Here is a 144,179-nt window from a genome sequence, read left to right as displayed (position 1 = left end):
GGAGCTGGAAAGATGTTCTCTGACAGTCTGGCAAGGACAAAAAAGGGCTCAGCATTAAAGCCATGTATAGGGTTGCGAGTATAACATAATAGCAGATGATGAAAATAGAATCCATTCCTAGAATATGTCTATAAAAACTTACAGCTGGAGTCTGTAACAGGGCCTTGTTCTTGTTTGGCAGCAGTGCCTGTGAGGTATGAGCCAGGCAGACGGGGAGGTTGTATCTCAGGCACCTGCATGTCAGCTGCCATTTGATTTCTTTAAGCTGTTGCACCACAGACCTTCTCTTCCCCATTTAAGACCAGATCCTGACAAAAAACATTGGCATACCCTGACCCATGGAGGCTCCTGCTCATCCTTAAACTTTTCTTAGGCATGTAAGTCTTCCTTTGTACTTTCACAGCACTTAGGTTTTGTAGTGATGAGCTTCTGAAAAAGCACTAGGTTAAAGAAATTCTCACTGCATCACACACTACTTTGGGACAATTTTGCATCAATACTCAAACCTGATATTCCTGCTGAGTTTCTTATGCCAAATCATTTCCCATTTCTTGCACAGAATATATTAGGTTAAAAACTACAAAATTGCATGTCAAAGTTTCTTTGAAGAGTGGTTTCTTCTCCAGGGTTTGCCATATTTGATCTGACACTCTTCTGTTAAATATTCAGGTCTGTAAGAACACTATAGAAGACTAAAATAGCGTAAGGGATAGGATTATATCAATATATAACCCCAATTATGATGGGAAAGCCAGGTTTGCTGTACTACTTTCTGGTATCTAGTTGACCAATAGTACTCCTTCAGGCCTGAGAACATCTTTTAACATCTCTAACAAATGTAAACTGTCTTATGAAGAGTAAACCAAATTAAAATAGAAAAAAAAAAATCTAGAAATATTTTCAGTTGGAAGTAGTAGAAATATCTGTTTTACAAAGATGAAAGCAAGCTGGTCAAACCTACAAATTCCTCATTTTAATGTCTAATTACATTTTAAGATGCCCAAGTTTCTTTTTATGATTAAAATTCACTGACTAATAATACAGAGTATCTGGACTATTATGTTATTCTAGAGCTTCATTCTGCTATGCTAATTTGGTATATTTTAGTGTGTGGAATAACTGAGCTCCCTCTCTTTTGCTAATTTCTGGAAGACATATTGAAGGTGTGATCTGCTTTCAACTAAAAACAAATAAAAACTGTGGAAAAGACACTCAATTTGACCTGGCAAGTCTGTCCTATACTTATTTTAGGAAGCTCAGGCTTCGTTTGAGCATTTGATCCAAGCCCTAAGGCAGCAGGAGGATGGCTGTGAATTCAGAATGAGGTGACTCCTGTTAACATTCCACTATGCAGAGTAACTTCAGAAGCAGCGAACATTGCACTGGGTTTTAACAAAGCAGCAAGCAGGTACTCCAAGTTTTCCAAAACTGTCACTTAAAAGACCCTTTCAAAAACTGAGACATCAAACCCCACAATTTATTCTTCAAAATCTTGTCCACAGTTGGACTGAAAACTTGGGTGGAGTGATGTTCCTTTAGAGGTTGCCCTATTGATCTTTAACTGTTTTTATTAACTGTGTAGTTAATTATTTTTCTCTCTATTATTTTATAAGTGAAAAGAGCAATTCTGAATATAGACAGAATTTGGGACATTAGAGGAAACAATTTGGATTACACTTCTGTCTTCTACTATTTCTAAACTCTCATTAAAGAAATACAGAAAAAGGGAGTTACTCCTCTTGTAGCAGCTCTTCTTGTTTCAGAGGACATGTGCCCTTTGAAATACCTGTGGTAAACAACTGTGCACTTCTAAAAGAATGTGAATGTGCCTCAGGTTGCCCTGTCAGAGGGCACCTTATCTTCCGCAGCGGTGTTTGAGAGGAGGAAGGGCCTGGCGCAAGACCTTGCATCTCCACAAACTGAGAGAGGGCAGCGGTGGGAGAGCAGGCTCCATCAGACGTACTCATTTAAATGAACTCATTTAGCTATGGTCTGCCTGAAGTTGCATTTTCCTGAGCTTTGCCAGATCTGATCCAGAGGAAGTATAGTTTCAGCAAAAGACATTCCTGGAGGAAGAAAGGATTTTGCATTTGGAATACGGAAGCCAGTACATTGTCTGGGAAACAGGCCTCTGGGGTCTCAACCCATCATCACTGAAGTGTGAAGTTCTAATTGTATTGCTTTTCATAATGTATCTGCTACATAAATATTATTCAATACCTGCAAATTTGTACTAGTGGGAAATGGAGAGGTTATAATGCAGGGAAGATTTATGCCTGCTAGATGCTGGGCTGTCATGATTAAAAATTTTCCACCCATTATGTGAATCCTATTGATCATTGCAGGAAGCAGAAAATTGTGCTGTTCATTGATTTTGTGTGGCTACAGAATGCATTAGGCCTGATGCATTTGATGGGTAGGCAAGTTTTCAAAGGAAGCTCAGTTAAGCTAATCTTAGTTCAGAGGAATATGCACAACAGAATAAGAAACCTTGTAATTGCAAGAGCAAATAGAAGAGTCAGAGGACTATATTATGAGCCATATCAGCATAAGAATTAGACATGAGCCTTCCCAAGAGACAACAGTAAAACGCATCAAGGCTTTGATGCTGTTTTTCATGAACGTAGCAATTACTGGATAAATTGGGTTTTAGCTTCTCACCCATCAGCCAAGATAGTGAACAAAAAGCAATTAGTTCTTCTGCCTCCTTAGCAAAGGGGGGTTATCAGGTTTTCATCGACTCCATAAAATAACATAGTGAAGAAATGAGTTTGAATCCAAAAGTAAAACAGGGTTCAAGAGAGAAGGAAAAAACTTGCAGGCAGAGGGAATATTTTACCTTTGAAATTTTGTTTCTACTGATTTGGTCCTTATCTCTGTCTTTTATTAGCTTATGATAATGCTTAGTCATCTGTGTATCACATGCTGCATTTCCTATGAACAAAGGCTTTGAGCAAATTTAATCCCTAAAACAAATTCTGTCAGTATCTAATGCAGGGATTAATTCCAATCTTGGAAATAAGGGGAAGGAAAGATCAGTTTGCATCCCAGCTGGATGCTGTCTTACTGGCATGTTGCTACAATGTAGAGCTACCTCTGTGATAAAGGAAATATTAGAATGAATATCTTGTACTTTTTTTTTAGCCAATGAACTCTTATTAAAACTCTGTGGCATGTAGAGCCCTAAACATCTAAAGCATTTCTAAGAGTGGAGGCTAAACCATTCAGGTCATGCAACACCTCTGAAGGATACGTATATTTAGGAATCTGGACTAAGCATGTGTTTATTCTTATATTCTCATTTACTAACTCTGGTAATTTTGTCGAAAAAAAGCATTATTACTTGAAGAGAATTTGAGTGTATAAAAGTTTTCTTCATCTTAAAAATCTGCCAAAAACTACTGGCAGCAATATTAAATATTTTTAAATTGTAATGCAGAGTTTATTCAAATAATATGCTGGTTTAGGCGGTGAAAGTGAATGGGTGCTATGACATTCTTACTGCCCCTTTTATTTTCAAAATCTGATGTTTTAAAATGTCTGACAAATTCAAGGCATAACTCCTTTAAGTTTCAAGTATCATCACTATGTGAACAATAGTCATAGCTGGCCTCCATGTATAAAGAGTGACGAGTGAGGTTCAGAAGTTATATTTTCCTTCATTCGGTTGTGGTTCGTAACCTGGGGGGAGGAACGAGTATTTGGTTTTAATAGTGCAAAGATGCCATAATCATCAATGTAGACTCTTTAAAATGACACTGATCATACTTGTATGACCATCATTAACATTTTTTCAGCTTTGGGATATATCTTTTATACAAAGAATATATGATCAAGTCTACTTAAGTATTCCCAGTAGATACATGATGTCTTGTTCCTGCTGAGGTTGAACTAGCAGGACTTTTTTGTACATACAGCCTAAGTCCATGCACACAGTGTGGCAATGCCTGTAACAAACTTTGGAATCAAAAGGGATTGTTATGGAAGCTTTTCCCCTGTTTTTATCTCCATTCAATGTGCAGATCATCACAACTATTTCAATTTACCAGCAAATTAAAATTTCAGTTAAATTTTCTGTGACTAAATCCTGCAAATGCTTAAAGAAAAACTCCCAAGTCCTGTAAAGACTTATCCCATACATATGAATCTTTAGAGAACTAGAGTCCTAACCTGTAATGATGAAGCAAACACTTGTACAGTAGTTTAGTTATTCGTACTGCTTTTTTAAACCTAGCAGTGTCTAGGGGATTAAAGCAATAGTAACAAAAGCAATGTTGTAATATAAAATGTCAGGAATTGAAAGAATGGGAAATCACAGAAGGAACAACGATCATAGCTCTGCTCTGAGGTCTTTAGCCATACAGCCCAGAGGATAGATTTGCTCTTGTCTGGAAGCCAGCCCAGCTCAATTCAAAAGACCAGGTTCAGGAATTACTCAGACACTGTCTGGCTAGACTGTAGCAATTGAAATATTTGCCCACACAGTTGCTTACCAGACAATGTATTCATCTTTTGACAGACCTTTCATCAATATTATTTAACAGTTGTTTACTCCTAAAGCAACCAATTACCAATTAAATGCTATTAAAAGGCTTGCATCACTTTTCATTTAATTCCACTGTTTCCCCAGGAAGATGTCGCAGACCACATGCCTTAACTTTCCAGCAGGCAAATTTGAACTGTAATTCTGTACTGTTCATCAAGCTGAATATAAATAATGTGGGATGACAAACAACCCCAGGGTGGGGGAAAAAAAGCAGTTTGACAGAAAAACCACCTGCTGATTTGGGGTTCTCCACTGCAAACTTGAGGGTTCCTGCTGTTGTTCACACAATATTTCACTGTGGCAGCCTCTGAGATTTTAGGCCTGTGGCAGCTGCTCTCCTGCCTGTATTCCCCCGCCTTCGCAGTAGTTGTCAAAACTCATTGCAAGGCAATTATGGTGATAAGTACCAAGACAGACGAGAGAAAATTAGATAAAATGTAAATGAAGGGAGATGATGCCGAAGCTGTAGGGTATGATCTCAGTGACCTCCTGTGGGGCTCTTAAGAGGCACAGAAAAGAGCTGCACAGCCTTGCTGTTCCATAATTTGTCATAAACCTCATTTTGTGGTATCTTAAATCTTAATGCTTGGGAACAAGAAGTTCACAGGCCGCAAGTCTCCTACCTCAGAGCATGTAGGAAATTTGGGGGGGGGGGGGGCGGGACGGAGGGGAACACAAGCAACTCTTCCTATAAATGAGCATTTCTGTTCTATGAAGCCAAACACAGAATTCTTGCTCTTGTATTTCATCCTGTGATTGGGAGTTGGCAGGCATCATAGCCGAGCCTTTAATGGGCTAGACCAGCAGAAAAGTGAAAAATGAAAACTCTTCTTGTAAATCATCCTGCTGGAATGTATTATTGCTTATCTAAAGCTGAAGGCTTCTTTACACAATGACGTTCATCTGCAAAATGTGTTATGTATCCTGCAGGAAAATTAATAGCTCTTCCTCTAAGATGGGTTCATAAAGGAATGATGTTTTGGGTGAAAAGCCAAAAAAGGGTCAATATCTTCAGGAAGAGTAAAATACTAATGTTTTTACACAGAAAAATGATGAACAGGAAAGATCCAAAACTCTGTGGGTTCAAGGGGATGTTTCTCCCGATGTCAGTAGTTTTGGATCAGGCTTGAAACACCTGGAGTGAGTGGGTAGTACTGGCACCAAAACACAAATGGCTGTCCAGGACCATGACAAATCCACTTGAAAGAATAGAAATATTTTTAATAACCCACATAGAATCCATTTTAGGGGTCCAAGATTATTGTACTTGATTAAATACAAGATTATTACACTTGATAAAATTTATACAGGTGTATGGATATAGTTTAAGGAAGATCCTTTGCTTGTTAGAGAGCAGTCCGACTGCCTCACGGTCCAGCCCCCACTGAGGGGATGTCTCAGGTAAGTCCCAGCAAGAAGAGAGCCTCACCAGTTCATCTAGGACACACGAGAGCGTGCTTCTGCAGCCATATGTTCACTGCTGGGTGACAAACCTGACACTGAGTTATTGGCAACTGTTTTTCAGTACAGCTTCCCCTTTTCCTTTCTAAAACCTCTCAGTTAATGCTTACCCAGGACCACACCAAAAAGATGAGTTAGCTGTATCTAATACATCTATTCAGAGCATGCATCAAAATACAGCTGCCTGTACTCTTGCTGAGATGAAAGAATGAAAAGCTTTTTGGCGGAGTCCTGAAGCATAGGTAGAATGAATTGTCGAAAAGTCCCAGCTGACTGAAGCGTGACAACAGCTTGTGCCTGCTCCTATGGCTTTCCTGTCCTCTCACGTATATAATGTGTGCTACTTTCTTTCCTTCAGATTCACATCCTGGGTACATTCCGTAATGCCAGAAATGTGTCTTTGTTCACAAACACTCATATATGATTTAAGAACTTTTTGGTTGTTTTTTGTTGCATTTTTTCCTCACTTAATGATCCAGCACACAATATTTGAAACAAATTATTGCTTGTTTGTAGACAGCTCCATTCTGACAGGCACTGAAAAGAATTTTATCACGTTCCTCACAGCAGGCCATGCATGTTTTTATTTTTGATTTGTATGTCAAATATCTTGGGTTATTCCCCAAGCCACCCTATTAAATGTTTGCTATTTAATGACAATAAAAGGTGATTTTTAATGTCTCTGAAGCTTGTTTGCTTCCATTTCAATGGAAATTTAGCTTTTTTTCAATTTCCATTAGTTCCATGGTTTCTTTTATTTCACACTGCTAAATGCAGTGGAACAAAACTGATTTTGGAGAATTAAGTTCTATTTAGATTCATTTCAATTTTATTACCAAAATGCCCATAGGGTTTACCTTCTGTGTGTGTGTGTTTGGTAAGAGAACTATTTTTTTAAAACACAATATTATATAAAAGAAAAAAAAAAAACATGGTAGAAACCAGTAAAAGCTGCATAAATGGGGGAAGTGGGAAAGAAATATTTACATCTGTTGATGGAGGTGTAGGGTAGTTAGTTACTCAGTTAGGTAAGTTAGCAACTGATGATGGTTGAGTGTGACTTCCATGCCATATTGTCTATAACGTGTCCATCTGGCTTATTATAAATCTGCCTTGGTGAATGTGCCTCCAGTGCTCCAGGGAGCGTTGTGTGCTCCATGCTCTGCTTCTTCCCCATCTGAATGCCTGCTTCACTGAGCAGCCTACCTAAGCAAATGGGTTTGGGCTGTCCTGGCACACGCAGCCCCACCTGTACCTGCAGTGGCCTTGGCAGGAGCTGCCTCTAAAAGCTCTGGGCTACAGGTGTCTGCAGCGACCCTCAAAAGGAAATGTGGACATATCCACATACTTAATTGACTGACTTTGCATTTCCCATGGCTCTATACTGAAGATTTTAAGCACTGCATTTGACCTTAATTTCTTTAAAGCCAAGGTTTAATACCTGCTTTTGTCCTTTTCTGAACTGCATCCACAATGAATTGTTTAACTAAGTCATTAGGGCTGTAAGCCAGCAGGTATCTAAGCCAAGCATACCTTTAAGACCCATTGAAAGGACTGCGGCTATCCATGCCTAAAATCCTGTGTTCTTTGCTGTGCTTGAATACCTTAGACAACACAATTTAAATTTAGGGGTAAAGTTTAGGGTGCTAGAACAATTTGACAGGCTACTTTTCTTCATTTAAAAAATACACCTGATAAGTTTTCCATTTCTTTGCAAAAAGAATCATTGCTACAATTCCCCTTTGATTTTTATTAGAAATTATTTGGAGCCATCTAACTTAATCTTACCTAATTCACTTCAGGATTTTAGGTTGCTTCTGTTCACCCTGTTATCTGGATTCCTTCCATTTAGCCAAAAGTGATACTGAAGTCCCAAGCAAATGTCATGGAGCTCTGCTACTTTTGTCTTCTGCTGTCAAAGCTTTCTTTGGAGTATGAGTTTTTGCTGTTCTTTTGTCTTACTTTTTACCGCTTTACTTTTTTTTATTAGCGAGGGATAATTGATTTCAAGTGTGTCACTGACAACTGGAAGCATCATTCTCATAGTGGAAAGTTATTCTTTTAAATATGGTTTGTAAAATTTTCTATATAGTATATTAAGCAGAAGGTCAAGGTAGTAGACATGCTGTACAAAAGTACATAAATAATACATATAAGCCAAAATAACAAATGGACACTATAAAACAAAGCTCATTTTATCATGATGGGACAAAAATGAAGTAGGGGTAAATCTCACACTATGAGTATTCTCAGCAATCATTAACAGTTTTCTTAATTGCTTCTGTGCCTTATACAATGTGCTGATTTTGCCAGTTAATAACAAGTTAAATTCCAAATGCCATGGAATAAACCTGCCATTCCCTGCAAATAAACTCCTGTGGATTAGAAGAATGTGGGAGGAATAAAATGTTGGCTGGAGAACAAGGAGCCCGTTGTTTCCCATCATGGAAAGTGGGATACCATAACACTCCCTATTCCATCTTTATCTTGTAGGAGAAAAAAATCTGTTCTGGTTAACTATTAAGCATTCTCCCGTCTGGGCCCCATCAAAACCTATGAATAAAAAATACGTAATTTCTGTAACTTTTAAATGTAACATACCTTTTTTTCAAGATTTTCTTAGCATATAAACCAATATTTTCATGTGAAAAGGTATTGTTTTAGTCAACCAGCAGAAATGTCATCATTATAAAAAACTAACTTCTTCCAGCTCTCCTCCAGATTCTCCTCCAGAATCAAGTCTGGAGCTGTATATCAACCAGATCTATTCCTCTTGTGGAATTGAGGAAAAAAAAAAAAAAAAGCCTTGTCATTCTGTTACTCAGCACCTGTATTGGAGGATAAGTTGCAGACCTTTTTGGTGGGATAAGTAGGCAGAAAACCAGGGCCCAGTGGCATTCCCTTTCTCTCTTGGCAATACCCATGTCAAATGTGCTCACTCAGGCTTGAGGCAGGGACTAGCCTTCATAAAGGGAAGAAAGAATCTAGCTTTTCTTCATCAATATCTTCAAAAAAAGGTTTAAGAAGCAGTCTAGATAGCGGAGTAATTGTATGCTGTTAACCATTGTTCTTAAAGTGACAAAATAACTTTGCAAACACTTTTTGAAGAAGCATGTTGAGTATTTTGCAGCATTTTCATTGTCAGCAGTAAATTCTGGATTTATGGAAAACTTTCCTGTGTAATCTAGGTATATCAAAGATGTGATCTAATAGATGCAGACAAATCAATTGTGTTTTCTTAGGAATTCTACAGGTCACTTCTTTAACATCCTTGCAGTACGATCTAATTTCTAGAAAGTTTCACCAAATGCGGACAGTATAAGGGTATTGAATATTCCTCCTAACAACCATCAAGCTATATACTGCTGTTAAATCTGCATTATTTATATAATGCTTAACAAAACTTATGTAGATGGTGACTGCTCATTCTGTATTTCTATTTCTACTTCATATTTCTATTTCAGTATGTTTCACAAAAGTCTACTTCAGTGTTTCACAATGAAATTTCTTCATTATTTGTCCTCTACTTAAATCACTCCCCAAGACAAAATGCAGTGATATAAGCATAAATGATGGCTATCTGACAGCACATCTGAAGAATGTTCCCCTTTTTCTCAATTTCAAAACTATTTTCTCTGTATCAGTATATTTTTTGAAATATAAAGTTACTGGTGTTGATGACAGATACAACGGGAAGCTGGAAGGGAGACTGGATTTTAGCGCTGTAATAATTCTCCCTTTTTAAATAAGATAATTCCCTGCTGCTCCTGTATGTTTCTGCTTACTCCCTATATTCCAGGGACCAGGGTATAGGATATTCTGGATTTGTTGTGGTGATAGTTTGTAGTGAAGAATGAGATTTAAACTTCAGTCTTCCTATAAGAAGACAGAATTGCTCCTTTTGATGGTAAAGCCTTGGCACAGTACCTGCGTACCTGCATCTAGATAAATCAGCTAATTTTATAGACTGATGTAAAATTCCTGATTACACTTAAAACCATGTAACATTAGCTTCTTAATGAATATATTTTTTGTTTATATAGTCTTAAGCTTTTATACTTGTGAAATAGTTCAGATGCTTCAGAATGTAAGATAGCTGAAATAGTTCAGATTCGTTTTACTCTCTGTAATGAAGCTTTATGGGTAGCTGTAATTAACCTCTACTGATATAACTATGCACAAAGTAGGATCTGGGAACTGGTGACCATGCAACTCATTAAACAACTGAGGTGATATGGATTGCACAGTGCTTATATGCATCTTTCAGCCTCTTGCACAATATGAGGCCAAAGTCATGAGACTTACACTTGGGGAGAAAAAATACATTTTTTTTTTCATAGTAAAATCACTGAACCTTACTTATCTTGGAGCTAAAAAATGACTACAGTTTTCACTAAGATAGCTCTGTAAGGGTCCTACAAAAAAACCCACAACTTCATAAAAGGTCATCGAGCCTAGTTAAACTTGAATACATTTCTCAAAGCACTTCTTTTATGAAGGCCCAGTTCTACAAGGAGCCTACATGGAGTAGTAATGCAGCTTCCCATTATAAGGCACTCTTTACATCCAGGTAAAGCCAAAACCAGGAGCTGAGGAGACAGTTAGCCATTGTATGCTATGTACCACTTCTGCATTGACTTAACAGGTTGTGGTCATACCCCCATGAAATACAGATGGGTGAGGACACTTATTTTCTGTTTCACGATGTAAAGGTGTTACTATTTCAACAGGCAATGCTTAGTACCTTAATAGTAGTAGTAAAGCCTAATTTTTATGGGTCAGTTTTTAAGACTTGAGGAAAAATGCTCACCAGAGCATCTCTCCATCAGAGAATTAATTTCTTGTTTTATGAAGGGACCAAAATTATTTATCACTGCACAATTTTTCCAGGCTTCAAGGAATGTTAGAATTATAGACTTGCAAATAATTCTACAGACTAAAGCAGTTAAATTGAAATGAAACTGTTGGATTTGTGACAATGGTCTTTGTACTGAATAAACTCTTACGGCGCTCATGGACCATTTAGGAGATTTACAGAGTTCTCTTGTGCAATGAAACCTCTCCAGAATTAGTTCCTCTTATGTATACTTTCTTGCTATGGAAATACCTACTGAGAACTTCCTCAGCATAAGCTTTGAGTTCTTCTTTGCATACTGACTAAATTGCTTCAATAATGTTAGAGAAATACAATATCAATGCTTTAATAATATCACCTTTTCATATCACCATAATTTCTGCTATTTTCTTGAGTTGGAATTAAAAGGCCCCTTTGTCATACTGACATTTACCTAATATCATCACAAAATTTATTCATCTAAGTGTACCTTTAATATTTTCTGAAGTAACAAGCTGAAAATGCAGCTTTTGCCAGCAACATGTTCCTGTAGATGGAACTGGAAATCTGCACATCTTGAAGGTTGATGAAACTTCAAAAAGTTACTTTGATCTTTGCTAATCACTGTAATTACACTGTGTGAATATAATACTGATCCAAAGCAGTGTCTTTGTACATCTCCTAACAGGAAGCTTTGGCGTTGCAAAATCCTAAAATACCACACACTAAAGCTAATAAAAGTTTTTATTCTTTAAGTTCCCATCTATAAGCCTCATCAGCAAACACCAACTTTTCCCCTGGCTGTTTTCCACACAAATCTACAACTAAAATCTAGATCATTTTTTTCCCCACCTTAAAATCTTGTACTGTGCCTCAGATGTCTTCCTTTGGTTTAAGATTGCAACACACAATTGACAGACGGAGCTTTTAATCTTGATTCTCAAAACTCGTCTTACTATCTATTGTCCTAATTGCTGCAGAAAATATCACTATCATGATACTAGTCTCCTGCAAGTGATAACCTCAGTTCAGACCTTTTTGTGTTTCCAACATACTAATTTTGCAGATTTTTTCTGAATAACGTAACTAAAACATGCACTTTATATCAAAATATACAGCTGAAATTTTCATCTAGCCTTTTTTGTACTTACATCACTTAAAGAATTCTTTTGCCCAACCCTGAAAAATGTAATCTTTCCTAGTTCTCTGCCCTGCCCCTCCAAATCTCTCAGCAAAATATTTTGAAGATTTGTTTCTGGTACTACTTCATTTTTAAGTTCTCTGTAAGCATTTCTCTGTAGTTCTATTTCTGTTAATCTAATCAAATAGAGGCTGCTAGCCATCAATTTTGAAGCTGCTGAGTCCATTCCCATTTTCTTACGACTGCTCTATCATTTCTTAAGTAATCTCCTATTCATTACAGGGAAGCCAGTTGTCTGGCTCTCAACCAGTCCATGCCATCAACCTTTTTCTGTATTGCTGGATTCACATTAAAACAATCTTTCTGCCTTTTGTGATGCTTCTTGTACCTGCAGGGAGTTATCTTCAAATAAGTGCAAAGTTATCTCTCACCCTTCCTTTCCATGATTCCATTAAAAGCTTACAGAAACTTCATGAAAGTTTGAAATCCAAAATGCTGCCTATCTGCTCACCAGAGCTGTCTTACGCCTTTGGTATTTCTAGATCAGTCTGCCAATGGGCTGCCTCTTTTATACATTGAGTACGATTTCCAGGGGACAAAGGTAGTCCTTTTGTCTACGTAGACCAGATAGTATAGGCAACTCAGGACTAGACCTGATTAATCTGCAATTCCATTCAATTGTACTTAGCATATTACTTTTTTGTATAGTTTATGTACATGAAATGTACAGATTTTATGAATAAGAAACAGTATTCTCCAAGTGTTAAAGCAGATTGGGATTTCCCCAAAGCACTTGTTTGAGGTTTCTCAGCAGATTTTTAATTTACATTCTGTACCTTTGAGCTTGTTTTCAGATGTCATGCACTAAGTAATAGATTGCCTGGGGATGTTGTGAAGGCTCCCTCATCATGGGTTTTTAAGAAGGCTCTTGACAAACATCTGTCAGAGAAGACTTGGGAATAGATGATCTGACTTTGGGACAACGGGCTGATCTAGATACTGACTTCTTTCTATTTCTAGGTTTCTGTATCTCCTTTTCAATGACACTAAAAATTAGTCTCAGTCCCATCTGAAAAGTCCTGATGTAAGTACAGAAGTAGAGCTTTCTGCAGAAAACGTCTGTCACCATGTGAAGCAGGTGCTTGGGTGCCAAAGTTGTGTCCACCTGGGGTAAGGTACTCTACCCTTTTTGGATTAGGTAACTAGAATAGTTGCAGTACTGTATTAAGCTAGCTTGTTCACTTCCAAAACAACCTTAAGTGTCTCCATGCAGCAATGCTAAATGTAGCGTAACCTGGCTCTGGGCTTCCAACAGAGATTTCAACCTACAGGTAGGAATAGCTGCTACTGGGGAAAATTAATCTCTCTTTTTGAGCTGCTTAAGCTACATTTCATGCTTCCTTAGTCAGACTCCCTGGCTAAGGAAATTAATTTCAGTTTCCTCACATCATGTTGAAGAATGTAAACATTTCTTTATGCAGGGTTCTATCTGTGAAATATGTAATTAGATCACTGTCTGGTGCATTTAATTGTCTTTCCAGCAGAGCTTTAGAGAAGAGTCTTTGGAAGTGTGTCCATGTGCTCAAGTTGTATAAAACAAGTCAGAAGTCCTCCCTGGTCCTCACTGTGTTTTGTCACTGAACTCAGCGGCTGAGATTTCACCTTGGTCTCGTGTTGTTGTACTCAGTTCTTTTCTTTGATAACTGGTTTAACATTTCCCTTTCCTGTTGACTTTGAGTGTAGGCTTGAGTTTTGAGCTCCTGAAGCATTAAAACAAACAAACAAACAAACAAAAACCTGGTTTTAGTAGTCATGTAATATGACTATAAGCCAAATCCATACATGGCCAGGAACATTTATTTTGTCAAAAGAATTCTTAAGCCTTAAAACCAAAAGTTTTATATATGCAACAGCAATATGCATAACAGTGTTGAACAAGAAGTTTATTCCAGTCTACCATAATTTGAAATGAAAATTTGTAAATTGTTTTATAAGAGAATTGCAGAACAGTCTACATACAATTAAAGAAAATAGCTTGGGGGTGAGGAGGGCTGTAGAACATATGTTGGTGCTCAATTTTCAATAATTTTAAACATTAAAATGTACTTTCTGTTAATTTTTTTATATTCTTCCTGCTACATAGCTGGGTTAAAAAAAAAAAAAAAAAAGCTAATGATCATATTCATAACGCTGCAGCTTTTCTTCCGGGGCTGTTTCATCTGTCTTTCATGGACTAACTTAAGGAGAATCCAAACTTAAGCCCAGCTGTTTAGTAACATTTGATTTTCAATAAATTTACTAAAAAATTAAGGATCTACTTTTTATTAATTTCTTGTTTTAACCTACCATCTAATTTAAGAGAATTCAATTATTACAAGAAATGCTTTACCTTGTCTCACTTGAAAATTACCCAGGCAAATTTCTGCCTTTGTTCTTATATGCATATGTATACCCTGGCATAAACACCAGTACCCCTAGTTTCAATGCAGAAACGCACTATATGTTTATGAATATTCTATGTGAAGGAAATAAAAAATCAAATATTAGAGTAAGTTTTTGGCCTTTCCTAGAAAGAAATAAAAGCCAAGCTAAACTATATTTGAAGCCCACAATTTCACATTCAAACAATAAATGTTAAGCTGCACAATTTCTAAAACAAGCTGCTGAAAAATATCGTATGCATCTTTTAATATTTATAAGTGTTTTATGAAATGGTGATGTAAAATATAAATTTTGCAAAGCAACTAAGTCCACCTCACAACAGTTATCTTTCTTCCTCTATTTTATTGCTTTGGTACTGTAAAATCTGTAACTTTTTTCAAATTTAGTTCCATCACTTCATAATATTTTCTTATTATTTTTTTTCCAAAATCAGTGACGGATATTAATTTGTCAAAAGCCTATGCTTTAATTTTATCAGACAGAAATGTGAGTTAGTGTAGACTCCCAAAGTTTGAAGCAGCAAATATGTTTTAGTGATTAAAAAAAAGTAAGGGCAACGTTTAGTCTTCCAGTGTGGTGTTATACTGTCAGGGTACCCAGTCCAAATTGTCTTACGTATAGACTCTCAGTATGACATAGTTCACAGTACCTTTTCTCTCTTGTAGGAGTATTTTTGGCAGAGATCTTCATGTATATCTATAACCAAGTGTGCAGACCAAAAATAGGTCCTTACTACAAACCACTTCTACACTGATAGATTTAGTCCTAAACCAGTTTAGTATTAGGGGGACATTTGCAGTGATGACGTCTGCTGTCCCAGTAATTGTTAGTGTGCTGGGCCCTGCTTTGCTAGAAATGGTTGCACATCTGCCTGCTGATGGGAAGCAGTGAATGAATTGCATGCTGTGCTTTGCTTGTGAGCACAGCTTTTGCTTTACCCCTATCTCACTGCTGCCATCTCACCCTGTGAGTTTTCTCACTTTTAGCTTTCCAGTTCTCACCCCAACCCCACTGGGGGAGAGTGAGCGAGCAGCTGGGTGATGCTGAGCTGCCTGGTCAGGGTTAAACCACAATTCCTAACTTTCCTGGCGAGTGCATGCCTTTGAGTCCAGAAATAAGAACTCCTTACTGTGGTTTCATTTATTCCTTTGATAGCTGTTTTTTACATTTGCACCAACAGCTCTTGTGTTTCACTTCTGCCCTCCACACTTCCTAGGTTGGCATTCAGACCTTTCAGTTGTTGTCTTCTTGTCCTTGCTTCCTTCCTTCCTGGATACTGCTTTCTGGTGTGCTGCATTCAGGCATTTATGCAAGCAGCTACTTCCTCTCCTCTATCTGATTTTGTACTCCTATTCATCTTACTTTCCTTTTTCTGGGTATCAACGCCACGTAGGCAGGTGCTTAACACTTTTGAGCTTCATTTGCTAGGAACCAATACCATCTTGTGGCAATCCATAGAGGCTTTAAACAAGGAGGGCGTGCTCCCTACAACATTTTCCACTCATCATAGCTGGTCCATAGCAACTTGACTAGGTCAAGGGCTAGCCTAACCTAACTCTTTTGCAATTGCTGTCCTAGAAGGTAAAAGGGCTGTGGGGTATGCAAGTGTTATGAAAGCATTGCTTTATGATAGCTAGAGACTACAGCATTGTGACTGCATGTGGAAAATGTGTACATTTACATGCAAAATTGTGGAGCTGGGATTGCAAAAAAAAGAAAAGAATTGCACCAAATCTGTACTCTGTTTCCTCTGAATCATTTGTTTCTTTGAATATCTTCTAGGGAATTTTTTCTTGGGGAGAAATACATCTTTTGTATGTTTTCTCAGAAAATGAATGCCTAAATGTTATTTTTGTTATTGTCTATAAAGTGTTTACAACAGTAACAGTATTATTTTGTCTGATTGCTCTGTGGTTATTTAAATAACAGAAATAGAAATCCATTAAATGATATTTTATCTGGGAGGGAAAAAAAAGTTATGAGTACTTCTGTATGAATATGAAATGGCACAGTTTATGTTGAAATTGTTTTGCATTTTCTAACACCTCCATATTTTTGTCAAAAACCTTAAGAGATCAAAGTAATTTAATTTTTGATGTATACACTGCATCGATTGCAGGTATATTATTTCTGGTTTATTCATAGAACTGGAAGGAAAAAAAAAAAGACACTTAAATTAATTGACAGTAAATATGTTGATAAACAAGAAAAAGCAGAACCTGTTGGAAGTACAGCAGTACCACGAAACAAGTGTGTGGTCAGCTTCTTCGCTGCTAAAATTATCAGGGACTAAATAAACAGCTTTAGAGTATTTAAAACATACCCTGACTACTAAGGCTCAGCTGCCGAATTAAATCTATTGCTGAGACAGCCTTGTCCTGTATGTATATATACTATGCTAATTATAAAATAACAACCTGGATTTTCAATGTGACTCTCTGTGGTCACAGCTTTAAGTAGGTAAATATCATTGACATGAATAAAGTGGGTATCTACACTGCTAATTAGAGCCATTGCTGGCCAGCAGCAGGCACCAGGCTAGGAGTCAGGAGACCTGTGCTCCATTCATACCTTTTCTGCTGACCTGAAATCTGACCTTTGCTATTTCACCCCTGTGTTTCTACTACTTTTTTTTTTTTAAATACTGTTTTCTTCTGTGTTTTTTTCTTTTTTTGGATTGTTAGTTCTTGGAAGCCTATGCAGAGCTGAAGGTTGTTGATGGTAAGCTTGAATTTTGAGAAAGAGACACTGACTTTATTTTTTTAACCAACTTTTGCAGAAAACAATGTCTTGATAGAATGAATTATTAAAAAAAAAAAAGTTATAGTCAGAATAATTTCATTCAAAATGAGCCAAATGCAATGAAAATAAATAACCAGTCTGGTCAAATAATGACAAATAGAAATCCCCAGGGAACTGGAAGCTGTACTTCCCAAATCCACTTACTCCTGACAAGCCACCTCTGGATACAGGAACCCTTGGCTGAAAGATTCATAGATCCATTTATGCTTTGCACAAGCTGGGTCTACTTTAAAAATTAAGGACAAATTAATTTGAAGACAACTTAAGTACATCCAGCTGGCTAACTGGGGGGGCAGGTGGGGAGGTGGTGAATTAAGACATCTAAATCAACTCTCAATTTTTAAAAAAAAAAAAAAAAAAAAAAGAGCTTGTGTCACTCACTAGTCAGGCTTACCAGGTGTTGGTAGATACATGATAACAAAATAATGGCTATATAAAGAAGAGTGACCAAAACCTTGGCATGCTTCTGTCAATAGATCTATTCCAATTTATAGTTTCTGATGGTTGGGCTTGGCGTTTTAATCTAGCCATTGTCAATTCCAGTTCTGTTTTTATTAATCATACCGGTGATGTCTGAATAAGTAACTCCAGAGAAATTGGATTTAGGAGGTTGGGATTAAAGAATAAAGTGTACAAGTACAAACTGATGAACAGAAAGATATATATTGGTTCTTTTTAGGTAATATGTATTGCTGCATACGCCTTCAAGGTATCTGTTGAGCAATTTAGCTGTGTTTTCTGGCAGCTGTCACTAGTATCATCCATCAGAACGAGAGCCTTGGCCGACAACTCTTTGCTGAGATGCTAAAGGGATGTGGATTTTAATTCTGGGCGGTTTTATATGACAGACAGTGTGACAGATGAATGCCAGAAAGGCCTAGGACCATGCTAGAATTTGCACAGTTTCAAGTAAATAATTGGGCAATTTTTCAAGTAAAAGAAACAGCTGGACTGTTGCTGTAACTTCTGTGCACTGTTATTTCCAGGTTTAGGGTGGTTTTTACCACCTTTGTTCAAACAAGTTATGGGGGTTGGTATTGAGAATTCAGGGACTGCAAACCCCAGAAATCTGAGATTTGTAGGAGCATCTCTGCTTTCTCTTGGCCTCTTTTGTTCATTACATACACAGAAGTACCTAGATATAGGTGCAAGAAAAGTGTGGTGTGAGGATGAAAAGGAGGGGAGAATAATAAGTATTGCCTGCAAACACATACTTAACTTCTTGGAATGACAAGGTAGAAAGACATTGTGGGAGAGCTGATGGCATCCACCCCTGACACAGACATCTTCTGCCCGTGCCAAATGGAGAGGTTATCGTGTTTCATATTTCCTTAGCTGCCTGACATTTTTTCCCTATTCTATATATTAAACTTTCTGTCCTCTCACTGAGCTCTTTGGCTGCCAGGTTCAAAAGCAAACAGGTTTACCAAGGAATCTAATAGATAGGTCTTTGTTAACCCAATTTACTTTGACTTGATTACAATAAACTCCAAACTCTAAAGCAGATTAGGAAGCATCCACGTGAGCAACTTGGCAGGTAGGAGGAAGCAATGAGGGTAATGACATATAACTGCAAGGGCATTTTCATTTGCATCAGTATTTAAAAAAAAAAAAAAAAAGGCAAAAAAGCTGTGCTTCAACAACTTCACACAGGCTCTGTTTAAAATTATGGATTGCTGACTGCCCATTAGGATGGGGGATGTTTGCGTAGCCATGAAATGTTTTAGCCGAATGGGGCAGGCATAGATTGCACTTTCACACAGAACGAAGAGGTTTGAACACAACTGGAGATTCTCTGCAAGTGAATTTTACATCTCCAAAAAGAAATAATTGAAGCCATCACTGGTCTGGTATCAGCTGGAGTGCAGCACAGTTGGCCTCAGGCTGATTTCTCTACTTAAAATGTAAAACTAGGAAATTGCTGAGCTTCATCCTGTCCTAGCTCCTAGAAGTTTCTGTTGCTCCAGTGTGAGGCAATGTGGGGATTACTGGGGGCTTTTGCCAGCAAATGCAGCGGGGGGGACCCTCCTCTAACAACACAAGGAAATCCAGGGAGTTTACAGTGTTCTGGCATATGCTGATTTTATTTAAGTCTTTACTAGAGAAAGTAACGTTTCCCTGCTTAATATTTGCAAGAATGTTTTCCCCACCTCTTGTAAGTCTTTGATACGATACCAAGATAGGAATGTTACATCTATGGTACTATAGTAAACATGCAGCTTTTGTTCACTTCGATCTCTCCTAGAAGTGCTGGGTGTCTAAAGATGCCTTGAATAAAACTTTTATAACCTTAAAAATGAAAAAGCTAAAAAAAAAAAAAAAGAGGAAAAAGAAAAGGAGGACCAGAATGCCTAGTGTTTACAGGTGTCCAATTTAAGGACTAATTTTTGAAAATGTTGATTGCTCATAGTGAAAAATCAAGTAGCCAAACACAGCTAACACTTCTAAAAACCTTTAACCTAATGTATAAATTTATTTCATAAAGAGTATTAGATGCATTGTTTATAATAAGGTTTTTGTTTCTAAAATAACAAAAAAAAATCTATTTTGTTGAAAGCATTTCGCTTTGTATCTCTCTTGAATTGAATTTAAATTAGTGAAGCTCTTATAACAATAGCTGTAAGAGAAATTGATTGAACCAAACAGATATTTTTAAAATAGGATGCTTTGGTCTCTGAAATAATCTGTATTTTGATTTTAAAAGTATGTTTAAAATATTACAGCATATTTTCTGTATGCGATAAAGCAGCCATGTACTCTGAATTATAAATAGGCAAAACTGGAATTCCTATCAGGTTAAAAATTGCAATATTTTCTGATTTTCACCCTGAATTAAAATTGTAAAAATACCAGGAATGCAATTACTTCTGTAGAACAGAAAACTCCAATTCAGATATCTAACACCTATAGGTCTGCACAAAGGAAGCTGCCTTCCTTTAAAATGTAGCGATAAAAAGAGTGGTGTGTTGCTGTTGGTGTACAATGACTGCGTATGAGTGGTGGGGATAACTCCTGAGATGGGGCAACAGACAGCCTGGTGTATGCGTCCAGGACGGCTACTGTGGAGCGAAGGAATCAGCTTCTCTCTGGTGGAGGTGCCCAGCATGAGGAAGGTGGCAGAGGCTGTGACGGTGCCAGAGCCAGGGGAGGGAAGAGCAGGTCCAGAAGCAGGGCCACTGCTGTGGGCTCAAGGTGACAGGAGAGGGGAGACTTTGTGCGCCTCTGGTGCTGCTCAACCCAGGAAGCTGCCGAACTAGAAAATAATACTGGAGGGACAAACTCACCCATCAAGGACAGCACTGAGAGTGGAATGTTTTTCAACCGTTTTTAATATATCTTTCCACCATGTTTTCTATTTAAACTGACACCTTGTTCTAGTTTATTACTTTAGTGTTCTGATAAATGTGTTTTGATATCCTTTGGCACATTTTCTTACATAAATTAAAAAAAAAAAAAGAATAGGGGGGGAAATGTGTGAACAGTTGGTGGTTGAGCAGGTGGCCAGGGCTACTCCGCTGAGCTGCGTTTTCTGAGATGCACAGTCTTCCTCACCCCTCTGAGACACCATGACAAATCACACCAGCACCAAGTAATACTGAAGTGACCCAAGGTAAACTGTAATAATGGCAATCAAACTCTGAATTTGAACTTTGTGCTTCCCAAACTCGCTAAATGAAAGGATTTCTATGTGAAGCTGTTCAGTACACTCAATCTGTTTTCTTTCTCTTCCACACTTTTTCTTTCAGCCTTTCCTTCCTTTTTGTTTTTCTTTCTCAAACACTGCCTACACTGCATGTGGCGTGCCTGCAGAGTGAGCTGGTAAGGCTGCAGTGATGGTGCCTTGTAGGCAAACCCAGACCTCTCATGGGACAGAAGGAATCTATCACAAACAGCCCCATGAAACAAGAGCTCAGAGCCTCAGAAAGAAAGGTGGTGGTGTGCTCAGGAGGTCTTCTGACCTTTGAGAAAATCCCAGATGCATGATTGCTTCTTGGTAATGATGGTACCAATATTCTTTCCGTACCTTTGGAATTGGAGGAAGGAAGATTTGAAACTTTTTGAAAGAGAGGGCTCTCATGAGAAATGAGCAAAACTATTCAGTGAATCGGAGCCTAAAAAAGACAGTGTACAAAGCAAGAAACTCATGAACAAAAATCCTCTCAAGGTCTTGTATTTCTGGTTCACTGGTGTAGACGTATAAGCTTACAAGTGTGTATATGTGAGAGTTCTGTTCAGATAATTTAGCCTAGTGAAGAAAACCGCCTCCCTACACTATGCTTTAGTCTGTGTCTCAACATCTGTGATCTATCCTAGCTCTTTAATACTTTTCTAATATATGTTTCGGTTTGCTAAAATTTGGGACTTTGTAAGACTTAAATCTTGCAATGATCTTCTGGACCGTGTGGTGCCCTAGATAGGAGCTAGCATCTCCAGTGTGCACAGAGCTGTCAGAAGTTTACAAGGCGCCTTGGAATCTCTGCCAGGGAGATGACAGAAGTGGGAGGTTTCCATTTGTTAGAAGAGAGGTCAATGATGTGCTAGTTTACGTTGTTTATTTTTCCTTTTTTCTTTTTTTCCCCCAAGTTACTTAAAATCTCTTTACTGGGTGTTATTCATACTGAAAGTCATCAGCAATAGAGCATATACCAGAAGGTTTGAGATAACTGAGCAAATGGGCAAGCACCAAGGAGCTCATGCTCAAGAGCAGCCCACGGCCATCCCCTTCGGTGCCACCTCTGCTGGGTGCTGCTGAGCAGGGTCCGGCTCATGTCCCCCCACAGCTGTGAACGGCCTCGGGGAGGTCGGTCGCTGTGCCCAGACTGACAGCCTCAGCAGGAGAGGCAGCCACAAAGTCTGTGCATTCTAATAAAATATTTTTTTCATAAATTCATAAACTGAATTACAGCTCCTAGATACTTTTTTCTTTGGATTTTTTTTTTCAATGTTGTCACTCAGCTATAGGGACAGAACAAAATCAGTGTTTATTTGAGAAGTGTCATAAAGCATTAATCTTTGTTTAATATTGTTATGGCTGACTGGCTCTGAACACAAAGCGAGTAGCCTGTGAAGTTATGTTAAATCTGCTGTGCTCTTCTTCACATAGCTTTTGACACTGATGTACCTAGCAGGGCAGTTCTCCTGTTATCATCCATGGCTGTGTCAGATCACACGGTGTTTTACTTATCACCAGAACCAAAGCCAGATAAAACAGTCCCTGACAAAATTCAACTCACAATGATACGGCAATTAAAGTTAGCTAATGAACTGTAACATTAAACAAACACAATTCTTCTCTGGTCAGAAAAAGGCAAACAGAAATTGGTGCACAGGGGTGTTGGTGGGAAGCGCTTGGGCCCCTTGCCTTCGGGCAGGCGCCATCTTGTCGGCGTGTCCCGGCTGCTGCCGGCCTCAGAGGGGCAAGGGAAGGGGAGGAGGAGCAGGTCATCGGGTGTTTGTCCTGGGTTTTCGCTACTCTTGTTTTGAAAGAAGGCTGACGTTTCTTAGAGAAAGGGAAACAGCTTATCAGCTCATTTGTTAGCATAAAGTACCCTCGTTCTCTTCTTTTTGTTCTCAGATGTTGGCCATTTTCACCTCACTGCACGTAAGGACTGAGGTGATGGCCGCCATTTTGTTTTCAAGGCTGGAGGCAGAGGAAGAATCAGCCTCGGGGCAGGGCTGCCCTGGCACCCGGTGGCTCGGGGTCCTCTCAGCTTAGCATCCCTCTTTCCTTTACATGCCTTCCTAAGACAAGTTTAACGCCGATCTGCCTTTGTAATTAGATACCACAGGTGCTTTCAAGCAGGGCCATAAGTATATTTATGCGTGGCTGAGGTTGCTACAGGAGGAAGGTGGTTTCCAGTGGAAAACATCCTTCCTCAGATTTCCCTCAGGGCCAGGGAGAGAAAAGAAAACCTTGTATGTCCCACTGAGTGACTTTGGAAACCTTCTGCTCTTGCCTGTGCAGAACCTATGTCAGCACTTGATGTGTTACCTTTGTAGGACCCAGTAGACGGACAGACGCAGTTAAACTTGGAGATAACTTCTTGGTTAAGGTTAAAAAGATTGAACCAGGCTCACTGTTGTATCCAAGAGTCTGTTGCTTTTCCCACAGATCAGCTGCTATGAGAATATTTACCTAGGCTTTCTAGTGACTGACAGTATTTTTGATTTCAGGTTCCTTCATCTTCCCATTCTGTGCTCTTCACCAGCAGTATCTGAACTCCCTGATACGCAACATTTGCCTTGAAAGAGACCCATCGTTGCCCACTGGGATACTCTTATGACAGCCGTCCTAACCCCACCTGGTATTGTACAGATTGAATTCTGCTCATCAGCAAGGGCCCAGCCAGTCTAACCGCAGATTTAAATAGAAGGAGAAGTGTAATGAAACCCAAAGGCACCCTTACAGTTGTGGCAGGCAGTCCATTCCTTAAAGCGACAAGCTTTACCAAACCAATTTTTCAAAAGGGTGTGAGGGCAGGGCTTTTCACCTCTGATGTACAGACCCTGAAGGCTAAATTGACCATAAGATCGACTAAAGCTGACTGACAGTAGGTTTGCATTTACTGTATGTACCTCATGAAAATAATCAAGGACTCTCAAATAAAAATAAAAATTGAAAACCACTGGTGCAAGGTAATATTTTAGTGTTTGTCGCAGATCTGCTGATCTGACTGGAAACATGCTGCACCTGGAGCCTTTTGTATCACAAAGAAAGTGCAGAAATGTTCCCGTTTGCTCAATATTTCTATAGTGCTCCCTCTCTTTTTTTGAGTTTTCTGAGTCCACTTTCCTGTACCACTTCTCCAATATCTTCTTCCTAGGAGATTGCCTCCCATCATTCTGGACCTGTATAACAACCTGTTGAACTGTTACTGATGTTTTCTGATCAGTGTTTATTGGGGACATGAATCCAAAAGTGTGCAGCAGCTTCCCAGCCAGTTACCCAGGAATTTCCTGCTCTGGAATTGTCCGTGGATAGCAGATGGCTCATGAGGGAAGATCAGGCGTATGCCTTCAAGCCCAGGGAAGAGGTGGATGGGCACAGGGGATAAGGCAAAGCAGCAGTGCTCCGTCCAGCGAGGGGAGCCCTAAAGGAGCCCTCTGCTCCCATGGGGATCCAACAGGTCTGGGGAAGCCTTCACCTCACACACCTTGCTCCTTTGCTTGGGCAGCCTGGGACTAGAAAGGTAGCAAAATATAGCTACCAGCTTCCAGAAGAGAATTAGAAAATAAAAATCAATACTGTAGTTTTTGGTGAATAGTGTATCAGGTGTTCCGTTTTCAGCAGAGATGGCCACAGAACACTTATATTAGTAGCAAAGAAGACTCGTCTTTAATTTGCACCTCATTTGCTTTCCAGAAAACGAGTGGGATAGTCTGCATCTGAAACTTGAGCGTTGATTGTTATTACAGGTTGCTATACTTTCCTTCCTTTGGAAATTTTTCACAAATCAATGAATAAGCATCATGAGAGTGGGGGCCCCAGAGATCTGTAAGGATCACTTCATGATCTGTGTAGCTAGCCATGTCACAGCATCATTTCTGGGAATGACAACATTTTCATTTGAGCTGTGCAGAGAATTTGCTGTCTTTGCACTTGAGCACTGTTAATTGTTTGCACAGTTAATTAAACCATGGGTGAGGTATTCTGTTAAATATCCATGTGTAATGCACATATTGACTGTTTCAAGGTGAATACTTTTCTAAATCATGAGCTATTGAATGTTGACTCACTGTGATCCATTTTCTCTAATAGGCTTGAAGCTTCTCCCTATTGCTTGTTGTGATAGTATGCCCCCCCCCAAAAAAAACAAACAAAAAAACTCTCAAAATATGAACACCAATGGGTGTTTTGAGAATCACTGTGCAGAAAGAGATCCTTTTGTGTACACATGTAGGTCAGTATTTGGCTGTTGTTCACCTTCTCTGTGTTAAACAGCCCTTGGGTGTGTGCATGGGGGCCTGGTAGGCCCCACTGTGCCCACCAGTCATGCCGTACAAGTACAGCAGAGGACCAATGTCTCTCGTGGGGTCACAGCTTTGCTTTCTTCCAGCACTATGACTTTATATGAAAAGATTCGAGAAATGATTGTTTTCCATATGAAATGACCAAACTATAGTTTGGTAAATGTCTGCAAGCTCTGCAAGAATTCTTAGTGTATAACAGAAGCCATAAAGATAAGCAAGTTTTTCTGGCCTCATCTGATGTAAAAAAAACTCATCATTCCATGCAAAGCCTCCATTCAAAATATACTTTATATCATAGCATGCATTCAGAGGCAAACTGATGAGGAAAAGTAGCTCTCAGATGAAATTTCCTAACTCATTATACATTCAGAAAGAGTTACGTATTTGAAGAAATTAATTCAATTCTGTAGTTTAGTAGAATCTCTTGATAACCCAGGCTATGGTTTGAGCTACATACTTACAGTGAAGTCAGGAACATTTTTAATCCATATGTATTTGTGTGACTCTGTCCATTGGTCAACATCAGATGTAGGATCATATATGGGACATCCATTTTTAGCTGAAACAATTATAAAAAGAGACCTCTTCGGCTTTGAGGGATTTTACCTTGAATTGTAATAAAAGAAGTAGTGAGATTCAAACCCCGATAGCAATTTAAGAGAGATAATTCTATAAAAACTGATTTCACTTTATTTCAATGGCTTTTTTTCTCACCAGTATGAAAAAGTTTTCCTCTGTGAATTTAAGTGGCATTTAGAGCATTTAAACCTATCTATTGAATGATAATTGCTGCATTCAAAATTCATGCTCTCTTCATCACGCATAAGCAATAAGATGAGAAAGAAGAGTGTTTAGAGAAGAGCAGATACTGCTGGTTACCACTCAGCTGAGGCAGAAAGGATGGAAGAAACTTGCCAAGGCTTACAGCGCGGTGGAAAGTAAAACACTGTCCATGGTTTTCACAGGTCTGTTTCTAATAGGAAGCTGAACTGCCCTCAGGAAAGAGATGCTAGAGTTAAAGAGAGATGAAAGCAGCAGCCTTTGCCTCTGTCCTTCCTTATTTGACCTAGAAGTCAAATTACTGAAAAAGACTGTGTGGTGTAATCTCGTAGGTGTAAGTTGTGTGGTCAGAGCATCCTTGGAGCAGTTATCAAATTCTGAGTTGATTCTTACAGGCAGAATTGGTAGAATTGCACAGGCAAAAAAATCAGTCTGCAAAGAGCTCTGCTTGTTAGACAAAAAAATTAAATTCCCTCCAGGCCATGTGGGAGAAGAACTCTCTACGGAGAGTAAAAAGTGAATCCTCTTCCTTTGGCTGCTGCAGCAGGGGAAGGTCACACCTTCACGGGCCTCCTCACCTTTCTTGCTTCTACCAGAAAACTGCCGTTAATGATATGAGCTCCTGTTGTTTTGTAGCCACTTCTGGAAGTATGTTTGGACTTGATAATCAAGTAGGGAGGTGTGGAAATGGCTAAGCAGAAGTAACAGCTAATAAGCGAAGACACAGGTGAAAACAGAACCTGAAATGTACAGCAGTTTCTGACCACACTGATGAAAAGTTAGTTGTTTTTTTTTTTTGTAATCACAGTCTTTGCTTATTAGGTAGTATCTAGTCCTGCTCATTATTTTCCAGACTAAGTGTGAAGTTTTATTTTATCTGTCAATGAGCTAAACTTTTAATTAACTTTCATATTTGCCTTAAGTTAAGGCTAATGACTCTCAGAGGAATTGCTTACAAATCCTTAAAGTTTTGAACAAAGGGACCAGAGAAAAAGCACCAAGCTTCCTTTGAAAACCAACCTTTCTATTAGAGAACAAAATCAAAAATAAGCAACTTGAAACCAGGAAACACACAGGGTATTAATATTCATCATTAAAACAAACTGAAAGAGAATTTAAATCTGTGTTGACCCCAGAGGATTTTTGTTAGAGTTTCAGAAAGATTAGCAAATTATGTTAATGATTTCAGTACATGGTCTCTAAACTGGAGGGAAATTGTTGGTGTTTAAATCAAGAGTTTCTCTGAAATATTAAATACTTTGCTTAATGTTACATGTTTTGATATAGACATTTAGAAACAAATTATAGTTTGCAATAACTTTTACAGAACGTCATCCACTTGTACAGATTTCTTTTCTCTTCCTTCCTCCATATCTTCATATCTGCTTATATTGATGGGAGTCAGAGCTAGCAGTGTGCCCAAGAAGGCCAGCAGCCTTCTGGCTTGTATCCGGAATAATGTGGCCAGCAGGAGCAGGGTGGTGATCGTCCCCTTGTACTCAGCTCTGGTGAGGCCGCACCTCAAGTATTGTGTTCAGCTTTGGGCCTCTCACTACAAGAAGGACATCGAGGCCCTGGAGCGTGTCCAGAGAAGGGCTACGAAGCTGGTGAGGGGTCTGGAACACAAGTCCTGTGAGGAGCAGCTGAGGGAGCTGGGGTTGTTTAGTCCGGAGAAGAGGAGGCTCAAGGGAGACCTTGTTGCTCTATACAACTACAAATGAAGACAGGAATAAGGCAAGAGAAACACAAAATTTTACAAAGGTGTGTAACTCAGTTATAAATCCTACAAGTTTGGTGAGAGTTTGCCCCAGGGTGAAATTAGAAAATTAGCTGTGAAGGTTGAGCTACACTGTTCATGTTTCAGCTGCTGATAAGAGCCTGTTGCTTTAGTATGTATCCTTGAGATGGTGGTATGTTAAATGCCTGAGCATTAAAGAGATGATGCAGAAGAGAGAAAATAATGTGGCCTTGTACTGTATATTTGACAAAACTTGGCTGCGGCTCTTTTTTTTTTTTTTTTAAGTCAAGTAGTGGTGTTTTTTTTTTTTCCTTCTTTCTTTCTGGCTTCTCTGATAGCATGTGTGCTTTCCTGCTCTGTTATTGACTTTGTTGCAAGCAGTCCTCCAAGCAGAATTGATTTATGATACACTTTGCAGCCATCCAGACAGCTTCCAGTGAAGTGACAAAGAAGTTCTGCTTCTGCACCCACCTAATCAATGAAACACAGAGAAAGACCAGACAAAACAGAACCCCCACATGAAGTGATGGGATGCCAAATATCAAGTGCAGTTCACAAAATCCACGATGTAGCTCTTTTAGTTATCATATGAGCATAATATGCCTTTTTTCTATCTCCCCCCCCTCCCCCCCCCCCGCTAGGAATCTTTCTTTTAAGGAACAAAAAGAATAAAATAAAAGCATATATCTAGCCACAGATCAGTGTGTAGAAATGGACTCAAAGTTTGGCAACTGGAACATTAAAACCATCAGATCTTAATATACCAAAGTAAGCAACTGTTAGCTGTTTCCTCCATCTTTTACAACAAAGTATATTTTAAAGCTGAAAATTCCACAGATATTTGAATAATTAGCCAGTAATGGTTTGATCTTGCAAAGAACTGAGCCATGTGGTTCCGATCCAATGATTTTCTGAAGTGTGTATTTAATTGGAGTGTGAATCAACACTTCAATCCTTGGCACAAACCACATAATCAACATTAAACATCAGTAAATGTTTTGTTAAAGTGAGGCCAAATGTCCTCTTCTGGTCGAATCAAGCCAAGAGAAACTGGAAGGGCTTTGTCAGGTCCTTGTCACCCTCATACCTGTACGAGGATGATAGAAAGTTGTTGGTTTACATTAGAAGTTTCTTCGTTATTTAGTACAGAGATGCACATCAGGATCTAAAATGAAGGGCGGTGAAGGCACTTGCAATAATACAGTAGTCTGCAGTTCATGGATGAATTTTTGGAAAATGTTATGCCTCTTTGAAGTATCTGATTGCACAGTAGTGCCTATACCAGATAAAATGGTTTCATTATGCAGTGGAGTACACTTTTTCCTTAAAAGGAAGCCACAATAAAGTTTTGAAAATACCTTTTTCCTTTCTATCACATGGCTCAATTTCCACAGATTATATATAGCACTGATTATTTATGCAAACTGTATTGATAAAATAGTTATGTACCTGAATAACAACCTGATAACCTGTTGTTAGGGAGACTTATTTTCCAGAGCAGTAAATCATCATACAACTTCATTCGTTCACTCAGGAAAGCACGTCCTATTATATATGGTTTATATCTATGTAGAAATCTCCAGCTGGTATAATTTCAGCTTTCAGGGTGAAAAACTTCACTATTTATTGAATAAATGGTAGTTCTTTGAAATTATCAGCAGACATTCATACCCCTACTAACAATGTAAAAAAGTAGGTGAACCTCTGTAGTTATGGCTGTAAAGGGAAGATATATCTGGATTCACGTGATATTCATGAGCTCAAAATTTACTCATAGATCAAATCTTTGGAAATCCTATTAAGGGTAGCACCTTGAGATGTCATGATTAATCCATACTAGTCCTTCAGGAAATCTTTGTGTAGTCACTTTGAATGCCTCAGTAATTAATTCCTCAATGTCATTTGGTTTGACTCAGGAATATAATTTAGGCTGTGCTGGAAATAACTACAGTGAGAAGGACATATGACAATTATGGCTCATTTATGCTTTTTTATTTCTGGTGTAGTTCTATATTTTGATTTTTCTTAGAACTTTATTCAGGTTTTGACACTATCACTCAGTTATGTACATTAAATTGAAAATTTTTATTTTTTATTTTTTTATTTTTTTTACTGAAATAAATCCAATTGTGGGATAAAATGGAGAAAGTGACCATTAGAGATCTCTCAGGGTGGGACAATGGGCTAATTCATTTAGTCTGGAAGATAATGTACCTACAATCAGAAATATAGAATAACGAGAAATCTGGGAAGAGTTGTTCCTACTAGTTGATGTTCCCAATTTGTGATTCTTTAACAAAAAATATCCCAATTTCTAGAAAACAAGACATATAAGGAGCAGCTGAGGGAACTGGGGCTGTTTAGTCTGTAGAAGAGGAGACTGAGGGGGGAGGCCCTATCACTCTCTACAACTGTCTGAGAGGAGGTTGCAGCAAGGAGTGTGCTGGCCTCTTTTCTCAGGTGGCAAGTGACAGAATGCGAGGAAACGGCCTCAGGTTGCACCAAGGGAAGTTTAGATTTGATATAAGGAAGACTTTATTCACAGGAAGGGTGGTTAGGCATTGGAATGGGCTGTCCCGGACACGTCGGTGGAGTTGCCGTTCCTGGAGGTGGTTTCTATTTTTTCATCTGGGAATGTTTTTAGGCCCGTTCAGTTTTGCTGGAAACATGTTGGATTTTACAGACATTCTCCTAATCTCACCTGATTTGGGCCTTGTCCTGACTGTTTTGCCAACGAGCCCCACCTACAGCTACCAGATGAGACCTGCTACGTTCAGTGACTTTGGGCCTTCCTTCTCCAGGATCTTCCGAGAGCTGAGAGCCATGACCAGTGGTGGGGCGGCTTGGAGGAGGTGATCCTCGTGAGCCTGGGGAGCTGCTGCTGAGGCTATGGCTCTCTGGCAGCCCCCAGCCAGAGCCAAGCCACCAGCTCTGCCCCAAAACTTCCCCAAGGTTTATCTTACCTTCCCAGCCTGGGGTCAGGGACCTGAAAAACTGGGGTGGTGTCAGGCTCAGACCCCTGAAACTGGAAATTGCTATTTGATGGAAAATCGTAAAATGTAAAAGGAAAAAGGTAATGAAATAAAATCTGTATCTGAAGTAGACACCTGACTGCAAAAGGGGGAAAACATCAAATGCTATGTTAAAATCTCTAGGGTTTTGCCATTAATTTAATCTGGAACTTGAGATTTCATGCAAATATTTAGGGAGAAAGGACATCTTTGGGGGAAATTTTGCTAAGATTTCTTAGCTATTTACCACAAACCTGAAATACTTGTTTGCATATGCCTTGCATATAGTAAAAAATATATGTCTTGTTAAAGATGTAAATCTGAACATCTCAAAATCATCCACAAGCTTCACTTACCCATTTTTTCATTACATTTAAAAGGCAAGTTGGACATTCGAGTCTACTAGATTAGTGTTAAAACTTTTAATGTTGTGAATCTCTTAGATTCAAATCCCTTAGGAGGTGAACCATTTCATTTGTAACATTTGGTTAGACTTAAAATACTGCTTGGTAGGGCTTTAACCACTATCATACACATAACTAGAGAAAACTCCCCAAAAAACCAAGGGTATGGGATGTAAATAGGTAAAGAAACAACTGCTGTGCATAGGATTCTGGGTTTTAGATAGAAATATGGCTGAAATTCACATTGTGTATGTATGAGCGCACATTACACTATCTATGTATTAACAGAAATAGATATATGTAATGCTTATATATGCTTGCATGCAAATACATAAATGTGTATATTTGGTTTAAATATTTACACGTGCTTTGTCTATGTATATTATATGCATAGGTGTAAATATTCAAGCTAAACATACATTTATGTATTTGCACGTGAGTGTCTGTGTGTTTTTAAGGGGACAGAAAGAAGTCAGGGACTTCTAGCAGCACAGATTAGTACACTGTTTACTTCAGACAGGAACCAAGGAGAGCAAACACAGCACATGAGACTTGTTACTAGCTCAAACACAGATGCCAGTGCTGCAGCCTGGGGTGATCTGACCCTCCTGATACAAGAGCCATGAGGAGGAAAGTAAGCTTGTTTAGGACATCGCTAAGCAGAGTTTGAAGCTGCCGTATTGTTACTCTGCCCTAAAATGCTGCACACCCTGCTTTGAAAATGATGGCTTGGGGCTGCCGTGCTGTACTGCTTGGTGGCAGGGCTCAGGGTGTCCTTACGAAGGAACACATTCCTTCTCATTTCAGTATAAAGTTATTTTAAAATGATGGGTTATTAGTGAGCCTAAATTCATAAAAGAAATTATTTTCAAGTGAACAAAAAAGGGCAAAAACCCCCAGAAAACAGATTTATTACTCCTATTTTAGATATAGTGACAGGTTTTTTAGCACATTTCCTTTCTGAGGTGCAAACCCCAGCTTTATTACTCAAAAATTGACTGCTTTCAGATGTGTGTTAAGATGATTTTATGAGCAGATGGCTTTCCAAGAACTGTGATAGCCTGATCCATAAAACACTTCCATGCTTGATTTACTCTTGCTTCATTTATAAACTTAGAGAAAAGCAGACTCTTATGCTCATTGTCAGGTCGGAAAATGAAGAACCAAACTTCACGAGGCAGCAAACATCTCTGCTGGAAGATCTAGCGTATGACAATGATTTCAGTACCTGTCCCAATGCTGTTGCTGTCCTTTTTGTGAGATACTTGCACCTCTTGTAACTCAGGTTGCTGTGTCCTACAAGACGGAGGTATTGTCCTGCTTTATGGACTCTGAAGGAAGAATATCATACTCTTAATAGTGTGGAAGTATCCTCAATGTTAGAAAAAGAAAAAAAGAAAAAAAAAAAAAGAAGATGCTGTTGTTCCTTGACTGAAAGAATTCACTGCATGGGTAACCAGCCACTGGAAGCCACACACACATTCAGGGGTTTGACCTATATTTGTAGGAGAAAAACAAAAATAACTGTTTGAAATGTAAGGATGCTCTCCTCTGCAGTGACAAAGTACCTATCACTACTTTAATAGCAGCAGCAGAAAAAGGTGGGGAAGACAAATGCTGACACACTGCTGACTTCGCAGAAGCATGCCGTATCCATGTTTATTTGCTTTTCCTCCAGACTTTTATTATATTTTAGAATTTATCTATTCTGATTGATTTTCCATAGTAGCGAAGTCTGGATTAATTTTGTTGTGTGGGTCATTTGATGTATCAAGAGACAAATTTTGCCTGTTAGACATGGTTCAAAAGAGACAATGCAAGTCTAAATGTCTGAGGTTTGGCAGTTTACAAATCAATTATTTCAGTTAGGTAGCCAACTGCTGCACCAACTGGGAAACAGATTATATCAGATTACTGCACTTTTAATTAGCCGATCGTGACAAGCAAGGTTTGAAGAGGAAAAGAAATCAATCAGGAGCTGCCAAACTTGGTCAGCTGAGCACACAGCACCGTTATTGAATTTTAGATGTTGTTCTGAAGCTGAACTTGATCTCCTGGGCTCCAGCAAGGGGACCTGCCTCACACAAGTGAGCCATCTTAGAGCCAAAGGTTATTCTGGAGCAAATATTTCCAAACATTTGTTATAATTAGCTTCTGACAAGATCTGTTGCAAAGCAGAATCTCGTTAGTGGGAAGGAGGAACGGGGCACATTGCACAAGAGCTGTTCCCACAGTGATATGGTGGAACAACAAATGCCTCCGCATACAAGAAATGTGTGTGGTTGGGGGAAAATATTTGCTTTGTACGTGTGGAGGTCAGCTTTTGTGCATAGAGGAGGACATTTTGGCCAACAAATTTTAGAGACACTTTCCTCACCTGTTCAAGGGACTGAAGTACTTCAAAACTGAACCACTGTTTGCTTTTCTATCTCATTCGATTTATAACAAGGTAACTCTAGCGACCCAAATTACACAGTCCTATAAAACAAAACTTATGGCATGCTGTCTTAGAACCTAATTCTCTTATGCCTTCACCTCACCTAGTCGTTTGCTCTGTAAGCTACATATACAACAACCTTACATCAAGATGGTCCTGCATTGCGCAGGCAAAGGGGAGTCAAGATTCGCAGCTCAGCTGAATTACAGCTTAAAAAAAAAAAAAAGTAAAAAAATAATTAAACTGAGGACACATGGAAAGTTTCTGCGTCTTTGCAGGAGTACAGAGAGCAATGTGTCAATTGGAAGTTAAATTTTGGGAAGCCTTGTTGACCTAAGAAAGTCTTTCACTGATCAAAAAAACATTGCGATTGACTTGAAATCCATTAATAAAGCATAAAATTATGAAATAAAAAAAATCACAAATCTAGATGGTCATGTTTACATGAAGAAATAGAGAAAGAATACATCTGATTTTCTTTTCACTTTTTGCATTGCTTTCTAATGTAACTTTTTTCAAAAATTATTTTTACATCCTTTGATCATTTGCACATATATGCAGCCTGATTTGAACATGATTTATAGATTTAACCACAGTAATTGTATTTTTACTGAAGCAAAGGCCTCAGTCTTGCAAACACGTGATTTATTTTCCAAGCAAGTGAAATATGCATATCTTCATATATCAAAGCTTATCAAAATGAAGATTAATTTTACTTCAGTTGCAACATGGCTGGAGTTTTGGTTTTATTCCCAAGTTCTCATAACTTTGCAGCTGATAGTAAAGGGATGTGGCTGCTGCCGCTGTGTCCCAGTTCTCTGCTCCAAACTGCTGAAGTCCCACGTTACTTCAGATGTGTTTCAGTACCTAATGCCACACTAACCTTATCTGAATTTCTCATTCTTTGGTTTGGCAGCCAACCTGAGGCATAGTATCCATCAACTTTGGGCAGAATGAGTTTCCATTTTTAACTCTGCCCATTTTTAAGGCTCAGCTTTTTCCTTAAATGCAGGTACCAAAGTATTCTTAAAAGGCCTTTATGCACATTGCAACTAAGATTATCAGGATGTATGTCTGACCTACAAAGGAAGGTAAACATAAAATGCCTTTTGGTTTAAATATGAGATAGGACCTATGCATCTTTGTTAAAATGATCCTCAGATTAACAGTAAATCCTCAATTCTCAGATTAATTCAATTCTATCACCTTTTCTGACTGTGACCAGAACATTAAATTAAGAAGTGCCTATCACTGGTTTTACTGCCAGAGATGTGCACTGGGCACCAGAAAATGAAAAGAATTGCAAGGGTGAAGCCTTAGTTTTTGGAGGTTGGAATGAGCTTATTTTCCGTGGGGGATAACAGTCAGCGGTTTGGGAGGCACAATCGTTAAATCCGTCAGGCAGTCACTATAAATTAATAGAATTTCACCAAAGACCATACTTTGTAACATTTGAGGGCCGGGGCACAAATGTTTTAATTTGGATAAGATGAAATGGAGTTAAAATTTATGTACTGGTGGGGCCGGGGGGCAGCAGGACGGACACACAGACAGAAGGCCACTCGTGATGGAAAAGCATGGGGAGGGCCACGGGTGCAGGTGGACGTTCAGTACAGCCAGCTCCCTGCCCTGATCTGTAGCCTGCTGACAAACAACTGCCGCCAAATTACCAGGAAAAAAAAAAACACTCTCCCTTAGTTTGCCCTCATTAGTTTTTAATTACACAGTTCTGAAAAGGTGTTGAAGAGGTGCTAATTTGAGCAGTTCCTCTCTGTTGTGGACTCCTGCCACCCCAGGCACTGCAGAGAAGGAGAGCAGCAGCCGGTTATCCCTTTTCTTTCACTTCTTCATTATTAAGTACTCCAGCGGGGACTTGCATATTTACTGTTAACTGTTCTTAAACTTTTTGGTGCGTGATATTTTAAGGCGTTAATTCTACATCAGAAAATCCAGAGCCGTCCCCATAGCCTCGGGGTTCAGGCATTGTGTTGCTCCTGCCCAAAGCACCACGATCACATCGCGGTTATGGCTATGGAAGGGTTGAGGTCCAACATCTATGCGTTGAGAATAACCCTCACCTGACAAAGACCCGTTACCTGAGTGTGACTATGGCAGTGGACACATCTGTTGAGCTTTCCTTTGGGCAGCCCTGCAACAAACATCTGGAGCTTTCTCTCAGTCAAAGAAGCAGTTGCTGTAAGGAAGAATAATGCGTATGACCAGCTGTTCAAAATTTTGTGTTATATACTGACCACTTCAGCACACAGAGCACTAAAGCATACTATTCACTTTGTCCTCTATAGCTGGGAGAAGTTTAAAGCTGAAATTTCTGTGTGCACCCTCACTGCTGCTCAATAAGCCCAATTTCTGTAGCAGGATTAAAGTGTTTAAATGGTGCTTTAGCTCTAGCATGTGTTTGTAGGAAAACAGTGGCTTAATTCATATCTTTGTTTCTGGGCTGGATGGTCCCTGGAGAGGTTCTCTCCAAAACAGTTTATAGAGGGCTTTAATTTTCAGGAAGACTTCTCGATTCTGGGGAGTGATAGCACCTGTAACATTCAGCTTGTTTTCCATCTTCCAACACAGCAAAAGAGAAAGCAGCTTGCATGGTTTTAGAGCACAGTACAAGCAACACATGCCCTTAGACCAGGGATTTGTGAGGTCTCACCTATGCAGCATGTGTCGGGTAAAACCCTACACAAAGTATATTGGAGGTGATGTTTGTCTTGGAATAACGTGAGGATTTTCCCTTTGACATAGTACTAATTTCAGTTTATTCTGTGAGTCAGGATGACTTCACAGTGCCTAGCCTCATCCTTTGCTTTGGGAAAGCACTCCCAGAAAAGTGTTCCTATTAGACATCTCTGTTCCTTTTGTCAGATTCCCACCATGTGAATGTCTCGTTGGATGCTTGAAGGTGTCCACTTGGTGTTTTCAATAAAATCTGTATTAGTTATTCCTGGGCTCATGCTGAGATGTCACTTAGTTTCTCAAGATGCTACATTTTTTCACTTTAGAAAGCCTTAAATTGTTGTTCCAGTTTATTCAAAAAAGTTCTATTCAAACAGATTTTATTCTCTTAAGAGCATACCTGGAAAAATAAACTCTGTTTATTAGAACCTCTGCTAAAATAAAACTGTGTTAGCAAAGGAGAACCCTGACAGCTCTGGGAAAATGTAACCTTGCAGAGGTGGAGGGCAGAACAGGAGAGAAAGATCTGAAAAATTCATTTTTTTTTTAAATGCATTATGGTGATCCAAGGTCAAACCATTTTGATTTGGGTCATTTGTAATAGTAACATCAACAATAATGATACATTTCTTTCACTTTTTACGCTTTGAAATCTGTAGTACTGAAAGACATTCCTCTAAATAAATTTGATGATATTGGATGCCTGCTTCTTATCTAGCTGAAGCATTTCCTTTTCCTGGAACATGCGTTCTTAAATAGGAGAGCGGAATACCAACAAAATTAGGTCAGGTTAATATTTTCAGTAAAGGAATTTTGGTCCAAGAAGGCGGGTAGATTTAGAGAGCCTGTTAGCTGCCCTCTGATATGTCATGCTTGGTCTTAACACTTCAGGATTATGAAAATTGAACTGAATTTCACGTATGAAGACAAGTGTTTGGGGCTCATGGTTCTCAGCTTGGTGTGTGGAGGGGGGGAAATTCAGCCAAGAATAAGACCTTCTGCTCCAGAAGGAAAAACACATGCCATTATTATTAGTAATATAATAATTAGTAATAATTGGTATTTTCTAAAGCTATAGGCAATAGGCGATAATTCTGAACATGGTATGAATTATTGCCTATAACTAATGAGAAACATCCTACAATTTTAGCATTAGGGTTGTTTTATTTTTTATTTTTTATTTTTTTATTTTTTTTTTCCTTTAGTGATGGGATATGGGAAATGAAGTTTTGGAGGTTGTTTTGTATCTTGAATATTCCCCAGTACTTCACACCTACACTTTCATGTGTTTTTCTCTAATGCAGAGACAATTTTTCTATTCTTTATTTTCATTTATGTTTCTGAACTACAACTGTCTTGTGTATTCCTCTCTGTCTCCCAGAATCTGGGTCTAGCAGGCAGGGTGCACACCTTCACTCTAGTCCTCATTCGTAGTAAGTTGTGCATATCCTCAGTGAGAATCCTGAGCTTCTTGCCCAGTTTTATTCTGGTACCAAGATGCTGATCTGCTGCTGTGATGTTCTAAAATTGCTTTCTCTCAGCTTGTGCCGTATTCAGTTTTTCTTCACAATGGAACAGTTAGCAACATCAAATAATAGTTTCAGACATGCTTTTACACTAAGAAATCTAATATTCTGAACTACTAATTAGTAATTTTTATGTCCTACATTTGATTTTAACCATATAATATCCCATTTGTAATACTATGACGTGGTGTTTTATGTACTTACGCATTTTGTGAATATTTTAAGAATATAAAAAATATTTTTGAGTAGCTAATATTGAAATCAACTTTATTTACATTATTTGATTGCTTTGGGAGATTATATGAGGTGATAAAAACTTCCCAGAAATCTTATCCATGGGTCTAACAGCAAAACTAGTCTTATTCTCAGACTGCGAGAACTGTTCTATATTTAGGTTTCTAGTTAATACGTTAACATTTTTAACATGATTTATGCATGTTCAATTAAGATTAGAAGAAACGGGAAAATATATACTCCTAAGGAAACAACTTTATTACTTCAAAATTAAAACACTTGATTAAAAGGAGAAGATCTTGAAACCTGACTTCCACTCTTCAAGGCTGCTTCCTTTATCTTGTCTGACTTGTTTAATTTCACTGTGGTCATGATTAAGTGCTAAGCCCAAGTGGACTCAAATGTGGACGCAAATGCTAATTATTCACGTGTTACTGGAATGCTCTGAAGTGTTTCAGTATTACGTTATTGACTATATATGTTTTAGCAAGCTTGAGTCTCTTTAAAACAGCATTACTTGTTCTGATCCACATCATCTATAAATTATTCCCCTCTGGTTTCTTCTTACTACTTCAGTTAACCTTATTTTTTGGTTCTTTTAATCTATGATTTAAAGTTAATATTCATATGCTGTTACATAATTCTTAGCTGGGGGATTAATTTTGTTGATTTGTAGCTCAATTTCATCCCTTATTTAAGAACGTGGGGGTTGTTGTTAATTTAAAAAAAGAAAAAAAATAGTCTGCCGTTGTATCTTTTGCATGTTCTGTCTCTGCAATAGCTGCCTTCTATGTTGTTTGGCAATGTGATGGCTTAAAAGCAGTGAAACTTCTGGAGGAGCTCTCTTGGAACATGAGTCACTTGCTGCTCGATAGCAAGCGGCGGCAGCTGGGGTGCGGGATGCGTCCTGCTCCCACACACCCGGCAGTGGGGCGCTTGGGCAGCATGTGAGACCAGGCGGCTTTCCATGTCACCTCGCCTGGCTCTGAGCCGGCGGGTGCTGTGGAGAGCAAGAAGGGTTTGGGTGCACATGGGGGAGACCTGGCAAGGCGGGGAAGGCTCAAGGTTATCTGCAGGTGGTATTTTGCCTTGAATAAGGTTTGGCGTGACCTCTGGGCGTGACCTAATTTCACTGTTGATAGCGTTTCTTCTGGTTATTTAGAAGTGGATGAGAAAAGCAGTTATAATGCTGTGGACAGGAAGGGAAAAAATCACAGTCTCAATCAAAAGCCCATTTTGACAAAATGCTATGACTAAAGCAAACTTTGAGGATTAAATTTATGTAATTATGGGAATTAACAATGCAGAACATAGTCATTTCTTTCGCTGCTGACTTCATTGTCTGAGTCTTTGTCATATGGTTAAGTCCTTTTTTTTTTTTTTTTTTTTCCCTAGCAAAGAACTATTCATGGCAAACCAGAGAACAAATTGCTGCTTTCACAAGCTTGAAACTTTCCATCATTATGGGAAGGAAGTTCTTACTAGAAGAACACACAAAATCACTAAATGTACTTATGTGTGAGTGAGATACATAGTACTTTTCATTAGATAAATTAGGACTATATTAGAGGTTAATTTTGGCTGAACCTTTGATGTGTGATAATTTTCAAACTGTTGAAAGCAGCTCTTCAGTCCCAGAGTGCTTATTTCATAGTGTCATTATTTCAAACCTGAATGAATGTCTGTCATCATGATTTCCCAAATCACCACTGTTTTTTGAGCTGTTCACTCCCAGAGAACTAAGCACATTGGTCGTTGCCTAAATATAATAACCAACTATATCTTAAACATGTCATAGAAAAACTATGCTATATATAACTATACAAAACTTATATATACTATATAACTATATATGTAACTTATACTAAACTATACTATTAGGAGTTATATGAAAAACGTTTTTCATTACATTTTCTTCTGTTTTCTTTTGTTGGTGTAGAGGTAAAGTACAACTGGAAGGGCATAATATACTGCAAAGCTTTAATCTTTCTAAAGCTTTCCAAACATCCATGAACAGAACAATTCCAGAATAAATTTGGTAACTTCACAAGGAAACTAGTTGTTGTTCACGTTTGTCAGTTCAGAGCGGCTCCTAGTTCCTTAGCATGTGATTGTGCCATTCATCTTTATTAACAGTGGAGCTGGTACCAGAATCAACAGGAAATTTTTAAAACCAATGTTAGGTTTTGTTTTTTCCCAGTTGGTGTTCCTCAAGGTGCAAGCAAGCTTCTTTTGAACTGTAGGTGTTTGATCACAACGTATCTTAGTCTAAGAAAACTTTTATTAGATAAAAGTTCTCAAAACTTGTCTTTGTTCCAAGAAATTAAATAAACAAACAAAAAACACCTGTTGGTGACAGTTAGGGTTCTTCTCTGGTATTTCTGAGCCTGTATCATTTTTGTACTACAGGAATAGAAATTAAAAGCAACTTTTTTCTGAACAGTGGAAAAGTGAATGTGAGGCAGCTTCAGTAGCCAGCCTTATTTTGCACATTGTGTATTAATGGGAGAGGTGGCGTACTTTTGAGTACAAAAAGATTTTGTACAGTGATCAGCTGCATTTTATCTTGTTGGTCAAAAAGCAACTCAGTGACATGAGCACAGAATGCAAACTCCTAGTATGTGGCAAACAGACATTGTTTTAAAAAAATTACACTTTATCCCTCAAAACTGAAGCAAACAAACAGGCTCCAAAACATAGGAGGGACCAAATAGTAATGCAAAAAGATAGTGTATTGCTGACTACCTGCATTATTTTTGACTTGGGCGTGCTATAATATTCTTCCACACTGTTTTGCTTTTAAACTGTAGCAGAATAATTTTGGTAGTCATTGCCTGTGTCTCTGTTCTTGGCCTGTTCTCTTATTTTCTAGCCAAAGCTGTCATTTCACATAAAAGTCCAGTCATTTACCTTTTTGCATTTGTGAGTATTGTGAGTGAACTCCCTGTAAAATCTTTATCAACTACAAAGTGAGTTTTTTTTTTTTTTTTAAATAGCACACTTCAATCCAGGCTTTGAATTTAAGTTACTATGAAGTTGCCAATGACAACTTGAACTTGTAATTTTTCCTGAAAAGGTTGTTTTGTAGTAGAGGTGATACAGGACTAAAAGTACTCCTGGTCCCATTTATTACTATGTGCTGACTTTCCTGTCTTCTTTATGTAAGTCTGTTTATGCTACTAATTTATTAATTTTTACAGCTATCTCGAGAATCTGTGTAGCAACCTTGATGCTTAGATTTGACCTAGTCTGATGCGACCTTGTGCATTAGTCAGTTTTGCAATTGCTTTCTTTATGTTTGTTCATTCTTAGCTTGGGAAGTAGTGGGACCACTTAGATACCTTCAGACCTTTTCTTACCTCATTTACCTCATCATGGCTTCTACACGTCAGGCCTGAGTGGAGATTCCAGTCTGCTAATGGTTTCCGTGCCAGACTTCTTGTATGGAGACTGGCCTTCAGGAACCCTTCTTCCTTCTATGTCTTCCTTCTGAATTTCAAATTCCTCTGCTGCACTTTTCACCATATTAGTGACCTGGTAAATGGGAGGTAGCAGGGATTGCTCATTTTATTTTGTCACTTTGTTTTGAATGCTTTTTTGGTGGTAATGATAGAATCACAGAATCACCGAACGGTTCGGGTTAGAAAGGGCCTTAAAGACCACCTAGTTCCAGCCCCCCTGCCATGGGCAGGGACACCTCCCACCAGACCAGGTTGCTCAAAGTCCTATCCAGCCTGGCCTTGGGTACTACCAGGGATGGGACATCCATAAGTTCTCTGGGCAACCTGTGCCAGTGTCTCACCACCCTCAGAGTAAAGAATTTCCTCCTTATATCTAGTCTAAACCTACCCTTTTTTAGTTTATAGCCATTACTACTTGTGTAATCAAATAGTTCACAGCAAACTTACGTTGCTGTATGATCCCATTGTCTCAGTCCTTTAACAGTACTCTTGCGTAAGTGGTTTCAAGGCCCAATACGCACCTCAAGGGGAAAGGACATTGTCCTAATATGTTTATATAACATCTAAGACAGTGGAGCATGATACAGAGTGGAGTCTACCTTAAGCAATGGATAAAAGTAAAAGAAAACCATGCTTTTGTACCTGTGTCATTGAATTCATTTCTGATAGACATGTGGCGGTGAGGAATCAGGTGCCAGTCCCAGCACCGCCGGTTATGAGGAGCATGTGTGTGATGCGACCCTGTTACAAAGCAGGAATTCAGCTTCCCAAGCAAGAGCTGAAAGTCGTAAGCATGGTGGGTTTACCAAATTAAGAAAAGAGAGTAAGACATCAGCTCTATAATCCCATTCATAGCAACGGTATTACACGTTCATGAATTTAGGGTTTTTCCTCTTCAAAGGACCACTGAAATGTACTAGCACATTATATTCAAAGTTCAGCCTTGATTTTTGATCCTGATCAAAGGGATACACTTCAAGTATTTTGACATCTAATCCTTTTTCCTCACTTTGATCGTTTCAAACTGAGGTACAAGTAACCACTTCCACTGCCTGTGTTAGCCAAGACTGAAAAGCATCTTATCTGCAGATAATGGATGCTGCTGCTTGGAACTTCATCCCCTTGATATTTGAGTGTAAAAGATGTCTCTCTTCTTTTGCCTGGGGTTTTTAACACTGTTGCACAGTATCATGGGAAAAAGGGGAAAAATCCAATCTACAAAGTACTTTTTAAAAGAAAAATCTATTAAATAATAATTTGGGGCCATCAGATATGAAACCTTCATAGGGTATGTGTGAATTCTGTGCAATACAGTGTCAATGAGGCCTTAGAGGGTAATAAAAGATTAAAACAAACAGGCGCTTTATTGTTGTAATATAAAATTTCTCATGAGATGCAATCATTAGGCAGATCATTACAGACTTTTTTTTTTTTTCCTTCTTGTATCGTAAAACAGAGCTGGCATTTACTGGGGCTGATATCTTGCACAATAAACTCTCAGAAAGATTTATGGTGGCAGCAGAAGCCACATAAAAGTTCTGTGGTGTTGAGTGCTATGGGATGGGCTCCAGCAGCCAGCAGCCAGAGGACTCGCCAGAGTTCCCTCCAGTGCCAGTGATGGGGCAAGGGGGTCCTAACCAGTCTGCTGTAGTCATCTTCTGCTTTTGTCACCAGGTTGCTTTGAGAAGATAGTAAATTCTTGCAGCTGTGCCACTAGGTTGGCCTCGAAGCTGTAGCAGTACAACTGTGACCCAAAATACTTGTCTAATATATCACTTGGTAAATTTAAGAAGAATAAATGCTGGGGAAAGTCATTTCCTGGTTTTATGTTTCCTCTTTTTTAATGTGCTTTTAAAAATCAAAAGAGATCATTTGTATTCAGTTCTGTAAAGGAAGGATTGTGTGTAGGGTTAAGTAGCTGAAAATAGCACCATTTTGCATCCATAAAATATCACCAGTTTCTTAAGACTTTTTTTTTTTTTTTTTAATTTTAATGCTGTCTTGCTTTAGATGTCATTGCCTTCCTCAGACGATATTGTTAAGCACCTTTTAAGAGGGACCCATATCATTTTTTTTTCAAGAGTATGTAGGGAAATGCAGGGAAGATAATACCAAAAGTGAGGAATCCTGCTGTCCAGATCTTAACCACAGTGCTAAGCAACTGGATTCCATCTCCAGTGCAACTTTCCTTTTTCCACCACCTTTTTCCTACTCCTTGCCATTATTTTGTCCTGCTTTTCCCTGCTGAGGTCCTGTACTTCCTCCCAGGCTTCTTCTTTCTGGACTTTGACCCCATCTCTCCTAATGTGGTGGCTCCATGAGTGGTGAATAGGGCAACTGTTTGGGAGCAGGAGGGGAGTGTGGACAGGCCCCAGTTCCCATCTCCGGGCTCCACCAGATGTGACAGGGAGGAGAAGGATGTCCTCAGGCCTTGGAAGCACCAGGATGGGCCTCTGTTGGAGCAGAGGGAGAAGCTAAGGAGAACTCGCTGTTACTTGCTTACAGCCTTGCTAATGAGTGATGCTTCACCCGCTGTGAGTGACAACATGGGAGACGAACCACTCTCACGTCAGTTGAATGGCACTCGGCAGAGCTGGGATGGCTGCTCGGTGACTGGGGCCTTTTCACAGTTTACATCTCACGTTTGTTTCTGGTCTGGTCCACAGTGGGAGCTGAAAAATCTCGCAGCGGCTTCATGAAGCAAGTAAGTCCACGCCTAATGCACGTAAGGCCGTCAAGAACTTTGTGGGACTTGTGCTGCTTTGTGTGTTTTATGGACAGCAGGGCTGAAAAGGAAACAAGTGCCAGCAGGTAATTTTGTTTTCCAAATAGTCCAGGCATGAAGTGTGTGAGCTCCATTTATCATTCCAGCTGAATCTCTGTGGAGACTGACCTCCTGTTTGCCCATTTTTATCATTTTTTATTATTTTTTAGTTTTCCTTGACTAAGTGTAGCCTGCTGGAACAAACATTTTTGAATCTGAATTTCTAACCATGCACAAATGATAAATTGCTCTGTTTGTTCAAGAAACCTTTTTGGAGGAATGTTTTAATTGTAATTAATAAGAGGGGAAAAAAGGCTGATCATTGTTGCAGGCATTCTTTGTAAGCAAAAACTGTGTTGATAGCATCAGCAAAGACAATAGATGTGAAAAACAATTCTGTAAACTTGGAGGGCTACAATTACATGATTTATTTATTTTATGTACAGATATATTAGGAATTTATCCTTTGTTTCAGAAAATGTTAATTTTAGAAAAGTATTAAGCTATAAATACTGAGATGAATTTGCTACAGCTTTCCCCCATCATTTACCAGGTGTAGAAAAGACCAAGTTAAAATAGCAATGAATGTTTTACACAGGTTTTTCCAGTTTACCTGAGGTTCTTTATCATGGAGATGCTGTGACTAAGACAAAAAAGACAAAATATTGTTACTAACTCTTTTATTATTTATATCCTTGAAGAAAAACAAACAAAACCACAACCAGAACAGACCACCTTTCCTTCAAACCTGATTCTTCCACTGTTTGTTAGCAGCTTTCAGTGGCAACACAAAACTGAGTGATCCTGCCTTCAGGAAGATGGCTCTTTCTCTGGAGAAAGAGGAGGTACCAAGAATTTTTCCAGAAGCTCCGAAGAGATGACTGTAATTCTTTGTCTTTGATCAAAATGTAAGTGCTCTATTTCTCAGTTTAAACCTATGTGACCTTCTGCAAGAATACATAGGCTGAACAGTCAGGCAATTAATAGGAGAAACTGTAATCTTACACTACAATAGCATTTCATTATCCTTAAAATAGCCAAAGAAAAGAGATTCTCTGATTCCTTTGACCTGCAGCATCTGAGTGGTGTTTTCAGTTTTGCAGAAGCACTGGTCTGTTCCTTCATTGCTGTCTGCGGCAACTTGAGCCTGCAAGGGTGAAAAGGATAAGCTGTGATGAGTGCCATAAAACCGAAGGGAGCGGAGAGAGATGCCTGAACAATTCAAAGTGCTTTTATTAATCCCTCTTTCCATAACTTCTTAGAGGGAGGGGGAAAACATCTCTTTCAAGCTTGGCTAGACTTCGAATTAGCCGCTGTCTTCCTTTCATTGTCTCGGCACTTTTGTGGTACTGCTGCTGTCTTGTTAGCAGCTTCGGCTCATGAACAGCCAGTCTGTTCCTGCCTGCAGAGGGGCTGTAATTTCATCCCATCTTTACAGATATATTGCTTTGACTTTGTGGTGAGAGCTCTGAGGACACTCTCAATGCTAGCTTTAATTAGTTATTTTTGGTTGTTTTTCCCTAGTAAAATTTGTTTCCATTTAATGCAAACGGTAATTTGCTTTGAATACCTCTATGTCATTGCTTGGGTGATGAAAGCCCTTTCTTTATGAAAAGAGTCTCTTTGCAGCTCCTTCTCAAGGCATACAAGAGAGCCTTCTTAAAAGCTTTTGGAAGAGCTGGATTCTAGCTTTCTAAATGTAGCAAGGACATAATTTGGTAGGCTGAAGATTTTCCTAACTATTTTTATAAATCTTTCTTGGATAGTTTTACTTATGTAGTAAAACCAAAATACACTACTTTATTTTGGCATGTGAAGTGCTTTATGCCTTTACATACCATCAACAGTAGGGAAGAACTTGACAAGCATCTCTGAAGGAGGTGGGGTATATTCCAAAACATGCTGCAAATGCTCATTTGTAGCTTGTCAGGAGTGTGCTGTAGACAACATTTTCTGTGTCGTAGCTATCAGAGTCTTCAGGTGGTTTGTGGTGTGTCTCTTGTTTTGGTGTGTGTTTGTTTCGTTCTTTTTGATTCAATAACTTGAATATTGAACCTATTAAATAGCTATTCAGAAAAGAGGAAGGAAGTCCTATCTGGCCCACAAACTGTCATAACCTACAACTGTGTATGTCTTTTTACGTATCTTAAAAAGCTAAATCACTTTATAAAATGCAAATTTTCAGTGCCAGAGCTTTTCAGATATCAGCCCATTTAGGCTGTCTTGTATGCACGTTTTGCTTTGTTGTTGTCCCTGGGCACTGTGTGAAGGTTTCTTCTCACCAGAAGGCCCTGTAAGGACAGGCTCTTACGTGCTCACGCATCCTGAGCACATGAGCATCAGTATTTTGCTGCTGATAGCATAATACTGTGGATAACCCTGTGTTTGCTGGCTGAATTCAAAGGTATATCTGCTCATATGTAAATGTTATTAGTAACTCTTTCAAGAGAATTTTGGCATAACTTTCTTCATATGGGTTTCATGCTTAACATCTAGTGAAAGAGATGAGTTCTGTCTCTTAAGATCCCTTGGTTTGACTTTCCTTTTGAGCAAGGGATTTGCATTTATGGTCCATCGTTTGCTAAATGTTTGCAGCTTGCATACTTTACAGTGTAAAACAAATGAGTCAGTCAATGCTTTTCTGCATCTTTTGGAACAACATAGCATAACGACAGGTTGCATAGAGAAATGTCTGGCACTGAAAGCAGGCTAAGAGCAAATTGAAGGCATGCATTTCTTTGATGTGTAGCTTGTCCTGAACTGTAGGAAGTGGAAATCTTTGGGCGCTTATTTTATTAACCTGAATATTTCCATTAATAAAATAAGTATCTAAAACCATAAGCAGTATTATAGTCTAGAACCAGCCTGTGTGTGAAAGCACTCACAAGAGTCTCTTAAAACCCAGTAACATCATAGGTAAGTTCTCATTTATCTAACACAATGAACACAAGATGTAATTTCATTAACAACTATTCTGGCTATTAATACCCGGAGAGGATACTTGAACGTTACCCTACAGCAAAGAATAAAACACAATGATCTCTCTCTAAGAGTTAGTGTACACAATGTATGTAATATGCTGTAAAAGCTATTGGGGATGACAAAAGAAAAACTGGACCAAGTTAGAAAGATATTTTTTAAAGATAAACCTTTTTATATACAATGAAAGGGGATGAATCTGATTTCTTTCTCCCCACTTTATGAAAGTGCTGATTGCTGTGTGGGGAGGTAACGTTTATCAAGTTACAAAACCGAAGGTAGAAGTAGAAAAGAAGAAGAAGGTACAGAATAAAACCCCAACTTTGCTACAGTATTTCATGGCTTACACAGATCTGTACCAGGTAGCTTAGCCTTGTTAGTTATAGATGCTGTGACACACTACAGTTGTTGCAATCAGTTTTTGCATGTCTGCTTTGCATGGTTACAAAAAGCTTTTTTGCCCTTTTATTTAGAGCTGGTTACTGCTTTCAGATACAGAACATTTACCTACTTCAACAGGAGAATTGTTTTTCTTAATTTACCAGCTATTCTTCCTGTCACTGTGACAGATCTCAAGCTACCTCAGGCTCAATCCCAAAAGTAACTTCATGTTTGCTTTAAAGTCAAGAAGGATCTGAAAGAACAATGTTAGGTGTTAGTTTTGTATTGATTAAGGCCTTGATATTGATACCTTTTGCTTATTTTGAAATTTTTTAACGTCTTGTATTTTAATATTGGTACACTGTAGTTTGAGTACTTTAAAATGTCATAAATTCAAGCAAATTCTTAAATATATGTATATAGTTTTAAGTTTTAAGAAGAATGCTTGGTCACTTCTGAGACTTCATAAGGAGAGAAATTGGAAAAACTTTTCTGTGACTCAAGAAAGTAGAAAAATGATTCCAGTACATTCCAGTGGCTCTCCCTCCTATTTGAGGGAGATGCGGATGGATTCTTCATTTCTGAGCATGTTACTCTGTCCAGCTGCACGCAGTGTATGGTGTTAATTCTGCCTCTGGAATTTAGACAAATGCTAATTTGAACCAACGTTGAAATTTACTGAGAAGGGGCTATTTTGAAGAATAAATCACTTTGTTTGAACTGGATGTGATTTTTTTTCCACTTCAGTTAGTGACTGAAGTGATAATAACACAATGTGACACACATTCGTATTTCACACAGTATAGGAGGACCTGAGCTCCACACTCACTGAAAAAGTTGGCAAACAAACAATTCCTTCATCAGATAGGTGTATTGCAGAGAGGGAACTCAGAGAAGCTTCACTGGCACTAACAGAACCTAAAATTACGTCTACTTGGCAATGCCTGTGGAAAGATTAAGTGGAAAAAGAGAAGGAAATATCAGAAGCTGATAATGTTAGATGATGATATCCTCTTTGTGTTGGTGGAAATATACTTAGCAGAACAGTGATGTTTTCCAGTTATCTTGTATGTCTCTGACCTTTTCCACCAACGGGAGATGTGCTGATGGCTCCACAGAGCACAGACTTGCGCTTCCCCCTTCTCGGTTGTGCATCAGGGGACAAAGTCACCCTTGAGAAGAGGTGTGTTTACTTATTTCCAAAGGGCTGAGGTCCAGCATGTTGCTGCACTGAGGTTTCACATAATATGTAGCCTGCAGCCAAGGTGCCTCATCAGCACCACTGCAGTAGGAGTGAGGCTGGCCCGGTGCCACCTTGTCCAAGAGTAGTTGCTCTACAGCTGGGTGGGTGTTGTGGGCTCTTTTTCTTCAGGCTTGGCCAAATTGATACGGTTCACTTCTGGTTTGAATGCAAGAATTTGACTTTGCTTCGCAAAGCTGCCAATGCTTCTGCAGGCAGGAGGAGGCTACTTTCCTAAAAGGTATCAAGCGGAAGGGAGGCATTTTACTGGTTTGGTTCGATAACCTTCTCTATGTTCTTGGTGTAGAAAGGAAGGGCTGTGGAGGTCAGAGGAAAATGAATTAACAAAACCTGCTAAAACACAGACCAGGAACATGCTTTTGTTGGCATAGTGGCAGTCAATCCAGATTTTACAGGAAACACTATTAGAAATAAGCAAGCTTTTTTCTTTTAAAGAGATTTCCAGAAATATTAACTGAGATCTCAGAGTGCTGACTTAATTTTTTTCCCAACACCTGGAGACAGAGGTAATGCCCTGGCATATTCCAGTGCACAAACTCTTTTGCACAAACATAACAAGGCAAAATCCTCTGGTCAGGAGCAGCTTTGCAAAGCATTACGCTAAACACATATGTATTTGCCTGTTTTTGACTGGAGGATTAGTAATTTGTTTCTTTGTGAAACTCTACACTGAGCTCTTAATTAAGCTTACCAGGCACAAGTGCACTTCAGGTGATCTAGACGACCTTTAAAGGGCCTGCAGCAGATGGTGGGAAGTCTGTGTTCGCACAGTATTCTGCTGTTTTGTCTGTTAAATAAGTATCTAATTACTCCCAGTCTTATCTTATTTCAACACTGTGTCACTAAATTACTTACATGGCTGTAAGTAAGGTAATCCTTTGCCAATCCGATAAGCTTTCAGCTTGACTTTTTGGGAAGTAAACTTGCACCTGATGAGAATTTTCTTTCGTGCAGACACAAACGTCTTCCAGTACTTTTCCAGAGGCTCTTAACAAGATCATTTACCATCTTTCCCACATAGCTTTTCTTTCAGCTGTTTCAAATAAATTGCCTGTGACAAATTCTGATTTTTAAAGTTTGTTTCTTGAAGGCAAAATGGCTTTTGTGATGTTTTACACTGTGATGGGCAAGGGGAAGTAAGCACTTCTGAAGTAATAGCATCAAGTCTTTGTATTTGCAGATACAGAATCATTTCCCTGTTATTTTTTTGAACTGCTGCCCACGTCAGGCAGAATGGCTATTATGTAGAGCAGCACTTAGGCGGGTGGTTGAGTCATCCAGAGTTAATTTCTTCTTGAGTATTGTCTTGAAGAGACCTAAAGTGCGAGAATAGGCAGGTTGTTAGTGGAGTCAATATCTAGATATTTCCTCACTTATGGCTCTTTTTTTTCCCCAGCCTTACTAATTCTGTAGTGGCATGTGAAAAGCTTGGCAGCACTGAGGCTCTCCCTTCTTCTGTCTTCCACCTCCATGTTACCCCACCTGCAAGCCTGTTTGCCATAAAGAACGTGCATTGCGCGTGTGCACTTCTGTGCATTGCAAAGAGCGACATGCCACCACCACCTATTCATACCTTTAATAGGTATTTTATTTCTTACTATCCCACATGCCTGTAGAAATCAGTGAAGTTCTGCACATGTTCATGGCATTCACACAGAGTTCAGTATAGGGTGAGGCTCCATACGCATAAGATTGCCCTTAACTTTTTACCTCAGCTGCTATTCTGCAGTAACAATATTGAGAGGGGGGAACGTTTAGGAGAAGCATAAAAATGTCACTGCTCAATTTTTTTATAGTGCTCACATGCCTCAGCTTTGCCACATAGGAGCCCAGCTGGATGTTTGCCACAAGCTTGGAAGCAGGTCTTTAGGCCAGTAAATGCTGACTTATTTTTGGCACCACTGTTTTCCTCCCTTGTTTAATCAGAAACCACCATTCAACTAAAATGGTGAGGAAAAGGGGCTCGGTTCTGTCAGGACTCGAGATGACATGTTAGGATGGAAGTGGCTGCTGTCCGTTTTGGTCTTGCAGAGGAAGGAAGCAATGCTCATCTTGTTTTCCTCTGTGAATGTGTATGTCTTGGTACCCTGTGATGCTCTGTCTCGACTCCATGCCAGCAGCATTAAGGGAGGTGGCCTCCTTGCTGTCTCCCTGTGTCTGCGAGGGAAGCAGAGTGCTTCATCCTGCTGAGCTGAGGGCCGCTGCGCTACTGCATCTCCTGCTCTTTGCAGAAGTCCCCCTGCTTTTGCACAACAGTGCTTTGTCCTGCGACTTCCTCCTTGAACACCAGGAGGTGATCAGTTTTGTTCAGAAGCTTCAGGATTAGACCAGTATTCTTTTAGTTGCATTTAACAGGAGGTTAGATAAAATAATGCAATTTTCCCTCCTGTCGTGAAAGATCTGTGAGTCTCACCAGCATAGGGAAATGTCTTATTCCTGTAATTTCAGTCATTGTCCTTAATCAAATGCTCAGAACAAGATCCAGGAAAAGGCATGCTCACAAGCAGCCTAACAACCTCTTTGACTTTAGTTTCTGAGTTCCCATAAATGTTTTATAAAATAATTGTCCTTTTTAAGAGAGAGAGAGGAGAAAAAAAACACGTTACTAAGGGCAAGATGTTTAATATGTTTCTGGTAAATATGCAATTTAATCTAATAGCGCTGTTCTTAGCTGTTAATATCCATGAATGACCTATTTTGGCATGAGCATCTGAAAGCAGATCTGTCCTATTAACCTGCCAGGGTATCTGTTAGCCTCATTTTGAGAGTGATTTGGAAGAGCTTGATGAAGATTGTTGTAAACATCATAGCATGATGCCAGGGAAGTATTACCATGAGCACACTTGCAGCTTTTACTGCGTGATCAATTGCTAAAAAGGTCGCTTTGTTTATGCTTTTGCATTAGAAAGAATACCAAATTAAATAATATTTTGCTCCCTCTGTGACATGCTATTGGTAACTTTTGTTAAACTGGATAAAAACTCCAGCTGCAGAATTTGAGCCCTATCTCATTCTATGGGTTAGAAGCCATCCAAAGGATTTTTTTTTTTCCCCTAAAATAAAATCCTTTCTTGACTTGCAGTGGGGTCTCCTATCTTTAAAAGACCTTGGCAGCAGTGGTATAAATGCAACCCCTGCTGGCTGTGGTTGAGTGGAGATGAAGCCTGAAGTCCCTGCCGTTGCCCTACAAACATGAGTATAATTAAGGATGCAGTGGAATGAAAGCAGCCGCACCACCCGGGAGAGGTGAGTGACCTCTTCACAGCAAGTCTGGGGAGGGCTTTGGGACTGCCTGGCTTTGCTGTCTGCATTGCTCTGTGCTGTGCCATGTTTAATTGCTACTCTGTTTCTTTTGTCTCAAGTAGGAGAGAGCCATATATTCTTGCTGCTTTTATCTGTGTCAGTAGATGGGAATAATCACGCAGAATTAAACTTGTTGCCACCATTTTAAGTATTTGTCTCCAGAAGGGTGCTTCCAGCTCATACAAATTTTTGAGCAAGGCACAAGAAAGCATGCAGCAGGGGGAGGCCATCCTTCAGGCATGTAATCAGGCTCTCTGGGGTTGCCTACCCCATGCCCCGGGCTGCAGCTGGGGGCTGTGGAGGCTCAGGCCCCACGGGTGCAGTGGGGGGCCACTGTGCCCCCCAGCCCTGCAGCATAGCATTGCTCCTTCCCCTCGTCCCTGCTTGGAGAGCAAAGGAGGATGGAAACCTACAACCCGTTCCCCATGTTCTGCTCATTATTTTGTATGTTTTCAACACAGCTCTCTCAAATCTCCTTTCTGAAGCAATCAATCTCATCTCTGAAGTAATCAATCAGGAGCTGTTTGAGTCTTTTCACTGCAGTTCTCCATTTCCTTAATCACTCCTGTTGTTCATACAATTGCCCTTGGACAGTACTTTACCTATCAGGTTCAATAACTGCACAGTACATGACTTTTCTCCCTCCCTCTTTTGCCTTGCTCTAGTTGATCTGTTTTAATACCTGTGGAAAAAAATCATATCAATGTAAACTTATTTTTCAAAGAGATTTTATGTTCGTGCATATACAGATAGTTTTCATAGCTTGAACTAAGCAAATGCTGAATTTAATTTTCTGTTTAGAGTTGCCACTATGGGGTGTTAAATTGTTGCTGCTATAATGAAACTGCACCAAATGTAGTAATGAATTTAACAGCTGTATATGCACCACAGTAGAGCATAACAAGTCAATTTAGGGTTTGATCTGCGGAAATACTGAATTTTTTTTAAAGCATTCACAATTCACAGCTGCAAACTATCCTGTCTTCACATAAGACTCCAGGAATTAGCTAAATGTTTATGCATGAGTTTAAGGATTTATTATCAACTGCAAGAACTCTTATTTCTAAGCTAAAACTTCAAAGAAAGGTAGTATAATTTGAGTAAGCGGTTTTGTTCTGAAATATTTCCAACCTGTGCAAGCAGCGTGATTTAAAAATGTCATTTCCTTAGGTAATAATCTCAGGCAATGTATACTGGAATGCTCACATGGACCTTTCTTGTATTCCATTTTTAATTTTATTTAGTCCTCTCCAGGCTTTGGAGAAAAGTTAAAATACACAAATACTTGATTCAGTTGTCCATGACTTCTCTGAAAATGGCTGACTAAATACTAAAGTGAGAAGGGAAGTAAACACATGTTGAAATCATGAGAGCTTTTCTATGATGCTGAAGAGAAGTCCTTCAGAAGCTGAAAGCGGAGGGGAAGCCCTAGTTGTTCTCAGTGGAATCAGCTCTGTAGATTTCCAGATAATTTTTTTCAGGCGACATTATGTATTCGCAATTGCTGTATTAGCAAAGCTTGATTTTTGTGTATTTGAGCTGTTACTCAGTGATCATTTAACTACATATTTCATAAATGAACTGAAACGTACTCGTGGGCACGTAAAAACTACAGTCATAGCCAAATGTCGGTATCCATTTCCCAGGCCAGGAAATGAGATGGACATTAAATGGTTTATTTCCCGAATGATATAGGAAACTTGTAACAGGAATAAATACCAGAATTCATGTTTTCCAGTACAAAACAACCCTTTCCTCTTTAGCTATCTGATGCTCTCAACAAAAGGTAAGTATCTGATGTCAGAATTGTTAACACAGGAACCCCTGTGCTTCGAGGTACCAAAGATCCTCAGCACTGAGCTTTGTGCAGTGCACACACATACAGCTATGCTTCTTCCACTGTGCTTTACACCCCTGTTGTGAGAGGAGTAGCTGTAACATGCTCAAGAAAGAATTTCCAGGTGCAAATCCTATTTGTCTGTCACTCCTATTTCTGCCATTCACAACGATGACAGTTATTATGCTATCAATTATTTTGAGAGGAGAAGGTGTTATATATCTTTTTCCTGGTAATAATGATTTCATAACAAATACTAAAATCACATTCCAGAGAGTGAGGGAAGATAACAATAAAAAAAATACACATTATATAGCTTTCAAAAATTATACTGGTTTTGTAGGGACAGCCAGTGTCGAGTGATTCTTGCTGAAGACGACAGGCAGTTCTAGCCAACGATACGGAGACTTACCTGCATACAATCAAAGTCAACATTTTCATGTGGTAAACACCTGAGCCTGCAGGCGTTCATGCTTCTATGTTTTTCCGTCACAAGTGGTCACATTTCTGTCCTTATTTTATTGAAGAGGATGGTTAAGCATCCTCTGCTGGCTTGGGCAGCTCCTGGGGCTGCCTGTGCACTTTTGTAGTGCTGTCAGGAATGTCTGACAGCAAAACTCTGTCCTCGCCAGGTTTCCTCTTAATATGAGAATAGGAGGTGGATGGACCAGTGTTAGTGTGAGTGTGGGTTAACTTGGAAGGTGCACCTTCTCTGGTTTTATGCTTTGCATTCATTCTTTTAAATTGCTTTCCTTTCTTCTCTTTGCTCCAAGGGGAAAGCCATGTTCTTTAAAACTTTAAAAAGTTCCCCATCAAGGTTCTCCCCTAATGGGCTGCTCTTCAGAAAAGAGAAAGTAGTTCAGAGTCTGTGTCCATTACTCTTGAGTGCTTGAAAACAATATTGAGACAGTTTTCATGTTCAGTCATGACAGAAATATTTGCTCTCTGTTTCTTGGAAACTTGATGTAGGTTTCTTCCCCATTTGATCTTGAAGCATTAGTTTTCTATTAAAATTTAAAAAAAAAGTTAAATATTCACTGATAGCTGTACAGTAACACTGAGTTTGTTGTATGTAGTGGAGTAGCAATGTTTTTTATTTTGAGATTTAAGATCGGTTCTACATACTTCAAAATACATAGAAAGAGAAGCAAAAAGCAACTTCCCATGCATAAAAATCAAATTTCTGTGTATAAAATGTTTTCTTCACTTAGTTTAGGTATGGGCTTAATAAATTCTCCAATTTAGCCCAAAAAACTTTCAAAAATCATATATTTCTGGTTTGTTAGGTCTCCGGGATAGATTCCTGTAACATGACACTCATCAGGAGGAAGTGGGAATTGTCATTCCCTCTTTGTCATTGTCGTATGAAGGGAGAGAGATGAAACTCCTTCCAGAGGTAATAGATTATAACAAAAGATGTTACTGCTCAGGCATGGGGTGCATAGAAAAGAATATACTGGGGTCTCTTCCAGAGGTGTACTGGAGCTTATTGCAGGGGGAACAGGAAAGCACTGAAGATAGCTGCATTTTAATGGTATTAAAGTACTGCTGGAAAAACCATTCTAGCTATAAAATTATTTATGGAATTTGCAAGTGTCATATAAATGATGATCCTCACCCAAAGGTTACTGAAGAAATCCCAAGACCGCTCACCTCAGTATATGCCCACAAGCAAAGGTGTTCCCTCTTGTTGTGACTTCCTTTTTTTTTTTTTTTTTTACAAAACAATTGGACAAAATTTAATCATAAAGATGGTATTTTGTCGAGCAGCTGTAATTTGCTCACAGATAGCAGTCAAGTCCACTAATTTGCTATATATTTTTATAACAGTCATGAAATCAAACAGTTGAGATGATAAAGGTGCGGCTCAGCAACAGGTGAGGGAAGAAATACAATACACTTAAAAGCAGGCAGGACTGCACATCAGAAAATACTTTGTTCATATACTTTGGCAATTACTTTCCTTGAACTATATCTGATAATGGTTGATCATAAATGTTCAGTGTTTTTTGACTCCCTATTTAATAACCCCTAAAATATGAGATTTGGACAAACTTCTTCTACTCAATTGTACAGGATGCATAGGAAATAATATAGCATATTATGCCAGATTTTTTTTGATGTTCTTCTAAATACATATGCTAACGTATAACACATGCGCACTATTTTGAGGTTAAAATGTTCCCCTTTGCAAACAATATCTTTCTATTCATGTCAGATTTGAGCAGCGTGTGACAAGGAAGCTGTGACAATGATAACAGTTTTGGGAGGAATAAGTTGATAATCACTTTCAAAGAGCAGTGGGGATGCAGGCTTAAATAATGTCTGGAAAACTCCAGTATTCTCCCACGCACTTCAATACTGTGTGAAACAATTAACAAATTTAAGTATGTTTTTGCTTAATGTGCTACCCTAGGATCTGGAGGCCATATTTATTTCCAAATGAATTATAAGCCCTTCAGGGCATTTCTGTCGGACCCGCACATCATTTCTCTGAAATGCTGAAGGATTTTTTTTCTCTGAAAAAGCAACTCAGGTGGGGTGTTAGGAGAGGGAACTATCACATTCAGTTTAATTAAAATACCAAGGAAATTTCGAGGAGCCGCGGTCTCCATGATGCTCTGCAAATTATTGTTTTGCAGTCATTGAAATCCATCCAAATTGCTTAGGTTAGTAACTGTTTTTCCACCTCATTGGTCCTGGTGGCTCCTTGCATCCAAAGGCTCTCTTCTGCTGCAAGTGCTGCTGCCTCCTGCTATATACCCCAGTCTTTATTGCAAAGTTACTGATGTTATGATAGAGTGTACAGGGCGTTTCTTATCTCACGTTCTTGCCTGGATTCTTGTCATGCTTTTTTTTTTTTTTTTTTTTTTCTTTTCTGTGTGCTGGACACAATATTACAACTTGGGCAGCATCCACTGTAGACACAGGAGCTATTTTCTGCATCGCACCCTCTGAAAGGCTCCAGAACATGAAAAATGATGGCTTCAGAGGCAGACAACGGGGATACTGAATGCAAAAAAGGACTTTCTCGCTCCATCTCTCCAAAAGACCCATGCCTTGTGACAGTGGTATCAGGGCAGCAGATGGCAAAGTGCGAACAGCATGGGAAGTCATCAGGAGTCCCTGGAAAGTGTATTCCGGGAAGCTGTGTGGCAAATCAGGGAACATTACAGACAGTACTGAGAGCAAGGCAGTCGTCTGCATAGCCATAAAATAACCTTCACCTTTTCTGGCGGAGACTGACACTGCAGTAAACAAGCTCAAACTGGGGAAGGCACACGGTAAATGTTACAGATGAAGTCATAAAAGTCTGGCAGCCACACAGTTCATGTCCTTCATAAAATCTGTGAAGAAGCAAATGGGAAGCCAGGGACTGGCCAAAGTACCAGCACAAATCAATCTACCTTTCACCATCTAAGGGAAAGAAAAGCAGACCTGAAAAAGACCTGCTGAGCAGATCTCTTCCCAAACCCTGTTAATGCGCTGCCACATGTTACTGGAACTTGCAAAACAAGATGAGGTCCAAGAAGATTGAATGAGTTGGGACCGGTAGAGGGGCAGAAAAATCTTTTCTTTTTTTCTTTTAAAGTTGGGGTAGCCTGAGATAATTTGGTCATCTGCTCTCTGTGAGTCTGCAGTGGTCTGCAAGCCAGTTTGGGAAAGCTATACACATACCAAAACTACTTGCTGTGATTTGTATGGCTGCCTCGATCTGTTTAATTTTATTAAAACTTCCAGAGGAAACCATAGTAGATGTTTCACATGGAATAAGAGGAAATAATTCCTTGGCTTTGGAGCTTCTAAGGAAAACCCTTAAATGGAGATTTTATGTTTTATGAGCAACTTCACAATGACCATTTAGAAATATGCATCAGTTGGTTTTGGAGCCACATGCACGTGTATTTTGTGCTGGAGTTCAGACTCTTTCCATCTTTCTCCTGCTTCTAGCTCTGTATTCCTCCCTTCGCAGGACTGCCATAGTGTGGTGAATTGAAGTGAACCGACTTGTCTCTGTAGGCGCCGGGGTCAGTACAGCAAGGCACAGGACCTACAGAAAAGAAAGAAAAGAGGAGAGCACCCTTCTTTCAGTGGGAACAAGTTACCAAGTGAAACCATATCTTGATCAGCTGGGATTTTGGATTGGCTTTGATTTTTCTTTGAAACTCCAGGGGAAAAGTAGTTAAGCTTGCCACTGAACAGGGGAAAAAGATGGACTTTGCTGTTTTCTGTGACTACCTAGCCCTAATCTGTCCTGTAGGATTAGCAACTCACCACACGTCTTCTGAAAACCTGTAATCCCTGGGTTGTTGATGATACAAACCTTTAATGCTTCTCTTGGACAGGAATAGGGTAAATCTCATCTTCCAAAGGAGCAGCTCTTGCACAGGGAAATGAAATTTCATCTCTGCATGAACTGAGCCTGCTATTTAAGTGATCCTGGGGGGGAAGAGCTGCTGAGCAATTTGTTGGGAGGAAAAACAACACCTCATGATTAACTTTCAGAGAATCATACCTTTTGGCTCTTGGCCACAAACATTTAATAGTAGGTCAGGCTTGCTGGAGCTGCTTTCCTGCCCAGAGCTGAACTGGTAAGTCAAATCCACTACTCCTTGACAACTTAATTTTGACTTGGGGACGAATCAGAAAGGAACATGAATAATTATACAACAGCTGTCACTGCAGAAGAAAAAAAAAAAAAAACTAGCTTGTAAGTCATGGCATCCTACTTTAGGAAGCATAAAACTTGTGAATGTGGTGCTGGAGCAGAATCACTCATATGTCCAAATTTTCTTTCATAAAAGAAAATCGAACTAGTTGACGAACTAGACAATTATTCCACAGATGTTTGGTTGGCAGCAGTTATAACACAGTTCTGGGAGTAAAGGAACATGTCTCATGTGCTGTGTACACAATTCAAATGACATGTTTAACTTGTCAAGAAAAAGGATTTTGAGCATAAGGCAAAATCAGTAAAAACGGGTCTTTTGGGATGTTTCTGGCTACAAGGCAAAGTTTCCTCCCCCCCAAAAAAATGAAACTTTTTTTTTTTTTTTTTTGGTATTTCTGGATATGGAGATGGCAAAGATGAAACTGAGCTTGCTGAGTTACTTGTTCTAAGGCTGAAGTGTTTGGACATTATAGTGTTCTTAAAAAAAAAAAAAGGAAAAGCAGGGTTGTGCTGCTGGGGAGAGACATCAGCTGCTTCTGCAAATTAAAAGAGCATTTACTGCAGTAACTGACAGGGAACTCCAAAAAGAGAACAAGTATAAATTGAGCTAAAATAACATACATCAGATTTTGCCAAACATCTCAAACTCAGATTGTAAAGGGATAAGAAAAGAAAGATGCAACCCCTTCCTTCTTCTATTAATTTTTCATTTTGGGGGGACATCCAGGTCTTCATTCAGAACTTTCTGTTCTCCTGAATAACTATAAATTCAGGGTCAACTACTGTGCCTGGGAAGAGCTGCTCTTCTCATCCTCTGGATTTTGAATAAACTGGCACTTGGATTACCTGCAGTCCTCTCAGCCCTTGAGCATGGTACAGAAGACACCTCTCTACCCAGATTCTAGCAGACCAGCACCAGCTAAAACAATGAGAATTGGGGACTGTGAATGAATAATCGCCGTGATGCTGGAGGTTTTCAAGGTGCAGTTGGAAAGGGTGCGAGATAACCTCATCTAGACTCCCTTTGCTTTCATCAGGTTGGACCTGATAATCTGTAGAGGTCCCTTCTGAATGGGGCTGTGCAGTGATTCTAAGTTGTTTTCCTCTTATCTTTATGCAGGAAAATTCAGTTTTGCCCACATATAGCAGAGAAGCTTTGAAGCAGCTTTTCGTACGCTATATAAATATGTATGAAGAAAACTGTTTATGACAGGGTTAATTCCTTTGTGCATCTTAGGAGGCCTCAAAATGGATTTAAAATGCCGAAGTATTTATATCTCCACTTAAATTTTTCCTAACCTCTCCCTACCAAAGAGGGAGAGAAGATAATGTTTAGAACAAAATACCAGTTATGTTTGCACTGTCAAACATGAATCCTTTCTGACAAAGAGACAGCCTCTGCCTCTTACAGCAGTATGTATACTACAGGTTAGCAAAGTTCTCCATGCATTTCTAATTTCTTTCACTTCTCTGGTCTTTGCAGTAGGTAATACTGACCCAGATCTCTTATCCAATCAATCCTTTTTCCCAAATTAGGGCAACGTTATACCTCCTCTCCCTGGCTGCACTTACGTTCTTGTTCTCCAAGTTTGTTTGAACTAATTCCCAGAGAGCCTTAGAATGTGCTAAATGTATAGAATATATTATTTTGCCATCTGTTTTGGGAAATAAACTTTTTCCCATCACATTCCTATGCTGCAATTATTTAAACTTTACGGTGAACTCTCCAGACTGCTGGTATTTATAGCCCTGTAAACATAATTCCCTTTGTTTTAACAAGAATAAACAAGGAACAATCTTTTCTCGATCAACTTTTGAAAAGGCTTTTGTTAACACTCTGATGCAAATGTTGACACGATGGTTCAAGTTAAAATTAACCTTCATATGCAAATGTCACTACTGACATGAAATTTTGATTTGAGGTTCAGTCCTTGCATAAAAGTTGTGTTGGTGCAAGGCAACACATATCCATGAGCATTCCTATGATCTAAACGTGTGCTAGATCATCCAAGATTTTGTAAGAAAAACTTGTCCTCAGACAACTGAATGTTAATTGAAAACATTTTCATATCGCTCTGGGCAGTTTTACAAACTCTTGTTCACTGGTTCTCAGCAGCAAATTGATTCACTGTTAATGTGTCACCTATTGTTGTGGCTATTTCCAACAGTTATTTACAGCACACCAAAAAAAAAAATTGTCAATAAATAAATAAATACAAACACAGCCCACCTACTGAAATCAGTTCACCTTGTAAAGTCAGAGAATCAAAACACAGCCAAGGTTTGCCAGGCTGGAGATTTTTTTTCTCTTTCTTTTTGTTTGTTTGTCACTGAGAAGAGCAGGGGAAACTTAGTATTAGCATAACGTTCTATCTGCATATGTGTTGTTCATGAAGATCTGATACCTTCAAGCATGATATTTAGAACTTCTTATATATGCACAGCACTATATACTGTACTATTAATACATAGTAAATGCATGTTATTGCAATGCATACTAATATAAGTTGGGTTTACTTCTTAGGAATGCATGTCAGATAGTGATTTCTTCTGATTTGTTCACGGCTGGAATTAATGCAGTATAGATGTGCTCTGAATGTCTGTAATACTCCAGTTAAGTCGCAGATATCCTAAATGAATTGACTGTGATTGTTTTAGGCTAACTACTAAGTTCCTACCAATAGCACAGGTCTAGCAAACATAACAGAGCAATATTGATTTAGTGTCATAGCTGTGTTCCCTGACTGAGTTAAGATGCCTTGGTTTGGATCAAGAATGTGAATCTTGAATCTGATTCTTTGGGTTTCAGTGGAAAATCTGGGGTGTGGGGGGAATCCTCTTTGGCCTCTTTGCTGCCTTGATGTCACCTGAACACTTCTGTAGCACTGTGTCCACCTCTTGCACCCAACCACATTTAGTTAGCAATCACTTTCAGAAATCATGGTTCAATCAGTTTTGTTTTAGAGGAAGAATCTCATGTGCTCTTAGGAGAAGCCCACAAATTAGATTTCAAATGTTTTGTTTATATGAATGCACTTGCACAGCCATGAAACAATTGTCAGCATTAAGGCTTTCAAGTCCAATACCGAAAACACGCTTTTTATTTTTTGCATTGCTCACTGTGATGGTTTAGATCACTACAGGTCATGACTAATTTGCATTTAGCTGAATAAGGAGAAAGATATCAGTATGTACATGCAGCAATGCCATAGGACCTAAAAGTAAAGAAGCACAAGCTAAAATCTTTGAGCTTTCACTTCAGTAACAAGTTGGCTGCAGGAGTGAAATATTGTGAGTCTCCCCAGGTTAATCGTAGAGGCCCTGGAACAGCTGATGGCTGTCAGCGCTGTTAGGGTTACTCTAAGCAATAAACTCCTAACCTGTTTTGGTTAACTTTCTCTTGTTTTTGCTTGTTTTTGTTTTGTTAATAATTAAAAAAGCCTTCCTTCCTGCTCTGTATTTTACCCTTGAATTTATTTTTAACTTTCATTGATTGCTACAGAGCAAGAGAAAATGGCAGGCGGGCATCTTGAGAAAGTGACAAAAAGCTCTTAGCTTTTTTCTGGCTACTCTCAGCAAATTTATGTACAAGCAATTTCTCTCTGTCTCTCTCTTTTTTTTTTTTTTAAATCTGTTTTCTTGGAGAAAAAGGTTTGCAAGTGAATTTTAAGGTGTTTTTAAAAATAAATGCAGGAAAAAAAAGTTACTGGTAAGTGTTGATCTAAAGATAAAGACACCACGAGGAACCAGCAGTGTTGTGGAAGGAAAGCTAAAAGCCTGAGCGCTTACAGTCAGGTGAGGAAAGAAAGTGCTTTGGTGCAGTACCCTGTATTAATCTCTGCTGCCACCTGTGTCCTTCTGAACTGAATCAGAGTTCAGATTGTGCTATTACTTACCTCTAGCTACTTATTATGGTGCAGAAGCTTTTCAAGTGCACGGCCCCCCAGTCTAAAAATTCAGTGGACTTACTCAGATTTAAGCACGTACACAGTTCCTATCCAAGAATGACCAAACTTGTTTGCTATGCCACTGAAATACCATTGAAATCACATCCTGAGTGACTGCTGGCACTGTTACTTCCAGAAAATCATTATTTTCTGGACTGTCAAACCTGTTTTGCTGTAGTTTACATGGGTGATAGGGATTTGCGCTAAAGTAGAGAAGCAAGGCTGAAGATGTTTTCTCTTTGGTGTTGTTCTTGTCTTTCCTATAACAGTATTTATGTAGGGCCTTTGCTGGTTTTGGAGGGTATTAACATGAGCCATCGGTTTGACACGGAAAGTAATTAAAGTATAAAATACCTAAAATCTGACTCTAGATAGTAAGGCATGCCAGAATCAGATCAGCTCCTCTGGAAACTTCCAAACGTATAAACAATACTGCAAAAGTAACTTAAAATCCTTCACCACGGAACAATCAGAATAAGGTACAACAAACGGTTTGTTAATGACTTCAGTTTTTCATTTGCTTGTATTCCAAACTTCTCAACATTTTCAAGTGCTTCCCATGTAGCAATTTCAGTCTGCAATTAAACCGAAAATACAAAAATAAAAATAAAAAATACATCTTATTTTCCTAAAGGTAACTAATCAGGCATCAATTTTTAAGTATTTGTAATACAGTGACTAACTTTGAATGCATAGGATGATGCAAATCCACAAAACAGTTTTGGGCTGCTCCAGTAATTCCTGTTATTGTGAATCTCTCTGGCATGGAGTGAGAAGTTGGTACAAGGGGGCATCTGAGAGAAGATTTGTTTTCAGCAGTGTAGGAACCACAATATTTCCTGTGTTATGTATGATATTTATAGCGTATGTGCTGTCACAAAGCCAGTAATAGATTTACAGGCACAATCTAGCCTTGTTAATTTGAAGAAGTAGCAGTTAATAAACATAAAGTAATACAAGTAATTTGCCTAGCAAAATAATAGGAACACTTTAATCCATATATCCTAATGCTTAATTCAAGGTAGAAAGGGTGCTCTACAGTTTTGATGGGAGGTTTTAAAAAATAATATTCTTCTTAAAGGAGGTTGTTAGGTTTTTTTTGTTTGTTTTTACATTTAGATGGAAGTGAAGTGACTCTTGCACTTCCTCTGAAAACCCTGTCCTGTTTGGTCTGTTTTTTCCCCTTTCACTTGATGTAAAATATCTTCATTTGGGTTCAACATGGGTGCAAAATTATTCATTGTTTATGGACCAGAGGCGTTGAGACTGGAACACTGCAACTCTTGCAATGTACAACCACCAGGAAGCCGAGGTGGGTGAGGAGCCGCTGCTGTAGGCTGTCTAGTGCAGCCTGCTCTTAAAAACCTTAGCAGAGCTTGCTTGGGGCTAGAATCCTTCCAGCAAGGCAGATTTTACTTCTGTATGACCTGATCCCACAAGTTTTGGTGCTGCTAATCTAGATTCACCTCTCAGTTAACTGGTACTGAGAAGGCAGAAAATTATAAAATTAAAAGCTAAGCTCAAGGAAGATGTTAGGATTTTCCACCAAAACTGTTCATTTTTTATTTTCTCCAGAAGTGTTTTCAGGTATATTATTTACATTTACATCCACCTTTCACCTATCCTTGGCACCCTGCTGCCAGCGCTGCAGTGCACAGCCCATGCAGGGGCTGCGCCACGGCCAGCGGATGTCTCCTGCCATCACTGGAGTGGGAGTTGCATGGGGTTTTCTCCACTCCCTAGGTTGTGCAAAGAAATGATCTGATGTTGAATTTAGTGTCTTTGGGACAGGCTGGTACTGGAACACCATAGCTACACACAGGGCAGCTGTGCTGTGGGCAGCAGCAAGGGAAACATGTGGAGAAAAATTTGAGCAATCCAGAGGGAAGCAGGAAGCTTGTAAGAAGAAAAGTGATCAGCTTAGGTTTTCTCCAGTCAACTTTTATGATTATAAATAGATAAACTTACTACAGCAAACACAGTAACAGAATTACTCAACAGAAAATTATTGACGACCTTACACCTGCCGTGCGAAATGGGTGTTTTTTCTGTATTGACGGACTTGTTGTCTGCCTGATAACTATACAACTTTTAGATTACTTGGCAATTTCCTCTTTGATATAGGTAGTCAAAGAAAGAATCCCTTCCTCAGTTTCATGAAAGAGATGATCTTAAGGGTTTTCAAATTGAATTTGTTTTAAAGCATTAGGGCATTTTTTCCTCTAATTACAAATCAGATAAAATTTATGAGCATTTTTAGGATAAATTCATTTCTAAAAGTGGAACGTATCCTTTTAACAATGTTTTTGATGAGAAGTAACATCCACTATCACCCCAAAAATGTATGCCCCAGACTGGGAATATTAAAACCTTTGTGGTAGTGAGAAGGTTGACACGCATTTCTTTTAAAATTTTCACTCTAGCAAAGTGACCAGTTCTGCTTCACTGTTTAAATCCTCCCCAAATGACTGACGTGGCTGGAGAACCAACAGGCTAATAGTAATTTCTTTGTTGATCAATGCTTCAAGAGCAACTTCCAACATCTTTGTTGATCAACGCTTCCAGCAGTTTCACACACAAAACCTTAGCTGCTGAGCAGAGCTGAGCAGCCTTCCACTAGCAGACTTGATACCAAAAGATCCCCAAGTGAAAATTGTACAAAATCCCTGCAAGAAAGTATATGGCTTATAAAAGTGCTCCCATTTTTTTTTAACTTATATCATTTTATTATTTTATTTTTACAACTTGAAGGGAAACAAAGTGCTTTTATTGACAAGATATTTTCTTCTGCTGTTGGATCAGCTGAGATCACCAAAAAGACTCCTCTGCAGAATGCTGCCTGTTTCTAGGGGGGAGCATTCAACATGACATCTGGCTAATGCATTTCTCAGTTTGCCTGGCATTCACTGAGCAGGCAGGGTTATCAAGTACTCATTTTGTTTTCTTTTTCTCAGAGAGCCCCCTGGGCTTGTAAATGTAAATTTAATCTAGTGCTGACATGCCATTAAAAGTGAAAGGGAAGAAAATAAAGAATTTGTAAAATAAGGAACAGCAAAAGATCTTTGTAAAAGCCTATTGTTATTTACTTTTGATGAGTTAGGTGTAAAAGATGTGGTTTAGATAATTTTTCCCTCACTATTGGGTTCTTCATCCTATCAAAGAGGGTTTCACTGAGCTCATCCTGGCTGTACAGAAAAATATAATCCTATATGTGTATTTCCAGTTTATTGTTCAAGTAACTCAATCTGAAGATATTGGAGTCTGCTTTCTTCTTGAAAATATAGAAGACAATGGATGTATAAAGATAGTGTATAAACCTTATGAATAAGACTCATTTACTGTCTTTTGAATGCAAAAAATATTCTGAATTTGAATCACTGCGTCTTGCAGTGTGTATTACTAGGGCACCCCCTAGCTCCCATTATTTCCTGATCAGAAAGGAAACAAATTGGTTTCCATCAATTCCAGGCCAGAACAATGCTATTTTCTAAGTTGTAATAACGTAGTGTATGATTAGCAGTTGCCATTAAAAATAAAAATAGCTGGCAGAACTTTTATTGCACAATTTGTGTTTTAATAGGATTTTTAATATGAAAGGAAATTATCCAAACATTGTAGCAAATATAATAGAGTGGTGCTGATTTTTTTTCTTCTTTCTTTGATTCCCAAAGCTGGTTAAGGTAGAGCTGGATCGCTGCTGTGTATCTGGAGGCAGATTGGGGGAGGCAGACTGGGGAGGTGTCTGTAGCAGGAGGGTGCTTGTGCAATGAATTTTACAATCCCTCACAGGCAGCACAGTGCCCTAGGAGCACCCAAACTGGTTTAAACGAAAACAACAAAATTCTCTGTGTGGCACAAAGCTGGGAAGTGTGCTCTGGGAGCCCCCAGTGCCCTTCATCTGCCGTCGGGCATTCAGCTCAGCCCCTGGCACTAGGAGTCACCCAGTGTCATTCTTCCTTCCCTCCCACCTGCCCCAAAGCCCTCAGCAGTAACCATCTCACGGAGTAGTTATGTGCTGAGCACATCACCCTACCTGTGAACATAGAGGTACAGATGTGGGTTTAACATTTGGACCAGAGACAGGGGCAGCACAGGGCCTCAAACTGTCCCCCTTTTGCTTGGGACCTTATAAAGCAGCACTATCCCACCAGTCTTACTGGTTATTATGTTCCCCAAAGGCTGTAGAAATAAAAAAGTGCTGAACTCTTCCATGCAGGGGAAACGGTGGTTTCAAACAGGTTCTTTCAAAAGCTGCTTCCTCTATACTCACCCACATAATCAGACAGACTATACTAAACAGGCTGTTTCTTGGCATTATGTTTCCTTAATGCAGATTTTTATCCTCCCCGTTCTTAAGCTGCAGTTTGCATAACTCATTTTATAAGTAGTTTTGTATCAATTGCTTAAGTGCAAGCCCATGGCCTTGTTTGTAGGTTGTTTTCCTCTCGATACTTACAATTTAATCCATGCATCCCAATTAAGCATTCCCTAGAGTGACTATGTGGGGTTTTCCTTCATATTAATTCATTAGTTTTAAAGGCAGAATATCTAGGATCAGAAGAAGAGGTTTCCAGATTGAGCTGTAACATTCTGGAGGAAAATAATCTTCAGTGCTTCATAACTACGCTCACGTAGTTGCAGCAGGCTTAAAAATACCCATGAACCTGTCATATTATTTGCTAATTGTTTCTTTCATATATCACCTGGATTCATTTATATTAAAAATATCATTTTGAAGATCATTTGAGCAAGCTAAACAGCCCTGCAGGTACAGAATGTGAATTAATGAATCTCTTTCTATCAGCACATTACATTGCTGCGATTGTATTGCTAGCACCTTCAACACAAAATCAGTCATGGTACTGAAGTCTGCGCTGGACTTCCGAGACATCACTGCAAGGGACAGCCAGAAGGGACTTCAAAGGATCACCTAATCCATCTCTTGTCTCTGAGGGGGGTGTTAAATGTGCCCAGACGTTTCTGAGAGATGTAAAATGCTTTGAAGAAGTCTGATGAAGGGAATTCCACAAGTCCACAGGTAACTGCAGGGGTCTTTTAAGTCCTTCGCGTTTGGCACAGTTTCTGACAGTTTACATGATTTTTTTATTTTTTATTTTTGTCCAAATTGAGCTAATTGGTCCTTTCTTCCAGTGGAAAAGGAAAACAATTGCTGTCCTCAGCAATCAGCAGCCCTTGTTGTCTTGGAAAGCCATATAACATTCACCGTCTCCTCTTTGACAGAAAGCTGCTTTCCTTCAGCTCTTCTTCAAATTGTGTTTTCCAACTTTTCCTTTTCTTGATCCTCTGAACTCAATAAGAAATCTGCTTAGAAACTACTACCAAAAAAATGGGCATTGGCCATCTATGTGAATTTTGCCAGGCACTCTTTTTCAACCATTTGTCAATGAGTTTGTGATCAATGATAATTTTTAGTCCCTTTTGGTCAGTAATTTTATTTTCCATTTTGTATCTCTGTATAGGCCTTTTATTTTCTAAGTATTGTACTCTAAGTGTGTCTTCATTTAACTTTTCTTGCTTTGGTTTGGAATCTTTTTTTCCACTTTTTCAGGCCTGGCCTGTTCTCAAACCTGGCCGGCTCTTCATTGCCTTGCTACTTGCCAGGTGTTTGTAAATAGTTTAGCAAGTGACCCTTTTTCAGGGTTTCTGCATGTCTGTGGTGTCAATAACTATGGTTGCACTGAAGGGATGAACACCACGTCAACATGTTGGGTTGAGAGGCACTTGCAGAAGGGCTGATTTTTCATGGTTGACTTTAGTGCGTTGCTGGGAGGTGTGACTCTTGCTTTCCATGTATTTGAATCATAGACGTTGCTTTGTGCTTTTCTGTCTTGTTTCGCAAAGCAACATTATAATTTGTCATTTTTTAGTGAGTGCCCTTCTGTTAGGATTGCTCTTTCTTTTTCTTGTCTTTGATTCCACCACAATTTTACATTGTAGTCCAATTTTGAATTTCAGTCATGTACTTAAAAAAAACAACAACAAAACCACCTGTTTCTGCTTTGATGCTAACTGGAAGTTTTCTGGAATCCACATTTTTGTGGTTTTGTAGTATTGTCAATGTGGACTGTCTTTCTGGGTCTTCGATTTCTGAATGCCATGCTCCTTCTAGCAGGGAAATCTCTAATAGAAAATTTGTGTTACTCAGCTGGAGAATAAGATTTGGTTACTTCCTGAAGTAGGGAACTGACAACATCCTAAACCCTTCAAAAATAACTTTTGTAAGTAATTCAGAGATGAAAAAAAGTCCTAAAATGTTATTTCTCTACATGAAACAAGATCATCTCAGTCAGAGTATATTGAGTCGGAAACAATCAAACTTTCTTTTCTACTATGTCTAGAGTATATTGGAAATGTGAATTGGTGAAATGTGAATTGGATTTTGTGTAAGAAAGCTTTCCTGTTATGCAAAGGAAATTCCATGCTGGCGTTTAACCTACCTGTTATGTCCCAGCTGAACAGGAGATATTGTTTATGTTCGATTTCTCTTGTCAAGGATTTCTTTCTTTATTACTTGTATAAACACAAGATTCACTGGAGCTTGTATTAGTTGTTTTTTTTTCCTTCTGATCACATTCACACAATTGGAATTGAGCTTTTTTTCACATCTGAAGCTAGACGTGTGAGCCAAGTCATGAAGTTTACAAAAAATACTATAGACAATAGCTGAAAGTTTCTAGTTTCTTTGTAATTATCAATATATATATATATATATAAAGAAAATGGGAATGCATGAAAACAAAGTGGAAACCTTGTTATTGTATGAATAGACACATCTGTCTCCTTTTTCAATCGCTGCATGTCTTAGTAGACTAAAACAACCATAGACAACACGCACTATTTTTCATCCCAGTGTTGTCATCAGGCAGCATCCTGCCTGTGGCGGAATCCAAGTTTTAAGATTTCAGACTTTCTGTGCATGTGTATGTGTGTGTGTGTGTATATATATAGTGAAAGGTGATTAAGAAATTTGTGTAGTTCTTAGTACCCTTTGTCCATATGCCACTGCATGCAAATGATACTGTATTGCCATCATGAGAAGAGCAGATGGTCTGGTTCCCTCTGAACACCAGTAATTCACGTTTCTTTGCCTTTCCCCTATGATATTTGTATTAAAACTGTTGTCCTGGAGTAGTAAACTTGGAGCCAGATGGACCTATCATTTGAACTACACTTCTAAACTTGCTTCAAAAATGTTCTGGAAAATATTGCATGATTTTTTATTTATTTATTTTTTTAAAGTAACAAATGAGGAATTCAAAACTAGCCAAAATGATGGTATCAAACTATATTTCATGCTTATAGATTTATTGCAGCTTCCATTACAAATGTATTTTTAATGAGAATTTAGAAAAAAATCAATACAGTCTGCAGGAGAAAAAGATAGGATCTTTCTCGAAAAACTTGCTGCAATGACACTCACTGATAAACGTGGCGAGCAGGGGAAGGGAGGAGCAGAATCACTGCAGGCACTCAGTGTAACTTTACTTTTCTCTCCTTGGAAAGTGAGATGAAACCCATCTGAGGCAGGGCCAGACCCTGCCCAAAGGCAGGGAAGGGCACTGTGGGGCTGCTCCAGTGCTGGGGCTGCAGCACTGGAGGCACCTCCTTGTATGCTACCTTCTGCAGGCTTCAAAGAACTTCTCTCTCTCTGAACACTAGAGGAAAAAGTTATTTTGAGTTAGCCCATGGACTTCTACCCTCAGAGATGCTTCAGTGCTCTCTTGTGCTTAAGTGTGTGTATTTATTTGTATATACATAGCTGAACATCAGTTACATTTCTAGTGCTGTTATCTTGGGAACCTCCCGACAGATTTCTTGTGTTGGGAAATCGGTTATACAAAAAAAATTCTTGAGTATACAGACTAGGTTAAAAAAATATATATATATATCAATTTCTAGCCAAAATGTATATATGAAAAAGGGAGACGTTTTACATGGGTTAAAAACAGTAATCTGAAAGGCAGGAGAATCATGTTCAGGTCTCTGGGCTGATTTCACAGGGTCCTCCTGGTGGAGAGTCCTATAAGTACAATTGGGCTACTTAGAAATGTCTCTTCCTTTTTTTTTTCTTTTTTTTTTTCTTTTTTTTTTTTTCTTTTTCCATTTTGTCCTAAAAGAAAGAACATGATCTGGAGTACCTGCCTAATGTTCTGCTGAACACTTGTAGTTCATGGTTCTAGATAAAAGTTTTTGTCTCTAAAATTGTCTCTAAAACTGATCGAGCAGATTGTTTTTGCTAAGTTGTGGACAGAGAATGTTGGAAAACGTGCCCAGCTAGAAAAGCTGCAATCCATCAGCAGCACAGAAACTAGTTGTTCTGTTCTTTGATACAGCTTTGAATGAATGGATGCCTGTTCTAATATTTCTTTGTGAGTAGATGAATAGTTGGTTTATTCTGCAGAATGCTTTATCTTCATCAGAAATACTTGATATGATTTCCTTTGTAGCACTGACTTGAAAAACATCATCTTGGTGTGAAGCTTTATATTTCTCTTGTGAATGATTAACTTGATTAAATACATTTCATTTCACTTTATTTCCCATTTATCATGATTAAGCAGAATATATTTTTAATTAGAAAGAGGTATCCTTTCTTTCTTGGATTCAGAAAACCCTATGAAGTCTTCTATGGAGGTGGGAGCTCTGTTTTTCCTTCTGTTTGGATGCTGTTGCACTACGTTTCAAACACTTCTCCCCAGCTGGCAACTCCCTTTCACAGATAAGGTTGTAAATGTCTTGGTTCTGTGTGATTTCATAATGAAAAGCCACTGCGTGCTTAGCTCTTACAGGAATTTTTAACACGCTCATGTCAGACATCCAAAATGAAAGTTTGATTTTGGATTAAATAATTCTTGAAAGAAGTGGGACATTCATGGAATAAATCAATTGTGTTGAGCTCCAAATGAGTGTTCTCTTTTTGCTTTCAGAGCATTTTTGGCCACAATAATTTCTTTTGAGCAGATCCAAGAGCTCAGTGCTTTGCTAGGAATTGGTTTTATTTGAATGTCCATGAGCTATCTCATGTTTCCAACCAATAGACTTTTTTTCATGCAAACTAATTTGCCTATTGGTTGGCAATATCTTACCATTGCTTATCCTTATGAACTAAACAGCCTCGTGAGGGAGGAAATTTGTGTTAACCCCAAACAAGTCAGCTTAACTATGTATTTTGGCCTTCACCTATTGGAAAAAAAAATAAAATCTTCCCTACTGTCAGAAGACGCTCTTGATATTTAGGCTTCAGAGATGATAATTTTGAACTTCAGTGCCCTGCCTGCATTGCTTTCCTCTATGTACTCTTGCCCTTTGTTATGTGAAATTGCTCTTTGACCCTGCTTACATACAGATATACTAAGATCACTGAGAATTTTGTGACTACTCATGTACACTTCTGTGGTGAAGAGTGTAAGGTGAGTTGCATTGGTTTGGGATGTTGCACTGCAGCCCTTCTTGGCCTTCACTTTTCAACTAGAGGATTCCAGGTAAACACATGAGTTTCACTAGCAAGAGTACAAAGTCTAATTTGTGAAGAGGAGCATTTTGGCAGGCTGAGGGAATTCTTTTTTCCTTGAAATCAATGAAAATTTCAAAATAAAAGGTTCTGATGAGAACTGGCAAAAAGACCATGCAAGTCCTCTTCATTTCATGAAGAAATGCAAGAAGCAATAGACTCACAGTAGGCAATGTGGGAGAATATCATGCTAGAGGCAAAACAGCAAGGTTGACTTCAATCTGAACAGACGATTAAACAGCTTTCATTCTACTGAGACCACATACAAGAATCTGATATTGTAATTTAACCATATTAAAAATGCTTAGTAACTCTTTGAATGCATGAAATAACCACATGAGCTCTACACTCTGTTTACAATCTCTTGATTAACCCACCCAAAGGACCCTGTAGCGTACAAAGCCACAGCTTCTGAGCCCTTGTTAGCATAACGTGCCTTAATTTTTAAGGGGGGAAGAAGGGTAAGCAACCAGAAAGGCCCTGCAAAGTGTTTTTTGTTTTGGTTCCCCTCCCCCCCCCCGGTCTCTAAAAGGAGCTTGGCATATCAAGGACAAACACTGCAGTTCAGAAAGCTCTCCGAGTACTATATCCTACTTAACCAACAGAACCTGGTCTGTGCTCTGGTTATATTCAATCTCTAAAACCAGAAAACAAACACATGAATACAGTCAGAAGAGTACTCAAGTGCTTGTCCTGCAACCAGCAAACTTTCCTCCTCTTAAGTGGAAACAAAAACGTGTTCTCCAACAGAGATCCTGTTCCTGCTGACTGTTGTGTGGCTGTTGAAAGGATGAATAACTTGCAATAAACAAGTTAGCACAGAGAGGGGAAGCAATAGTCACGTTACGATGGCACTCTGCCCAGTCTAACATCTCCTTTCTCACCAGAGCTGAGAATTAGCATTTGTGGGATGCTAGATGAAAATAACTATATAGCACATCTCAAAACTCTAAGCTGAACCTTTGTAGCCCTCTGGCACACAGAGTTGTGATACTTCCTAGGTCTTGGTAGAGTTCAGCCATCTGCCATGGCCCTGCCTGGGGATTTAGGCCCTAGCTGTAAGGTTTCAGTCCCTAAATCAGTCAATATGGGAAAACGCAAGTAGGACCACAAAAAAAAAAAAAAAAAAAAAAAAGAACCTTTAAATCATTTTCAAATGTCTCATTATGAATAAAATGTCGGTAAGTTTAAAATAAGGAAAAAAATCCATTATTCTAGAATAACATTATAGTAGTATATACACACATGTTCCAGCTATGTTCTCAGCTGTCCTTGTTGAGCAGTCCAAATGCTTTATTACAAACATGTTATGTAATTAGGTGAATAATTACGTTAAGTGCCATCACGGTCTGAGGAATGAAACAAACAATGGCAAAATCACCTCTAATTATAATACTGGTGTGACTGAATGTAATGCATTCTCTAAATGTAAAGCACTAGCCTTTGCAAAATGGCCTAGTAATTACTTCAAAGCTGTCCATATTATCTCAAAGGACGTGTTTTGTACGTTCCTCTTCTGACAACTCTTTAACAGAAAGTTTAGGTGGTACATTAATTGGTTTTGCTTTAAAACTGTTCCAATTACAATTTTTAACTAACGGATATACAATAACTGAAATTCACCTTAACTGGTAGGGTAATTACTATATGCTTACTATGACATTAAAATACTGAGTATATGTCATAAATGAATAATTATGTTGCAATTTTTTCATACATTTCTGCTTAATGGTGGTGTGAGTACTGTAATTACCATTAGTTCTTCATTTCTTATTATTTCCTTGGGATTTTTTGGCATTTAGTAATGTTCTGTAATATAATGCAGTACTTGTTCAATTAATGTTTGACAATTTTACATTTCCCTTACTGAATGCTTATATACAGTGTTCTACCAATAGAAGCTTATGGTTAATCAAAAATGTAGTAAAATGTAGATGTTACTCTTGATGTAAGATTTTGGAATGGTGTTTTCTGAAACAAATACATGTTAATGTGAGATGAACTGCAAACAGTGCAAAGAAATGTGCTTAGTTTGAAGCTAAAGCACATCTCAAGTATGAATTTACCCTGGAGGGAGAGGCTGGTCATGACAGTTCCCTTTTTCAGTCACATTAGCATCACCCAGAAGGTGACGGGCCAGACAGTACTCCTTGCAGTTGTTGGACTGCGTTTTAGAAGATCATGCTGCAGTGCAGGTGGGCCAGGTGTTTTGATTACAAAAGCTTGGTTAGCTTCAAAGAATGTAACAGAGTCACCACAGAAGAATTGCAGGTTGTATAGTAGTGCTGCTGATATTAAATAATTAAAAATAGGATAGGGGCATTTATTTTGTACTTTCAGCAGAAGGAGGCAGTACTTGTTCATAGTGATTTCTCATGTTAGGAACTGGCAGTACACAGGTCCTGGGAGGACTTCTTTCGCCATGTTTCTGGAATGTCTGAAGATACAATGGTACAAAATTTTAATTATTTGGGACCTTTGCTTTTATAACTTTAAAAAGAAAAAGTATGTTAGCAGGGATAATGATAATTTTAAAGATTGAAGTAGTAACAGAAGCTCCAGAGGGCATACACATGTTTTATCATTGCTATCTCTAATTCCAAGTCTTTGTTAATATTTTCCTAGTTTCCATGCACAGGGAAAAATCCCTGTGTATTTCTTTAACTAAAATACCAACAAATATAGTACAGATACATGTGTTTATATTTGAACGGGATATATGTAGATTTCTGCACATCAGCACAACCTCCTCAAATTACATTTATTTTTATGTTGCCTTTTTGAATTACTCCTACAATATTGTCATGGAGGCTTGACAATAAATGTGGTTGCAGTGGAGGAGGATGTCAGATGTGAAGACATGCGCTTATAATTACTTGGTCTTTTTGTCAGAGTTAATGCAGGGAAAAGAGGAGTATCTTAATACTGAAGCACAGCTCATAAAGAGTAGGTGAAGAGAAACACCTCTCTAGGCCTTCTGGTCATCGTTTTCTGCTTTCTGGAATCTATACCCAGTCCTTTACATGGTCTAATCCCTAAGTGGTATGCCTTGCTAGCTAATACTTTTACTTTTGGATTGCTTAATTTGTATGTAAACTTGCTTAATTGTATGTAAACTAGTCTTCCAGTTGCTATAATACAGAGTGCTTGTGTTTTTCCTGTAGGAAGAGCACTGTGCAGAGCCCTCTATGTTCAGCCTCCTCTGGTTATTGCTTCAGGGCTCCAACTATGCCAAAAAGGTGGTGTTTTTCTCCTGCCCCTTATGATGGGAAGTCACTAAAGTCTTGGAGAGGGATGGTATTTCCAGCCTTCATGTTCCGGTTGTGTTTTTTACCTCCTGTCCACTCTGCTCTCATGCCGGGGGGAGGGAGACCACAGAGCTGAGAGCCTGCTCAGGGATTGCTTTGACAGTCAGGGCTTGAGGGGAGCCCCAGCTGTGGTGTGCAGCCGTCAGCAATGCCATTTCAGCACAGGTTGGTATTCAGCTCCTGCATCTTAACAGTCAAAATTACAGCCACAGACATACTCTGGAGAAATGCATGCCAGAGCAAAAAATGTCTGGGTAGGTAGCTGGGATAGCAATATGACTGTTACAGTCTAAATGATAACATCTCAGGCTGTTTAACAGCTAAGAACAAGTTTGTGTTTTAATTATGGAGACAGTAGTTTGATTAGCAAGCACTATGAAAATGTACTGAAAAATAAAAAGAAAACTTCTGAAACATTTGAAAAATAAATTACTATGGAAAATTTTCCTTCTAAAAGTGTCAAGTCTTCAAAAAGGGATGAAGAGGTGTGTTACAGAAGGGATGGCAGAACTGAAGTCTTCCCATCCCATGAAATCCCTCTGAGGTTCCTCAGAACCTGTAGTCAAAGAGGTAACTTATTGGACAATAAATTTAGAAAAGCTTCTGCATCCTGGACAGCCTTGTCAGAGCTGTCAGATGCAAGTTTGACATCATTCTTTCCAATGTCTTTTAGGTTGTGTTTGCTCAGAATGTGACTAGAGATAAAGCTTCATTTTTATCTGATTTTTCAGAGTTTTATTTATTTTTTTTTGGTCTGTTTTCTGTTTGAGCTGAATCCTGGTTTATTTATTTATTTATTTATATTTAGTATGTGATAATATCTTTGAAATGAAACACGTTTATCAGCCTCGCATAAATGAATGGGAAGCAGGAAAGAGGTAGGGCAGTAAAGCCGTACAGCTGTGTGAATGACTGATCTTTCAGGTTTGCTGGCAGCTTAAAAATAAACATAACATCATTCAGCATAAACATGACTCTGGGATTGAACAAAATATTTCTTTGTTATGTAAGGTGCAGGTATGAATACATATGAAATGCACAACCATATTTCAGATTTCACAATCCTGTGAAAGCAATGTGCAAACACCTGGGAAATAATTTCAGACCAATTTCAGAAAGTGAGTGTCAAAAACATAAAATCCAAGACTATTTGAAATCTGAAAAGATGAGACTTGGGGGTTATCCCTAAGGCTAGAGTGATAAGGCTCCCTTGTAAACTCCGTCAGAGAACAATGAGCCTCCCAGTTTTGAAATTTGTGAAATAGATGATTACTTTAAAGATAATGGTATCAGCATGTCTTCCTGACAGCAGCATATCCTTGCAACTATTGTGACCACAGTGCAGTCTTAGTCAAAATCTTATCCCCTTATTAAATCAAATTGTGAGGTAACTCTAATAGTGTTTCCCTTATTTATTTATAACACTTTAAAAGGTACATGTGGCAAGGTTGCAGTATCGGCCACATTTCTTTCTGTACAGCTATTTTAAAAATCAAAATCTCAAAACTGAATTTAAACAACATTTTTATTTTGTTTTAATCTCAATTATATATTAAAGATTGCTATTAGAAGGTATGTATTCATTTTTAGAAAATGGCAGAATAATTATTCCAACAGTCATATAGAACTTTAATATACGCACCAAATCTTACAGCTGCCCTTGGCTACACTAACATATGCAACCCTACAATATTTAATGAGTATGCCTACACTTTCCCCTCATTAGTAGGTTTGCTATTACAAAAGTTCTGATACATTATGTTGTTTTGGTTTCCTAACTTTTATGTCTGCCTGAAGTTTAAAAACAAACAAAAAAAAAGACAAGCAAAAACAAAGCTAAAATTGTTCCTTTATGTCGTTTTTGAGAGGTTGGATCCTCAGGGCTATGTAAAAGGAAGCCTGGCAGAATTCTATTATGGAGGATTTTTTGATACAAAACTGGTATTTCTGAATCTGTTTGGATGAAAGAATCATTATCATTTTGTCTCTGTGAGGACTCAGGAAAGCTTAAAACAAATCAAACCAAATTAGCATCCTGTGTAGGTTTCTCATCTAGAAATAAAGTGATCTTAGTTCACTGCAGCTTCTCTCTTCCTTTTTTTTTTCCTTTTTTTTTTTTTTTTTTCCCTGAACTTATTCTTACAGTGCTGCATTCCACATCTCTGAGAAAGACAGACCAGGATGAAGTTATTTATTTCTCATGACATTTTCTAGCACTTTAGATACTTAGCTAATGTACTATAATTTTAGCTTATGCTCTTTCAATTAGTAAGACAAATTTCTTGTATTGCTCATTTATGGGCTGTTTTCATGCTGCACTCTTTATCTGTCTTGTTCCACAGGAACAGACTTTTAAATTGGGAATGGGTCAAGATAGCACACTTGAAATGACTTCTGACAAGCAGCTGACATTTTTCTGCACCTAAGATGTTCTAATCTTCATGCTAATAAGGACATTTATTCTCATAGACTTGAATAATTGTTGATGGCTTTAGAAATAAAAAAAGTAGTACTTAAGTCATGCGCAGTGTATGCTCTTGCAGGATGTAAGCTTAGTGAAGTGGCACACAGCGCTTCTAAAATTGAAGACTATTCATGTCTTTAATGAAAAAGTTAATAAAATATGGGCAAAGCCTTACAATGTTTTTTTATAACTATCTTAGAATTATATTTTTATTCATTAATCAGGGAAGCATGTTTAACCATAAGAATAGTTATAAAGTGCACGTAACTCCTTTTGATTTTGGAAATCAAGATCAAGCATGTATTTTTCTCATTTTAAATCTTTATGTGTGAAATAGCAGTTTTTAGAAGTGGCATGAAAGGAACAATGCAAGCTGTAATAATATGAGATCACATCACAAATCTAAGCACTAGGTTGTTACATCTGCTTTTAAAGCTTGATTCAGTAACTGCAATGGATATTGGTGAGATGGTCAATAATGAGATGATTTAGTGAAACCTACATATATGTAAAGTTTGGGGCATTTCATTGTTTTTCTTTTTTTAAAGGTGAAGGATGAAAGGAAAATGAAGCATATTGTTTAGAATGCACTATCCAAAGAGACCTATTTGATAGATCATGAATGTGGAGAAAGAATGGGAGCAGAATACCTGTCTTTTTGTTTATTAAATTAATTTCATAGCTTAAGTATTTTAGAACTATTTTACATCTTGAAGTAATATGTATATATATATTTTTTTCACCTTCAAAACAAATTTGGGTAACCATCGTCTGGTATCTTTGTACCCATTTAGGCAATGGAAACCAGGTCACCAGACTCTTGCAAATAACTGGCATCTCTGAGAGATGTATTTGTTTTGTGGTGTCAGGTATTTGGTACTCATGTTGGCCATGTCATTTCTTTTTAGGTGTTCATCTGCAATACCTTCATTTGCAAGCGGTGGTTCATGTTCAATCATAGTTTCTGATTCCATTAGTTGACCACTGGGGCTTTTAAAGGTAATATAACTGATAGTGACCAGCGAAACTTCTGTTAATTATGGCTCAGTCCTTCAAAAGTAGGTGCCTAACTGTACAAAACAAACACCAAGGAAATGTGGGTTTCACTTTCCTCCCTTTGAAGTCAAGAGCTGGATAGGTTCCCTACAGAACTTGTGCATGGCATTTCTGTACAGAGGAAATCCAGCATTTGTTATGTAAAAGTTTGGGCCCGTGTTGAACCAGACAGCAGATCTCCGGGCAAAGGAGGGCAGGGAGACGATGGCAGGGTGGGATGGTGATAGATGTGTCACAACGGCACCAAGCTGCTGCTTTGCTGCCCTGCCTAGGTGGCTGTGCACAGTATGTCATTGTAGTCACACATTTCAGAGTCTGGGCACCTTCTCCTGCAGTGTGCAACCCACTGCATTTGGCTGCCCTGGGTAGCAGTCCAGTTCCTGTACCTGGCAATGCTTTTGTTCTTGAACGGTGCCTTCTGCCTTTCTCCTGGTGATGTACTGCTCCCAAAAACACCTTTGTACAGTGACAGTCAGTCAAATCCACAGTGCTTAAAGTAAATTAATGTTCTATTGCACTACATTTACATCTGAAACCACTGTATTTCCAAATAAATGCTTCACTGTTGGCTTGGACCAAAACACTTGTGCATGGGGGGGTGCGACTCTATAGATATATATTTATAATTTTCAGCAAAAAGAAAATATTATTGTCAATTACTGTGCAGTTATCCACCTATGACTTTTTGCATGAATGATTTATGTTCCATCTACACACAATTTAGATGTAATTTATATGGAGAAACCATGACGGATGCCCTCTGTGTATATTACACAAAATTGGTATCTATCAAGATTGAATGCTTGGCACACAACAGGGCAATTGCCTGCAATCTGGAAGTGAGAAAGCCATAAAGAGGAGCAAGAAAGCATAAAAAGCACTCTCATCTGCATAAGTATGCAAATACAGCTGATGGAGCAACTGAAAATCATAGCAATACCCTGGAAAACTCTTGAGCCTGTATATCAGCCCTGAGGAGATCAAAAGTATCAAAGCAGATAGGTGCAATAGAGAATTAGACATTAATATGAATGCCTGTGTAAAATTTGACCTGTATGCAGGCTGGTATATGTAGGAAAAGGCTTTTTTTTTTTTTTTTTTTGGGGGGGGGGGGTTGGGTCTCTGGAAAAGATGTCACTAGTGCATAATAATAGTAATAACAATAATGATAATAAATTAGCAAATAGCATAGCTATTGTATGTCTGGCTGAAGCCCTCCTTATCCTTCACATAAGTGTGTACCCGAGGCAGTATTAGCAAGCATTGCCCGTACTGAGCAGCTGTTCAACTGTTCAGTAGGTGCAAAGTTGCTAAAACGATGCAAAGCACTGAGAAACTTTTCCTGATATAGAGGAAATGCACATTTCCTTGAAAGGGAATAGGTGCTGTCATTGTTAGCAAACTTCATTTCATTTTGGGGCTTGCTTGCAAGGCATAAATCTGAGAGTAAAGGCCAATTTACTTCTCTGGCACTGTTTTCACCCCCTGCTCGGAGACAGGGAGTTCACTGGACTGTAGGGGAGGAAGAGGTTGTTCTCTTGGAGGGATGGGAAAGTTGTCGGCACACTGAGCACTTACATGGGAAGATGAATGGTCTTCATGTGTAGGCCTAAAAACTGCTGGAATGACCAGTGCTGTCCAGGTCTGTGTTGCTCTGTGAAACAAACTCATGTTACAGGCAGAGCTGATGGCCACAATATGTGTGGTATGCTGTTCTGCACTTGCTCTTTAGTTAACAAATTATATAGGAAAGAAAATAATCAAACGTTTGATCTAGAAGCTATTCAGACGCTTCAAACCCTGTTCCTCCATCCCTAGGAAATCAGGTGTGTTTGGGCCAGGTTCTCATGAGGCAGTGGAAGTCCACAGATGTTAAGAAAAAAATACTCCTGTTCCAATTAAATAAATAAATAAATTAATTAATAATAATAATAAACACTTTTATTGCAGTGCTTGGAAAAATCAGTATAACCCATCCGTAATACCAGTCAACTCTATGACTGCATACCAGTGATGAATTCTATGGTTTGCTGTGATTTCACCTAAATAAAAGTGTCTTGAGAAGACATCAGAGCTATGAAAACCAACTTTCAAAATTAGCTTTTATGTCATTTTAGCACCCTGCATTAGACTTGCACAGATTAGGCAGCCATATATTAGACTTGCATTTTAAAATGCTACATTGAAAAATAGATAAAAAGGAATTGGGAAAAAAAATAGTTCTGAAGGTCGCAATGGAAGAGAAGATTTAATAAAATGTTTTGCAACCTTTAAAAATATCCTAAAAGTTTATTAGAAAACTGCAAAATGTCCATGAGAAATTAGTGGTCATCTTGGTTATGCAGCTTACTTGCAAGATAAATAGCTGGCACAAATTATTCTCAGTCTTCTTGTTTACTAAAGGCTAGCATGCGGTTTGTGGAAAACTAGCTAGAGCCTGAACTGCACGAGATTTTAACATGCTTCTTGTTATCACCGTGTCTTTACAAGGGGCTGTGCCTGTACTGCAAGATACTTTGATGCACTGGGCATAGATGCCCAGATGGGCATACTTTAAAAAAAAAAAATCCAAAACATTAACGTGTGGGTTTTAGATGCAATTTTCCAATACATAAATTTCAGTAGTGAAAGTTGACACACAGACACAGTCTTTTGCCATTTTAACATCTTTGGTATTTTTACTACCTACTTGGTCTTTGGGCCGTCTGTTCCTCATTCCGGTTAGCCGTACGTTTGGAGGAATGGCATTAGATCGTGTGTCCTCAACGTGTGGCTTGATAGGCCTTTCTCATAGTTCTGTACGTAACACGTATATTTAGTGTTTGATATGGAGTACTTATGTTTAACAGCACTTCAGGGTTTGAGTGGGCATGATGGTGCCCTAGTGTCAGCCTCGTGCTCGTGAAGGCAGGCAAGAGCCTGGAATGCTGAGCTCTGGCTGAAGGCTGCGGGGAGGGAGAACAAAGCAGTTACCTTGCAGGAGTGAGGGGGAATTGGAGGAGGGAAAGCTGGTGAGTTTTTAACACTATTTAGAACTCCTTTCTCTTTTCTTTTACACCAGCGTAACTTGATTAAATGAAGTTATTCCTCATCTGCTCCCAAGTAAGGAGAAGGCCGGTTTCTAGAGCCAGCACAGAATTGTCAGAACAGGTTTTAATTTAGCAGCACCAATTCGCCAGAGGGTAGTGGTATTAATTTTAAACAATTCTGTGAACTATTGTGAAATGCAATTTTAAAACAATTAAGTGTTAAAATGTGCTAGTGCTATTAAAAAAAAAAATCTAAAGAGGATCTTGCTACTTTACTCAGTAGATAAGAGCTAAATGTTATACATTAATAGAAAATCTCAGACGCTTTCTCTAATAAAAATATTATGGCTATATTTTTCTATTAACTTCATAGTCTTAAGCACAGATGAATAAACCTCTCAAAGGTATATTTGCTTGTTCTGTTTAAACTGACAGCACAAGCATGCAAAGGATAGTTGCCAATGGACCATTTCTGCAGGCTGCAGCTGCAGCAAACCAAGCACATCGGAGAGTTTAACCGCATTAGTGTGGCCCTCACTAGGCACTGCTAGAGGACAGGACTTCTCCCTCAGCTCACCTGCCATCTGAGCAAATCCTTTCACTAAACCTTGCTTTTCTTTTGGTAATCCCACTCATGTTGGTTGTAAGAGTCCTGTTGCTATGAGAATTACAAAATGAATTATCTGCTTCTTCACAATTACTGTTTTTATCATGGAGGAGATGATGTACTTTAATTATTGCTTGCTGTGGTGCTGTGCCATCGCACTGTTGAGCTGTTTGTTAGGAAACAGCACTAGAGAATTTCAGGTTTATTTTCTGAAGAAGCCAAAGAGATACTAAAGCATTTATGACAACATCAATTTATGAAACATTATTTATGTGAGCATTAGATTAGTGATATTTTAATGTTATTCTTGAAGTCATTTTTCTTCAGTACTAAAAATGTTAGAGGGTAAACAAACAAACAAAAAGTAATAGTAATAACAATAATAAAAAAAAAGTAATAGTAATAATAAAAAAGCAACTTTCTTTCTAGGTCTTAAAAGCACTTCTTCTGTCATGTATGGAAACTGAAAAGTATATTAATTTACTGTGCAAAACAAATACCTGCATAGAGAAGGACTTTATGTAGACAACCTACACATATCCTTGATGGCAATGTAAGTTCTTAGTAGGTAACACAAAATACAGAACATCATAAAATATTTCTAGCTAAGAAAGGATCCAGTTTTGAGTGTTCTTTTCTATTTAAGCTCTTAAATGAAAGAAGTTTCATTTTCGCAAGTGCTAGTCAGGTACTCCCTTTGGTCTTTGCTTATCACTGAATAATTTAGCCACCTTTTAAACTTGAAATATGATCATCTTTGAAATATACTGCAAAAAGAGTGTTCATTCATGCACGCATTTAAAAAAAAAAAGCAAAAAAGCACTATAAAAAAAAGACAAATAGGCACATACATTCCCTACAGTTTTGCTTTCTCATGCCACAACTAGGGCATTGGAATTTTTTCTTTGTTTCAGTAATATGATGTCAGAGGACATTATTACTGGCAAAAGCAAAAGCAAGTAGGTGGTTTGGAGCTGAGAAGTCAGCTTGCAGTGATTCCCACTAGCATGAGAGGCACAGACCTTCCCAGAACTGCAAGTCAGGCTGGAATCATCCCCACTACGCTCTGCTGGTCTCCTTCTCCCTTCATGTTAATGTTCTTCCCCCAACTTCTTATACAGCTACTGCACACTGTCTTCTGGGGATATGAACTCAGTGCAGATTAGACACATGTATTGCTTCTTCTATACACTTCTGCTAGCAACTGTGAGCATCTGCATTGTCTAGCAAAATCTAAAATTTTGAATTAACAGAACCACTGAATCATTTCTAGGATGGTATGAAAGCTGATGAATACAAGGATCATAGATGAATTCTTTCCTTTTTTTTTTTTTTAACCCATAGTTTTCTACTTATTCAAGTAGTATCTGTAACAACAGAAAATAGAATGATATTTTTAAACAGAGGGTTTATGCTCTTTTATGCCTCAGAAGCAGCAGGAGACCCAATCTACTTCCTTGGCATTAGGGATGCAAACACACTTTTTTGTGAGAATGCGAATCACCCAATTTGCCTGTGTCTGAAGGATGTATCAGCCTTTAAACAAAGCAGCTTAGGGGGAAAAAAAGTAGTTAATTAGCAAATGCGTTTGAATGCACATTATTGTGGCTGATTTATATGGACAAAATTCTCATGCCATTTATATGGCTAATTTAGCATGGACAAAATTCTCATGCTAACTTTGGTCTTTTGGGGGCCTGTTAAAAACCTCTGCCTCTGCAGTGTTCTGTATAAGTTTGCAGAAAAATAGGCAAAGCTCTTCTAAACTTTCTAATTTCAAGAGCTGACATGGATCCTTTCTTAATTTTCTTTAAAAGCTCAAATTACTGCATGCCTTGGCACTGTATATTTGCATAACAATGTAGAAATTGTCTCAGATATAACAATATGTTACCAGATACCAGTTCAACATTCTGGTGGGAAGCTCTCAGGGGGATTTGGGCAGGGGTAGGATAGTGTCCTACCAGCTCAGCCAGCTATGCAGAGATCCTGACCCCGAGGTTCAGGGGAGAAGGAGTGATAGAAGGTGGTGGGAGCAGGACGGAGGTGTCTGTTCAGTGGGTTGCAGGACAATTATGCTGAGCCTTCTGCTGTGATGCGGAGCCCGTGCTGCAAGTAACCAGATGTTCAGAGTGAAAACTCCTTTCTGCAGAGTAAGTGCTGGGAGGTCCAGACTCCCTGCTGCTGCTCTGGTGTTTGAGAGCAGATTGGACTGGAACCAGTTTGTATTCTGTTTTGATCACAGAGGTTTTCCCATACGGATGTGGTTCTCTGCTGAAAACTGTTGTCTCTCATTTGGTAGGGAGGCAGGCTGGAAATTGAATATTTTACCATTGAATATTTTACCATAATTATTGTAAATAAAATTATTTATATATTATTGGAGGAGGAGGGAAGTCTTCCTTTCCAAAGAGGGAAAACTGTTTTCCATGTACCCTAAAATTTGGCCTAAAAGATATACCAAACAAGTCCCACCCAGCAAAATTCCTGGACTGAATAACACAGACTTAATAGCAAGCCAGGAAGGCAGCTGGGAAGGTGTGCTGTGTTGACGGACAGTGCATTTTTAGCAATGTAATTTACTGCTGTTCAGCTTTACTGACCTTTTGAAAGATTAAAAAAAATATATTATTCTCTGTGGTCTGAGTGATTTCAGCTGTTTCAGCTACTGTACTGAACCATATAAAGGCTTCATATCAAAGGAGCCCCAAGGGAATACAGGGTTGGAGAAATTTCTAATAGTCTCAGGTCTGATTGTTATAACCCCAGCTTGTAATGGTATGCGAGGGTGCAGGAGTGAGAGCAGTATTTGTTTTGTCCTAGCTCAAGTGGCATATTTTTATTGTGCTTTGTTTATACAATTGTTTTCAAAACCCCATCCTGGGAAACAACCTGGGGATCAAACCTGTGGAAGAGGAATGTTTTTACCGGAGATTTCAAGCTCTTTTCTGCGGGACCGGCTCAGTACATGTACAACTGGGAGTGAAATGTGTTTTCCCTGCCACGTAACCTGCCTGCAGCAAGGCGCACGTCTGCAGGGCTGCAGCCTGTGCGGCTCCTGCAGCCGCTGTTCCTTGGCTGGCACTTAGACACAAGGTGTTCAAAGGTAGCAGCTGCTGCCTTGTGTTTGCCTGTGCAAATAAATGCCCACTGAAGCCAACACTTTATTAAACAAGACCAAGACATGCAGGTGACATCTTACCTGATGTTCCGCCACCACAAAAACCTGCTACGGAAAAGTGCCATCCTCTCCTTCCCCAGCCCTAGAAGAGCAGAGCCACCCTCCTGTGACGTCCTCCCGCTGCCAGTGCATTCACAGGGCCCAGGTGAGCAACATCATCAGGATAAAAAATAATGCAACAATAAACTCAGTGCCCCAGTCCAATTTATCATGCTGCTGTACAAACACTTCTTGCCAGAAATGCTGGGCTATGAAGGATAAAATTTGAGTTCCCAGAAAACAGCACACAGACAAATTCAGAATCCACACAAGCCATTAATCATATGACAAATCAGAAAAGGGAGAGTATGCTAAACTGCCCTAGTATTTGTAATTCTTAGTATCTGATTTATTATTTTTAATGCATTTTTCTGTGAAACTCAAAGTTCATTAGTGTTCTACCCAGCAAAGTCGTGACATCCTTTGACTAGGAGTAACAGGAGCTTAGAGTTAGATTTAGCTGTTGCAAGTAAGATGTTTTTTGGGGATAAAAGCACAATAGTGATAGGGGTGAGGAGGATGAAATAAAGAAATTGCTCTACTAAAGCAGAACAGAAATCAATCTAATCTAATATCTTTCTCTGCCAGTGGCCAATACTGGGTACTTCATGAGAACATATGAGAAAAACTGGGATAATTGCTTTCACAGGAAATATTTCTTTCTGCTGCTTCTTACCCTTGTATTTCTGGCTACCATATCTTGAGATACAATGCATCAAATCCTTTCCAAAATTTTACTTTAAGACTCTTTTTATAGGACCTCTAGAAGTTCTTTTTATTGAAATAAACATCTGTTCCCTTTAAAAAAAAAAAAAAGTGTTGATTTTTGGTCTCAAGGATACTCATTCCATAAGATCTCATAGGATTATTATGCTTTGAGTGGAAAAAGTATTTACCTTCACGGATTTTTAAAATTACTGTCTTCCAGTTTCACAGAACAGATGACAAGAGAAGTAGGGAGAAGTTCCCATTATAACTTCTGCACTGTTTAATGTTCCATATAAATTATCATGTCATAGTTCTGTGGTGATGTACTTAAAAGGATTACATTTCTCTGAAGTTGAGATTTCTTCAAAAAATACATCAAAGAAATGGAAAACTTTGGAGAGGAAAAGGAAATCATTATTTCTTGTAAATGGGCATTAAAGCATTGCCATTTTAGTTGCCATGTCATGACTGGCTTTGCTTATTGCAGATTATTGCATATCCTTTTTTTTTTTTTTTGTCTCTAAAGTTTTTCCCGAATACAGATGTTGTCATCATCACCTCCGTCATGCTGACAGCTGTAGAAGGTCTTTTCCCCAGAATGCAGTTAACCGCTATAAGGAGACTGCACTGTCTTACTGATCAGCTGCTCTGGTGGTGTCTTCATTGCCAGCTGAGCTTCGGTGTGATTTTAGGAATGGTTTAGCTTGAGTGGATCAGTATCAAGTTTAAGATAAACTGAAAAATACTACTCTGTCTGAAAAATAAACATCCTCAGAAAGCTTTGTGTGAATTGAAAATGTGTCTTTTAAGAAAAATGACTTTCTAGCACAAACAGATTTTAGGTCCCTGTAATTTGGGATGTATTATAGATGGTTGTGCGTTGCAGTAGCTGGTGGACTGAGCTCTGACCAGACAACACAGGCATGCCTCAGCAACCTGGGCATTTTGCGATATCTGGTGAAAAACAGCCAGATGCCACGGTGTACGTAGTGCATTTTATGACCTGGAAAAGGAGGTTTCCTGCTCGGAAATATAGATGCAATTTGTAAGCACGTAGTTAATAAGTGTGGAAAATGTTATATGTATTTCTCTGTCCAACAAACTATATACAAGAGAATTATTTTCATATCCATGGTTGAGGAGGGAAAGACAAGGGGAAAATAATATCATGGGGTGTTGATTGGTTTTGATTATGCTTTCAGAAATGCATTTATTTCACTACCAGTGTTGCTATTGAGCATTGTTTGCTTGTCCCCTGCGAGCACACTGGTCGGAGAAGAAAGGGCAGACAAATGGCTGTAAGCAGGGCTGTGTGGGACCTTGTATGACTCCAGGGTGTTTAGGAGGAGCAATGATTATATTTCTTTCCTTTATCAAAACCAGTTCACCATCCTGCAATGCGTATGATCAGATGATTCAGGCCCCAAATATGCTGTTTTTTTAATTTCTATGTGGAGCCTAGAGGCACATCTCCAGCTGCTGTAAACTGGAGGAGCCTCTCTGGCAGCAGCAGCAGAGCTCTGTACCTGCTGTCAGCTGAGCATCCGCCTTCGTGCAGTGTTTCTGCGTTTTTGTTTGAACAGTGCAGGAGACTGAAAGGGGATACTGTGTGGGGAGAAGAAAATCCAGGTGGAGCAGTTGCTGTATACATTCACATGATTTGAACAGTAAGCCCACAAGCTGGCTGCTCTCTCCATGCCCCCAAAATACTGAGGTTTTTCAAGGTCTGCTCACCCTGAGTTAGTTGGATCTCCTGTCTGATGGAAAAGGTCACGTGCAACCACTTCTTCCTAGGCATTGCTGCCACGAGAAGAGTGCACTTTTAAAAACTTAGTGGATATTTCTTAATGATCCCTTCAGGTGTGGGCCAAAGCATAGCTGGAAATAAGCATGGGAGCTGTTATGTAGGTCTTACAAACCTGAACTCCGTGTAATTATTTTATTTCAATGGATATGCACCAGTTTACATCAGCTGAGAGTCTATTTTTTCTATATTCTTTTGTTGTAACTTTACAATAAAACAGTAAATGTAGGAAAACTGCAAAAGGTATTCATTTGTTCTTGTTTCAGAGGCAGTGATACTGACTGGGCACTTGATGTGCTCACTCACTGTTGCATTTTGCCTGAATACTTTAGCTGCCCTCTAACAAACAGTTTGTTTTCAAACTGAAACTCCAGATTTGTTCGCACAACCAGGACATGAAGACAAACTATCAAGTCACCCTGCTGTATATACTTGTGAAAGCATAAATTAACCCCAGGCACAGTTATTTGACTGCATTTCATGACCCTTTTTAAAAGCATTAATGAATGTTTAAAGTCTTTTCCCCATGTGGCTAACACTCTGTTAGTTCAGTGCTAGATAAGACTCCACAGTTTCGCTTTATCACTTCAAAAAACATTGAGACAAAAAACGAGCCTATTCTCAGGAGATGGCAGCCTTCTACATTTATGCCAAGAAGATTAAGACTAGCATGTTTGTGATGGCTAAATATAGATTTTGGACAGTCTTTTCCAAAGGAAAGGTACATGATGAAATACTTGCTCAAGAACACTATAAATGCACAAGCAATTGTATTTTTGAATAGGTGAAAAAATGATGATTTTTGAAGCTCAAGCGTATCGAGCAGTTGTTATAGTATGATTAAGCCACTTACAGGCTGCAGTTGCATGCATTTACCTGTCTAGTTTGAAGGCAAAAAGGTTTGACACTTTTTTTATTATGGTAGGAAAGAAATGAAAGTGCAGACAAGGAAGCCTTTGTATTTCTCCGTATATTTCATTCAAAATAATGTCTGTCATTCTTTGTAATTTAAATATTCCTTTGCAAACAGTGGGGGGAAGAATCACTTTTCTGTTTAACCTAGGGACACCAACATATTTCTTTGACAAACATTTAGAGCAGCAAGTAAAGAAAAGCATTAGAGAGTCAGCTAAGGGCAATTATTCCCACACAGCTATGACAAATATTTCTTCCTGTATATGTCAGAAAGTAGTCTGGAAGTCTGATTACCACTGCAATTTGCTTGCATGTTTTCCCATATTTACTGTATATGCGGTACCACGCTGCATCATGTATAGGAAAACTATTAAATAGTTTATAAATAATGGTAATAAAATCATGTGGGTTAAAGAAAAGTTCACGGGCAAACAGAAAGCATCTGAACCTATGGACCTGCCTTCTCTTGTGAGGAAGGAAGGATGAAGTCCAGCTGCATGTGAAATTGTTTGCCCTACCGATGCCGTTGTGCCCTGGGTCCTGGGATCAATGCTGTTTGGTGTTCAAGTTGTGCCAGTTCTGGCCACCCGGCAACACAGGTTAGCAGAAAAGGTCCAACAAATCAGTTTTATATCCTTGGATGGACTAACAGAGAGAAGAGGGTTTCGCAATACTAAAGTTTTCCATCTTTTTCTAAAAGTGCCATTTCCCCCAGGCTGTAAACAAACAACTTGCTGTGCTCTGCTCTGTTTTGTAGAACTTTCAAACCATGATACATATTTTTTCAGTATCATAAGATTGCATTGGGCTAACTTCTCTTTTGCTCTTTCTTTTCTAATTCTAAACCCTATTTTAAAGGCAATGCTTCATAATTCTGGTGCACAGGATCTTGACTGTTTGGACCCATGGATCCTTCAGACATATATTAAATGAATTTTCCTGTGCAGATTTCTCTAGGCTGTTGTACAAGCTGGTTAGATACAGATTCTGCAGGACCATTTAGGCAAATGTTAAGTGATGTGTGCCAAAAGGTTTGTTGTGCTGCTATGGAGAATAAAAGATTAGCGATTTATCACAGACTTCTTTCACAGATATTTCAATTCCTCTCTCACAGTGGAGCATCCGATTGTGTGGGACACCCAAGTAACAGCGCGTCTGCACCATGTGTGCCCCTCTAGAGCTCAGAGACCAGCGAGCCCCACATGTGGTGCACAGCATGAGACCTCTCTTCAGCAGGGCACAGGGAGAGGGTATTCTTTACACCAGTCTGTTTGAGAAAAGCCATGCTAAGGGAAAAGACATTTTAGCAGACAATGTTGGGCAGGTCAGTTCTGACAAGTCTGTGTGTCGTAGAGGTGTGCATGTGCTCTGGCTTCTTCCAGAGATATGTATGAAAATGGGGTCCAGATGTGCACAGTTCATTCTGTTAATATGATTACTTTTTGCTCTTCTGTGATAGAAACCCTGCAATACCCTATGAACATTACTGCAGAGCACGTTGGATTAATTGTAGACTTAGCTGAATCGTGCTCTCAAGACTGAGAGCAATGGAGGTAGCAAACAGGCTTTCTTATGATGTAAATTTGGGAGCAGGACTCCAAAGAGTTATTGCACCTTCCCTTTCATAAAAAAGTGTGTTCTCCAGGGATGCTGGATGCAAGATTAGCTTTATCCATATACTTTAAATGTGAATCCAGGTGGGAAATAAAAATTACAGAATAAGCTATCTGGAAACAGATTCTATTCTTGTTATCAAAGTGTTGCCTTTATGTTTTTCTTTTCTTATTTTGCTTTGTTCCTCCTTCTCTCTTTTATCCTCATCTTTGTCTACCTTTAAGCCCATCCTCATCTCTTCTCTTCAGCCTCTGTGGAGACCAGTGGGCTCATCACAGAGTTGGAAAAGCCCCAGCCAGAGGTGCTCTGCAGCCATAGGCAGTGCACGGGTGACACAGCAACTCTGTCTCTAGATTGTCATAGCTGGGCTGGCCTTTTGTTTGGCTTGTATATCTCCTTCGTATCTTCTGCGGCCACCCTCTACCAGCATCCTAATTATTCATTAGTTTGTCTATATTAATTTGTGTTATACCCATAAGACCACAGCACATGCTCTTTATGGTGTTGTATTAGAAGGCTCTTCTACAACTTCCTTGGGAGAGACAGTTGACTACATTATTTAGAGGAAACTTGGTTACTGGTTTTTATCACCATTAAAGGCTCTGTTACAGGTAGGTGAACAAACATTTCACTAACCTGGAGGAATTAACCACAGGATAAGAGTTAATCATCTTTGAACTTGTTGCCAGGCCCAAATAACAACACAAACCACATATGCCATGGATGTGGCAATAGGCAAAAAATCTCTGATTTATGATTTGGATATCAGACCTAAGTAATATGATATGACAGGACCTATGGTTTGTTGTTATAATTCATAGCTACTGTAGTAATGGGCACAAAACCTAAAGCACAGGGCTGTCAGCCAATTAATTGTGAATTAATAGAACTTTGCTGAAGTGTCACATGCAAAGACAAAAAGCTAAAACTTTTTATACATGAATATGATATATTTATACATACTTCCCATCATACAATCCACCCCATTGTAATGTGTATTATGGCCTCCACTTTCCGAACACTGAGTTAGCAGTGACATAACTTGATTTCTCCTTCCTATTTTCTGTTACCTGGTAGAGCTCATCAATCTCAAACCCTTGAACTGTGCCATATTACAGTCATTGCTTCTGGAGTTCTTACCGTCAATTAAATGATGAGAATCATGAATTTCCTGCCATGAAACGCAATATGTTAAATTCTAGAACAGACATTATAACACAGTGGGATTGCTCAGTTTCTTGTACCATTTCATTACTATGGTGTTGTGGTTTAACCCGGCTGGCAGCTAAACACCACACAGCCGTTCGCTCACCCTCCCCCCTCCCTCTCTGGGATGGGGGAGAGAAACGGGAAAGTGAAGCCGGTGAGTTGAGATAAAGACAGTTTATTAAGACAGGAATATAATAATAACAATAATAATAATAATAGTGATAATGATAATAGTATTAATAATAATAATGTGTAAGAAAACAAGTGATGCACAATGCAATTGCTCACCACCCGCTGACCGATGCCCAGCCTATCCCCGAGCAGCCGGCCCCCCCACCCCGGCCAGCCACCCCTATATATTGTTTAGCATGACGTCAGATGGTATGGAATACCCCTTTGGCCAGTTTGGGTCAGCTGTCCTGGGTCTGTCCCCTCCCAGCTCCTGCTGCACCCCCAGCCTGCTCGCTGGCAGGACAGAGCGAGAAGCCGAAAAGTCCTTGGCCTGGTGTAAGCACTGCTCTACAACAATTAAAACATCAGCATGTTATCAGCGCTCTTCTCATCCTAATCCAAAACATAGCACCCTACCAGCTACTATGAGGGAAAATTAACTCTGTCCTAACTGGAACCAGGACATATGGACAATGAATATTAACTTAAAATAAACAGGTAGGTTCTCAGGCACCTTTAGGTCTCAGTGAAGATGGCACACTTACCACACTTAATAGTGTTTAATGCCCTAGTATACATTCTTAAAGTGATGCTAGCTGTTGTATTTGACCCTAGGATTTCACAAGGTGACTAAAGTAATTAGCACCCAAATTCCTCTGGCTCAAAAAAGGAATCATAATTAAGACCTTTTTGACTATTTTATAGTTACAAAAATATATTATAAAATAGCTTTATAACTCATTAGTGTTAGCAAAAAGTTAGTGTTATATCATATTAAAACAGATAACAAAATGCAGGGAGCGCAGGAGCCATCTGCCTCACGAAAAGTCTGAACTCAACCTAACTCCCCAGTGTCCATGCTGATGTTTGGGCCTGCTGCTATCTGAAAGCATTCCCTCGTGAAATGGTGAAAGGATGAGGCAAATCTTCAACAACAGCAGGCATGGGGAAAAGAAATCCCCTCCCTAACCCCCAAGCACAGCTATGAGAATGCAGGGCTGACTGAAATTTCTGTTATCTATGTAACACTTGCTGGTGTTGTTAAACTCTGCTTTCATTTTGTTGCTAAAACTCCACGTTTTCTACATCTAGAGAGAAAAAAAAAAAAAAAAAACATCTTGTACCACTCTAAAATCTAATTTTTTGCAAATGTCATTAGCTGTAGATTTCCCCTGTTAATTCTTTCTACTGTAGCCAAGGGGAAGAAGACATCTTTTGCTCCTCTGGGTCTCTCACCAGGGATGTTCAGAAGAGAGTAGGATCTATTCTCTCACAAAAAATGTCATGGTCAGGAATTATGTTTGCATGCAACAGCCAATAAAGAAAACAAAAACAATGATAGATCATTACTATAGAACCTCTTTTTCTTTCTCAGCATGCTCCACAGGAAATGATGGAGATAATGAAACATGTTTAAAAATAATAATTCACCACGTTGACAAGAAAACCCTCAAGCTTCATTTAACATCTGACTTTATTGGCCCACTACCTTCACCATTTACTATACAGTGAAAATTTTGGAAGATAGCCCAAAAAGTCACTGTTTTATTCCTAAAATAACAGAAACACAAGCTGAGTGGTTTGATATTCCCCAGCCAGTGAAATGAAACTGAAGAAAATTGGTTATTAGAGGACCACTGCTGCTCTGCCTCAAAATCTCCCATGGAGGCTAATTGGAGATACCCAACTGGCTTTAGGAAAAATAGTAGCACTTACAAGAATGGCGTGCTTCAGGAGGAAACAGTAGTACGACCATATGATGTTATCTCTGGTTAATTCATTGCTACACTTGGGCTCTTTGCTGTGTTTTTATTCCCACCGTGCTTTGGCGGCTGGTGTACAAACCAGGCACCTGTGATCTGAAGCCAGCTCTTTCCCTTCTCCATGCTTCAGGGGAGCCTCATGCTGGGGGAATGGGATTGTTTGTGGGACACAGGGTTGGCCATGCTGGGGTGGGGGCAAGGACAACAGCCTTGTGGTCACCTTATGCCTTTTTGGGAAGCTAAACTGATGTGTGCAAAGGTACAGGTGCATGTTTTTCAGAGCAGATAAAGTATGCACAAGTCGATGAAACCTGTCAACTGCTGGCTACAATTAAGGAATAATACAGGTGATAGTTTAGTGCAAATTCACTTTCTACTGATTTGCAGAGGGGCTATTTTTATAGTGTTTTCCTTGGGGGGAAGATTACTTATTTTCAGAAACTGAAAACATCAAATGGCAACCCCTGATATTTCTATTGATGTTTTTCTCATCTGCCAGTGCTCTACACTGGATCTTGCAGGAAAAAATCCTACTACTTCTGTCTCAATAGCACCTTAGTGTTGTTGATAGTGAACTTTATTCACACTCATCTCCCTCATGCAGCTAGAGCAACTGCAGCCCCCTCTGAGTTTGTGCTATGCAGTGGTGTGTTTGAGTGTTGGGAGGAGGGAGGGGGGGGAGAAGGGGTCATCAGCCTGAGCAGTGCTGTCCTACAAGTGCTTTGATATGTTTCTTAGAGACAACTGGTGCATTGGCTGCATGGTATGTGACCCATGGACTGTCATCCCCCAAAAGCTGCTGTAAGTAGGAATTATGTGAGTGAATTATGCAGGATGTAAAACAGAATAGAACAAAGTAGTGATAGTCACTTTGGAAGGCTTCAATTACCTTTAGACAGCAAAAATAGTTATTGTTACAGTTTTTGGCTCAAGCTGAGCCAAATCCCTTTTGCACCATTTGGCCAAAGTGGTAGGAATAAGAAAATCAGAGCACAGAATAGCCTCTAAATGCATTTTCTTTGCATGTAATTGCCAGTGAACGTAAACCTGACTAACAATAAGACTATAGAAAATAAAACATTTTAATTCTTTTATCTAAAAATAAATTGAATATGTTCATGTGTTCATTCTAAGTCATATATTTAAACATTACTGCTTCATCATCAAAATCACATTCTCTGTACTCCATAGAAAGAAAAACATGCATGTATAGCTGAAAGTAAAAATCTACCACATCCAATTCGTCTGTAATGAGTGATACATATGTGTATCCACAAAGCGATAGATTAAGCTCTACTAAATGCTAGCATTTTCTTCCAATGAAGTTTAAACCAGTTCCAGAACTTATTAAACTCTTTCGTGTTATTCTCTAGGCCATAATTACTTCTTCACATGAAGACGTGACTACAAAATTCATGCAGACATTCTAACACTCCCAAGACAAATCCAACAACAGCAATGTCATAAAATATGTTCATTACTTATGTATGGTTTTGGTTATTGATAGGAAGTAGTAATCTAATGTTTACTAGCTTTGCTGCTGCTACAAATATAACCGTAGGTGAAGGTCTGTTTTTTTATTTTTCATTTTGAGTGATGGGAAAAAAAAGTACCAAGAAAATATTCCTCGACTTGCACGTGGGTAATATAAAGTTGCTCTATTGACCCAGTTGTATGAGTTGAAAATGATGATCATTTTGCAGTTAGATGCAGGGAAAATGTATTGTCTTAAACAATCAGACTTTCTGAGCTTAACTTCTTTGGTTGTGATTTTGGGGCTGTACCGTCTCAAAACAAACTTGGGGTGAAAATGATATAGCTCAGATGTCTTCAGTTCACAATGAAGCAGCGCTTTCTGGCTCTCTTCTTTAGCTTCTCATCTCAGTTTTTGTACTCTTTATATGTTGTCTTTGCTTAGAAAAGACAAAAGATAACTGACATGAAGTGAAACTTGGAATGAAGAAACCAAAATGCTTGTTTCTATATTAACATCAAACCTATAAAAAATTCTTATCTTTAATGAAAATATTTCAAAAACTGACAGTTTCTATTTTCATGAATCAATATATTTCACTAAGATTTTTTTCAAAATGTTTATCATTAAATCCTTGAGCTTACTTCTCAAGATAGCTTTGTTTTTCTCAAGACCTTTTATGAAAATATTCTGACTGATAGAATCTATTGAGTGCTTAGTTTTAAAATTGGGCCAGCAGCTTTCTGTAAATAGCTTAACACTAATTTCACACTGATGTGGGTTCTAAGTTCACAGAGAGGGCAAGGTATATGCAATCTTATACTGAGATTCTAAAATTCTCTATTTTTTTCTAAAAATCTCTAAATGTAAAAACAGGCAGTACTGTTGTGACTTCCTTATTCCCAGGTAGGTGGTATTTGAATCAGACCCCTTTTCTCATCCTAAAATAGGGTAAGGAGTAGGTACATACAGGCTGTTCGTATACAGAATCACAGAATCATTTAGGTTGGAAGAGACCTCCAAGATCACCTAGTGCAACCTCTGACCTAATGCTAACAAGCCCTCCAGTAAACCATATCACTAAGCTCTAAATCTAAAAGTCTTTTAAATATCTCCAGGGATGGTGACTCAACCACTTCCCTGGGCAGCCCATTCCAATGCCTAACAACCCTTTCAGTAAAGAAGTTTTTCCTAGTATCTTCTTTACTTTATATGTGAGAGCTGAAGTTGCATAGCTGAAGATCTGGGAGAAAAGCCTGTGAAAGATGTATATTTTGGCTCTGGCAACAGTCCTTGTAATCCTTTTCAAAATTCCTTGAAGTACTGCCTTCATCTTACTCTGCCTTGTTCTAGTGTCATTTAGCACTTCGCCTTTTTCACAGGCAATTGCTTCTCTAACCCACTGCTATATACATGAAACTATCAGATTTATGACATGAGTCCAGCAGCTTTTGTATTCAGAAACTGTGTTGTAATATAAATGTTTCTCCCTGAATACAGTGGCAAAGCAAGATGCTTGTTTGTTTCCATGGCTTGGAGTAAACTGAGAAACTAATACTGGCAAAAAGGGAGCTGTGTTAAGGGCTTATGTAGGAACAAAAACAAGGAAAGGGAAGATTTCAGCAGAACAGAAATGGCATCACTTACTGCTTAACACATATTGATCTGAAGGAAATAGCCCAATTTTTATCAGGTTGACCAATCTTGAAAACAATCCCCATTGTAGCATTAAGCCAAGACTCACAGATACTCTGTCCAAAGGAAAAATTCTGATCCGTACCGCTATGTCCAAGGGAGTGTCAGTTTGTAATTAACCGTGTGAAATCCTTTCCCCTCTCTTTGAGACTGCTGTCGTCTGAGAGTCCCACTGACTCGCTCCGGGAGCTGCTGACTCCCGGAGGTGGGCAAAGAGACCCCTGCATCCGGCCCGACACAGAAAATTGTCACCTTTGTGAACCCATACGCGGCTCCTTACTGCACAGAGTGCCTTCATTGAAAAGGGTTTGACTTTGCAAAAAGCAAGCTTGCTCCGTGCTCGCACCAAACTGAGTTGTTCTGGCCACTGCAGACATTCATTGGCATCAGCACCATCCACCAAGCCACTGTCCTGCCCTCATTGCTGGCAAGGATGCTTGCTCCTCAGTTCGATGGCCTCGCTGGTTTCAGAGTAAATGGAAGTCCAATACAGACATTTCCCTGATGACTTTCTACAGACACTTTGAATAAACTGAGGAGTAAATTTCCTTTCACCTGGCTTTTCACTTCTATTAAATACCTAGGAGTGCACTTATCTCACCGAACCTCTGATCCTTTAAAATTAAATTACCCTCCCCTGGTGAACCAGATCAAAAAAAAAGACCTTGTAAAGCAGAATAAGCTTAGCTTGCCCTGGTTTTCCTGATTAAGCACTATTAAGATGAATGCCCTCCCCCATGTGAATTATTTCCTTGAGGTCCTCCCTGTTCTGCTGCCCTTGAGTTATCTTTAAAAGCTGCAAAGTGATTTGTTAACATTTTTGTGTGTTTCAGAGCTTAGAAAGAATTGTTTCTTATATAAATAGAGCCCTGTGACTGAATTCCTCAAAATTTTTTCCCCATAAGCTTATCTAAAAATGGAAATGGGAGACTACCAGCCAGGAAGGAGAAAAAATAAATAAATTATAAAAGCAAGGAAAAAGGCTTTGTTTGGGGAAAAAAAAAAAAAAGATATTCCGTTTAGGAGTTTTCAGGAGCAGTCTGCTGTCTTTCCTGCAACTCTCTCTCTCTATATATATAAAGTTATAGTACAGGCATTTCATGCAATCTCAGTTAAGTACTTAGGGCATTTTCACCTTCAGGATGCTACAGTCAGTGATAGTTAATTGCTGTTAAAATTATGTTAAACCTACTGGGTAGTGAGGTCTGCCCTCACCTCCAGTTTTATCAGCGAGGACACTGAGTCAGCCTGAGATAAGAGGTAGCTAGTGTAGAGTAGCTCACAACTAGCCCCTAACCAGCACTGGAGTTGCACATGCCAGGATAAATTCAGGAGTCCCACTTACTGTCTAATCAAATGCTGTGGCTTAATCTCCCCCAAACAGCTGCCTAGCTGGGGATCTGAGCTGCACGCCAGCCTGCCTCTTCATAGAAACCTGAGACAGAAAGATCTCTCCTATATTTATATTGTTTATACTGAGCTGTCTATCTCACTATTAAGACCCACGTGGAGACTTAAGTATAAAGTGCTGTTCATGCTCCTGCCTTCATGAGTTCAAGCCCTTTCTACAAACAGCAGCGGCAGCAGTGACACCTCTGCTCAGGTTCTCAGAGCAGACTGCTGTGCTTAGCACAGCTTGGCTGTTTCATTCAAAGTTTCTAAAGATCCATCCTTCCCCTGAGTAAATTATTAAGAAGGGACTTGATCAGCTGAGACCCAGTGACCTATTTAGAGAACTCATCATCATCACCCTAAAGTAATGTCTCTGTGAATTGAAAAGAAAGTTCAGCAGTTGAGGACCTTAATAATTTTTTGCTTTGATGTAATCATTCAGACATGCATTAGTCTTATTTTTTTTAAAGCTGTTAATATAGGAACGAACTTTTGACTTGGGACAGCTCTGTGATAACCATAAATCTTTTCCATCATTAGGAAAAATCCAGACTTGAACAACTGCTTTTATTTTGCATTCAGCTACAGGGCAGCTAACCCGAAGAAGTACCATTTCAGGCATATTCTGTGTGTGAGATAATGCCCTTAATTCAAATCACAAAAAAATCCAGAAAATCTTAATGCTGTTTTTAATGGATAAGTTGTGGAAAGCCCTGTCACCTACATTCAGGAAGAAATAGAGGAGATGACTCAGATATTTTTATATAAACTTTTCCTAAAAGTTAGTAGTAACACAGGATGACATCCCACGAGTAGGAGGACTTGTGGATTTAGCTGTATGGTTTTACAAATACACTGTTACTAAATAAAAGAAGCGGTTTCTCACAGAAGAGTAGTTTGATAATTCTTACTGTAAGCAGAATGCATGGCATAAGTATTAGGTTTTTTATTATTATGGGCTTTAGAGCCATATTTGTTTAGATGAGGATACAAATAAAGCATGTTATTATCCAGTGATTACTCGAAGGCAAGCCTCTTGGTCTTTTTATACAGGATAATATAATGTATCAGGTTATGCTTTTAGTAATCAATTAAAGTACTAAATTTGTGAGAACCTATGGCATCTAGAATAGCACAAAATTGTTTTAACAAGTGTGAGATCTGTCTTTTGTTTGATTCTGCAAGTTTATCAAGAACCTGATGGATTCAATTTTCTTCCACTTAGTTTCGCCTGGTGTGGTACTTAGGGTATCTCTCCAATGCATCTCTGTGGTTTTAGCTACACAAAGGGTGAAAGAAGTTGAAGGCAAAAATCTGCAACTATTCCTCTTAAGCCTCCATTCTGTTTTAGTATGTACCACATTTTTCTTCATAAGACTATGAATAAAAGAAAATCTTAAATTGCTAATGTATATCAGATTTCAGAAGAGCAGATTTTTCAACACCAAGAGCAAGTCAAATATACGAAACTTTAATTACAACATCTATATATCAAGCTCCTTGATATCAAGATGATCCTCTGAGGTTAATTCAGTTGGAATGTTTTTAGTAAAGTTACAGGAAAAACAGAGCTACACTTACATGTTAAAATGCAAATAAAAATAGAAGTCTCACTTTCTAAAAGAAGATTAAAAAATAAAATCCTGAGTTGCACAGGTAGTTCAAGAATCACTGGTTCTAATCTTTTGACCTCTATACTTTAAACCACAGCATCATCCAGTGTTTTGCCTTCCTGTGTGTAAAGCATAAGACACAGAATGCTGCATAATATTTCTGAAATAATATGCTTGATAGTGGGGGTAAATAAAAAAGTAGATTGTTGTCTGATATAACTCAGAAAATTCTCTATGCTAAATAAAGGTTTATCTTGGCCTTTTTTCTGATTGGCAACTTTTTTTATAAGAACACTGTTAACAGATTGAGAGTACAAAATATGAAGCTCATCATCCCAGAGTTACTGCTGGTGGCAGCTAAACATTATTGCCAGTTCAACAGAAACATAAGATCTGCAAGTACATCAGGATAGTAGGGCATCCTTTTCATTGGTTACTTTATTTTCTTTCACACGTTTTAGTGAAGATGAATGAAGAGCAAAGTAAATCATAGCACTCATATATGCTAGTTTTCTATCTTGTGTTTATTAATGTGGTTACGTCTATAAAACCAGCATACAGTATCTGAATCTTCTTGATCTTAGATCTTTTGGGGATACATGCTATCAAGCAGATACACCCTGCAATGCAATTGGTATCGACAACTACAGCAGGTGGGATCTGTGACAGGATTTTACATATTGAACCTATGCACAAAGTTTGCACAGAAAAGCATAAAGGGGAAAAAAAAAAAAAAAAGTAGACACAGAGAAGAGTTTAAACAGCTCCAAGCCTAGCAGTTTACAAACTGATGTTAAGAAAACCTGGAGTTATAATGGTAAATATTAAAACACTAAAGAAGACTTCTGAAAGAAAATTAGATTTTCCTAGCTCTAGGGTCTGAGTTATAACTATTGGATGTTCTGAGAAAACAGCAGAGGAGAGTAATTTTTAGAAATGAGAAATTTCTTCCTTTTTGTCAGAAGCTGCTGGTAACCACTGAGCTGACTCAGGGAGGCCATCACTACATCTTCCAAACAGTGGGTTTTCTGTAGTGTCCAGTTCCAAACACAGCATATATTTTGGCTGGTAACATGCTGCTGAACAGGGAGAACAGCTAAAGGGCTTTCAAGGAATAAGTAATATCCCTCTTTATTCCCATCAGGCTGAGAACTTTTCTAAACAGAGGTGGCGTTTTGCAATATGTCCAAATAATGTCTAGCATACTCTGGGTATTAAGCTAGTAAATACATGTAATGTACATAGTCATGTGGCATTGTATGCATATTTAAGTTTTTTTTTTTTCCTATGCTGTTGTTTCAAAAAATCTCTAACCCAGTAACTTGTGACCTAAATCCAGATGTAATCATGTGGAAAAGATTTTTAAGGAATAGGTTTCCGAATGAACTGTGACTCTAGATCCAAGTCCCATTAAGGTGCATGGTTTTAATTCTGCAAGTTTTAATTACTTAAATGAACCTGAGCCTGTGCCTTTAAAAGAACTTGAGCACATCCCACTGAAGTAAATAACTGCTGAGATAAACCACATATGAAAGTTCAACCTTTTTGTGAAATTACAATGGCAGGGTAACATGCGGCTTCAGGGACAGGGTAAGTTCCTTGCTTACAGTGTACAGCCAAATGGGCTCCACACTCACATATGTATGTGACAATCTTATGCCAAAACTCCTGCTCTCTTACAAACACAGAAACACAATGACCCCCCAGTTTGTTTGTTTCCGCCCCCCACCTTTTTTTTTTTGTTTTAACATCCTGTGAAAGTAGAACTGCTATGCCATGCGTGTTACCTCTGCTCCATCCTGAACACCTCAACCTCACCCTGACTGCCAATGTCTTCAAGTATAATCAGAACTGGAAGTACAGTCTTTCAGAAGAAAGATTGTATAAAAAAAAAAAGTGGGTAAAAATTATTCTTACATGTAGTAGACACGTCTGTAGACATTCGACTCGGTCAAATGGTGTGGAAATCTCTGCCAGAAGCATCTCTGTCAGAGAAAAAAGCTGAATTAAAAAGATAGCAGCAGAGAAGGGAAGACTAGACTGGACTAAATGTAACACTGTGCACATGGCTTAGGAGTACTCATGCATGAATACCCTTCAGGAGAATAAAAATAATCTTGATAATTTTATTTAAATAACTGTATTCAAAGTAGGTCGATAGCTGCTGGTAGTTAGTACTGTGATTTCGTGAGTGCTTCAGTTAGCATTTGCAACACTTTTCACCATCTAATTGTTGAGACAAAGAGAAATCTGGAAGAGCAACCTCCTCCTTCCAGAATGGGATTTCTGTGTGGCGATGAGAAGCCCCCTGTCCCTGGAATTTGTCTTGCTCCATGTTCCAGTTTCTGTCTGTGCCTTCTGTCCAATTGCATGCACTGTGCAAAAAGCAGTAACCAGTGTTATCAGTGTTATCTCCAACACTTACGTCTATAAAATTGCATTCCTCTACTGGGTGTTTTTTCCCAGACTTTATCAGTTAGGTTGTTCTTTTAACTTGCCATTCCTCCCTCCCTTCTGTCCTCTCTAATTCCAGCTGGTCTTTTACAATGTCTTGGCTGATCATTTCCTAATAAAATACTTTGGTAAATTTTAAATGTATAGTTAGACAGTTAGTTGCAGACCTCACCCAGACTATCCCACCTTCTAGATAGTGTCTCTTGGGATTATGTGTATGCATTCAATTTGGAGTATTTGGTTGTATTCTTTTCAGTGCAGAAGTGATTGACCAGAAGGTCACATTTTTGCTTCTGTCCAGTTTTATCTTCCTCACATATCACCAAACATTTTACCGTGAATTTTAGCATGGAAAAAAATACTATTTTACTTATCTGAGGGCAAAAGCATCTCTTCTTTATTAGATGCAATGTCAATAAAATAAGAAAATTTCTGATTCTGAAACGCAATGATCTGCATGGTGATGGGAAAGATACTTCAGATATTTCTTTCCAAATAATTCAGTTTTGAAGAAATGAGAGGGAAATAGTCTCTATTTACATAGAGAAAAGATCCTGAAAAGATCTTAACTGCAAAATTGTCAGCTTAGAGTTATTGTAATTAATGCTTCCTGCACTGTATCCATACCATTCTGTTACGGCCAGTTGACAAATGCTGCTTATTTGGAAACCTGAATAAGCAATGTTGCCTTAGACTCATCCCCCATTTATTGGGAATCCATATATTATCTAAATATAATGTATATAAAACACACAAGGCCCGGTTTTTAACATCTCTAACATCACTTCCTCCAAGGAATTAAATACTTTATGGTGCAACAAGAACTCTTTGATCACTGAAAGGTCAGGGAGATCCAGAAACACCACTTAATGATTCATTAATGTTGAAAAAGTAGGCACAGTTGCAAATGATCATTCTTCTCTTAAGACTAAGTCAATGAATCTGCTATACACAAATAGGCTCCTGTTTGTTTGTTTCCACTAAGCAGTTTCCACTAAACAGTTAGACTGAAGCCAAATTAAACAGTTAGACTGAAGTCAAATGCAGTTTTCTACTTGCTTGCCCTTGCTCTCTCTCTGCATCTCCCTCCCCTGTGCAGCAGCAGCCTCAATGTGTCCTACACGTAATGTGAGTTGATACTGCCATGGTGAATCAGTGAGGGACCTTCACAAAGGAGCCCCAGACATTTAAAAAAATTACTGAGCTTCAGTTATGGGGACTGACAGAGAAATTTTCCATCTATTGCTATGTATATGTTCTTTTTTTGGTGTATGTTTTTGGAAATAAGGACAACAAATACATATTTTTATGAATGAAAACACCCCAAACTGTTCTGTCTCACTAAACAAAGACCCCAGAAGAGACAGCATGGTGAAATGAAAAAGGACCTAGATCTCTGCTGTGCATCTTCATATTTAATGTTTGTGTATGAGGAGTACAAAATTAGAAGTGTGGGAATATTTCACTTATGCTCATGTAAACATATTTAGGACACCTGAACCTATTTTTTTGCCTGTCAGAAAGACAGCTAGAGGCACAGGAGTGCAGTGTGTGGGAGCTGAATCTCTTGGGAGTGTTCTCGGGAGTGTCATGGTTTCTTCTCCCTGAATTGCCTTGAATTTGGAAGATCTATTTTATTATCTTCAGTTGCTGTTTTCTTTTTTCCTACAAAGAGCCTTACTCAAGCAAGCTATCCTTTTAGCTAATTCATGACCAATTAACAAGACGTCTTTTGAAGTTTGTTTCTGAGTGAACTCTTATGGACATTGACTGGCTAAATGAAAAATGAAAATGATTCCTTTGAAGGTGGTGTTAAATGTTGTTTATGAAACAACAGCATCTGTGATAAATTAATGGAAAGGAATCCCAAATATGAGCAAAGCAATTTTGATTATTTTGTTTAAGTGGCTATTAGTAAAAATTGATTTGAGATACTAACTCAGTTGTTATTATCCTGCCTGCTGTAAAGTATATTATTCTGGTCTTAATTGTCTCGCCATGTTTATTATTGACACCATCATGGCTAGACTTTGTCAATAATTACAGCTGATTATCATCACTAAAAATAATTCTACACTGCTGAATCCTCAAATATATAAATCAAGGCTTCTCACAAAGTCTTTTTAAAATATATTTGAGTACAAGGTGGATGTCAAATGAAGCTAGATTAAAGAAGCAAGGGTTCTATAATTGAACATAATAATTACGATGTTTTATCATGTAAAGGTGTTTTAAGGAAAGCAGTCAATGTTAGATTATTGGGCTTGCAATAATAATGTTGTTGCTATTTTAAATGTGATGCACAAGTAGATAAATATGTAAAATCACAGAGCACTTTCTTTTTTGCATTAGTGGAGAAACGTGCTTCATAAATTTCCTTTAAATGCTACCTGTAACAGAAGCTAGTGTCTTTTTCTTGGGCAAGAAATGTATTAGTATGAAGATAGTAACAACCTCAAAATTAGAAGTTTCATTAATTCGATTCATAAAAACATGTTTATAAAAGTGTGTTCATACCATTTATAAAACATGGTAATTTCTTTTCAATAAGGACCTATAAACATATAGACTCTCCGTAACAGTTTTAAAGTGAATGTTGGAGTTTTTTAGCAAGGCTGTAGGTGACTGACTGTCTTATTTCAGTCTCATTTGACTGTTGTCGTATATTCAGCTTGTCTAATTTTAGGTATTTGGAAGGTAAATGTATGCATCTGGGCAAGTCGCTTACACTGTGCTTACATGAATGTAGAGAAGTACACTTCCTGAATACTGCCCACTTTGACCTATTGCTGTCACCTAAAACAGGACATTGAGTCACATTATGCAAGACTATTTCTGGCTGCAAATGTGTGTTACAGACATTTACATTTTAATGTTACATCAGATTAACTCCACTTTCCATCTGTAGTGGTTCTACCCTGCTGGGTTGGGTTCTACCCAACTGCCCCCTTACTCCCCCTCCTCTAAAGAACAGGGTGAGAAGAGAGTATGATGGAAAGAAAAAAAAAAAAAAGCTCATGGGTTGAGGTAAGGATAATTTAATTAAAGGGAAAAGAAAGAGGAAAGAGAAAAACAAGCAAAGGGTGTGTGGAAGCAAAGAGGGAAGAAAAAAACAATCATTCTCTACTTCCCATCAATGAGCAATAACTGGCCACATCCCGGGAAGCAGGGCCTACGCACTATGATGCATAACCTCCAATGCTGTTTATCACATTATGCGGTCTGAGATAAAGATATTTATGCTTTTACATAGAGGCATTGAACCTTGAATTATGAGAATTTGAGGAGAAAGAAAATTTGCTCTGGTACTTTCATTTCCTATTTGGATTAAGTCTTCAAGAGTAGACTGTTCTTTATGATTTGAGCAGTGGGTTTGAGCTGAGTTTCCTGAAAGAATTGATAACTTACATGCTGGCTTCCCTCGTCTCTAGATTAATGTTTAATCATAGTAAGACTCATGTTCAGATAAGTCCATTTCTTCTCTGCTCAAAAGAGTCTAAATAGTTTTCCCAATTAGCAGAATAGTGCCACTGGTATGAGAATGATCTGAAAGAAATGACAATTTAAATGACAACATTTTCTTACTTTGCTCTCTACATCCATCCCTAGATATTCAAACTGCAGATCAGTGAACCCCTTAACTCACTGTACACTCAGCTCACTGCTGTGTGACATTTCTCTCATGGTTGTCTGGTTAACAGTGTTATTCTTCCTCTCATGCTATGTTGTTTGATTGTGGGGTTTTTTTGTTTATTTGTTTGTTAGTCTATTGTTGCTTTATATGACATTATTCATCACAATTGCAAAGGAAAAAAACATCAAGCTGAACTCACAAACCAAACTACTACCAAGGGTTGATTTTTACACTTGGAATGACAAGCTATCATTTTCAGGTTAACACAATACACGTATAATAGTGATTGCAACCTACACATGACACAGTTAGGTCTAGGAATACATTCTAACACTCCCCAGGTTATTTTCAGCATATTAGTAAATGGTATGATTTATCATGTTCAGGCACACTTTTTTTTTTTTTTTTTAATTCCAGCATTTCAGCAAACACTTAGGTCAGATTTCACTTTAAACTTGTTTGTATTAGGTAGGTACATTATTACGTTATTACTTCCCTTTCCTGAATATAATTATTTTCCATAAATGATTCTTGTCTTGAAAGTCAAAATGAATTGAGTAATATAGCTTGGGGAGAGAGCCTACTTAGGTTTTCCATGTGCCCATTACTAAAGATATGATATTCATTTAAAAAGAAAAAAAGAAAAAAAGAAAAAAAAAAACTTCATACCCTGAGGAAGCTCCAGAATCAGATTAAGAGATAATGGATCATTATCAGGAATATATAAACAGCATTTGTATTGATTAATCCATGTTACAACTCTTTAAAAGAGCTAATAATTTTAGTGCCAAATAAAGAAGAGATTGCAGTTTCCAGTGAGGAAATGGCCATAATTGCCATTTGGGTAGTGGATAAGAGATGATTATTAGACACTATCCATTATTATGATCCAACAGTGAAGCTGCTGACCACAGAGGCCATTATTCTGCAGATGAACACTGAACTGCAAAGCATGTGCTTGTCTCTGACACCCACTCCACGTGCTGAAATAACAATAAAAAGTAACATTACTGTTCAATGTGCATTTCAGGAACCTACGCATTTTTAAGCGTTCTCCTTGTCCCTAATCATGACACACCGAAACTACACAGGGATACTCCTTCAAAATATTCTGTTTATGATGTGTCCATATGTCCAATCACATAAAAAAATTGAAAGGTTGAATATTTAGTAATAATTTATTCCTACTTTCCAAAAGTTCATAGACACAAATGCTAAAAACCAGCATCTATTCTCACTAGCAGATCTGAATTCTAAAAACATTCATGGGGAGACGTTACACTTTGATCCTAAAAAGACTTTTTTTTATTATTTCTATAAGGGGAGGGTTACTTTTGTGTATTTATAACTTTGTGTTCTCATCAAGTACAAAATGTTATCAATCCCTCTTTTTGTGGAGAGAATAACTAGATTGGAGGTACTGTCCTCTGTGTTTGAGACATATGTAAGACCTTACACTACAACGAGGAGTCATTAACATATATTCTCCATTTATCTATAATTAAGGAAAAATAATCAGAATCTGGAAAAAGTTAATTTTAATCTAAGTTCCAAATGATAGCTCAAATTCTTCAACTTTCATCAATCTTAATTCATGACATTGTTTCTAGAATATAACCTAAGAGTGTATATCTGCCACAGCTGTTAAATTTTAGCTTACATTTTAATATTGTTATAAGTATTGTCCCATTCTTTCATTCTAACACAAATAGGTGAAGTTGAACAAAGTTTGAATGGTGCAGTGTGTTAGGCATTGAGTCAGCTATTTGTAACTGAATTCCTACCAGTAAATGGTGGTATTAGTGCAATTATTGGCAATTTACAGCTATCAAGCTAAAAGCATTCTTAAGTGGGCCTAGCCAGTTCAGAGGTGATCGCTTCTTAAGGTAGGAAAAAGATACTTGTTTAATCTTTATCCTTCCCTGTATTCTTGTTTACTAGAGAATACGTTAAGTGTCCTGTAACTTTGAATTCAGTTATTTTAAAATTATTTTTACATGTTTCCGTAAGGATTCCATTACAGTTTAGCATTAATGAGGACACATAATAAGCAGTTACCTGTAAAATACTTTAATCTGAGATGTAATTCTATATGGTACATCTTGGTGGTAAAATTTTTGCCTACAGTAGCTATCATGTCAGCCTACAGCATGCATTATGCTAATTGTATAAATGCAGAATTAGAATGCCTAAGATTTTAGGAGATTATTCTGTATTTCAGTGAGCTGATCTGGAAGCTAAAAGCAGTTATCTAGATGATGTTGATCTGAATGACTATAAATAAGATGTGCTTATACAATTGCTGATAAAATGGCAAACACTAGTGATTAAAATTTATATTTCACTAAAAGATACGGCAGATTGCTGTCTTTTTTACCAAAACATTTCTCACCATACTTTGCAGTTGAAGAACTAGATATATAGCCACCAAGCCTGTTGGAGTTTAAGAAGCGTTTGGACTGTGCTCTTAGTCACATGGTCTAAAATTTTGGGTAGACCTGTGTGGTGCCAGGAGTTGGACTCGATGATCCTTATGGGTCCCTTCCAACTCGGGATATTCTATGATTCTATGATTCTATATTTTAATAGGGTAAGAAAGACAGTCTGAAGTTTAAATTGGAAAATAAACCTTTTAAAAGATACACTGTATTTTTTAATAAAGGACTTTTTTATTGTGTCTAAGTTAGATTGCAAAATGCAAACATTTTTGTTTTTATTACTCCCAGAAGTACTCGAAAAAGATGTGTTTTCAAAAATGACACCACAACAGAAGGCATTATGATATACTACTCACTAATGGTATTAAAATAACAATGCTGCTAAATATTCAGCAGTGGAATTTAGATATGGATGTGATAGGTACCTTCACTTAAAGGGGAATTTTTCATTATAATTTATTTCACACCTACTCTGAAAAGCTTCATTTCTGTGGGGTTTCTTTCTCTCTCTCCTTTCTTCCCCTAGAAGAATATTGCACAGGAGAGATCATGCTCAGGTTTATTTTCATGGCATTCTCTCCAAATTTTTTGATCGATTTTCCCCATCACTACTAGCTTCAGCTGCTTTAAATACTTCATTTGACTTCCTTTATATTTTATGCTCTCCAGGGACTGCTTTTGAAAAGTTGCACTACAATCATAACCCCTAAATTATTGCTCAGTAAGAGCTCTACATGTTCACTAGTTCTTTTAATCTTTTAAGTAAATATGGTGATCAGGTTTGTTACTGTGCTCGGGACTCAATAATTTTATTTATTTATTTCTGTAATGTTAATCCCAGAACTGAGTAATTTGTAATGCACATTTCCACCAAACCTGGTTAAGATTACTAAACATTACTAAAACCATTTCAAATCACTTCGGTTGCTGAAGTATCGGCCTGAGCATTCTTAGCATTCACCAAGCCAAAGCAGAAATTCTTCCTGTCTTGATGTCATGGACTTATCAATGTCCACAATACAAAAGAGGGCTGAGGCACAATACAAAAGAGGGCTGAGGCACATAGAAGAAGACTATGTGAGTATTTATGATTTAACATGTATTTATGGTTTTCTAGCATTTAGGTGGTTTCAGATGTGTAGAATTCAAACTCACAATTAATGCAGAAACAGAAGGAAGGTTTTAAGGTGCAGACTTCTTGAGAGTAATGGTCTGTGTGTTATTTCTTCCAAATAAACTCTCATATTATAAATTGGTAGCACTCCTATTCCACCAGTAAACATTTTGGTTATCACAAAAGCAAGTTGGGTCTGACTTGATTGTTACTTAGACTTAAACATGACAAGCACTTTGTTTGAAAACTGACAGTCATGTATAGCATCTTCAAGCTGAAAATGGAAGGCAAGAAAAAAAGAAAGAAAGCCACTCCTTTTTGTTATGCTATTCCTTGCTAAAATAAAGTGGTGATGTTTGTACCTAGTCAAGCACAGCTCTCCTTTGATCTACATAATGACTCATTCACACATTCACAGTCAAGCTTGTACTTTCCCTGACATGTAGTTTTTAATCAACAGACTGACATCCTCTGTAGCAAATTGCCTATAATCAGTGCTGTCCTGAGATGGGGGAAGGTACCTCAGCATGCCATAGCTCCAGAAATTTGTAGGTTTGTAGGATACTGCTAGCAGTTCTGGTGAAGAGTAAACTATAAGCTTCCTTTCCCTAGTAGATCTCATGTTAGTGTCATCCACAGAAGTATCCTTCATCTTGCTGTATAGGCATCAGTGAGACTGAAAATTGATATCTCACTGTAGTCTACTGATACAGATATTTATAATTTGCCTAACTGGTCTTGCTAGTTTGCCACCAGTATGTGACCCATATTAATGGTACGCCCATGTTAATGTTGTTTTTGTTAACACAGAAATTCCCAGTGAGTTATGTTAATCCAAAGCCTGAACAGAATATCATTTTATAAAGATTTCTACAATAGAAAACTCAAAGCTCCAAGGAAATAAACCCTTAGATAAATAAGCATTTTGAACGTGCACCTTGTTTTACTTGCTAAATTTTCTGGCATGACAGGAGAGAAGGGTTTTCCTACAAGGTGACATTCATTGTTTCTGTCTTGCACTGCAGCAGCCCAAGGTTTCTGTTTTCACTAATATGACCCAGTGGGTTCCTACTTGCAAGCATCCTACTGTCCCCACTTGGAGTTGACCTCGATCTGACTTTGGCATTATTATTGCTAGAAGAGAGTCAGAGCTTGATATGGTGATTACTTAACTGTATACAGATTTTACTGTGTGTTGTTTAAACTAGCACATTGCACTGTTTACAGTGCTTCACTAATATATTTTAAAAAGTAATTGGATAGTTTTAACTATGTAAAATTGCTTATAAGAGTGTGACAATGCAGTACACTGCTGCTAAGCAGGTTTTAATCAATTCAACATTGGGTTCATTTGGTTACTAATCTCAGATGTCTATGCTTCATTTTTATATTATAGGAAGGAAGTTTCCATAAATATTCAAGACATACTAAGTAAAAGTAATTATTTAGGACTTAGCTGGGAGAGTAAGCAATGGAATGAAAAGCCATATGAGCTGAAATGGAGATTTTTTTTTAAAGTAATTCTTTGAGTGTAAGCTAGATTTACAAGAAAACTGTGGATCACCAACATTCATATGAAAGCAATATAGTAGACGTGTTTACTTGGAGTATATGTGTGCTCCAAGAGTCACCTTGTACAAAAAAGGATGAGCTTTAATTACAATAAAACATCTGTTCCTCTTATAAAATGGAAGTCAGCTTCTAACAAATTGTGCTTTTCTCTCACATTCTTTTGATATGCTTACAATTTTACTAAGAAACGTTTTCAGAAAAAAAAAATAGATAGAGTTTTTGGAAACTTTTCATTGCTGGTTCTCTTCTCCCCGTGCAGTTTAGCTGGGGGATAGGCTGGGGACAGGCCTTTGCTGTGGTGACACAGGAAGCCTCCCCTGCTGCTCCCTCCTGAGCGGGGGGGAATCTCTTCCATTGGCTTGGGTTGACCTGGCTATGATTCTTCCCCTCGGTTTTCTGAGAGACGTGCATCGTTTTCTTCCATTTCTGACATTTGCTGACACCCACAGTATTGGTACCTTGTAGCTTCAGAGGCTGCTGTTGCATTTGGATTTTGAATGCAAAGCCAAAAAATGTCCTCTGTTGTGAATGCATTTAGTGCCCATGGACTGCCAGCTTTCCCTGATGCGGGCATTCTTCATTTTTCACCGGTGATGGAAATAGTGTACGGCTTGCTTTTAAAACAGCCACCAGACGAGGAGCCACCTCCGCCCCAGTCTCACAGGCAGGTCTGCCGATGTGAGTGTTGGTTGTGATGCTGTTTTGACATGTTATTGACATATTTAGGTAAACATTTACATGTTTTGACATGTTTAGGTAAACATTTACATGTTTACCCTTTCTGTTTGGCATGTGTTGACACAGGTGACCTCCCTCCTGCCAACAGGCCTGATCCTGACCCCCCCCTGACGGGGACATCCCAGCCTGGCCTTGGCCCAACCCCATGGAGGTGTCTGGGGGTCAGGACTCTGGGCCACCATTTCCCATCGGCCTTGATCCCTCACTGAGGTTCTGTAGGAAAGTCCCTGTCAGCCATCTCGTGGCTCCCCTCCCTCAGGGTGCTGATGGCTCTGAGCCCTGACAGGAATTTTCTGCTCTCTCTTCCTATTTCTTCTTAAAATGCTACCTGAAGGTCTTTTCAAGGTTAAAAACTGCTAGAAAGGAACTGAGAAATGAAAAGGAGTTATTTTCTCCACTTTGTGTGAAGAAAGCTTGTACGTTGCTCTGCCTAGTAATAGCTAAGCCATTTAGAGTACCAGCTTGTTTTAACAGATGAACAGAGTCTAATATAGCCCTCATTATTATTTTGTTTGTTTGTTTATTGTTATTTATTCCTCTTTCCAGGTGTTTTCCTGCAACTAGTGGCATCGGGTTCCTGCCTGGAGCACCCCAAGATGGCAGCCGGTCTCTGGGTGAGTCATGGCTCCTGCAGCCTTTTGCAGGGTTTTGCAGCTGCTTTGACAGTTTTACTGTTTTTGCCTTTTTCCTCTGTTTTTTCCTGGAAGATTTTTCATCTGCTGTTGTGGTAATTAAAGGCAAGCAAGTCATGTCTTACCTTGGATGAGAGAAGATGAGAGCAGGGGAAAAAGAGGCTCAGGTTTAACTCTTTCCTTTGTTCTCATCTATCAAAGAAGAGATTGCCATATGTTTTCTCTGCTTTTGCTGCTCGTTATATTTGTAAATGTGACATATATTAATCACATGTTGCACTAAAAGAGTTTTGCTCTTTGAAAGCTATTCATGTTTTATCCTGTGCTTCATTTACACTGATACTTTTTGATTTTATATTTGCAGACTGGATATTTTAATGTTTTTACATGAAGTATGGGCTAGCTATTTCTGCCTGAATGGTATATAGGAGAATATTATGTATGACAAGTATATTAGCTATATTTGATTCCAGTAATGGAAGTTGAAGTTTCTTCATTAATGTTAATGACAACATAATGATTTATGCCAGCTGTGAATATCTGTTTGGTTGTATTTTTGCTTTAGGAAATCCATTTGTTTGGTAGAACGACAAGGTTCTTTTTTTTCTGAATAACTTGAAAATATTTATTAGACTGGTTATTAATTCTTAATACATAAACATTCATATTCAGAGGATTATTCATAGTGAAGCTGCTTTGTGACTACAGCAAAACTGTAGTTTCTACAGGGTTATGGTTTGCCTAGGTATTGACCTGGCATAGGTTTACAATTGCTGTGGTGTTTGTTCAGCTTATTGAGAGGTGATAGATGCTCTCAGGTTCAGGGCCAGTCACTTGCTGTGTACACAGGGGGTGATGGCAATGGACAGGACCTGCTAAATGCTGGGGTTGGTTTGGTCACTCTGAGAGCAGGGATCAGCAAACGTGAGCCCACTTTTCCATATGTCTCATTCCAGAACAGCTGCTCTTTGTTATTAATGGAGGTTTGACCTTTTTCTGGGAAATCTAAACTAGTGTTGGTATACATACCTGCAAATATTAACAAAACATCAACAAAGCAATCCTTTTCTGTTTTCAATATTGACACTTTTGCAATGAACTACTCCTCACAATTTAAAGTGATTCTTATAGAAGGCTTTCAGGCAAAAGTGTTTGCCTTCTTTATTACTTTGTATCTTCCATGGTTAAAGCTGCAACAGCTGAAATTTCACAAAATGGCACTTACGTGCAGGGATCTGCTCTATACAAAGAAACAGCACGTGTTTTGCTGTCCATGCTGTTTTAACACTTGATCTTTCATTTCTGCCTTTATAGTATGGTCTGACCTTTCTTCTGTACCATATTGTGTCTGTCCTTGTGGACTCCCTTCCTTTCACCCTGGTGATATTTCACTTTAATTTCTGAGTCCGTATGTACTCTACTGCCTATTTCCAGTGGAATTCAGGTTTCTTTTCTGCAGACCAAACTCTATTCAAACTATAAATTTCATCTCTCTCAGTATTTTTTGCTAAGGTACTGAATTTTGAAAATTTTTTTGCTCTGACTTCCCACAGTTTTAATTTTTAGCCTTATGAAGAAATGATCTCAATGTTCAGACAAGCAAATTGCTAAGCATTTTCAAGCTTCATTTGAATCTATTATAACTAAGTCTCTTTATTTGATAAAACTGAGCTAGACAAGTGGATTTCTGCAAGTGTGGAGGTTACAAAGTATATGCAACCCATTTTTGTTTATATATGGAAGAAAATTACTGACTGTTCATAAAAGCAAATCAGTTCAGAAATGATTCAGTAATTCTGTAATAGTGATGCTGCAAGTGCTTCCCATTTCTTCCCCCACAATTTTTTCTTCCTTTTCCTTTTCCTTTTTTTCCTTTTCCTTTTCCTTTTTTCTTTTGCATAAGTTTAGTTTAATGGTTAGAGATTTTTTTTTGTTTGTTGTTTTTGTGTGCGTGTGTGAAAGAATAGTATATTGGTTTCCTTAGGATTCTTTTGCTTAATTGGTTTTGTACATTAATATCAAAAAGCACAAATCAATTAATCTCATCACTTGATTTTAATTCAAAATTTAAGAAAGTGTGTGGAAAAGATGTACCTTCTGAATCTGACTCCTTTTAATACCTAATAAAATTACATTATAGGAATTATGAAATTATTCATTACTGGAGAAAAACTGACAAATAAGAGATCTAGAAAAACTTAAACTTTATGAACACAGAGCTACTAATAGAGGACTTGGGAGCAATGTGACTGTGCATTTTAAATATGTAGTCAGAGGTAGTCAGAAGGGATCATAGATATATGTGTACACAGGTATAGAGGTTCTTCTCCCAACACACTGAAGAGGTTCAAGGAAATATACGTCATTATCTCTTAAACAAGTGTTCTGTCAAATGCCTTTAAAAAGCAAACAGTTCACTGGAGTTTGAAATTAGAAAGTGATATGCAATTACAAGAAACACTCTTTAAAAATATATATATGTAGTTCTACATGCACACACATATACCTGCAAAGTTACTCTGTGTGGAAGTTGGAAGGGAAAATTTATTTTGGCAGTCAGTAAACACCATTTCACTAGTCTTTATTTTCAGTCAAGAAGGTCATGGATTTTGCAGGATGCATTTTTTGCATGGATTTTCAGGGTCAACCTACCCTGAACGTGTGCGGGATTTGCTGCTCCATCTGGATCCATACAAGTCCATGGGTCCAGATGGAATTCATCCCAGGGTGCTTAAAGAGCTGGCTGACGTCATCGCGGGACCTCTCTCAATTATTTTTCAATGATCTTGGGAATTTTGGAATCCAATCCCATTGGACTGGAAGCTGGCAAATGTTGTGCCAATTTTCAAGAAGGGTAAGAAAGAAGACCTTAGCAATTACAGGCCTGTCAGTCTCATGTCAGTGCCTGGTAAAAATATGGAGAGGATGATCCTTGAAGTTATTGAAGTGCACCTGGGGGACAATGCAGTCATTGGTCCCAGCCAATATGGGTTCATGAGGGGTAGGTCCTGCCTAACAAATTTGATTTCCTTTTATGATAAGATCACCCATCTAGTCGATCAAGGGAAATGATGTGATCTTTTTGGACTTCAGCAAAGCTTTTGACATGGTTTCCCATAGGATCCTACTGGACAAAATGTCCAGCATACAACTAAACAAAAACATCATGCAATGGGTGAGCAATTGGCTGATGGCCAGGGCTCAAAGGGTGTGGTAAATGGGGCCACATCTGGCTGGCGGATGGTCACTAGTGGGGTCCCTCAAGGCTCCATTTTAGGGCCAGTCCTCTTCAATGTTTTTATAAATGATCTGGATGTAGGACTAGAAGGTGTTTTGAGCAAATTCGACGATGACACCAAACTTGGAGGAGTTGTGGACTTGGATGAGGGTGGAAAGGCCTTGCAGAGAGATCTGGACAGATTGGAGAGTTGGGCGATCACCAACCACATGAAGTCTAACAAAAGCAAGTGCCGGGTCCTGCACCTGGGATGGGGCAACCCTGGCTATAGGTACAGACTGGGCGACGAGACGCTGGAGAGCAGCCCCACAGAGAGGGATCTGGGGGTTGTGGTTGACAGCAAGTTGAATATGAGCCAGCAGTGTGCCCTGGCAGCCAGGAGAGCCAACCGTATCCTGGGATGCATCGAGCACGGCATCGCTAGTCGGTACTTCCCTCAGGAAGTGATTGTCCCGCTCTACTCTGTGCTGGTGCGGCCTCACCTTGAGTACTGTGTGCAGTTCTGGGCACCACAGTACAAAGAGGACCTTAAACTGTTGGAGAGTGTCCAGAGGAGGGCGATGAAGATGGTGAAGGGCCTAGAGGCGAAGACATATGAGGAGCGGCTGTGGTCACTTGGCCTGTTCAGCCTGGAGAAGAGGAGGCTGAGGGAGGACCTCATCACAGTCTGCAACTTCCTCACGAGGGGGAGTGGAGAGGCAGGTGACCTTTTCTCCGTAATCACCAGTAATAGGACTCATGGGAACGCTGTTAAGCAGAGGCAGGGGAAGTTTAGGCTAGACATCAGGAAAAGGTTCTTCACCAAGAGGGTGGTCGCACACTGGAACAGGCTCCCCAGTGAAGTAGTCACTGCACTAAGCCTGTCTGAATTTAAGAAGAGATTGGACTGTGCACTTAGTCACATGGTCTAAACTTTTGGGCAGACTTGTGCGGTGCCAGGAGTTGGACTTGATGATCCTTATGGGTCCCTTCCAACTCGGGATATTCCATGATTTTATGATTCTATGATTTACATTTGGAGTGAAAAACTTATACTAGTATGAACACTTGTTTGTTCTTAATGGTTTGCATTTACCCTTCCCTAAAGCTTCTTCTGATGGACTAATATTCTACTTGACTGAATCAATTATCAGTGGTCTTTTCAGGTCCTTCTTTTGTCTGCAGAAGCAAGTCATCTGGTTACGGAACAAATGCATTGCTTTGGGTCCAACTGGATACTTTTATCATGGAAGTACAATCTAAAATCTCCTATACTCTATAGCACTTAGATATTTTTGAAGTTTATGATTCCTTAAATAAACAGGTATGATAAAGAATTTTCCCAGTGCTCTTGCATCAGTACTTTCTTGTCTAAAAAAATACACAGCCAGTGAAATGTACTAAATTTTGTGGTAATTTTTGTTTTATGTCTGTGAATTGTTAATTTCTACTTTTCATTTTGATGAAGAACCAAGGAGTGGAAAAGCTTTTTTGAAAAGAATTTCAGATCTCTAAATAATGGCTTATATTAAACTTCTTTATGACCAGGATGCCTCTTTGTATTGGTTGTTTTATCATCTGTTTATTGCATTATTTGCGTGCTCTTCAACCAGGGTATGGGATTAAAGCAGATAGAGTATCGCAGGATTCAAATAGTATGAATGCTAGATAGCATATGTTTTGATTTAACTAATATAGCAATAGCATAGATTATAAAGCCTTTGAAATGAAACACATTTCTCTTGTTTAAACATTTTACATTCAAATATTAGATTCTACTACTTCCAAATAATTATATTTCACCAGATTATACATGCAGATAGTGTATCTATGAGGGTGAGATCTTCTGGAATATATAAAATTTAAAAGAGAAAAGTCTCCTTTTTCCTCAGTAGACAGTGATTACGCACAGAGAAGTAATTAATAAATTAATCTTACTGCAGAAGCTTATCTAACGGCTTGATTTCACAAGATACTGAATATCTTGGTCCTCAACAAGGCCACAGTGCATGTTTAGATCTAAATTATCCCTAGCCTGAAAGGAACAAAAGGTTAAAATCTTCGACTTAAGTGAATGCTCATCAGTTTGCAGGATTTAGACCTGCTCAGAGCCCTCCTAAACCCTAAATTAATATTGTTTATTGATTCTCTGAATATGGGGGTGATCCTTGGATCCATCTGAAGCCCATGCATTTCAACACACAGGTTCCATGGGTCACCATCTGAGTCAGTTTTCAGGAAAGGGCTTAATTCTGTGACCTGCCTGATTTCAACCCCTTTTCCAAACAGAGGCTTAGGAAGACTTCGAGCTAATCACACAAATCAGTACAAACCAAAACTGTCACTCAGAGCTGATTTTTTCACTTGGTATTTATAACTTTGTATGCCTAAGAGTAAATCTGAGACCTAAAAAGGCATTTCCTTTCTTCTAGATATGTTTTAATGAAAATAACCCCCTACTTTTAAAGAAAGGAGTTATAAAATTAACACCTGCTTGAAGGACTGCTTAGATTTATTTCAGCTGGGTGTTCATACATAAAACATTATCTTTTTCCCACTAATGACTGAGACGTGCAGTAAGTTAAGTACAGTTCTTGGTTCACAGTGCTAGTTTATTCACTTTTCATTGCATTTGAGAGATACTGTAGGTGCAATCATTTTAAAAATGGATTTGCTCAGAACTGATTGCTGGTTCTACTGCTAATCATTATGCTATTCTTTACTTTTTATTCTTTTCAAAGTGTAAGTATAGCATTGTAAGGCAGCTTACTTCTAGAAGGAGCAATGTTGTGTAATGATGAGCTATTTAAAACTATACCAGAATCAACTGAATTAAGCATTGGGTAACTACATACATCTTTCTGGCAGAGGACACCGGTCTAGAGGCCAGTAGATTCAAGGAGCATCAAAACATGGATGCTGGAAAGCAGAGACGGTAAGACCGTTCAGCCATTTCATGTATTTACCATTATTAAACCTCAAGAGGACATTACTGTTACAGATGAATGAAGCTTTGGGATAAGGAATATGAAGGTATTTCCTTGGAGTCCTCGTGCCTGAAGTATCTTCTAGAGGCTAGGTTTGATTTCATCATCTTAAGGCCAAAAAGTGTTAATTGCAGTAATAAATAATAAATAACCAATATTATTCACAATCAAATATTAAATATGTATAGCCAGGCATTTACTAATTAGTTTCTAGATATCAGTTTAATCACAGTGCATATTCGTGCATATGCTCTTATTACACAGCAAACATGATATTAAATGTATTTACATAGGAGATTTAAATAAATCATTTTACCTCACATTTTATAACGCACAATGAATACATGGAAAGCTTGTTACTATGGCTCAGGTTGTTAAGCTGTGGTAAAATGACCATATGTCTAATCCTTAGAGTGTCAATATCAAGATTTAATGCTGTTTAATGAATGCACTTTAAATTGATACCTCTTGTTAATTTGGATTAACTTTCAAGGTGTCTCTATGACAAATGTGGAGAATATGATAGTATTTGCTTTACTGTCCTCTAAACTAGCAGGAACCATTATACTCCAACTTACTGATCCCTAAAAGTATCATTGGAAAGCATTATTTTCATGACTACGTAGTCTCTTAGGAATCATATAAAGCAGTGTTAATTGCTGTGTATTTTTTTTTTGGAAGATCAATGAGTACCATCTCTACAGAATGTCCATCTACTTTTTTTTTATACAGGCTTTATTTTCAGTTTGGCGCAGCTTTTTCAATAGGTTAGTAATAACTATATTTACAAAACTATTAATGTTTTATAAGAGATAAATGTGTAAGTCAAAAAGAGTGTCAATTTTACTTTTATATTCTGAATATTCTACCTTAAATTGTTTGTGAAGCAATATTTTGAAACTGCAGTAGCTGATAGTAGTGAGCGGAAAATATATTTTGTCCACTGTAATATGTTTAAACAGCTGACAAAAAATAGTCATTTGTAGCAAAAAAGAGTGCTGCAAACCCTATGTAATAACTAAATTAATCCAAAGCTCTCAGAGTAACTTTTTTTGGAGTAACATGCTTTTGTATGGTAGTCTTGCTAGAATCCCATTGTTCTTTCCTCATACAAGAAGTGACAGATACTGCAATCTGGTCTGGTTAAACTCACAGGTTTCTTAAGTTTACAGCTGGGACATTGTAGTATGCAAGCCTGCATTATTGAATGCAGTGTTATAACCTGTAAAAAGCTGTTACAAAGAGTCACTCTGAATGTGCATCAGTTTCATTTAAGAAGCTATAGAAATGCTCAGAGGTCTCATTTATTTACCAAATGCATGGAACCTAGTATAACTTTAATCATGTACTGGAGGCACAAGTCCTCATTAATATAGCTAGTTTCTCCTAAAGAAATAGATGTAAAACTATTTCTCAAAACTGTAGCAAAAATACTTCTAATTCTCCTAGTATTTGTGATTTTTCTATTGCCATTTATGTATTTTTTGCCTAGATCTGTCTCTGTGAAACTCCCCTTGAAAGGCAAATGCTTTGAACATTCTAGGTATTTTCGTGCTCTAAAGAAAATATTTACAATGGAGTGCAGACCTGTTTTTTTTCTTTTTTTCTTTTTTCTTTTTTTTTTCTTTTTTCTTTTTTCTTTTTCCTTTTTTCTTTTTTCTTTTTTCTTTTTTTTTCCTTTCAAAAGAACTATGCTATTACGAGGAAAGTTTATTGTTGGAGCTGATCAAAGGACAAGACTTTTCCAGCTCTTAAGCTGGCTGAAAATTGTCAGTGTTAAAAGACAGGGTATTTTTTGCAAGTCTTAATGAACTCACTGGGCTTATTCTGAAAAGCAAATAGGCACAGAAAATGCATGTTGAAGTCCCAACTTTTGGACTTGAGAATTATCTATAGTTAAACTTCTAAATTCTTCAGCTGGCAAGGAGCCAGTTCAGAGAACAAAGTCAGCTTACTCTGACTTAATGAGGAATGTGTTAAAGACAGGAATGGATTTACATTGACACCAGGCCAGAACAACAAAGCAACCAACCCTAACAAAAACAACAAAACACAAAAACCCCAAACAAACCATACTGAGTGGCAAATTTACACTTTACAGTTCTCCTTAAGGGATAAGATGAAAAACTCCTACTGAAAAAATAACAGACAAGCATCAATTGAGATCACGTAGACATTGAACACATGTTGTTAAAGCAAAGTCTCTAGATGGAAAGTCTGAATATCAGCTTTCAGGGTCCTCAGAAAAATGGTAAGAATGGTAAACTTTGAAAGTATGTTGTGCAAGAAGAATTTTTATCCATTGAAAGTCTATAACATATCTAAAGTCAAGAAAGATAACTAATCCTAATCTTTTAAACATCTCGAAAAGAATCAGTTGGATATCATGAAGAGTAGAGAATAGGAACATGAGAAATAGACAAATGTCTACAGTCAGCCATTTGCAATTTATAACCAGAAAATGTTAGCACTTAATTCTTTGACCATTTTAAAAAAGACAACACCACAGAAAATCAAGAAAACATGAAAGAAAGTATTCAGAAATTCCTTAGTCCTGTTCTGCTGAGCAAAAGGAAATGCTGGTCAGATTTAATTCATACTTGTAGAAAAAATATGAAGATGGAGATGTGAATTTTCTTCAGCTATCCTGGAAAAGAAAATAAATCATCAATAAAATATTTTCTTGTAGACATCTTTTCTATACAATTTCTGAAGTATTAGGTTTAAAATAGGTTTGTTCTACATTTTATATAATCACAATACTATTCCTCTTTGCAAAAAAGTCATCAATGCCACTGTTTTCAGATTTTTATTTATAGCTAGGACTTAAGATGTCATGAATTTATCAAAAGACTAAAAAGTACCTCTAAAATTACAGCAGCATTTTTATGCCACTGGGGATAAGATTGTGTCAGTATTTCTCTGATAAACTTATCTTTCAGGTCAATGATCCATGAACTAGGAAGGATTTACAGATATGCCAATGACGGCATCAGAGTAGCTTCTTATCTTTTGTGTCAACAAACAAACACATCTGAAATAATGTTGCATTAACCAAAAAAAAAAAAGTTTTTAATATGACGTCATATTGAGCTGAATGATTTCAGTGGCAAACCTGGAATTAATTTGGTCTTTTAAAAGGGTAGCTTAAGCAATATTTTACCATGTAGGCTGGCTGACCAACAACAGCTTGAACAAAAGTTGCAATGGAAAATCTGTATTAAAATGTGTAATGGCTGTCCAGTACATCAATGTGTTACAAAATACATCCTGTAGAATTATCAGCTTTGTGGGTTTCCTTTTAACCTCATGTCTGTAAGAAGACCAAGACTGTTTGTGTAATTGGAACCATTCTCATTTATGGGGTGACACCACAGCCTTATCTTGTATGCAAGTGACACCCTCGTGTAGGGTGCAAGGGTGGTGTATAGGCAAGAGGCAAGGCAGTGGACAATGTGATACTACTGAGAAACTTCCACTTTTCCACATATGCTAACAGTTCCAAAACTGTTGAAAGAAATGAACAAGACAAAGGTTCCAAGATGTTTTGGAAGAGATCCGCGTTTTGATGGATCCATTTGCAGTCCTTGCTTTTGACCAACCAAACTCAAATAAACAAACAAACAGAATGAAAGCTAAGGGCTAGCTATACTATCTTCTTCTCCAGTGTGGTTTTCATATCATCAGCAGCAGTCTGGGGAGCTGTAACCATGGAAATTAGAAATGACCTTCCAAACAGCAGTTTGGGAATCATTTATTGAAAAGGGTACACCCTCTGAGGAAAAGGTAGGGAGTAGGGAAAGAGAACAGGTTGTGTGAATCCAGATGAAAGACCAGAACTTGAAATACTGAAGGCCTGAACTGAGATCTGATGACAGAAAGTGGATGTACTTGGTATCAGTGTTAATGAACCAAAGAGGAAGAGAAATATATTAGGGTAAAAATAGTCTATTGCATAATAAAAAAAAAAAAAAAGAAAAAAGAAAAAAAACACTATTTTAAAAATCTTTTCTGCCTCCAGAATCCTTCCTATTCATAAAAGCACTTGATGGTTCTAATTGTTTGAAATCTCATCAAAGCATCCAATATCAATGGGAGTGTTCACTCTTCCTGGATATGATATAATAATTTAATCACTATGGTTTCTTACAGAGAACCCTGCTAATGGGGATCCTACATAGATTACTTAAATTGTATTCACTCAAGTACAGTAAATGGTGAAGCACTTAATTCTGTTATTTTTTTCCTCAATTTAATTGAAGCGGAACCATTTAAATAGAGCAATTAGAGGGTTCTCTGGCAACCCAAGAATAGTTAAGGTTATCTTTTTTATTGTGATTGCTTTCAGAGATGGTAATGTAGACAGCTAGTTTGGAGTTATTTCTTATGTTACACTGATTATTAATACCATGTACAATGCATGTATACAGGCATGAACTGCATTCCTGACAACTCCCATGCCCTCTCTTGTCAATAATGTTTTCCATGAACTCTTTCACTTGATGCAGGCTTTCTGTGTGTTTCTGTTGTTGGGGCTGCTTGGATAAAGCAGATTTCACCCTGCCACCTTTCTTGCCTTTCCTCCTGAAGCTGTTTATGATAATGCCAGATGAGTATTCAGAGCATGTGCATGCTATTGTTGCCTGTCACACAGGCTGTTTGGCATGAAGGCTTTCTCTGATCTACTTCTCCTCTTAATAGGCTCTTTAAGGTGCTGTGGAGTCACATTTGTTAAATCTTTTCAGGCTAAACTTACATGTAGAAAGCTTGCAGTATTTTCTAACAATTTACTCTAAAGAAAGCACACAAGGCAGTATGGCTCTGTTTGCACAGTCTGTTAATTTCAATCAAACTTGCTAGCAACCTAGCTAATACATAGAGTTTAAAAGTGCCTGTTTACAATCTATGGTTTATAACTGCAGAGGGTTTTCCTTAGTAACTTGCATGTTTAAGCATACACGATTGTAGTAATAGGTGCCTAGATACAGTTACATTATATTTCTTTGAGATTTCTGTCAGCCAGCTCCTCCTTTCTCTTTTGCACCTCCTCTATGGTTTTATCTAGATTCTAAGATTACGCATCCAGGATAGCTTGGCTGTAGAAGAAGCTAGGATTTGGACTGTATTCTGAAGTTCAGTAAGTTCAATCAGCTTCATTTTCAAAATAAATTATTTTTTTTATCAGATGCCTATTTCTTCAAGGTAACTTGATCCTAAGTTCTTGATCCTACCAATGGGACTGGCAGGAATTGGTGTGGCCAACAGAGATTATCTTCCAATTTCACTTCCGTTGACACTGAAAACTAATTTTTCAGATATGTCTCCCTTGTACATCTCTGCAAACAAGAGAAGAGATGGTGACAGCTTATTCTAGGGAAAAGATTTCAAATGGCTTAGCTACTTTCCTCTTTTTTTTCACTCACCCACAATACATGTACATTTGTTACAGCAAAATATATCTGAACATTCTAGTTTGAAATACCCTGACGTGTTCAGTCACAGTTGTATGCTGGCTGGGAAGACCTACGTATCCTGTGGTGTAAAGCTATTTATGACAAAGCATTAGATTGTGAGATTTCCATGACTCTATTCAGCTATCACATGCTTACATTTATTCGCTCAAAACCACTCACATCCCACTCTGCATTAGCAAATGTTTAGACTTCAATGAACACACCTCCATTAGTGTTTCAGTTTGGAGCAGGCAGGCAGTTCTCAAATTAAAGAGGCTTTTTAACCTCGCCAGCTGGGGCTTGTATGATACCTTATTCTGGTTTGTGGGAGCAGGGTCAACCAAGTTCCCTTCAGATGAGCTGGGAGTACTGCCACAACAAATGCACACAGTGGGCTCAGTCTGCTTGCTAGGATGGGATACAGGCCTGCTGGGACCACACTGGTATAGCAGGCTAAGGTGAATAATTTGGATACCTTGGGATAGGACAGCTTTAGATCATCACGCTGACTTTGGAATATTAGATAAGAATATGAAAGACTTCAGATATTCTGACTACAAAAGACCTTCCTTGCAGGAATCTTACAATATTCCTGCAGTTATAATTTTCTACATTCTTTATGCTTTTTGAACAGGTAATAATAGTTTTGCAAGTAAAATTGTAAAATCTTGAGTTTACGAACAAGACAACTTAAGTTTCCAATTTTAACTTCTCTGGATAGTTCCCATGGTTTTATGGAAAGAAAGAGAAGCAAGCTTCTACAAAATACCTAGAGATATTTCACAAACAACATTTCCTGTAAGCTTTGGGAGTCAAATCTTTGTAGATCTGTTCAAACAGATCTAAAATGAACAGTATTCCTTTTTTTTTTTTTTTCCTTCTTAATTCACTCTGTCTATTAATATAACTTATATTCCCTTCTGAAATGTGACTTGCATCAGAAAACTGTTTCCTGTACAAAATAATAGCTGATATTTAGAGTTCTGGAGATCAGCTAAGATATCCAAACTCCTTGAAGGTTTATAAGTTGTTTGAGTCTTGTCAAGAAAAACTGCTAAGTTGCAGAACTGGAGGAGGCTATAGAAACTTCAGTGAAGGTTAGTGTATGTTGAGCTCTCTTCTCATAGGTTGTATATTGTAGGCAGGTTTCCTCTGGTTTGCGTACTCAGGTTTGCAATTTTATGAATGCCTATTTCACAAATGTAGTTGATATTTTCTGCCATTTCTGCATAAAATTACCCATCCTCTTTTGGCAGTCTTAAAAGGATTCATTTGCATCTGTAAGAAGATAAACTGTAGTTGTAACTATAGTTACTCAATCACAGTGATTTAAAATTGACTACATCTTCCACTTCATCAGTTTGGCTTCATGTTATGTGGTCAAGACTGGAGGCACACATGTTTAATTAAAATACATGCTGTTTATTGCATCATCTTAAAATTCTATCAATTGCATTAGAAAACTTGTGCTTACCTGGTAAAATAATTTGCATGGCAGCTGACATTTGCATATCAATGGAAATATCAATAGGCATTAGGTTTTTTTATTTATTTTATAATCAGACTTAAAGTACAATCAAATGAGTTCTAGAAATGTAATGCCTTCTTACAGAAAATAGAGCTGAATCTCCACAGCTTTCTTGCTGATTGTCTGCTAAACACTAGGATTAAGACACCAGCGAATGTCAAGGCAGTTTTCCAAGAGCTGTTTCCTATTTGGCATCATATTTATTATTTCTTAAACACTGATAATATATTTGCCATTCTTCATGTTGTAAAGAATGTTCCTATTGAATACCATCAGCAACCTATGTAAAATTCTTGGAAACAGAAATAACAAAGGTGAAGTGAAATAATTTTCTAAAAAGGATTAATATTGAACTATGTCTACTTTAATTATCCTTTCTGGTCTAACTTACTAAATAAGGGCAGTCTGTGTCTTAAGATACATAGGCACAAGCTTGTGTCTTTTCTCAGCATGGAAAACAAATCTGCAGTTGTGATGTCCTCATCATCACTTAGTTTCTTTACTCCCAAATAAAATGTTAGTATTCTGAGTAATACTATTCCACAGCTATTTTCATCATGTTTTACATCGATAGATTAAAAATTTTCTCAGCTCCTTCAAATCCTTCCAAATATATTCAAAAGTTCTTCTAGGTGTAGTGTAAGTCAGACAAGGATTTTGCCACAGCTGTCCTTATCTGCTTCTGTTTTCAGTTTCATGGGTCAGATGTGTACCAAGATGATCTGTGAAGACTGCACAAAGGGAAAGATTTTATTGTAGGATCCCCACCATTTTGATAGTCCAGGCCAAAGGATAATCTGTGTTCCAGCAAGTGGTTGATACCTTGGTCCATTGGCTTAACAGCTGTCCATTTGGACTAATGTCAGAGAGCAGCCCATTCAAATCAGGAACCTGACAGACACACAGGAGAGTTTGTGTCTCAAAGCAAAGGTGGCAAAAAAAGACCAAGCTTTTTTATTTTTTTATTTTTTTAACTAAGCTTTTATTTTAACTGAAAATAATATTGCCATTTAAAACTCACAACTAAAATAAGAATCATGTAAGATGTCACGAGCAGTCAAAAAAAGAGGGGGGGCACTTGAGCTGTTGATCCGATCTCACTTAACAAGCAATTGTGTGAGTGATATGGGCACTTTTGAGCTCCCATTCCCAGAGGGAGAGGCTGTTACAAAGATTAATTGCTGCTCTGACAGTATCTTTTGTCCATATGTCGTAGCAGGCTGCATTCTCTTCAGCAAATGTACTTTTTCCTTTATTTTTTGTATCATTTTATCTGTTGGATTCCTTGCCTCTACCATTTTTTTCACATGCTGAGTAGGGAAAGTTTTTGTTTTAACTTTTGGTTCACCAACATCCTGGTGAGGATCAGGTTCTCAAGCACAGTAAGTGACCTGCTGGATTTAAAACTTTTATGTTCCCATCTGTTTTGTTTGTCTGTCTGGAGTTGTCTGCTCCTCATTATTTAAGTAAATGGTAATACTTCTGAAAGACTACCAGATTATTTAAAATAGATACCTTTCCACTTTCTGGTTCTTGCAGTTTATCTGAAGGGTTTAAGACCATCTGGTTTAATATTATATTTTTTCTTCTCCTGTAAATGTACAGTGTCCTTTGTTCCAAGCAGCTTGTTTGGGATTTAAGCACACTGATGTACCTTGTTCTGCCACGGTGAAAAACAGGAAATTCAAGGCCAGACAATTCCAGGCCTGATCACCTGGGAGCTGTTCCTTCCTGGTACAGTCCGTGTCCCCACTGAGGGCTTCTGCTGTTCTTTCTCTGATCTTTCAAGTGTAGAAAACATGCAAACTCATCATTAGCAAATTTCTTACATATAGACTATTCACAGACTAGTGCATTTTTGCATGGCCATGTGGTGGTTTTACTCGGGTGGGCGACTGAGCTCTACCACAACCGCTCTCTCACTCCCCCTCCTCAAAGAGGAATAGGGAGAAAATACGATGAAAAGGGCTCAAGGGTTGAGATAAGGATGAGGAGACCGCACAGGAATTATCGTGACAGGCAAAACAGACTCAGCATAGGGAGATAGTAAGATTTATTGCTTATTACTAACAAGCTAGAGAAGTGAGAAACAAAGGAAAGAAACCAAAAGCACCTTTCCCCCCCAACCACCCTCTTCCACCTCCTCCCCCCGAGCGGCGCAGGAGAATGGGGGAATGGGGATCATGGTCAGTCTATAGCGCTTTTCCACTGCTCCTTCTCAGTCAGTCTTGTCCCCTGTGCTGTGGGGTCCCTCCCACAGGATGCAGTCCTTGCTGAACTGATCCGGCGTGGGCTTCCCACAGGCAGCAGCTCTTCAAGAACTGCTCCAGATGTAGGTCCATACCACGGGGTCCATCCCTCAGGAGCAAACTGCTCCAACCTGGGTCCCCCACAGGCAGCAGCTCCTGCCAGGTCACCTGCTCCTGCGTGGGCTCCTCTCCACGGGCTGCAGGTTCGGCCTGGAGCCTGCTCCAGCAGGGGTCTTCCACAGGCTGCAGCCTCCATCGGTGCAGGTCCACCTGCTCCACCATGGTCTCCTCCATAGGCTGCAGCGTGGAACCCTGCTCCACCGCGGTACTCCATGGGCTGCAGGGGGACAGCCTGCTTCACCATGGTCCTCACCACAGGCCGCAGGGGACTTCTGCTCCGGCGCCTGGAGCACTTCTCCCCCTCCTCCTTCCCTGACCTTGGCGCCTGCAAGGCTGTTCCTCACCCCTCTCACTCTCCCAGCTGCTGTGTGGCGCAGCATTTTTTTTTCCCTGTCTTAAATATGCTCTCACAGAGGTGCAAAACAACATCACTTATTGGCTCAGCTCTGATCAGCAGTGGGGCCCTTACCTAACATGGGGCAGCTTCTAGATCCTTCTCACAGAAGCCATCCCTATGGCCCCCTGCTACCAAAACCTTGCCACATAAACCCACTACAGACCATTCCCTGTGGTATGTCCAGGCTGTATCTGTATTAAACCACCTTCTGTCACTCAGAACTCAATTAAGCAACAGCAGGGCAACCCACATCAGGTCCTTTCATGTCCATCACTGTAGCAGCGAAGTCAGTTACCTACTGCTGATGGTGCCAGATATAATTCTCCCCGTTGAGTTCAGAAACACAAGGTCAGGATCAATGGAAAGCATATGCAGCTGAAAACTCACAAAACAGAGAAAAGAGACAACATTCTTTGAGTCAGCAATATTTAAATCAATATGAGGCCTTTTTAGCACCTATCCACTGTCTTCTTTCATCAACTTCCTACCTGAATCCCTCTTGACTGCATGGAGGGTGTTGAAGGTACTTGATTTCAAAGATAAAGGCTTCATTGTAAACAGAAAGTGAGAAGGTGGGAAAAGACAGAAGAAATAATAGGAAACATTGTGTTTACCATGTTTGACAGGGAACAAAACCCTGCTTTCATGTGCAACATTGTTCTTATCAGACACTCCAGGCTATTTTCAATTTCAATTACTGGCACTTTTTTTTTTTTTCTTTAGTTCTTTTATGGATAGCTATCAACTTCTACAACAGTGATGATTCCTTGTTAAAGCAGACACCTGAGTTAAATTTGGTTATATTGTACAGTATTTCTGCTTTGCTGAAAGTTCTGAAAAGCACAATAAAAGCATTTGTTTATAAACATCAAAGTTACAGTGCTGCGCCCTGCTTTTGTTTTCTATTTCCGCACGGAGATGTGTCCATATGTCAAGTATCTGGTAAGGTTAGTTCCAGGCAAGCTACCTTCTAATTCTTCTCTGTGTCCCTTTCAATTCTTAAACAAGATAAACTAGGAAGCCAAGATGGAGTTTATATTCTATATTGCATTAATGTTTTTAAATAACTTCCTCTACTGAAGGTAAACTGTAATACCCTACTCTATTACCCACTGGTGAATTTGTCCATAAATTAAGTAATCAGTGAAATAAGTATATGTAGATGAGCTTATCTGTGAAAAGCCAAATAGTCTGCTTTCAAAGATAGTTGAAAATTCAGTTAACCTGTGATTCTGACCACAAATATGACTAAAAGATAAGAGAATTTCCTTTTGAATTGTTTTTCATTGCAAAAGCTGGGAGGAAGAGGGTTCTTTCTATATCAGAAAGTGAAAAATGTGATATTTGGAAAGAGGTTAGGTTTAAAAACAGACACGAGACCTTAAGGAAAGGGGAGTGCTCGCTCTGTAACCTAGAAACTGAAATCCCTGAAGAAGTACCCACTACATTAGGATGTGAAAAGAAAGAGAAATTTAAAAATCCAGCAAAATAAGCAGAGTAGACTTTCTAAAAATGAATAATTACAAATAAAGTAGGAATAATAAATAGAAACTTTGGTCTGTGGCTCTTAGCACATGTGGTCCTTTGTACTGAGGAATTCTGTTTGGAGATGTTTTTTTCATGATTGAAAATAACTGTCTCTCTACATGTCTTTGAAAAATATAACAGGATTTATAAACTCTTAACATACAACTAAATTGCTTGCATACCAGAATTTCATGGTGAGAATGCTAACTGTACGGTTCTGGGGCTTATTTTATATATTCTAGAAAATGGGTCATCCTGCTACTGTTCTGTACTTAAAATGTTGCAGAGGGTGTACAGTTTTAGTTTGTAACATAAAAATCAGATCATCCCTTCCTAGGCTTCCATTAATGTCAAAGTGAGCTCGGTACGTAGAATTTGTCAGTAAAATTTGGCTGGCGTATCCAGCAATCTCAAGGATGTGTAGCAGTTTAGTGAAGAGTAGAAACCCTCCTTTTCCTTGCTCAGCATGTGTAGTGGCCAACTCTAACTTGCAATCTGTGTACTTGCCTCTGACGGCTGTTGACAGATGATGCTAAGACAGTAAAAGTGTTTAATGCCTCTTTTTCTTGCAAAATCCTGTGGTTGCTGTATTTACCCTACAACTCCAATTAAAATAAAGTTTTCTACTACCTTACCTTTTCCTAAAAAACTCTATTTATCCTTTGAGTTGTGCACAATCTCTAAATCATGTAACTTCCTTTTCCTACGTCAACCTGCTTGTTGACACTACAGACTTACAAAAACAGGCAGTAGAATTCTGCAGCTTTACCTTGCCTAGCAAAATAGTTTTTAGGTATTTTAACAATTCTGTTCTCTGGTGGGCTTTGTTTGTTTGTTCATTTGTTTCTTTGTGGGTTTTTTTGTTTGGTTGGTTGGTTGGTTTTTGTTTTAAAGAAATATTCAGTGAAGATAAAATGAAAAAAAAAATGAAATGGGGGAAAAGGGTCATGGATCATGACAGGAACTGACTGCACACCTTTATGCCCAAGTGACTGATTCCTCAGGTCAGGGTTTTCCTGGTATGGGATGAGAAAACTCTTGGACTATGTCAGTTTTCACAGATCAGAAAATGCATAAAAGGTAAGACAGCATATTTCTGGTTTCACTGATCAGACTCATGTGTTGATTATCCTGCATTTCAAACAAACAAACAAAAAAAACCTGCATAGATAACAACTAAATAGATGTCAATATTAAAGGGGGTACTGCTTGCCAGATTTTTTTTTTCCTGAATGTAGCACACTTACGTTTGTTTTTCTTGCTGAATTAAGTGTGGAGTAAGAGAAGAATCTTTGTCAAACACAACCCAGCTCCTTAGGTCAATAGAAATAAATAAATAAATGCAGGCAAATAGAAGATCCTGATTTTTATGTCAAGGTAGCAGAAGTCTGAATTCAGGTTCTGTTTAAATGACGTTTATCCAATAATGAAGACCAGGCAGAATGATGAATGTGCTTCAGTGTGCCTGTGCTGAAATAGGTTTATAAACAAGCACCTGCCATAAATCACAAAAACGGCTTTGTCAAAAGTAACTAGAGACCAGATGCATCTTTATAATTACCTGTGACACCCTTTGTCCTGCTTTCATATCCTCTGCTCCTCACTTAGATAATCTGTTTTATTTTACTTGTGGTTTGAGTGATTTGCATTCTCTTTTGAAACCTGGACTGATGTCTGGGAAGCTTCTCGAAAGTCTCTAACAACTGCTTTAGAGGTAGTAAAAATTTGTGAGGTTCATTGGTTAAATGCTGCAAATCATTTTTTCAGGAGAGAAAATGAAATTACTCACTAGTACTTTTACAAGAACTTTGACAATTATTTTCCCAGAGCAATTATTTTTATTTGCTTGGCTTCTGGAGTCTGTTCACCAGGAAGGGGAAACTTCATACTTGTTTTCTTTGGCTACATCTCATATTCAGTGTTATGGGGGTGGTCTCAACTCATGAAGGTAATTTTCATTTCTAATTAATAAAGAGTTGTAGAACTTTCATGAATATTTTTGTTCCTTGCATTATCCTTTTGAGTTGATCTTGCAGTGTGAGACTAACCAGTTTTTTGCGGTTCCAAGTGAAGAGTTGTTTCTTGTTCAGCTTAGAGAGGGCTAGAATATGAGTTCCGTCTCTCTCTTAGTCTTTGCTAATTTTTTTACCTTATTGTGTTATCAGGCATCTAGAAATAGCATTAATGCAAACAATGTTAGGCACAAAGCAGGCATCACACAGGAAAGGAGATTAAAATAAAAGAGAATATGAAAGCTTCGAGGTAAATGCTGATTGAATTTGACTTTTTAAAATGTTTTTCTATTTCCTACTGTGGCTACCATGCTTAGCTGATGTACAATCACAGTAATGTGTTCCTTCATATTGGTTTACAAAAGAGCTTTGCAGTAATCATGGAATAGAAAGCACAGAGCTAGACAATAAATGTGTCTGCTCTTAGGTCAGCCCATTTAATTTCCTTTTCAAATCCAATTGTTCACCTGCTGTGCTTATTAAATATAAGCATACTGTCTGTATTTGAATACACTGTCTGTGCTACTTCGGCACTCTCTACCTATTGCTTTGCCATTACTGATGCAAGTTGCCTCTGAAGATGATAGTAAGAATATGAATGCATGTTTTTTTACTTAAAATGTTGCCCACAGTTATTTTCTGTCTCTTTTTTTTTTTTTTTTCCCCACTCACTGTCATGATCAGTGCCAGGACATTTAATTTGGTGGATTTACTTTTTAAATATAAGTTCAGCTTCCCAGTGCCTACCGCCCATATATTAAAATATCTTTCTAATAAATCTATTGCTTCTGGTCACCTTAAGAGTCTACCTCTACATGGAGTAATTCCAAGTAATTCATTATCCTCTCTGACCCTTCTTGTGTGATTACATTTTATGGTGATAATGGGATTATGGCTATTTAATTCTTCCTTTTCACAACAGGAATGAATGAATCTCAAGTACCGAGAATTAAAAACATGATTGGATGTAAACTAACAGTGTTGCTACCATGACAAAGGCTGACCAAATCCTGTATCTCATCTGTAATGAAAATAGCACTCATGCAGGCAATCACTTCACCTAGCAGATTATTCCTGCTCAGTATTTTTTCCTGTTCTTTTTTTGTTTGTTTGTTTGTTCTGTTTTGTTTTTTTTTTTTTTTAAAAGTCTCAGTTCCTTAAAAAGATTATTTCTCTCCAGGGCATATACATGAGAACCCCAGAATAAGTTCCACAGGGAAGAAATAGAGAATGTTCTTCTGCAAATTCAATCAAATCACCTAGGACACAGCCCAGACAAGCACAGTCAGTAGCAAAGAGCCATGGCCATGGTCCTGTCAAAGTAGGAGGATTCATCCTGGCTGTGAGTGGGGGCCCATCTTTACAAATCCACTACATGGAAAAAAATCTTAGTTCCCTGTCTTTTGTGCAAGGCCCTCACATGCTTCCCTAGCCATAGCAAAATACGGACCTTTGCATTTCCCTCTAAAGAAATCATCTCTTAAATACAGAAGATGAGATGAGTCAGCAGTTAATCCAATCGGCAATCAGTATTAATTCAGTTTCAGAATGGGTCTCTTGCTGATGTAGTAAAACCACAAGGACTGGCAGCCCTTTTGTTTCTGTCCTTCAGGATTTAATGTTCATTGGGAATTGCCCTGAACCAAGTGTCTGTCACAGAAACACATCCAAAGCTCAAAGTTACATTGAGTTACCTTTTCCGCACTTCAGATTTCAATGAGGGAACGCAGGATAGAAATAGATTAGTAAAATGAATGCTGTCTGACCATTAGCTACAACTCATATTTCAGTACGTCTGAAAAGCAATATTAACATGCAGTTTTAAAGGATGAGCACTGAGTAGCATTCCATTTTTATTTTGGTTTATTCAGATGTAGGTTTGTTTTAAAATTTGCATATCTTCTATTTATGTTTATGAAATCTGATTATATATATCCAATTTAACATGCAGCATGCATACCCTGAGCATTCATTTCTAACACAACAAAATAACATGATGATCTCACTCCTAACTGCTATTTAGAGCAAGAGATTAGCTGCATGGTGAAAGTTTCTGTGTTGTCTTCTAATGATCAGTAGTGCTTTATTCAGTGCTGTTACCAGAGTCCTGTAGTACCAGTTCAAGTGTTACACTAAACTTGTTCTAAAATGGTTTGAAGAATGTTTATACCACTGTACATAAACTGATGTTTCCTGTGAGTCTTCATATACACATGGGTGTGGTACATGTTGTTCTGTGTAACCTTTTTTTTTGGCAGGAGAATAAGATTCTTTGCAAACATACTTGATTTTCTTACTGTATAGATAAGACTATTCTGTTTTTAATCTAAGTAAAACATAAATATTTATTTTTCTTCCTAGAGCATTCCATCGGGTCTTTCTGAGCTCCAGTGCAGCCAGGCTCCTTGTAGCTGAGATACCTATTATAGATTTAGGGATATGGGATGTGTAGGTAAGCTGCTGCTTATGACTAAAGCAGTCCTAAAGCAAATGTATAAAATCACATTATATAAGGTGGGGTATTCTTGAGTTTAATCAGAATGTATTAGAAAATAGAGTGCACTTTGCTACTCACAAGTGATGAATTCAACTAAAAAAATCTATGGAAATGATATATTAGTATGCTTTATGTGTCTTCCTGTGCTTTCCTTGGTTGGTTTTAATCGAAAGTTAATTTATCCAAAGCACACCTCATCCTATTCCTGAGTTGCCTCCCCAGGCTTGTTTCTCCTGGGAAGGGATCTCATTTAAGTCATGAATAAAAAATACTCTATTTCCTTCATAGGGCTTCACTCCCTAAAAGTTTTATATATTCATGTACGTGTATATAAATATGCATATATGTATGTATGTATATACATGTATGTGTATATATTATACACATAAATAAAGACCTTGATAGTCTTTATGATACAGATTCAACTTCTGCTAAGTTAATATAAGCACTTTTGACCACTAAAATTTTGTCCTGTATTTGTAACAGAACACAGAATACGTCCATGTTTCTTCACTTGTTTTCTTCAGGTTATGTATTTCTGTTGTTTTAACTGAATTATTCCTTTTTTGTTTTAGATGAATAACTAATGATTAATATCTTTAAAATATATAACCATTAGAGACATGGCATTTCAATATTGATGAAGTCACTCGAATGCAATTTTTTTCTCTTCTCTGGTTGTGTTGATAAAACCACACTAAAGAAAATAATTAATCTATACATATATATGTTCCTTTGCCTTTGTTGTTCTGTGATTATCTACATTATGTATTTATGCTAGCTATGAAAAAATTGCAATTTATCCTGACTGTAAATCCAGTCTGTTGAAGAGACATACTTAACAGAAACAGATCATTTTGCAGTAACTGGTTTATGTGAGTGTACAGAAACAATGTGCTTAGATAGATGTGGTACACTTGCAAGAAACTTCCATACTGTTGCTACATGATCTTTACACAAAAGTTTCCAGGAAAGACAGGACATTTATCAGGGAGAGTTCTTCGTAGCTTGGATCTTTAAGCACAACTATTATTGAAACACAGATGACAACCTATTCCTCACCAACTGCTTGTTGCTAACAGTAATGCCCTTATGGGCATTAGGGATGAATCTTTCCTATTAATCAGATCTTGCCTAAGGGAAAAAAATATATATATATGTGCATGTGCTTAACCTTACATATATATGACCATGCTTAACAGATTCCCATCTGGGAACAGACTGGCCTGTTTTCATGGCATTGTCTCATATAAGGGCAGTATCTGGGCAGAGTTGGTGGTTCTGCCATATGCTTATGGAAGCATGATACAGTATTTTAGTTTTGTACCTCAGAACTGTGCATATGCCATGTAGAATTCAGCTTTTTTTTTTTTTTTTTTTTGAGAGGTGTAATGCAAAACTGGACTTATATACATGGAATGAATAAAAAAAAATACAATTTGCAGCAGAGGGAAACATCAAACTCAAGTCTCAGAAATTCTCTGGTTTTCTTAGAGACCATATTTACATGATAATTTTTTTATAACACTTAAGTTTTTCTTCATGTTTTGTTGGTGGTGGTAGTTTCTTTTGTTTTGTTGTTATGTTGTTTCAATGTGAGGTTCTGGTTTAGTAACTATGTTCACCACAAACATTTTTTTTTTAATTAATACCTTCACCAAATATTTATGAGGATTGGGAGAGAATATGTAAACTGGACTCTGTATGATAAGTTAAAAGCCTACTACACTGCATGCAAACACGCAGAAGCCAAAGAGCTTTGCAGCAACTGTACACAACAACAATGATGCTTGCAGTAGTATCATGGTATGTGAGGAATAAAACCAAAAAATAACAAAACTATTTTAGGATTATTACATTCTTTTGTATTGTCTCTTGTCTATGCTGCATATTACTGGGAGATATCACTGACATAATTCATAGTTTAGAATCCTTTTATACGTACTTGTTGCCAGCAGCATCAAAATTCTCTGGAATACTTTTGCAGGAGATAGGAGCTTTCTAGCACAAGTTAAAAAAAACAGTGAAGATTTGTAATTGATATGAGTTTTACTGGTGAAATTCGAGTTTACAAAGGAATTATAGGATCAATCAATAAAGGATTGATCTGACAATTTTAAATACTCATAAGTCTCAAAACAAATTATCCACATACAGTTTTTTGTAAGAAATATTTCAGTCTTATTATACAAAGCAGAGGAGAAAGGAGTTGACCTAAACAAATCCCTTAATGACCTGTAATCAACCCAGTCCTCTAATCTTCATGACTTTTTTGTAAAGGGAATACAGGGGACAAGTTGTTGCCATTTCTGATGAGGGGCGGTGCCTATTGGTCTTCTGAAAAATCTAATTTGGGGTACATGCTGTTAAAAGAAGAGTAGATTTGTGGTAAAAGACCATGATTTGTGACATCAGATTTGTCAAATATTCCCTACCTGGAGAAATCAGTCTCTTTGTTAAACTCTAGCAAGATAATATAGAGGTTTTGATTTACTTTACATGTGCTACAAAGTCCTAGTGTCATACTAGGACATCAGCTTCCCTTTGAATGGCAGCTTTGTTGGTACAAACATCTGCAGAGCACCACCTACATTCCAAAGCCTTTCACTAACAGCTTTATGTAATAAGGGTATGATAAGCACATATATTTTTGCAAATTGTCAGGCTCTGCTTTGTCCTTTGTGGCATCTTGTTCATGTGACAAGCATAGTGGAGGCAAGTTTTATATAAAAACTGTTTTAAAAATTTAACTTTGAAATTTTCATGTTGTCTTTCAAGGTACATGCAAAATCAAGGCAACGATTTCTCCCACAGGAAAGTTATTCTGAATTCCGCATTACATAAGACTTACTCTTACTTTAATGGTTATTTTCTATGCATAATTCTCTTAGACCCCACAAAATCGTCTCTGCAGTTTAGCATGAACCACTAATATTTGCTTCAAGTTGTTTATATTTATTAAATGTTACTTTATTACAAGCACAAACTTTGACTATAGCCCCAGCATTTCCCCTTTGGTCTTTCACATTTTAAACAAAGATTCATTTAGCTCTGGATTTTGTTGATGCTTGCATATTTTTAACTTCTACTTTATCTGTGTTTCAAAGTGTGTTTTGAAGAGGGAAAGACTGCCAGTGATTTTTTTTTTTTATTGATTATAAAGGAAGTAAAGGGTGTTTCTTTGCTAACTCAGTTGCAAACCCTCCACTAGTATTTTCAAGTAGCCTTTAAGCAACTGTCCGCCGTTTGCCTGTGAAGAAAGACTTCAAGTTTTGTCATGCAATTAGTGAATGTTCAAAAGGCCACAGCATTCACAGACTGATCTCTGCCATGAAACTGTACAGGCAATTCTCTTTCTTCTTAGCATACCTGCAAAAAAAGCTACCAGAGGTAGAAGGACTCAGAATAAAATTATAGAGGGGATGCAATAATAAAGTGTTATTTTAAGGGGACTCGACAATATTAGGAACTTGCTGAGATGCCTGAATAAAGGGCTTAGTTTTAAAATATAGCCATATGCCTTATGACAATGTTCCTGAGCATATATGGAGACACAGTGCACCCACAAACATACAGTATGACACTGTTCCTTCAGCCCTGCCTAAGCGTACTTCTGAATTAACTCAGTTACTATGGAAAGATTGTCTCTGAGTGTGGATTATAGTGAAAATGCTACGCAAAATTTTGGTCTTCATTCAAACCTCAGATCCTGCTCTAAGGAACCTGCTTTGGCAGGGGGGTTGGACCCGATGATCTTTCGAGGTCCCTTCCACCCCCTACAATTCTGTGATTCTGTGACCATTCAAACTTTATTTTCCAAGTATTTGCCCAACAGACCTCAATTCTGGAAGCAATTTCAGTAACTGTCATTTGGCAGGTGCCTGGCAGCTCACTAATTGTTGCTTTTAATTTTAATGTGGAAAGGATTTCCGTAGTGGAATATCTGTAGGTTTTTCTTTTCTCCTTCATGTGAGAATTTCTTACCTTTTTTTCTCCTGTTGTTTTACCACTGTTAGTTTTTCTGAAAATGGCTTACACTTTTTCTCCTATAAAACAGATTCTTGACCCTCCAGCCCTTATGTGTTGTGCTAAAATTGTTCTTTGGAATTAAAGATGCTGGTTTAGTGATGATATATCCATCAGCTTCTGCTTTCTTCCTGTTCCACAAAAACTAAAGACAAATGGGAGAAAATCTGGTGAACATTTTTATGATTGTTCTTGAATTCCTCAGCTTTATGGCACTATGGTAAAATATTGTCCATAGTCATACTGAGGGGCAAACACTGTCATAGGTTCTAGACTAGAGAAAATATCTTCGCATAAATGGAAGACATATATATTGTTTACTCAAGCATGAAAGTAAAAAAAAAAAAGTAAAAAAAAAAAGTAAGTAAAAGTAAAAAAAATAAAAAAGTAAAAGTAAAGTAAAAAAAAGTAAAAAAAAAGTAAAGTAAAAAAGAAAGTAAAAAAAATGAAAGTTTCAGGCCTGCCATCCTTACCAAGATCTCCTTGAAATAATTCTGTCCATTAATAGTTGTTACACCTTATTGTTTTAAGATATTACTCATTAACGCATGTTTATCTAAAATTGGCCTACAACTTTGGTACGGTAATATTTGGTTCATAAAATGAAGCAGATTTCTTTCCACTGTGGAGTTGTTCAAACTAAACATACTGTCTTCCTGGTAGGCATAGAGCTCTGTGATTGTCAATAACTTGATGTCCTGTAAGAAGATCCTAATTAAGCCATTCAATTATTTTACATAACTGAGAACAATATTAGAGAATTTGGAACTGTTTTCTAGAGAGGTGTATTTATACACACAGATATGTACACAGACACATCCACGTCCCCATGCAGCCTTGCTCACCATTTGTGAACTATTTTCTTTGTAATAACTAATAGACTTCGGCATCTATTGCATCAAATAAAGTAATGGAAAGATTTGTGTGGATAATTCCCATTATCATTAATGGTCATTTTAATTATCACATACCTCAATGAGATGAAATACACCTACAATGCTGAGGTATCTCTGGTCTTCTAGTGGGTTAACTGTATGTGAACTTCCTAAATTATTAATTGGTGCCTCTCATTATTTAGTTATTTTAACAAGTCTCATCTAATATCTAATTAGTCATATCTAATTTTCCTGAAGTCCTGCTGCTGCTATTAACTTCTTCCTTTAATAAAGGGCAAGTGCATTGACAACAGCATCCCAAATCCTATTCATGATAAATAGCTGTAAATCAAGATTAATTCCCCTGGTAACCTGCAATTTAATTGTACTGTTTGAATATGAATGTATTCATTGTGCATCTGTGAAGAACCAGCCTCTGATTCGTAACTCTTCAGTGACTTATCGTGTATCATGCTGAGGGCTGTGAGATCATTTAAATGTATTATGAAGTTTGTATCATATTGAATGATAGTAACAACTGATGTTACAATTTCAACACAATCTTTTTAAACAGCGAAAGATCAAATTAGAAACCCTCAGAAACCAATACAATTACATATATTGTCACTAACTACTGTCTAGACTGATATTTTTTTATTTTCTACTATAAATAGAAATAGAAATCTAGTAAGTAATCACATAAAAAAGAGATTTCACATTGTTCTTAGTTTAAAGTTGCTACCAATTCTTAAAACTTTCGTTTCAGTCTTCTATTTGTAGGATAATATTCTCTGCACAGAAATGCATTGTGTAGTTTTAGTGGCAAGATTGCACATGCTTGTCCTGGCCACTTTAGCTGGTTTTGAATTATGAAAAGTGTTAGTGTCTAGTTAGCTCCTCTGATCCAGGGAGGTGCCAACGTGGCCAATGGAAGCATGCTGGAAACATCACGATTTATGCTTAGCAATTGAGTGGCTCTTCATTTTCTCTTCAACCTTTTATTTTCTATTGTACTAGCCTTATTCGTGCCTGAGTTTCTTCTTCTAAAGCCCTTGAAGTCTCCATAGGCTAAAAGCCTATGACCAGTATTTCAGGGCGATAAAGGACTATCTCCTATGGTGAAGCTGGACCTAATTCTCCTGCAAGCTCTCTTGAATATTTGTTCTTCATAAATACAGTGCCGTTTGTTTGTTCTAAAAGTGCCTTTTTGAATAAATATGATATCGCATTTGGAGTGGTGGAAAGGTGAGAAAAATAATCTAGACCACAAGACAAAACTATTTCCTGATTTTTCCCTTTTAAGTAATCAACCATGAAGTCTTGACATTTCTAACAGAGATATTGTGTGTTACAAGTCTCAAACTAAAAAAAAAAAAAAATCCATCAAAATAAATAAGGCAGTTCATAACTCAGGCTTCCGTCTGCCAGGTAGACAGATAACATTAGAAGGTGTACATGCAGATCAATTTTTTCAAGGTTAGCTTCAGACAAATGAGAACACTGGATATAATTGAGAAATATGTAGACTGAGAAAAATATGGCATCAATCAATTTTCATATTTTCATACTGATGGTCATACAGTTCAGTATCTAAACAGCAAAGTAGCATTTGTATTATCTTGGTTCTGTCCTTTAAACTATCTCCTTTGCTCAGTTGTTTTCCAGACCATCATTAAACAATTACTGTCTTTTTTGCTCCTTCCCACCTGAAAATGGAAAGGAGAACCGGGGCTCCAGAAGGCCCACGATTGCTTACGCAAGGATGTAGTTAATAATCTGTCTTTCATTTATTAATTGTGTCACAGTGACATGAAAAAGACATAAAGAAAGAGCTATTTTCTGTCACTTCAGAAATAAAAATGCAAACACCTTTATTACAGACCTGGTTTCCAGAGAGCTTGAGCATCACAAGAAAGGTTCAAATAAGGCGACAGTAGCCTGTTTCTTGAATGCAAGTCTGTGGCAGGCCTGCCTGGTGACATAGTACAGTGTTTGGTTTGGTGAGTTTGGGAGCTAGCAAGTAGGGATAAACTAACAACAGAACTCCAGGCTGCAGATCATATTATTAAGGAATAATAAGGAAAGGGGATAAAACAGCTTCATCCTTTGAGCTGCATTTGGCCATTGGAAATTAGCAGATTTGTTGTCTAAGAAATCAGAATGAAATTTGTTAGTGATTACTCTGCTCTACTGTGTTCGACTTTTTGCAAGACTTCTGCCATGGAGGTCATAAATCAAAAGGATTATATCTACAATTGAGCCTAACAAGAAGAGTTTTCAAAAGTGGTGGATTACACAGCTGCTTAGCCTTCTGTCTTTGGTTCAGCACTTTCACATCTTCCTCTGCCTTTTTTTGACAGCAGCACAACATGAAGTCTTAGAAGTAAAGCGTCCTGTGTAAAATTGCTTTACACTAAATGAAAGACCCTTATTTCTGATTCGTGCTCTTAGGATGTGTTGAGAAGCTGAGATACTGAGCAAGTCACTGCTTCATTTAATTACCCACAGACCTGCTGACATACATGCACCCATACCCACAACTTCCAAGGTTCAGATTTGTGATCTGCTGCTGACAATGAGATGATTTTTGTTATTGTGTGTGTCATCTGAGACTAGATTAGATAAGCAGTTGGTCTAGAAATGGCAACTGAATCCAAATGTAGAACACTCCTTATCTCTCTTATATTGGTTTCCCTAAACATTTTGTGTGTACAAGAAGATTTTTTTATCCTGTTTATATGTACACCCATCCATGAATCCCTAGGGGACTGGTAAATATGTGTGAATTTGAGAAGCTCTAATTTTTGAACTATTGTGTCAATTTTTTCTTCCTGATTCATCTTTAAAGCTGTGGCCGTATCTTGTGCTTTTAAGTCTTTTACTAACTCCTAACAATTACCATAAGAATATTAAATTAGTTAACATAAGTAGTGCCTTTTTCATTATTGTTAGCGTACTATTATTTGTATTATGATAGTGGCTAGAAGTCCTGCTTAGTAATGCAGACATCATTAGGCTACGCATACTACAAATTCAAAATAGAAGACGGCTCAATTCAAATCTAATAAAACAAAATCAAAGCCCAAACCAACACTTTTAATTTCTGGAAAATAATCACCAATATCCTTCTGTTATGTAACCTAATGTAGCAGCTTTATACTGATCTTTGTTGGAGCTTGAACTGTACTGATAAAATGTAACTCATAAGCAGTGGTACAAGTTTGTTGCTTTCTCCTCACGAAATAAAGGCAGCTATTATCAAGAGGAGGGCTTGAAGAAATTTAAGTTATCTCTGAAGAGCTACACATTTAAATTCAAAGGAATAAACCTGTAAGAAATATTCAGTTTAGATGCTTTCAATTTATCTTTTTACAGAGCCTCTATATTCTGGTCTAATTAGTTAATCATAAAAAGGAAAAAGGCTTATTTAGATATTTACTAGTGCAGACTTCAGTACAAACTTGTTGTATCACATATATATCTATATCATCCTACTACTAATCCTAGTTATCCATTCATGGTTTTAGACGTAAGGGTTATTCTGACTTCCTAAACGGCACCTCTGAAATTGTCGGGAGTTGTCTCACTCCATGACAGCACAACTGCTAGTGGTGGGAGTGTGCCCAAATCAAGCTGCAAGGATGTCTGTTCCAAGTAGCTGCTGTATGCCCAACAAGGAACCAGTCATAATATCCTTTTGTAGAGAAGTAATGCAAAGTGGGGAGGAGCAAAAGTTAAATAAGTAAGTAAATATATTATTAAAAGAGAAAGAGAAAAGTAAAATTGCATCTGAACTTAACACACACATAAAGTTTTTGTGGTATTCGCCCAGCTCTGTGCTTGGAATCTTTAAATCAAATTAAAGAATTACCTCAATTAATACCTAGCTGACAGTGTAGCTGAACTAGGCAAAACATTAGTAGCATAGCATATTTTAGCAAAACTGTGCTTTCTGGTGTATAATTAATTCCAGTGGTTCCCTCCAGCCTTCCAAGAGGTCGGTAAAGAAACAAGAAATGTAGCTACAGGGTTTTTCTGCCTGGAGGGCTATATCATCAGAGCATACCCCTTTGTAGCTCTGTCTCAGATAGCTAGACCAACAGAAGTCTGTATTGTAGACCTTGTGTAAGTAAAAGCTTCCTAACAATGCTACCACCCAAACACTCAGGACTTTTTAACCCTCCCTGAAGAAAATATTGGTTTCTTTTTAAAGTAGCTTCAAAGGAATAAGCCATCTGTAACATTCAAATGGAAAAGCTTGTCCTTTTGAGAGTATGTAAGAGCTTTCTATTGACTTTTCTTCCTTTTGATTCCACAAAAAGGGTCAGTCTTTTCTTCTACTTCTTTGTCTTTGACAGAGACCTGCAGATTGCAGGGAACCATACTACCTACAGCTTGCCCAAAGGGATCACAGCAAGACAGAGACTTACACCAAGCCCAGTTTAGTTTCTTATAACAAGCTTTTTGGAGTATTAAAGCTTCTGGATCTGTTTTCCTGCTCAAAGCAGATTC

Source organism: Anser cygnoides, chromosome 6 (assembly GCF_040182565.1).
Source record: "Anser cygnoides isolate HZ-2024a breed goose chromosome 6, Taihu_goose_T2T_genome, whole genome shotgun sequence".
Classification (NCBI taxonomy): domain Eukaryota; kingdom Metazoa; phylum Chordata; class Aves; order Anseriformes; family Anatidae; genus Anser; species Anser cygnoides.
Note: the sequence above shows the minus strand (reverse complement) of the source record.